Genomic DNA, 121,896 nt, shown 5'->3' with positions numbered 1-121,896 from the left:
CCCCACATACAACACTACCATCTAAAGACATCCTCCAGATATATCACAATCCGCAGCCATATCACTGAGATGATGCATGGAGCAAATATTTATCATTTACTGCGTGAAAGATCAGTGGAAGTTGATTTACGGCCACATCGTTTGCTAATGTTAGGGTTTATTAAATTGTAAGGCAATAAAGAAGCATGTGAGAAACATGCGAAATATCTTCACACATCAAAACATGTAAGCAAGCGTAACCCAAATAGTATTCCTCTTTCCTCTGCTGCTGCCGCTTTTGTAATCACTTGAATTGGATTCCTCTGTGAATCAAAGTGGTGCTGTAGGAGATTTGTATGTTAGTGCCCCTTTCTCTCTCTCTCTGAGTTTTTTTTGAATGAGACTTGCACTGGTAAATGACATGAGGTCTTTGTTCCACCTCGTGTTTTTCTATTTTATAGAGGAAAACTACAAATTCCAACCAAAGAATGCACTTACATAAAAAAGCATTTTTTTTCCCCCACTAACACATGTTTGTAAAGGACGGACCTGTGTATTCTGCTTTACACCATTATCACTGTTGTGCTTTTTACTTGGGCATTAGTTTTATGTGAGTATACTTCTGCGGTTATTAAACTGATGTAGGTGCAGCACCTGCTATGGTTCAGAACCGAGCAGAACAACACAAGGTGTAAAAGAATAGAAACTGCGGTGTTGACATCACTCTGTGTTCTGTAGAGATTACACAAGATCTATCCACCACTTTACAAATTATTTCTTTCTGAACAGGACAGTTTCATCTGATCAAAGTGTATTTTTAATCTACTTCAGCTTTTATTTTGAATGATTACCCTGGAAATCCAGGAATACAGGCCCCTGTGGCTGATTGAACTAAGTTAGCAGAACTTTTAATGTTTTCGGGTTGTCCGTCCGTCCGTCCCATCCTCGTGGGCGCGATATCTCAGTAACACCTTGACGGAACTTCTTTGAAATTTGGCACAAACTTTCATTTGGAGTCGAGGATAAATTGATTAGATTTTGGTTGGTAAAGGTCAAAGTTCAAGGTCACTGTGACCACAAAAAAACAAGTTTTTGGCCATAACTCACAAATTCATACACTAAATATGACGCAATTTAACTCAAATGTTTATAAGGATAAAATTTTGTGATAACATTTTATATCCAAATGGTCAAGAGTCAGCTTCACTGTGACATCATAATGTTCTGAAAACCCTTCTGGCAATTATTCAATGCTGTAACTCAGGAAGGAGAGACTGTGACCATATTTCCTGCAACTTGGGTGGTTGGCGGAGGCATACAACCACGGAGGTGGTAATTCAAGTTTTAGATCTTCAGACAGTACACTGCAAACAGACGTAGAGATGCGGGTTACAAACCTGTGTGATAAAGACAGTGGGGACTCAGTTAAATCGGGGCATACGCTTGCAGAGTGAGCCAGCAGGATGCCTCCATCACTCAAAGAGTTAACATCAAATCAACATTGTGGTGGGAAGTCCTCACTGAAGACGGATGAGAATGCACCTCTGGGATAACAACAACAATAGTGGCACACTTACAGCTGCCTCTTATTTCCCATTTGTAATTTTCCTTGCCCCGAGTGTTCACATGCTCGTTATGATGCAAACGTCTGTCATATGAAGCAATATTTGGACAGATTATCCCTCCTCTAGGGCCATACTGATACCTGAAAGAGAGAGTAAGAGAAGGGAAGTGGGAGGGGTGTGAGGAGATGAATATTATAATTAAACCTATAAAGAGTATATGCCAACAATGCAACTGAAATTGCAGCTTTGTCTTTTACACACGTTTTCCCTCTGTGTGCAGGTCAACAGAAATTAACAAGCACATACGTGGCCTTGCACAGGGAATCGCCAAGTCAGCAGTGGCAGCAGAGGATTGTGGGGCTCAAATCTTTTGTGTATAGTAATTAAACTGTAATTGAATTTTGCTGCACCCTGTGTACAAACAGATTTGACTGTATTAGCTTTAACCTCAGGTGGTGGTTGAGTTAATCAAGTCCAATATGGATACTGCATAATCGCAACAAAACCACAGAAAGCCCAGCTCCAATTACAATGTGTTGAGGCAACACAACTCTGTCAATAATTATGGTTAACATGATGCTTTTCCCTCTAGTTCTATAAAGCCCACCCTTGCATAAGTCAGCAGTAGATGTGCTCCATTGATTAACTTTGGGTTTATTGTGTTTATGGTTTAATTGATTGTTAGCATGGACGCCAAACATGCACAGTGGTCTGTTCTATTTACTATAAAAAGGAAATATACTATACAGATAACACTTCCGATCGCTTACTTTATTAGTTAGATATCCTTGTAAAGCATAGTCCCGGTAGCAAAGTGGAACCCAGGCCATATATTTGCTGTTTCTGCACTGACAGTTTCATCGTTTGCGTCACCATAAAGCTTCCACAGCAGGTCCTTGTTAAAGGTAAATTGTGAGCTTTACTGGTACATGGATGTTTGAGTCTTTTTGTAGATGTTTGACTTTCTAGTGAGAAATGTTGACAGTCACATCAAACAGAAACTCTAGTCCTGGTCCCGGTGCTTCTTGGACCTATCCAGTAATACATTCATGACCAGTCACATCCATTTAATTTATAAAGCACTTGTAATGCCAAGAAGACACTTTACAGACTAAGCCCAATTTGAACCCTGAACGAATCGCCCATAACCATTTTAGGATCAAGCCAATTCTCTTTAAGCTGCTTTTAACGAGGACAGACAGGGTGGAAAAAGGAAAGACCAGAGTATCGACTTAAATTGATCAAATTTGCAAAAATTCAGGAAAGTCGTCTAAAAAAGGAGGAGGGTCGGGGGGTCGGGGGGTCGGAGTGTGGTGGGTTGAGTGGAGGGCTGTTAGAGGCTGAAGCAGGTCCTCCGCCCCAAGGTGTAACTGAGTGAACAGTGTTGCCAATTTAGACTTTGTCACTAGATTAAGACTGACACGGCAGCTGACGTGAACTAACTTTTTCTCTCTGAGTGATTTTTTCACAAGTAAATATAGCTGAAATCACAACGCTCAGTCTTTGTTTTGAATTTATGTGTTTGGTGATTTTGTTCAGACGACGTCACGGTTATAAAAACCGGATTTTAGCAGCAGCTTGGAAATGGCCACATGTAGGGCCACTGACTTCTCTGAACTCATTCCATTTTTGTGACAACGGAAAGAGAAAAAACATGTATTGTTTATTAGGAATTTCGATGTATTAAAATAGCTATATATCAGATAAAGGGCTGAAACCAGCTGACACTAGGCAGAATGCAAATAGCTTATGATGCAGTCCACCATATACTAGGTATTGACATAGTCTTGTTCTTTCCAATACGATTAACATCAAGGAGACATGCCTGTTAGGCAAGTTTTAATATATTCATAGAGAATAACTGTGCTGAATGGAAGGACAAGGCCATTTAATGCTTTGGAAACACCGTATATTAGTAGTAGTTTGTTATATCTGTTGTTATAGGGCGGTAAACGGTATTTCAGTATTCATAGTAACCATGCAAGTTGAATGTTGTTTTATTTTTTCTGTACTGGGTCAGATGAATGAATGTAATAGAAATGAAATGTGATATTTAGAGGTCAAACCCTGCTGAGACAATGTTAGAATATGCAGATCATGAAGAATCCGGAGTGACATTATGAATGAGAAATGTTTCCCTCTGCATTTTAAAAAGAATCTTTTCATTTTATTTGTTGGCCTCAGTCATATTGTAGAGGTAAAACACGCAGACCTGACGACATGTGAAATTAAGCACTTGGAAAAGCAGATACATATTTTCCCAAAACATTGTCATATGTTAAAACTGCAAAGATCAAGATCACTTCTGTTTAGCCCTGGTTAATGCTGGTCTTAAACATTTTCATTTTTAACATTTGCCAGGTATATTTGTTTTTTAAAGAAGTGTGAGTAGCACAAAAGGTACAGTTGGCGACATTAAAAAAAAAAAGAAATACTCCCCCTCAAGTTTATTATTTTCTAGTTTATATTCTATTTGTCCATCATGATTTGGCAACTGATAAGAAACAACAGTTTTTTTTTGTGTGAAAAAGAAATGTATTTCCACTCCATATGAAAACATCAATGTATCGTCATATAAATTAAATGTCTTCTTCTCCCAATAATATTCTCTAATGTGAGGTGCCCCAACACTGACACTGCGATATTCTGCAGCAAGTGAAGCTGTCATTATTTTCACTAACTTGAGACATCAATGAACAGCATTATAATGTAGTTCTAATGGGTCTGTCGTATCATAGTGATGATCGATCAATTAACGGTGATAGAAAATGACACATGAAGGCATCACTACTTTTGTTCCTGGACATCATTTAATGGTTTAATGGCCTTTGTGCCTATTGATTCTCACTGTGATCAAAATGATATTGATCTCAGACAGCAGTGATACCATCATCTGGCGTCAGCCGGTGCGAAAGGATGTCATTGAATTGTCATCGCTGTCTCATAGTTTAACAAGAAAACAACATTAATTTATGTATCCCTTTTTAAAGAAAACAACAGAGATGGTACTCTGATATTTTGTTATGGTTGTGTGTATATGGCTAACAGATGGTGTTCTCCTCCCACAGATGCTGCAGGTGCCCCATCTCTGTTGTTACCTGATCAGTGGCCATCGCAGCTCACCCCTGGGCTGTTGCAGGTGGGCTCATGGTTGGCATCTGTCTATGTCAACATTTGCCTTCGCCCACAGCACACAGCATGGCTTCAACCTCCATCCACTGCTTCGAGGTGCGAGTTTGATCCAATTTGACTCCGTTCTGAAAGCAAACCTGACAAAAAAAAAAAAAGAAGACAATGTGACAGCAAAGGCAACAACACTATTATTATTTAAACCTTGAAAAACTACCCTTTGGTTCATATCCGTACAAGGCATTCGCAGAGACGCATCTGTGAAAACTGTCCGAGATATTCCATGAAAGGTGCCGAGGAATTTCTGTCTCTTCTTTTAAGAGGCAGTAGTCATGATTGACAGGTGATACTGGCAACCTTAGTAGGCTAGGTGTTTATGCATGCATGGGATGAATCCCTGTTTCTGCGTGGGCTTTGTGTGTGTGTGTGTGTGAAGGTGGATGCATGTTAGAGTGAGCGTAACAAAGGAAGCTGTGTGAATCACTAAGGCAAAACATGCGCTGTTGAGAGCGAGCCGACCTGCTGATCTCAGATCCCCGGGGCTGTTCCAGGGAGCTCTCCTCACAGAGGACGGCTTCAGTGGGAACACACTGTGAGCTGATCAATACTACAGATGCTTCACTGGGTTTTTGGGAGCCCATCAATAATGCTATTATTCACATGTATGATTCAATTCCCTAATGAGCTCTGACAGTTATCTGATTAAAGTTAAATCTATAGCTCGCACTCCCGCTGTTATTGTTGTCAGATACATGTATGTATCCTGTAGCTAACAGGGCTATGCTATCTTATATCACTGTTAATGGCCAAATGTAGTGGAAGTTGTTGGTTTGTTTGGGCTGTTTTTTTTTTTTTTGAAAAAGAAAAATAATTGGTGGGTTGCAGTTAGAGCAACTCTGCGTCTCAGGTAGGCACAGAACTCCAGCGGCTAAAACGCTGGTATAAACAGTGAGAAGTCAACTACAGGAGGCATTGTGTTAAGAAATATTGGATTTTTTTGAGGTTGTTGTTATTATTATTGAGGTTATCATTGAAAAAAAACTTCAGTGCAAATGTACAGAGGGGAAAATACATCAGACTTGAGGATTAGCAGTGAAACCACACAGTCTCTCATTAGGTCTCATTAACGTCCAGTGAATGAAATTGAAATTTTTGTTACAGCAATATCATCTATTTGGAGAAAAACAACTGTAAAGTTCTGGGGCTTAATACTGTCAAAAGACATCGTCACCACTGTTTTCATTGCATTGTGCTAATTGGGTAGATAGGAACTTTACTGTCCACGTTTTGGAAAATAATCTTTGGTGAAGATAACTTCTGTTTTAAACCTCGTGTGGACTTGAGATGAAATGTTGATGAAAGCTGTGGATTACATTTTCATATGATACGGCCTGAGGTACAACGCTTTTATAAGATTGACAGCAAACATTAAAATAAAATAAAGTAAGTGTTTTAAACTTTAGTATGAAACTTTTCACCGCAACAATATGGATTCATCTTGACGTTGGATCATCAGCTGACTCTGGGGAAACCAGCATCAATAAAGCCCACAATGGGACACTGACAACTAACTATTGAGTCTTGTCGAAGTCCCAAAGTCGTTTTTTTTAAGTCTTAAAATGATGTAGTTTTCAATATGTACTTTTCACCAAACTGAATGCTACTTTACATTTTATCAGCAAAGACATATTAACAATAATTATGATAAATTAATAATTATGATAAAGTTGCAGAAGAGGGGACCAAGTTGTGTCCATACAAAAAAAAAAAAAAAAGTGATGACATTGACAAACCTCACATTAATACAAACTAGCTAGTTGAATCTGAAGGGCTGTGAAATGCCAAGACGCTGCACAGCTCATGCTTTATTTTTGGTGCCAGATATTAATTGCGCAGGAGCTCAGTGACTGCTTTACAATTTTGATTATCCTTTTTCAGTCCAGTGCACGATAGGTTGGCTACAAACGCAGGTCCCTAGCTGCTTATAAAACATCGCCTCAGAGGGTCAGCGAGTGTTTTTAGGCTGCGACCACCTGAAGCAGAGGTCAAAGTGTCCGTCTGGGGATCACCAAAGCCTTTCCAACGTGAGGACAAGTTGAATTATTAAGGAGGCTGCTGCAGGAGGCGAACACCGCCCTCACTCCCTTGCTATTGGAAAAGCGAGAACGCACAGATGGTCCGTCTCATCAGCTGAGGGAGACTATATACAGCATGCTCGTATGTGGGTGTGAGATAAACTAATGTATATGTCATCCACCAGGCTGCAATTGGCCTATTTGTGCACCCTGCCCTTTTCCTGAAAGTGAAATCCCCCCTCCCCCCCGCTGCTGCTGCACTGTCCCACTTACTAATTCCTGCTGGACTCCTGTCAGCAGTCCAATCTAAATAATCATCTATCAATCCACTGATGGTAAGGACGTACATCTGCACTTGTGGCACACTGGTGAGAGGAATCTCTTCATCTGTCACGTCGGTGTTAGTCATCGCCGGATCAAGAGCGCCCTGTCTTTGATTAGAAAAAATCAATGCGTGCACTGCGGAGGCTTTTTCTCTGTGGGCTCATGGTGTATTGAAAAGAATCATATCTGACAAAGACATCTACAGCAGCAAAATATATCTCCGCCTGGACCTCTTTTTTCCGCAATCTATCATGTAACACAGTCCAAAAGAACTGTCAGAAAGTCAAACGCAGCTTCTGCCTCAGCCAATCTCAAGTAAATATGACTGTTAAGTCAAGGCTTTTTTAAGTGTCTCTGGTTATTCTCTTTATCTTTATGTCATCAAAACATGACATGTGGGCATTGCTGAGGGAAAGTAAAGAAAGATGTACAACAACAGTAGACACACCTCAGGCAAATGCAGCTATCTCAATAGATGGCCAGCCTTGGCACCGAACTCCGCTGACGTACAAACACTGTAAAGGAGACAGGCAGCGAAGCTCAGGGAGGACGCGAAGAAAGAGAAAACTCTGTCTGTGTGTAAGACATTGCATGGAGGAAAAAAAAAAAAAAAAGACAGCAGATGAGGGTCAGAGGTGTTTAAAAAGAGAAGAAGGAAGAGGGGGTAAGATGAAGGGATGGGCGAATTGGAGAGGATGTGATCCTGAGAGACAGGGCATGCAGGAGATTGAAGAGCATCCAGGGGTCCAATGACTCACTGGCACTTCTACCAGACTGGATTTTGACAAACATCTACACACACACACACGCACACACATACACTGCACACATTGCTGTATGTTACACACCTTCCATACAAATTCAGTAGTCTGTAAAAACACACACTCACAAACACACACAGCACTGCTCATGTATAGTGTATATACTGGGAAGGAAATCTCAACAGATACATTTTCTCTCTTTCCCTTCCTCCCTCCCTCCGTCACTCACACACACACACATACACACACACACACACACACACACACACACACACACACACACACACAGACTGACAAAAAAGTTCACAGTTTTTCATGTTAAGAAGTGAGGGAGAGACAGAAAACTGGAACAGGGAGAAAAGAAAATAAGTGGGAGGGAAAGAGAGAAATGAGGTGTGTATGTGCGTGAGAGAGAGAGAGAGAGGGAGAGGGAGATGAGGTGAGGAGGCGGGGAGATGAGAGGCGAGGGAGGGAGTAATGTAGACAGGGAGGGTGGAGAAGAGAGGGATAAGCCACACTTGGATGAAGGACTCCAGTGGAGTGAGGAGGGACTTTCAAGTGTTGGATGAGGGAAAAACTGGAGCACAGGTCTGAGGTCCTTCGCACTGACAAAGGACAGGAAGTGAAGAGAGATGGATGGATGGGTCCGAGGGGAACGCCGGGCCCAGGGCTGACACGGACTGACACGACCTCGCCATCTGGCTGCTTTCACCTCAACTGAACCTCCTGAAGAGTTGCTTGTTACAGGGCAGAATTTACAGCTCTGGGGATGACTGACCATCAGGTCTGAAGTCCAGCAGAAGTTGGACGGGGGGAGGAGTCCACTCGTAGAGTTGGATCCTACTGGAGGCACTATGGATATGTACAAATGTCTGAGCTTACTTTTCTTCACTCTCCCTCCACAAGGTAAATCACTTTCCTTCTCGTCTGTTACCTCTCTTTTTTTCAGTTTTTTTTTTTTTTAAATCAACGTGAGGGACTGTGTGAAAATGATTAGATTAGGAGATCCGGAAAAGCGGAGGGGAATGTATTTGTCTTTTTTTTTTTTCTTGCTTTTTTGCAGAGCAGGGTGTGGAGGTTGTTTCAACTTTTAACAACTCAGATTGTATTTTTTTTTAATTCATTCTGAAGTGAAAATACACAGTGCTCAACTCACAAACAGAGTTGGTGCCTTCACTCTTCACTTAGAAAATGAATGACTGTATTTTCACTATGTTGTTATGCCATAAATGTATTATTTTGAGTATTTGCCTGGGAGGGTTTTGCAGTTTTTGTGAGCGGAAGGGTCCAAAGAAAATAAGAAAATATTAAAAAGACAGTTAAAACGTGTAAAGTAAAATACGATTCTGAAATATGATGATTTCTGCACAGTCCCTGGTGAAGCTCTTGTCCCATTACTCATTAGAAAGGAAAGATATTTTACTGAAAGCAAATCTGACAAGACTAGTAATACAATCAATGACAAAAACACACAACCTTCAGCAGGACACACACACACACACACACACACACACACAGAGGAAAACTTCCATACTTTCATTGAATAACCTCGGTTGCTTAGAGACCTGGTAACAAGCTTTGTCTAGTTCTCGAGCAGCGTTCACTTGAATGAAAAAAAGAAAAGAGGTGATATTTGCCCGCTCATACATTACCGGCTTATGAGAGTGCATTGATCAAATGAGGACAGAACTGGGTCCACTAGCTCTGATACTAACCAGGATGAAACTGTTGTGTTGTGCTTTACTACCTGCAAAAACACATTACTAGAACTGATATTTGGCTTCATTTTTCCACTGGATTTACATTAATCATGCTTGATTTTCAGTGTCTGCATAAATAAAGAGTGAGAGCACACTGGTATAGACCAACGACGAATTGGTATGATTTAAGTGAGGAGGAACTGGATAACTGGGGGGAACTGGGGGGTAATAATAAAGTAATAATAAAGTTTCTATCTGAAAAGTGAATATTCTGCATTGTGAGAGTAACACCACAGTCAGCGCCATTGCTATTCACGACGCCTTGTAAAGCACACCAAACTGAAGTGAACTAATCCAACAGTTATACTTTCTCCTGCACACACACATTTTCTGCTCCGACCCTCACACTGTCAAAGTCAGGATATCCTGCGAGCTCCTCCATCTAAACCCATTAGTTTCCAGGCTTCTTGAGAATCTGCCGGAGCATCCCTCTTTATTCAATATCACCTGCGCTCAACAGATACCGCTCTGAGCTGATGTGATGAAACAAAGGTACCTGTGTCAGTTCCTCTCATCTGTAAAACGTAGAGACATTTCAAGGTTGTCGGGCGTCTGGACATGTCAAACAGACTCAGGTGGAAAACAGGAAGAGAGGACGTAGGAGGACAGTGGGGGAAAAAAAAGAAGAAACTATATCCATTTAATAAGATATTGATCCCAAACCTTTAAAAATTGTGGATGCCAGTTTTCAGGCAGCTGAAGGACGGCCCATCAGCTTGGATTGAGTGGGTAAAGAGGACCTGAGAGGAAGGCCAGCAGCATGACAACAACACCTGCGTCCCTATTTTAAGAATTCACGTTAAAACAGCAGAGCATAGATAGATGGATAGACAGATATCAGCAGCAGCACTCTTGAAACATCCATCCATCCATTATCCCACTTATCATTTCAGGGTTTTTATTCACACTGGGTGAGAAGGTGAGGTACACCCTGGACATATAAGTAAATAATTATTTCAAACTTCTTGTGCAACCACTTTGCTCGTGTTATAATGAGGTAATAAACAAACGCCCTCTAGCTCCTGTAGCTATTTAAAATCTTTTGCACAATAAATAATAGAAATAATAATAAACAATACAATGCTCCACATTCAAGAAAGACATTGAGATATGCAGGAGTGCCAGGCATAATGAAATATCAGTTAGGTCGGTTAAATAAATCACAGCCTTTGATGTATTGCTGTGCTACTGAATTACCTGCACAGAGGCAGAGTGTCCAGAACAGAGAAAAGCCTAAGTGAATATGGAAAGAGGGCTGGAATACAAAGGACATTGTACTGTACAGGCCTCGGGACGATCCCCGTCTCTTTAATTGTTCCCGGACCTCGTTAGGTCATCCTCAGTGCTATGTGAGCTGATTCTAAAAAGGGGGTTTGGTGGTGGTGATGGTGAAGGGATGGAGATGCTCCATCTGAGCGGCTGTGGCAGAGAGGGTAAGAGGGTTTGGGGAGGGGGGTGAAGGAGGGATGAGACGTCTCGATGGATCGCTCCATCAGCACGTCTGTTCCGAGACACAACGGATGTCCTCAGATTCAGATTCATCCTTCCTCTCCTTTTTCCCTCCTTCTCTCATCCCCCCCCCCCCACTCTCCTCCCCTCCTCCTTTCCCCATTCGTCTCATCTCTCAGATACAGTCTCATGTAACCGTACGCCACCTGTATAATAGAGGTCACCCTTCCTTTAGATTACACTGTGTATCTACAGCGGTGGATTCTTTACGGCGGCATCAGCTAAATCCAATTTAGATGAGTGTATTGTAGATGGTGGAAAAATATATTCAATATTATGCATTTGAAATTATATTTACTATTTCATAGTGTACATGCGCAAAAGAAAGGCTGGTCATAAAGATAAAGACGGTCACTGCAAAGTATGCACAACTACGACAGTTGATATAAGGGGCTATAAAAGGCTACACTTTTCTAATTTGTGTCTAATTCCTTATTTCTTTCTCAGTTTGTTACCAAGTCAGACCTCGCGCCCATGCTGAAGAGAGGCTGCTCCAGGATCTGTTTGTACATTACAATAAGCTTTCCCGGCCCGTGGAAAACACCTCAGACACAGTGCTCGTCCACTTCGGACTGTCTATTGCCCAGCTTATTGACGTGGTGAGTAAAACCTCACAGCCTTGTCATGTTTCACCAACAGCAGAAACACTGAACATCTTTCTTAAAGGGTTGATTTATTGTTAAGTTGTGCTGGCTCAAGGTGTAAATGATACATCTCCAGTTGTGCCCTTTTTGTTATACGTATTATATTCATTATAGTCACAATATCAGCCAGCTCAAAGCCAACACCAGACAAGAGAGATACATTTAGATATACAGATCACTTATCAGCGGAAATGAAACCACAACAGGAGAGATTGAATTATTTTCCCAAATTAAATTCAGGTGTCAAGTATCCTAACACCGGCAGTAAATATTCAAAAGTGTCTCCTAAAAAAAAAGCAAACCAGACACAGCTGGTCTCAACAGACTGTCTGGAGATTGGAGTTTTTAAGCACGTCTGGAGTTTTACGTTGCAGGGTTTCTGTGGACTAAAGTTGAAACACCTCCAACTGCCATTTGGAGCCAAGCAAATGTCGCAGAGTGCCGCTTTAAGACTGAATATGTTGCTGCAAAAATGATTCTCCAGGTTTTTGACACACAATTAGGTAACTGCGCTCGCCTCACATGCCTGGTAGGGAGAGTCAGCTCTGGGCGAAGTTGCCCTCTCCTACAGAGTGTGTTTTTTTTACTGACTGCTGTGTCTTAGATGTTGCTGGAGGAAGAGCAGCTTGCCAAATAAGCAACAGATACAGATACAGTGAGGGTGTTTGTTTTGTTTTTTTTGCATGAAGTCTTAAAAAAAAAAAATACTGGGTATGTATATTGATTTGTTTTATAACTTATTCATGAGTGCACATGGCAACTTTGCAAAAAATAAATCACTAGAAAAAGAGATGTTCAAAGAAATTATGATAAATATCGGAATAATTTTCTCTTCTGTTTACATGAAATAAGGATGAGAAGAACCAGATGATGACTACAAATGTGTGGGTCAAGCAAGTATGTAGTGATGAGAGACAAAACGCATACTAAAGATACAGTCCAATATAAAGGTGCAGTATGTAAATACGAATAATGTTCTCCTACAGGAATGGAACGATTACAAACTCCGCTGGAACCCGGAGGAATACGAAAATGTCACCTCCATCCGTATCCCCTCAGAGATCATCTGGAGGCCTGACATTGTCCTGTACAACAAGTGAGGATTTGTATAATGTTTTCATGTTGCATAAAGCGGTTGCTGAGATTTTAGTTGTGGCCATTTTCAAGGCGTAAAAAAAAAAAAAAAAAAGAAATCCTACGGCAACTAATGTTCAGATTGTGATGATCCAATTCCAACAGATGGTATGGCTGGAGAGAAAACATGAAGATTCTGCCGTTGTGCCAAATTTTGTCCTGTGCCAATGTCGTAATGTAATTCAGCTGAAATAAATGTGAACAAGGTCAGCCTTAATGGATCCGCGTACAAACAAAGCTTGGTACCCCATACAAAGCAATACATTAGAAGATGAAATGTAACTGGTCGTGATTCAAAGGGCATCAGATAAAACACGTCCAGTGCGAGTGACTCAAGTAGATGTGTGTTTATTTTCACTCTAGACAAGGGGAAATTGGCAAATACTGAGAAACCGTATCAGAAACGGGCAAGACAGAATTCACACGTCGTTACACAGACATGATCGTGCTTTTTCTCAGTCATTCATTTGTGGGAACTCAGACGTCAAGGCATGTCATGGTAATTTCATTTGTCAGGCACATTTCATTAACTGGGTATTCCAAAGGTGTCGACATAAGACACTGAGACTAAAACAACAAAATGACATGAAGTAAATTTTTAGTTTAAGTTTTCTGATCCTAACCCACTTTCTGATTTAAAAAAAAAAAAAAAGTTGAGTAGCTGGACTTTAAAATCTTTGACAGACTGGGAGCAGAGATTTGAGAGGTGAAGTGATATGCTCAGCTGGTTTCGACTTTGTAAAGACTTGAGCAGTAGACTTCTGAATGAGCTGAAGTCTGTAAAGAGTTTTTTTTTTCTAAATAGTCAAACTTTTAGGCAAGGCTTCTTATTTGGACATAAAGATTTTGAGATGGTGGTTCTGACTTTGTTTTGATGTGGTGATTAAAATTTACATCTGTATCTATGACTACGCTAAGATTTAGGGATCAGACTAAAGGGCAACTGCATTGGCCGTGATGCCAAGTGACGTATGTCTCCCTTCAGTGGTCTTCAAAACAGGCTTACATTTAATGATTAGAAAGGAATCCAGAGGAATATGTCAGACAGACAGATACAGGCAGAGCAGAATGAAGTCACATGATCCACCACAGAGTGACTGATAGATATTCTCTGTATGTACTGAGGCTAATTGCAACTATAGGTGGGCAGATGACTGGGTCAGATGATGAGGCTGAGGCAGGAAGTAATGAGTGGTGCTCAGGTGTGTAATGACAGCGCTGGAATGATGTGAGAGGTTTGGTACGCACAACAGAGATTAATCAGATCAAGTAGAGACAGAGGAGAAAGGAGAGAGACAGAGGAGGCTGTCACTGCTGGATTAGAGCACTGACTTCCAGTGTTTCTTCTGTGCCACCAAAAACAATTACTTTGGCTTTATCATTATTTCGTCATAGGGAATGCACCCAATCATTTAGTTTTTGCTTGGTGACACAGATAAATGTGAGTGTCGTCGGCATACGTACATTAACAAATAAAGCTTCTTAGAAGAATTTGAGCTAATATGAGTAGAGGGGGAATGACGGAGGGAAGAGAACAAAAATTAGAATAAGTAAATAATTCCCAAATTAGTTATTTTATTTAAAAAGTTCTTTTTTTTTGAAAGAAAATAAGTGAAGCGTCATTTTGTTTGCTTTTAACACTATATAAAAAAAATCTGAATTTTCATGTTGGTCAACTGATCATTCAAATAAAAATACCACTTTAATTTTTAGCTTGTAGTTCCTCAATGACCTCGGGTGAAATGATAACTGTTTATTGCACTAATCTTAAAGGTAGCCTATTTGTAAGGTGCTACATAGGTAATTTTGTACTTACCAGTCTGGAGGAAACAATCTGAGTTCAGCATCAAACTTCAGCAGTGGAGAGCAACGCCAATGTTAACTCCTGTCTCTATCTCGTCTTTTCTTCTACTGAAGTTAGCACACTAACTAACTAGCCCATCTTGTCACTTTCGGACACTGACTCACTGTAGCCTCCAATCTGCCTTGAGGATGTAGCGCTGCTCAGAGGACATATAATAACCTTTTGTCTTGTAAATACAACAATAACTGAAGCGACAATCACAACCAACCCACTACCTCAAGGAAAACACGAATGGAAATAGAGAAAACTTAGGACAACTGTGAGATCGAAGCTCCAAGAAAAAGCTAGGAAATGGACCTAATTCAATCTAAATAGATTCATTGCTTTGAGAAATTGCCCAGAAATAAAGTCTTAAACTTTTGATGAAGGCAAAAAAGTACAGTATAAACGATTAATGTGTTTCCATCTTTCTCCCCCTTTTATGTCCTATTCCTCATCTTCAGTGCCGACGGCGACTTCGCGGTGACTCACCTTACAAAGGCGCACCTGTTCCACGACGGTCGGATAAAGTGGATGCCACCAGCGATTTATAAGTCTTCGTGCAGCATAGATGTTACCTTCTTCCCTTTTGACCAGCAAAGCTGCAAGATGAAGTTCGGCTCGTGGACCTATGACCGCGCCAAGATCGATCTGATCAGCATGGACAGTGACGTGGACCAGATGGACTACTGGGAGAGCGGCGAGTGGGTTATCATGAACGCAGTGGGCAAGTACAATACCAAGAAGTACGAGTGCTGCACAGAGATCTATGCAGACATCACTTACTACTTCATCATCCGGAGGCTTCCGTTGTTCTACACTATTAACCTCATCATCCCTTGTCTGCTCATCTCCTGTTTGACTGTGCTGGTGTTTTATTTACCGTCGCAATGTGGAGAGAAGATTACCTTGTGTATCTCAGTGTTACTGTCTCTAACCGTGTTCCTCCTGCTGATCACAGAGATCATACCGTCTACATCGCTGGTGATTCCACTGATCGGTGAATACCTACTGTTCACCATGGTTTTTGTCACACTCTCTATCATAATTACAGTCTTCGTGTTAAATGTGCATCACCGCTCACCACAAACCCATGGCATGCCTCACTGGGTGCGGAGGGTGTTCTTGGACTGGGTGCCTCGAGTCCTCTTCATGAAGCGTCCGCCAGGCACCGCAAAGCAGCACTGCAAGAAGCTTATCGAGATGATGCACCGTCCAACCACGATATCGGCAACAGGCAACTCTCAGGCCTTCTGGGCGGGGTTAGAGACAGGACTGAGACAGTTGAGACAGGTAGAGAATGCACTCCCAAAGACTCCGTCCGACAGTCCAAGCATCCTTGTTTGCTCACCTTCTCCGCCATCCTCCCCCCTTCAGGACCACACCCAGGGAGATCACCCACTAAAGGCCAACATCTTTTGCCGGCCCACATCCGGTCAGTATTCGGTTCTCTCAGACAAACAAACCTTACGAGGACACAACTCCGCGGCCTCGTCTTGTTCCCAGTTGTCCTTGCCCCCGTCTTTGCCACTGGGCCCACTTCGCAGCCTGTCAAGGGAAGAGCCAAATTCGCTGGCCCCGAACGGCCGCTCCCTCAGTGTAGAGCAAATGTGTGACCAACAGAAGGAGCTTCCTCAGAGAGCTGAGCATTGCTGTCGCTCCCGCAGCTTCCAGTACTGCTGTCTGCATGACGAAGGGCCCGGGTTCATCGGGATCACAGGGCGGGTGAAGAAACAACCCCCTGTAGATCACCTAGCAGAAACCTTCTCAGCAGAGTCCATGAAAGATGCAAGTACACAACAGGACACCATGGTTGCAACCATTTCCCCAGCTATGCAACGGGCCATCGAGGGAGTTCAGTACATCGCTGATCATCTCCGGGCAGAGGATGCAGACTTTTCAGTGAGTTAACAGAGTTTTTTTTCAAGTTACCAGTAAAGTCTCAGAGTGCCTCATTACTCAGTGTGCTTTTTCAGATCACTCAGTAGGGGAGACCGGGGATGGTTATAACATTTCTGTCTGTATCTTGGAGGTCTTTTAAGCAGGGCCTACAAAATGTAAGGCAAACTATTTACAAGTGTCTGTTATTAAATGGTGTAGATGTTATCTCTGCAACACAAACAGAAAATGCATGGTTATGTTTCAAACGCTGGAAGTTAAATGTTACATTTCACCCAATAGTCTGGGTTACTTGTAACATATCCTGGGGTCGAAATGTAAAATATAATGTGTCTGTGTTGTTGTTACAACTTACCCAGCTTAACTTAAAGTGAACAGCATCTACATAGACACACGATAAACATGATTTAAGCTCGAAGAGTTTAACCACAGAGAAGGAAATTCTATAACAAGAATAAATGAAGTTAAAAAAAACTTAACTTGTTCCAAATTGGAGAAACTGGAAGTGTAACAACTGACCTGTGTTACAACTATCCTTCGTCTCCCCTACTTCTGGATACAAATAAAATCCCTTCAGCACAAATAACCAATAGGGCTGTATATTTTTTATTCCAAATTCAAGCTACCAAAATTGAATATTTGCACAGTAATTGTCTGTTCAAATTCAAAATTCTCAGTGTACAAGCACAACAAGCTGTGCCCTTTGATCCAACAGCCATCCGACTTACAACTGAGTAAAACACGACTGCCTCGTAACATTAGCTTCGGTTTCACTCAAATTCAAAGGGCTTTACCCAAGTGAGGCAGCAGAGCATAGCTAACGAACAGAACATGTCAAACCAGGTTTCAATCCTGTTCATGGTCATAAAGCAGGTAAAACAAAAAGGAAGAATCATGGGCAGGGTTGTTAACTGCTGGAGCTTGTGTGGATAGTGGGTTAACTATGGCATTCCACAGGTAGTGAATTCAGCATCTTTTTTATCAAGTTATTTTGAATTTGTTTAAACACATCTTCCTGTATACTTTTTGTGCACCTCAAGTTTTAAAAAGTCCTCTACGGGCAGATTGGGGCCAGCAAGTATATCAGAACCTTAAGTAACAAGTCACTCTTCTCTTTCAACAACAAAAACTAGAATTACCGCCTTGTGGTTGTCTACCTCCACCACTCAGACTTCTCCGTGACCTTTGACCACCAAAATCTAATAAATTCATCCTTGAGTCCAAGTGAATGTTTGCACCAAATGTGAAGGGATTCCTTCGAAGAATTCTTGAAATATTGTGTTCAAAAGGCCAAAATCACGTTTTGCAAGAACATCGTGACCTTGACCTTTAACCTTTAGTCACCAAAATCTAATCAGTACAATCTTTAGTCCAAGTGAATGTTTGTGTCAAAATTAAAGAAGTTGGGGCGTCGTGTGGCGTAGTGGTCTAAGCAGGCGCCCCATGTGTAGAGGCTACAGTCCTCGCTGCAGTTGGCCGCGGTTCGAGTCCCGCATCGGACGGCCTTTACTGCATGTCATTCCCCCTCTCTCTGCCTCCCCATTTCCTGTCTCTCTCCACTATCCTGTCCAATAAAGGCACAAAAGCCCCAAAAAAATATACTTTAAAAATTAAAGAAGTTACGTCGAGGCGTTACTGAGATATCGTTTCCATGAGAATGGGACAGACGGACAACCCGAAAACAAGTCGCCAGAGCCGGAGACATGAGGCATAACAAGATAGTGGTAAAATTATATTCATGTCATGGCTTATTTTATTAATTCAAATTCCCACAGTTCAAAAACATGAAGGTTAGGTTAATTGGTGACTGGCGACCTGTCCAGGGTTGTACCCCACCCTCGCCCGGTGTCAGCTGGGATTGGCTTCAGCCCCCCCTGCAACCCTCAAAGGGATAAATGGCAGCTAATGGATAAATTATTTTCTAGAATAAATGACCGTAAGACAGTGACAGTTTACCTCATGTTGCCTGTTCGTGTGGCATACTGCTGCTCTTTAGTTTTGACCATGTACAAAGGTGACATAACTCGGCTTTATCAGTGAAAATGTAATTTGATTGGGAAATTGCGAAGCAGCAAAACCTGTTTAAGCACTGATTCTTTGTCTCTGCAAAAAAAAGGGTTTCTCATTGCAATGGGAGGAGAAGTTAAAAAATATGTGCAACTATTCTAAAACAAGTGGTGGAAGTTATCGTATTCACTGACATCAGTCAGTGTCAATACTACAATGCTCCATCTATCTCTAGCTGGAGAAGGCCTGTCTTTGAAACAATGGGACCTCAGTTATTTGACCTTGAATTTTTCATAAGAGAAACAAGCAGGGATTGACTGACATTTAGGAGATAGCTGCCTCATAATGAAAAAATCAGCCATTCGAGAGAAATCAATCAAGGGTAAAAAGTGACAGCTGGTAAAATGAAAGGTGGTGTGGTGTGAAATTTGAAATGTCCCTCTCTGCTGTTTCTCCTCTCTGCTAGGTGAAGGAGGACTGGAAGTATGTGGCCATGGTCATCGACAGGATATTCCTCTGGATGTTTGTACTGGTGTGTATACTGGGATCTGTGGGACTCTTTCTTCCTCCTTGGCTGGCTGGAATGATTTAGAATCATCGCCATCAAGGAAAAAGTCAATAACTCTGACAGGAGGACACGCTGCGTTATATTGTAAGAAAAAAAAAAGTTTATCATTTATCTTCTTATTTTCTATTTTTCAAAGGAGCTACAAGTCACATTCCTCGCCCCTACCCCGGGGTTATCAGAAGGTTACTCGTGGAGAAACGAGATGAAATATCTATCTTTGATTCCAGTGGGCATATAAATTTTTTATGAGGGCAAAAGGCCAACGGTGGAAATATCCTTCCGCACCACTCGATTTTGACATCGAGCTGAATCGCTCAAGCTGTCACCTTCACGAAAAACAATGAAGAACGGACTTTGACCTGTTTATAACGGCGGATGACACCACAGGACGGCCGAAGCATTGTGAGCTATTTATTATGAGACCATGTAAAGTTTGGTGTCAGTGTTACAGCGTCTGGGCAACAGGTGACAAATATTCATGAAATGATGATGTTTCCGGGCAGAATTCTGTGCTGGGAGGGAATGGTCACTGCTCAGGCAAGGACACAGACATCACTGTGATTCTCTAATCCTAGCAGTTAAAGAAACACGCGTATTCAATATTTCCTCCAGCCATTCTCTTTGGTACTCCCACAGCACTTTGGTGTTAACAAGGATTTAAAGTCACTCTCTCTGGCTGCACATCAACCTCAGCCACTTCAAAAAAAAAGGCAAGGACACATTTAGTTCTTTCTATTGCTCGATAAATGAGTAGAATATAAGTGGGATGAATGGTCTGAGTTTCTTTTTTTGTGTGTGTGTCAAACATGATTTTTTTTAGGTCATAATTGTTCAACTTTGGCATTGCTATTAAAAGTCAAAGGTGAAATTTGCATTTAAATCTTAAATAATGACATGCACTGCATTGTGAACATCAGATCTGACAGGAAATCTAACGGCTTTTACGGTGTGAAACACAAAAGAGAGATGTTCTTGATGCACTAAATGATTTGAAAGTTTCTGGCTAAGGCGGAGAGTGGAGGGAGAGAGAGAGAGAGTGATGATGAAGTCGATGCCAACAGGCACAGAAGTGACGGTGTTTATGGGAAATGTTAATAACACCATTAGTGTAAGACACCAGTTACCAAGGTATCACATTTTTTTTGATGTTGAAAAATTGCAGCGGACACTTTCTACCACAAAGAGAATTCATTATTAATGTTATTATTATCATACCTGAGGTTGATTTTAAGACTTTATAATTGAATAGCTCCACGATGCTGCTAAAGGACAAATGAGTAGGAATTAGTGGAATATAATATTCATAATTATGTTTTCACTAGTGTAAAATCACCTGAAACTTAGAATTGTGTTTGCGTTCGCTCAGAATGAGCCCTTCACATCTACAGAGGGAGCGGGTCCTCTTCCACAGAGCCCGCCATGTTGCACCACCATGTTTTTACTGTAGCCCTGAACGGACAAACCAAGGAAGGGTCTTTTGTGTTTGTGTTCAGTTGTGAGAGTGCAGATTTCAACCTCACCACTAGGTGTCACTAAATCCTACTGGTCCTTTAATAACGTCACTTTCCCGTAACTTTGATACGGACCTGACTTTTGCAGCTTTTGCTTAATGGGTCTTTTCAATATCTGCTCTCAGGATGAACTGTAATGTAATTTTAATTTGTCCAGCACTTTGGTTTAAATTCAAATAATAAAAAATAAAATAAAAACAATAAAAAATAAATAAATAAATAAATTGGTATGCCAATATGCTAAGCTGAGATCATGAACATGTTAAACATTATTCGTGCTAAACATGAGCATGATAACATTGTTATTGGTACTATGTTAGCATGCTGATATTAGGTGTGCAGCCTCACACAACCACTGGCATAGCAGCAGACTCTTGTTGAGTTTCCATCACAAAATCAGGTAACATTCAAATAGTTGTTGCTCTGGTACTGTAAAAGCTCACAAACACACTCTGTCTGCACTGATTGGGTAACAGCCAATACAGTGTTTTAATTAACAATTTGTACTAAAAAGGTTGCGAAACTGATCTAAACTGTAATTATTCAGCATTTGTTTCACTTTACAATCCACAAAACCGCTGATTTCACAATGGTTATGTTGTATTTATTTGTATTATTTTCTGTCTAAATAATATTTTCAGAATTTATTTTAAGTTTTATTTTAAATGCCCCTTACATTTTACATTATTTTAACCAGAGTGTACAAAAGTATATATAGATATTTTTTGTCTGATATGTACATAATGTATTTATATTATTAACTTTTTGTATTTTTTTTTTTTTTTAGATGCTTTACTGGTTCATTAACTTTGTTGCAGTTGTTTTGTTTATTGTGCCAAACTCACCTGTGCCTATGTCTTGAATAGCTTTTTTTTGTTTATTTTTCCTTTTTCTCCTGGTGTGAGATGTGAAAGCTTTCTGGGTTTCTTTGTTCCATGCACTTGAGCAGTTATATGTTTTTTTTATCATTTCTCTGTTTTAATTTAATTTTATGTACAATAAAGCAAAGCAAAACCAAAAACGGTTGAATATGGTATGAAATGACTTCATCAAATCATTGAGTTTTTTCATTTTTCCTTTTAAAATTCACATTTTTGCCCTGAAGAGTGGTCTCCGCTTAAATAATGATTAAGCTGCAAGTGTATAAGATGGATAAATTTGTAAAATTAATAACAATCAGTACAGTGATAAATGTATCAGTGAATGGATGGAGACTGAAACAATGAAACTACAGTCATGTAACATGAATATTTGTTGGGGTAATACTTTCATTTTCTCCAGTAAAATTCAATCAATAACTGCTAGTGGAAAATGAAAAGAGGAAATTTCCTGTTGTCTGTTTTTATATCTGTACATATGTGCATGTGTTGTAGTCACAAAGTTAAAATTGTACCTTTCTTCCCTCTCATTAAAAACATTACATTCTGTAAAACAAAGAGTGCTAAAAGGAGTGCATTAACAACTAACACTGCAGTGCGACTGCTTTGCAACACCTGAGGATCAGCGATGTCATTGATTTCCGCATCTTCTCTGAAATTGTTAATGGATAACATATTAAATTACTGTTCACCAGCCGGTCACCAACTCTTTCCCACTTTAATCCTGTTCCCATACATCTGCATCCTGATGTTCCACCCCAGATTTGATTAGATTTAAAAGCATCTAACGTTACACCTGAACGCACAAAGTGATGACCTCAATTTTGACCTCAGCCAACGAACTATTGCGTTTCCACTGGCTCAGCAAAAGACCGACCACTGATCATTATGTAAAATCACAGACAGGAGAAAATGACAATTTGGCATAATTTGGCAACAGTGCACTGTAAACAAGGTGAAATACCTGCAGTGCTGCGTATATCTTCATTGATTTTCAGCAGATAATCTGCAGAAGAAATGCCGGATGATAGTATGAAATATGAAGAAGCAATTTGGCTTTTCAAGCATCTGCAAATTAGTTAAAAACACAAAGAAAGACAAGCTGAAGTTAGTCTTTTGTCTGTATGCACACATCCATATATGAACGGATAGTAATTTCCATTTGTCCTTCCAGTTTTCTCTGGAAACTCAACACTGGTATATTGTCTATTGAATTCTGAAATGAAGCGAGGATGGTCTTTATGAAACTACAAACTTATTTCCATTAACTGATAAGACGTGGCTTTTTCAGCAGGGATTTCGTATGCATAATTTCAGTATTAAGTACTTGTACAAAGGCAAATTACAAATGACTTCAGGCGGTAGATGGCTGCTTAAAGAAAGCGGTGCAAAATGCCATGCGAGTACGGTTATTTATTACAGCTAAATATCACATTATAAATAACTATTAAATTTACCTTGATAAAAAAAATTGACCTTCATTGCTAATTTCAATTAAGTGATTGTCTTTGCAGATACATGGGCCAGGGATTAACTAATTAATTCACACAATGAGAGGTGTTGTAATTTAATAACACTGGCTAAATCCAGTGATTAGATTGATGAAGCTTATGGTAATACTGCTAGCTTCTTCCTGATAAACTATGTAGAAGACTATCTATCGATCTGTACAGCTAAATATGCACTGTATGTGCAAGCCATAGTTCATTCTGGGCCTTTCACATAATGCACATATAGTTTCACCGCCATATTCATTTGCTTTTCTTTAACATACATACAATATATTTTCACTTTCAAATATATACATTTTCAATTGCAGAAATACTAATTTTATATCATGCAGGGAAATCTACGTAAATTTAGAATGTATGTATGTATATACAAAACATATAACAAAGAAACGTCTATATTTAAGAGGAAGGCAGTAGATGCATATGTACAGTATAAATAAATAAATAAAGTATCTATCTATCTATCTATCTATCATATGTTTATATATGGGATTAGCTCCTTAGTTCCTCTTGCTACGACTGTTAGACTTTCCTTTCTGACGTGTATGGTAGAGTAGAGCAGGTATATTTATTATTAGCTTTACAAATAAAAATGTAATCAAAAGGTCAGACAGGTGTTAAACAAAAGCCACCGCCCTCCAAACTCTTCTGTTATTGCTACAGTCCCTCACACGCCCACATACACGTCCATCGAGCGCGATGGCGATATCTCCACAAAGTCACTCTCATTTAAAGCAAAAGTCACGATTTGAAAGCCCTGTGTGTCAAGCCAACATTTTTTTTTTTTTTTTTTGTGGGAGAACAGCATCTGCATCCAAGATTCAAAGCCAACTGGGCAAAGAACATCGTGCTTCTATTATGAAAGTGCAGTCAAGAGATGACTGGCAAATTCATGTGTTAATAAACCAGTTTTTTCCAATAACAAAATGACAAATCACTGTAAACAGAAATCTGAAAGTAAAAAGGGTGAAAATTTTAACTGAAAAACTGTGTCTGAGATCACATGTAAGGAGGGAACTGTGTTTGATATTTACTTATTTCCTGTTTACACTCAAACCAACCAGCATGTGTAACTTTACCCATATTCCTAATCTACTGCATGAGCTCAAATTGCTGTGTGCAATGGGAGAAAACAGACAAGACGACAGAAATAAAAATTCAAGCTGGAGGGTCTGTTGAGGTTGGGGCCGAGACTTGGAACTCAGCTCTGGGGCTTTAAGATCAGCCCGGGCAGGTGCAGGTGCCTGTAGCCCTTGGCAGTGCTCCACTAGCGCTTTTCCAATCTCCGTTAGCTGGCAAACACCACTGAGGGGGAGAAGAAGAACACTCCAAGCGAATTATAATGACCTGAACAATCTCAGTGTGTTTAGATAAAAGTCCATTCTGATTCATTTCCACACACGAATGTGGCCCAAGACTCTGAGAATATCAAAATGCTTTAACGTTTCCACTATTAACCAGCTGATGTGTCCTACATGACAATTTTAATTTCAATTTTCTCTCAACTACTGGATGTGTTGTACAGACATTCATGGTCCCCAGATTCTTCCTCTAGTTTTCACTCTGTGAAATATTTTAACCTTTAACATATGGATTGACACATAATTTTGTACAGACATTCATGGTTCTCAGAAGAAGTATTCTGCTGACTTCAGTGATGCCCTGACGTTTCCTCTAATGCCATCATGATGCTGTGCTTTTCTGCTTTGAAGGGAATGTCTCAACAACTCCATTAGACTTTGCACAGACATTCATGTTCTGCTTGGGATGAACCGTCACAACTTCGGTAATCCTGTTATTTTCCATCTACCGCTGTCAAGTCAAAAACTTCACTTGTCAAACACTTTTGTCTGCAAAAAGAATGACACTCCCATCCGTCTCCTTGCCTTAGTATTAAGCACAAATGTTAGCATATGCTAACACACTAATCTCTGCTGATAAAGATTGTTCTAACCACCACTTCCAAGATCAAGAATGATCTTTCACGCTTAGCTTGTGAGCTATCACTTTGAGGACAAAGTGTGAAATCATAACAGCAACAGCAACTGTCAACGGATCCATCTCCATGACAACTGAACAAACTGAGAAAGCTGCTCAGTGATTATGATTTGAGTTTGTTTCATCAAAACCTTTTTCACATTTTGTCTACAACAGAGCAAAATATGAAAAAAGTGAAGGCGTTTACGACTTTCCGAGGGCACTCTACATGACAGGAAAATCGGTGGATAGTAAACACAATTTTCACAACGAGACGATGCTGTGTGTAGATATCAGATGCAAATTTGTACCAGAGAGAGCCATGTAAACACCATTAGACAGCTTACCATGCTCCACACATCCAGAGGCCAACCCCTTTAGCCTGGCAGCCCCTAGTTCAACAGCATGAATTCGTAAGACATCTGCCATGGTGGCCTCCCAATCAATTCTCCTATCACACATCCTTAATCACATAATCCAGGCTCTGATGAAGTGCCAGTTAGCAGCTAAGACTCCCCTAACAGGCCAGTCTGAATCCATACATGAGACAGATGTCTGCAGGAGGAGTGTGTACACACCTGGACCTGAACACTGTCACACACACAAACACAAATCTGCTAGTGGCTGGGCAGCAATACCCCCTAGACCCGAGGCTCATAAATGGGGTAAAGCGTGAAGTACAGACCCCCCGAGGGATCCTATTAAATCAACACACATGGCGCATTTCACCATTTTTCCCCAACGATCAGCAAATTCAGTCTGATCCCTCCAGTCACTAGCAATCTAAAAGTGCTGCCACTCAACAGATCAGAGCGTGAGTGGGCTTTCCCTCGGGGTACCGAGTGGAGGGTTTGTGAGTTCTGCATGTGCGGCTGCCCTCTGCTCCGCCGCAGTCCAGCCAGAGACTTCATGGACGTCTCCCAAAGTGCACTGTATCTCTCTGCTGTTCTTATTGCTTTAACATGAGGTATTTATTATCACTTCCCCCTTAGGGAAAACACAATCACTGCCACATGCTGTTGGTTTCTGGTTTTCTAGCTGTCTTTCATGGACTCCAGCTCTCACTAAACTTCTGTATTTCTTTTTCTTTTTTTTTTGCTGGCTTGATTCTTGTGGATGTAGTCATTAAAAACGGTTGAATGCAGGCAGGAAATACTAGAGTTCTCTTTTCTTTTTAAAAATGTTGCTCTGTTATTATGTCACGTCAATTTCAGATTTAAAAAAATCTCATGAAGGATAGCATAAAAAGGATGAAGACCTCATCCGAAGCTACCCAACGTCACGACTTCAACCTTTACTTGAGAGTCTGAAAGGCAGCAAGGTGGATGCAGCCACTGCCCGACCCCGTCCACCGCCTACAGTGTCCGATCTCTGTGCAGACAAGCTGCTCCCTGAATTCATTATTTAATAGAGAGGTTATGGTCGTAGCTTCAAAGATGCTGTGTATGAGCCGGTAAAAGGTGTGGGCGAATGGAGGGGCTTCACTTCAAAACTCTGTAAAGGTCTACCAACTCCCAAGGTTGTATCTTTAAAACCATTCGACATCCAAGTCAAGGTGTACCGCACTCACCGTCAGAGCAGCCTCTGGCCAGAATGATTGAAACCTCTCCCAGAAAAGTGTAACATTAAATATTCTGTGGTAAACATGCTTTTACAGTGGAGTTTAGTTGTGTTAAGGTGTATGGGTAAAAAAGAGAGGAAAATGCACAGTGGCTTCTCCAAACACATGGTCTTTTAGTGATGGAAATATACACTAATACAAAATGTTCATTACAAATAAAAATCTGTGAACTGTACAATTTAAAACTGAACAGAACACTTCTCCAGTCCATGAAAAATACATGGGAAACAGAAATGATCCATTCTGCATAAAGTGGGCTCCACCGCCAGCTCAAATCCATAATGTGGTGGGAAAAAATACAAAAAAAAAAATGCCTTAAAATGCAGTGGAGCAAGTAACTGACAACAGGCAAAGGACAAAAGTTAATTTCAGGCAAGCAGCGCTTCCCTTTATCCACCAAGTGTTTGAGAGAACTCAGCTTAAAACTCAGTCATCTTCTTGTGTGTGTCAGCCTTCCTGTGCTCTCTCTGGATGGACAGTTCCTGGGCTTTCTGCTGGGCCAGCAGCCGGCGGGCCGCTGACAGCCTCTCTTCCAGCTGCTTCACTGTGGATGTGCCCCTTTGCACACACAAACAACAAATAGATTAGGAAGTGGGGAAAGACGAGGAGACAAGTTGGCTTCGCCTGCATTTTCCAGAACAAGTTGGCCGCGGAAACAAGTGTCTAACTTCCACGCTTCACACCTTATTAGCATTTTCACACATCCCCCACAGTCCTCCTTATTTGTGAAATCCAATTAATAACCGTTTTGTTTGACAGGAACATCATCGCAACTAGTGCTCATATTTTACAATAAATTATTGTTGTGTAAGCATTTACATACATATGTGTGAACATGGTTTGCTATTGTTGCTAATATGTCCATGGAGGAGATAACAGCTGCTGAGCATCTGTGGAGAGACAAGGAGCTGAGGTTCCACTGCAATTAACGGCTTACTAATGACACCCTGGTTCATTCAGGGAAGTCTTATTAGCAAAATATAAACATATGCTGAACTTGGTACTAACCTGCCTGTGTGCCTGCTGAGTGACTCAGTCAGTTTCTGGATCTCCCTCTCTGTCTGGGACACCCGCTCAGCAGCCTGGAACAGCTTCACATTCAGATTCCTCTTTGTGCTTTCCCCTCCCCTGTAAGCCTCCACTCCAGTCCCTGCTGATGGCGCAGCAGCACCCCCCTCAGCAGAACCGGTGCTCTTGCCTCCCAGCTTGTGGTTGAGAAAGTCAAAGACAGTGTGGCGCCCCCCTTTGGCAACCCGAGGCTTTCTGCGTTTCTTTGGGCGGCCCGTTGGTTTGCCGTCCTTTGCGGCCTTGCTCTGGGTGCGTCTCTGGGTTAACTCGGCACACTGGTCCAGAGACTGACCTTTGGGTAGGACCACTGCCGTGACTGGCTCTACTCGACCCTCCTGCATCTTTCCTAAGCCTGAGAAGACAAAAGAGACAGAGTGAGGAAGAGGAACACATGACTGTATGTTTTATAAACAGCAAAAAGACACAACACTGGTACAGAAAAATTTATTTTTGAAGTCATTAATTTCAGAATGACTATGGACGTTGTGACTTTACATAAAATGAGGTTAATGTAGCTATGGCACAATTACACTTACCTTTCCCATATTCATAGCCCATTTTGATCATGAGCTTGGATCCGATACCTCTGGTATGTGCCTCCCAGCCACCAAATTCAACAGTATTTAACAAAACTGTGGGTTCTACAGCAGAGTCCATAACTGTTGGGTAAGAAGTGAAAATAAAAGTAGAAACGGTCAGTAACTTTGTAAGGAAGAAATTACTTTTTATTGGCATGTTTGACAGAATAGGAGGCCATTAAGCAACGGAAGATTACAATTTTCCACCACGGTTGTATGGAACTACACGCGGGTCACAGCTTGTCTTTTGCAAAATGTCACATACTAACTCCATTATTGATCTGGCAATGGCAACACATATTCAGACACACCTTTTGCATAGGCCACATCATCTCCATCTACTGTGTCGTCCAGGTCAGAGTCAGAGGAGAGCGGGTCGTCCTCTCTCAAAGGCGGAATAACACCATCAGCCTCTACGACAGCGTCTTTCATCAGAAGTGAGTCAAACTTGACAGTGTAGAAACCACTGTCTATATCTACAGTGAGAGAAAGCATTTGAGTCAGCAAAACATACGAACTGGAATCATTTCATCTATTATTGTCTTGGTTGTTTTTGTTATACTGTGTAATTGGAATCAGAAGACTTGCTAATGATTTTCAGTTGACACAACTTAAGTTTATTTTACTGCCAAACCTGTCACTGTGGAATACCTCGTCAAAAACTGGCCCTGTAAGTGGAATACCTTTGATTTTTGCTGGGTACCAGATGCCGTCCTCGTGTCGAGCCAAGCAGGACGAGCCTTCTTCAAGATTACTGAGGTCACACTCAACGAACTCTCTGAGCTCTGACACATACACCACTTCACCGTGAGAAAATCTTAAGTAAAGGGAAAATATCTTAGAAAATACTCCACGTACTCGGAAGATCAAAGTCAATTATACAGTAAATAATTAAGGGATTCAACTGACTGAAGCTACAACTACAAAATACATCCCTAGTAATTTATTCTTTGGGAAGAAAAACCTCAGAAACAGACACAAAAACTTGACATGAAGTGAAAATTTTAACAGATAAAAGGTGCAAAGAAAACAACACTTTAAAGCATTTTTTGACTGTTGTCCTAGCTATGGTCAGGAAACACCTACATAATGTGGATAATGGGTGACACTTGCTGGATTACATGTGCTATTACACAGAAGGCAGATATGAACACGTAACCTTAATACAACAACCTTTCACAGATGTAAATGTAAAAAACAAACAAAAAAAAACATTGGTATTTTTTACCTGCAATTATCCAGGAAGCGACATTTGTCCTCTAGATAGAATGGACAAGGTTTCATAGACTTCTGGGTGGGGTAGACATAGAGTACTCTTACTTGTGCCTCTTCTCCATCTGGTGGTTCTGCCCCCACCACCATAGCATTGTGATACTCCAGTGTTCCCCATGTTGTTCTGTAGGGTGCTCTTACTCTAGTACCACTGAGTGCATCTTCCTCATCTTCCTCTTCCTCCTCCTCCCCTTCATCCTCTACTCCACCATCCCCCTCATTGCCCCTGTCTCTTGTATCAGAGCTACTACCTGAAGACTCCCCCAGCTCAGAGTAAAAAGCAGCAAACTCAGTGTTCAAACTGCCGTTTGCACGGCTCGTGTCAGTTGCTGCCTCTGAAGTGTATGACTGGAGGCCATTGCTGTCCTCGAGGCTGGCCAATAGCCGACTCTTTTTGACAGACACCAGGCTTGACTCAGTGAGCTCTATCAGTTGACAAAGGTCCTCTTTTAATTTGAGCAAGTCTGACTGCTGGGAGGGGTCCAAGCCAGCGGACAGAGCTGTCTCTACCTGCTGCAACTGGGCACCATAGGTAGCAATGGCTGCCTCAAGGGTTTCTTCATCCATACCTACACTTGGGACCAGGCAGGTCAGGAATAGACAGCATCAAGCCACCAAGATATCTGAGGAAAAGGAAGGTGGAGGATTTAAAGTGAATTTAGGGAAACAGACCTCAGCAGAGGAGGTGTAGTACATGGGCTGATAGAGCTGAATTCATCACAGGATAATCAGAATTGTCATACTTTAATGGCCTTATAATAGCATGTAAACTGCCAGACATTTTAACTGAGTTTTGGAAATGTTTTCCATTTTAATGTACTTCGGGGACTGACTGTATGTTAAGGAAGAGCTTTTCTCGTAATGCATCTGTATCGTGATTAGGTACCATCAACTTTAACCTAGCTATGAATCACTAACCCGGCTAGCTATACGTCAGAGCTAGTGTTAGCTAAATGTTAGCCGTCTTTAAGCTTTTGCAAGTGATTATAACAACGCTAGCTTTACCTTCTTAATTAGACCAGCTGTGTGATATCCACTGCATCGATGAATGAGTGAGAAGCGTTTGCTACGTTTAGAAAATAAATCATTCAAAAAGCTACAAACAGGTACACACTAGAACAACACAGCCACAAATGTATCAAGCTAGCGGAAGTGAGTGAAAATTGGTCTTCTGTTGTGAATTGTCTTTTCTTTCAAAATAAAACTAATATCTTCAGACTGAGTGGTTTTGATAGCTAACTAAATGCAGCTTGCTGGTGTGAAACTAATTTCGAAAATTATGCCAAGAGCATAGTTTTTCGTAATATCATCAAAATATATATGGTAGTTTTTCCGAACAAATACATCACTATTTTACACAATAAAACAATGATAACGATTGAGATAGCAGTCAAATAATTGAGTAACGACCACTAACATAAATGTTCAATTCATTCCGTTATTTTCTTCACTGACATTACAAAATTGACACGTTTCTGCGACGAACAAAGTGTTTATTATACACATCTTGATAGGTTTTTGAAAGTATTTCTCTTTCACACGACAACTCTTTTTATTTTGAAGATAAACAGACGAACCAGAAGTCGTGCTTTACGTCAAACATGTGCGTCATCGACGCAGAATCATGACGTTTCCTTTACCGAAAGTTCGTTAACTTCATCAGTGTATAGCTTTATAATTTTTCTATTTGGAATAAAAATAATTCTTTGAACTTATTGCTCCGCGCAGTGTGTTGCCTTAATAGCAGTAATGTGAAGATAGGCTGCCTGTTTGTTGTCGCTCGTACCACAGTGCACCTTCAGCAGCTGGATGCTGTCAGCTAACTAACAGACCACATTGATGCTGTAGGTATTCTCCTGTTACTCTACACACATGCTCTTCTGATGTGTCTGGTTCTTAACTGGAATATATATGTGTTTTTTGTCACTGCTGGAAAATGATTGATGGTAATAAGACTTCAAAACAGCATTGCATATAGCTAACCTAGCTAACTACAAATCTAAATCCAGACTCTCCAGAGTTTAAGGTAATAATAAAACATGAGAACGACCACACCCATCAATAATTTTGATGACATGGAAATAAGTAACTTATCAGGGGCTTCATCCTTTGCCTTTGCCAACATTTGGGAGGGGAATAGCAACATTTAGAGACGGAGGGGCTGGGTACCAGCCAGAAATATTTTCGGTGTTAAAAGTTTGGATTGGATAAGGCTTTGTAATGTCATCTTAGAAAGTTACCAGTTAATATGACAGGTAACCTTTAGGGATTTAATCACAAAGACAAAATATTTTAGCTCCAAGAACACATTCATTTCAGTTTCTGTGCACAGTGATTCAATAGATGTCTTATTCTCATTCCTCTTTCCATGCTCCCTCACTAAAGTGACCCCTGGTGCGATGCCTCCAGTCATGGCTCAGATCAGGGATCCAAAGATTGCCTTTGCCTACCTGCGTCCAGCCTGTGTCCTGCTGACCCGAGAGCCCTCTGTCACCAACGTGAGGACACTGAGCAGCCAGTTAAAGGAAGTCAACGATGCCACATTGCAGCAGCTCCAAGAGTATGTCCTCTTCCCTCTTCGCTTTGTCCTTAAAATCCCCGGGCCCAAGAAGGACAAATTGGTGCAGGCTGTGGCCGAGGCCATGAGCTATGTCCTGGAGAACACTTGTGTCCAGAGCTGGGAGACCCTCCATGACCTCCTCTCAGAACTCTGCCTCTGCGTCTGCTCTCCAACTGATCCTGGGAAACCTGCAAATACATCAGAGGAGCTGAAATCAGCTGTGCTGAGGTGCTTGGACGCCCTGCTTCATGCTGCTTACGGTGATATAGTCTTTAGACTCTTTGAACCGATCATGCTGCCCGGACTGGGAGCTGCCATATCACTGCTGCTGGCTTTAGGAGAGAAGGAGAAATCTCGGGATGTACAGGCAGCAGCGCTGAAGTGCCTCCTCGCTTTGACTCTACAGTGTGACTGCACTCAGGAGCCTGTAGTCCCATCATCAGAGGACCAGCGTGCTATAGGCAGCACCATGGCTTCATTCTTACCTGGGATCACTATGGCTGTAGCCAGGATCATTACAGGAGATCTGAGACAAGGCCATGCAGTCACAGTTAGGGCCATCAAGGTACAGTATTGTATCTCTCTCTCTCTCAGCTTTTAATCTGTATTCAGTCATGTGTTTTGACTGAATTCCAAACAAGTATACATGGATGTTTTATGTCATAGTTATTATTATGTACTATTAACTTCAATTAAGGATTATTTTCATTGGCCTGAATAATCTGGGCTATAAGATTAAGAAAGAAGTAAAAATTTACAGTTACCCGTTCCCATAGCCCAGCATGATGACCTGATGATGACCCATGATGTCCTTAACAAAAAGATATTCAATTTACAATGACAATAAAAGACAGAAAAGCAACAAATCCTGTAATTTCACAAGCTACAAGATTGTTTGGCTCAAGTAATTAATCAGTTGTCATAGTCGTATCATTAATACTTGGAACGTTACAGAATAACTCTCTAACATGCTAGGATAACAGGTTGTGTGCAAGGTGATGGAAAACTAACCACACAACTGTGAAGTAAAATAAAAGGTGATCATATCCTTAGACAAATGCAATGCAATGATTTTCCACATCATCATCTCATTCAGGTTTGGTCCAGGACTGTGGGGCTTGTCATGGAAGATGCCCAGCTTCAGGCCAGTGAGCCCTGGAAGACTCCCTCACCAGACCTGGGTAGGATCGCGCAGCTGGTGGTCCATCGGACACCGGACTGGGTGAAGAGCACAGTGGGGAGACTGTCTGAGCTGCTGAAGAAGATCGTCTCCTGGACCTCGGCCCACCAGCACTGGAGGGTTCGGCTGCAGATGGTGGAGCTGGCTGACCACCTGCTGGCCAGGTGTAGTCAGTCACTGGGAGAGTGTGTGGGGCCGCTACTGGAAGCACTGGTGGGAGCGGTCAACGATGAGGAGCCCAGAGTCAGAGAGAGGTTTGATTTATAATTGACATTTTTTGTGAGGAAAAAGAACGAAGCCCAAACTAATCTATACAAGGTGTATTTTGAAACTCCTCTTTTCTTCTCTGCTCCAGGTGTGAGGTTGTTCTCAGAGAGGTATCACAGAGGAACCGGAGCTGTAGCAGCCAGTGTGATGTTACCGGTCAACGCAGCAGTCCTCAGACCTTCACTGACGTGCTTTCAGAGAATCTCCACTCTCTGGCCACCTCCCTGCCCAGACTGATGAGGACCTCTGATGACCAGAAGAAACTGTTTGTCCTCAATGTGTTTCTGGGTTATTTAAAAGTCCTGGGACCACTCGTCTCTGTGGTGCTGAACTCGGCTGCACATCTGCAGAGGATTTCCAAAGCCTTGATGCAGGTAATGTTTGCCGCTGTGCTAACTGATAACTAAAAAAGCTAGTGGTTATACATGTAATATTTTTATAAATCTTTTTATTTACTTTTTTTTTTTTCATCATCCCCTTCCCATGTGTAAAAAAAAAAAAAAAATCTATCTGATAAACAATGATGATCTTGAGTTACATGACTTTGGCCACTGTGAGAAGCACATAGATGCTTATAGTTTCATGGCGGGATTGGGTGACAGTATGTGTTGGCAGGATGTGCAAAGCCCACAGTAATGAGATTGAAAAGTGGGGCTACTTAAAAAAGATTTGTGAGATTGTCCCATTACCAGCTGTATTTTAACAAAGCTGTATCAGTTTAAATGTCAATTCACCACTGAGACAAACCACTACTAACCACAACTACTTAAAGGAGGAGGAGAAACTCTTGTCTATCATCTTAAAATACAGACAGAAATATGTCCTCTATCGAGCCATCAAGTGGCTTATTTATCCAATTCCAATTCTGTGCACATGAAAATATCGAGCGAGTAAATCGGAATTTGTTATTGATTATGGTAAAAATTAAGCAGCAGGAGAAGTTATATTATTCAGCATCACTTCATGTGATCACCTCATGGCCAATACCTAGTCTGTTTAATAAAGGCCATTCTCAGAGCCAGTACCATTCAAATCGATGCATCCCTATAATGAGGTTTATTACTTAACATACAGGACTTGGGTTATTGTAATCATTTAAATATTCTTATGGCATTTGTCTGTATTGTATTTATACCTTGTTACTTTACTTTAATTTAACGTGTTGTAACAAATGCTCCGACTGTAGCTACTCAGCAGTGAGATTATTATATTTTTTCTCTTGAAACAGAGAGTATGAGGAGTGTTCATAACCGCCACATTCGGATTGTGTGTGTGTGTGTGTGTGTGTGTCGGTGTGTGTCTGTGTGTGTGTGCGGCTTTATCGGCCATTACTTCCCATATACAGCTAATAAACTAGTGTGGCTATTTATTAGCTAATTATAGAATTCACTTTTTACAGCATACAATATTTGAGCATTTTAATAGTTGGCAGTTTCATATGAGACCCTTCATGGAGTCTGACTTTGCCTCTATTCTCACGGCAGCAAACTTAAACCACAGTCGAGAGGAGTTACAATTCATCTTAAATCACAGATTGTTAAAAACACAACCTGTGTTGTATGTATGCCTGTTTCAGGTGCTGGAGCTGGATGTGATGGATGTTTGCATTGTAGAAGAAAGACGGCACAACTCTACCATAGAAACAAGTTCGACGTCTCCTGATTCCTGCACCGCTCACACACACAGGAAGCATTTTCTCTACTTCACTGATGAGAAGATCTTCTCTGTGCTCATGGAGATCTGTCGGACGTTAGGTATGAGTACTGCTCAGTATGAACATGAGGGATGGGCTGTATCAAAATCATCTACATTTTTGTTATCTCTATGCATATGGAGCAGTGATTTATATGGGTCAAATGTAAAATTGCAAAAGGAATATAAAGAATATTAAATGTGTGATATAAATGCTTTATGTTTACATATAACTTTTTTTTTGACACCACAAATGCAAGTAAATTTCCCTCTTTCTATCTTTAGGTTACCATGGCAACATCTACCTTCTGACCGATCATTTTCTGGACCTGTACAGTCAGTCTTCAGCGTACAGGAAGCAAGCTGCCATGGCGCTAAACGAGATTGTCAGGGGTGCCGCAGGCATCGGCGTGGCAACAGAGAGTCAGGGTTTGGAGGGTGAAAGCCGCGGGCGCTCTTCCACCATGGAAGACCTTAAAGCTGCAGTGGTGTCTGTCATGGAAGAGTACACCAGTCTGAGCAACTGGCACTTGATTACTGTCAGTGAGGAGACGGATAGAGACCGACAGGACCAACGGGTGAGGATAGATTCAGTCCTGCAGTTTTAATGTTTCATCCCGGGTTCACTCGTTTATTTAATCTGATAAAACATGATTTATCAACCATTCATGACACGATTAAAGGAATAGTTTGAGGGGTTTTGGGAAATATGCCTATTCACTCTCCTGCCGACGATTGCTGTAGATGAGAAGTTTGATGTCACTCTAGTGTCTGTATGCTAATTATGAAGCTACAGCCAGAAAGTGATTAGCTTATCTTAGCATAAAGCCTGGAAGTAAAGGGAAGCTGTTCAAAGGTACAGAATTTGTCTCCCAGCACCTCTTCTTAACTTAGTGTCTGGTTTGTTTAATATGCACAAAAATATAACTGTAAAACCGACAATTTGTGACTGTTGTGGGGAGATACATGCTGTAACAATTTCTTCGCCATGCTAAGGACTTCTTGGAGTCTCCACTGGCCGCCTGGCAAACTCACTCAAGTGGATGTTTTTTTTTTTAGACAACACATGGTCAGCTGTTTTTCCCCTTTGTCCAGTCTTAATGCTAAGCTAAGCTAAGCTAGCCTGCTGGCTCAAGCTTCATATTAAGTGGAGAGACATGAATGATATTGATCTTCTTACCGAACTCTCATCAAGAAAGCAAGTGCAAGTGCATTTCCCACAATGTTGAACTCCTCCTTTTAATGGTTTAAAATTAAATTAAATGTGGCAATGGATTGTCTTATGGGTTGTGAATATTGCATCATCATCAGATAAATCAGTAAACTCTCTGTGATGATCATCGTGTGACTCAGATGATCCCTCTCTTCATGTGATGATATTCTGAATGAAGAAGTGATGCTCTGCCATTTCATTCTAAAATTTTACATCTCATTTTGCATTCTGTGGACATTTTCTGTTCGATTGTCGTATTAGACTCCCCATTTCCAGCCCATATTGCACAACTCTCTCTCTGCATTTAAATTTGATCACGGTCAGATCACTTCACTCCAAACGAAGCGCTCCAGGCGTCACGGAGAAACACATTCACACTGTGTTCACAATATGGCCTTGGACTGAAGAGCTGGAAGAGCTGCTCCAGGCGTTCAACTAACTGTGCAGAATTTTAAAAGGCATTATTATTATTGAGCTGATGGAAAATATTCCAGGGCCTCCAACCAAAAACAACGACAGTGCTGTGTTAGCTTGTAGATAAACGTGCAGTTCCTCCTTGTCAGCTGAAATGTGTCTCTGGAGACGCCCTACCAGATAATAAGGACTCTAAGCTCAGAAATACAGACGGTTTGGCCAAGGTAGAGACTGTCACGGTTTCCTCCCTCAAGTCAAATGATTTACATTCAGAAATGGAACGTGGGATTAATATGAACAGGGTTGACGCTACGGGCAGCCAGTTAGCACAGCCTCCATTTGTTCTCTTTTCTGATGCAGCAGGAGTGATGGCTGATGTGAGCTGCATTCATTATAGACGAGACAAGTTAAACACATAGTCTTTTTCATAAGTTGTAGCCTTTAACATTAATTTGTTTTGGTTAATGTTGCTTTTATTCAGCCACTAACTGTGTTTTTTTCAGTTTTGTAAAATTGAAGGTACCTTCAACCTTCAACCTACCTTTTTTTTGTTAACATTAAGGTACGCTGGGAAATTCTTTTGTGTGTATTTTGTTTCTGAGACACCCAGTAAAGATTTTCAAAGCTGATTTATGGCATAATTTGAAACCTATATTGTTTAGATCTGTTTAAGCTTGCTAGCAGTTTTCTTCTTCCCTGCCTTTGTTGGTGCATTTCTTGGCGCTTTACTGCCATGATCAACAGAACCGTGTGAACCCATCCCAATCAAACAGCAACCCATTTATAAGAATATTTCTCTGTAGCAATACTAGTGGTCAAAACTCCACATTGTCCCTTCATGTTTCTTGTTGCATGACACTGACATTTGGCATCTCTCTTTCTGTAGCTGCTCAGCCCACCCAGTCTCCTGTCCATATCCAACAGCGATGTCCACAATGTGAATGCAAACTCTCTCCAAGTGATTCCTTCCTCATTTGGCTCCCCGTCTCCCTCGTCATCCACCTCCACAATCCACCAGCTCAACAGTAACATCTGGCAGCTGTGTATCCAGCTCGAAGGCATCGCCTGCTTTTCTCAGGCCCTGGGGCAAGACTTCTGTCCCTTGTTGATGACATCACTGTACCCCGTGCTGGAGAAAGCTGGGGAGGAGACACTACTGGTCAGCCAGGCAGCACTGGGCTCCATGTGGGACATCAGTACAGCCTGTGGCTACCCCTCGTTGAAGGAGCTGATCAATGAGAACTCGGATTATCTGCTCAATGACATCTCCCTCAACCTGCAAAGGCTCAGCCAGCATCCGCAGGTAAAGGTGATGCAGTGATGCAGCACCAGAAATAAAAGGAGTAAGAATAAGAACTAAGAAAACAGAGGCAACATTTTTAATAATTTTATCTGTTTATATTTGTTTTTGTTAAATAATTAATATTATAGCCCAAGGCGGCGTCTTCAGATTGTTTGTTTTGTCGGATCAGAAGTCCAAAACACAAAAATATTCAATTTACAAAACAGAAAAGAGCAACAATATTTTGTGGATTTTTGCTTGATTCATTATTTAAATTAGTGAACAATCGGAATTAATGTTGAGTTGCTTATTGACTAATCGCTTCAGGGAGCATAGTAGGGCCAAATTATAAACACAGTGAACAAGCAACAGCAGTTCACACCATAAAATCAGACCCTCATTGGTGGCATTTTCAGAGGTGGGACAAACACATTGTTTAACTGGTCAAAAGTACATTAAGTCCAGAGTCAAATGCCATGTATTTCATCATACTCCCGTCTTGTTGGCCAGGCTCCACGGGTGTTGACAGTGATGTTGACGCACTCCGACTGCAGCCTGCTGCCTCTGGTCCGGGACATCGTTCAGGATGTGCTGATGGCTCTGGATCTCAGCTACGACCACACAGCGGCCCTTTTCTCCTCCGTGCTGCACGCGCTGATGAAGGCACTGGGTGAGGTTTCCGGAGCGATGTCAACTTATTTATCACATATAGTGGGGGATCAAAATGTGACTTTTATCGTACGCATACTGTATCCGTTCTCTGACACACATTACCTCACCAATTTTTAAAAATATTATTTATTTGTTAGATTGCATTCCCTTACAGTAATTATATTTCAGAAAAGAGGTAAATTAGGTAAATTTAGGAAAATAGATAAATAAATTGAATACAAAAAAAATGAAAAGAAAACTAAAGGTGACTAAAATAGGTTTAGCTCATTATAAAATATATAGTTGTTCTTGTTCTTTTCTCCTTCCTTCAGTATGACAGTCTATAAAATCTGGAATCTAAGTATATTGCACATTTTTCTGATCTTAATGGTGACCTGCACTTTTCTATAATGTATAACTAATAAAATTTCTATAGTGCAATTTTGAACTCATATGCTTACATTACATTTCTTTGCATATTTCTTTTTTTATATATGTTTTTATATATATATTATATATTTATATTTTATGTTTATCTTTTTATCTTTATAATCTACTTCCTATTCTCTATTCTTTGCTGACGGAGCAACTGGAATTTAATCTAATATCCCCCTGGGGATCAATAAAGTAGTCTGATTCTGATTACCCAGTGTATCCCAAAGGTATCACAGGTTTAGAAAGGTTTAGTATCACACTGTGGTTTAAATGTCAGAGCCTTCTTCACCCTCACAGGAAGTCGTTTTTAATATAAATATTTAGGTTTTGTTTTGAATATTTAGTGAAAATAGTCAGATTTAAAGATTGTGAATATTCATGTTGTATGTCGGCTCTCAGCACCACAACAGTTATTCGTCCTGAGTTGAGTAGAAAAATTAAGAGAGTGTTGGAATTGCTTAGGCTGGAGAATCCAAGAACAGAAAAATGCCAGGAAATTGTAAAGAAGACTCCACAGTCTGTTGCTTTTTTTGTAACCAAGTCTCACCCATGTCTGTACGTGTTATTGTTATTATATTGTTCTTGTATTGTCTTATCATCCTCCTTCAGTGAGGTGGTTTCCCTCCAGCTGTAAAAAGACCAGTGAGTCTGCCAGACCCAAGCAGACCTCCACTGACCAAGAAATCCTCGACATCCGCCAGTTCCTGCTGGATTACCGTAAACAGAAAGAGCTGGCAGAGGGCGTCGGGATAGAGGACGACGACGACACGGAGGACCTCGGTAATATGAAGTCTGTCCCTGGGAGAAACAGGATGATTATATTTCCCTAGTAGTGCAGGTTGTATTAGATTTATCCTGTCAGCAGGGAAACTGGGTTATAGTGACAGAATATAAAGTATGAATAACAACAACACTAGAGTTTTTTGCTGGGTTGACTAACGTGCACATTCACTCTCTTTCCAGACGTTCCTCCTCCCACAGAGTGCGAGGATGTTGACGATATCGATGGTCCTGATGTGAAAGCAGAGCTTCCCTCCCACCTCAGCATCACTAAAGATGTTATGGAACGCTGCATTCATCTGCTGTCCAATCCCAGCCTCAGGCTCCGACTCAAGGTACCACGTCTTTAATGCGATGTGGTGTAATGTAGTGAGAAGGGGGACCTTTGGGTTTGATGAGAATAACGCAAGTGAGGATTGTTCACCGTTGTACAAGAACCTTTCTTTTCATTAAAAGATACCGTAGAAAGAAATTAGTATTGTCTCTACACTCTGATGTCTTTGTGCTGGTGTGACGAATCGTCGTCGTGAGCTCACACAGCTCCATGTCATCCTTATTCAATATTATAGACTTGTAGTCTATAGCCCAAGCCTGACAGACCGTCCTAATGTGAGTCAGACAAAAAAGACTTGGTATAATTCAGTTGTGATTTAAGGTTTCTTTTTTTTTTCTTCATGGGATTAAAAACTCAAAGGAATTCATCCTGGAGGAATTTAGTGTAACCAGACTTTGTTCAATCTAAGCCACTGAAGCTGTAGAGAAACTTAATCACCTCAAAGCTACCTGTACAACTCTATGTGTCATTGTTACACTCTCTATGCGACATGTCTTTGTCTTGAGGTATTGGACGTGCTGGAGCTCTGCGTGTGTGTCCTGAGTGAGAAGGAGAATGAACTGCTGCCTATGGCCCATCGCTGCTGGCCCGCCCTCCTGCAGAGACTGACAGCTGATGACCCTTTAGCCGTCCTCAGAGCCTTCAGGGTACGTCAGGGTCTCTCATTTAATTAATAGTGTCAATGAGTCTTTAAAAAATACCTTTTCCTGATTTTTTTTTTTTTGCTTTAATGTGTTGGTGGATCATTTAATAACATCTGCAGCTTGATACAAAAAGACACAAAAAGTTTATTATATAACACTTTAATGTGATGCTGTATCATCTGGATCCGGTCATTATGTGCAGCAACTGAATAATAAATGTAAAATCACATTTTATTACATCAGATTTGCAGGCATGTTATATTGAAAGGTTATGATCTCTCAGTTCATTGTGGAATAGTTATGATACACAATGTGGCCAGGCTATTTTATTGTTTTTAATTCATTTTTTGAAAATAATTTAAACCAACAATACAGGAAAATCAATCAATTGTTTATGCCTGCCTTGTTCTCTGATGAGTGAAGATCAAACTTTTTTGTGTTCTTTTCTCAAAGCAAAGGCGTCAATTGATTCAGCGTGTCACTGTAAATTATTCTACTTGTCAACATCTGTGTCAAGTTCGACTTAATTTTATATCTTTTCCTCCTCGGGCAAACTTGCTTCATATGATCATTACCTGCCGAGTCTCTCTGCCAGGTGCTGTGTACACTGGGTGAAACGTGTGGTGACTTCCTGAGGAGAAGGGTTTCTAAAGAGGTTCTGCCAAAGCTGAGCTCCTCGCTGGGACGGCAGGCTCCGATCAGCGCCAAGGCCGGACCCGTCTACACCCACACTGTGTCCTACAAACTGCAGCTGGCTATACTGCAGGGGCTGGGCTCACTGTGCCAGAGGCTGGACCTGGGTAAGAGAATAACGACACCAAAACACACACACACACACATACACACACAGGTTTCCCAGGACATAACACACAGTATCATCCTGTCTGATCCATAATATAACAATGATTGTGTCAGGTTAGAACTTTAAAATTTAGCCATGATGTTGTTGACATTATATCGAAATGAGTGGAGGTTAAAGCCTTTCTGCATCCAGCCAATAGGGCGACCTCATTTCCAGGACAAACAGTCAAAGATGCTGACACACACTCTTGACAGGATTGAGACCTTCAGATTGCAATCAGATAACTGACATTTTCTCACCACCAGATGGCAGCTTTGTATAACAGTGAAAACCAGGACAGCGGTACCTTAGCATGAGTTAGTGTATCTCAATTCTCTTGCTCTGTCTCATAGTGAAAACCTGAAGACATGATCCACTGTTGCATCTTGAAGATTTGGTTGTGAAAATTTTAAATTCAGTGAATCTCTCCGTGAATACCATCCGCATAAAGTTTCTTTAAGGTGCGTCTCAATATCGTGTGTTTGAGACAAGGCAGCGTTTTTCTTTTTTTTCTTTTTTGTTTATCACAGTCAGCATTTCTCTTTCATTGCGTTTTTCATTGATTTAATTTACCTTCATTTGTTGAGAGCGTAGGTTACATCCCAACACGTCCTCTAGCACAATGTGCAACAAATACACATGACATTTTCTGTTGTGTGTATATATATATATTATATGATCACGCAATACTGAGTGGGATCTCATGACTAAAAACACCTTGAGGCTGCAGCACTGCTTGAATTCAACATACGCAGCCAACTGAGACACCAGGGTGCTTCTGAATCAAGTAGCTACTGCAAGCAACTGTTCTCCCTCAAGAACAATTAAGCAAGAAATGCTGTTAAATCTGCGTAGCGATCAGTCAAAGTCAAGACGCTACAGGAAAAAGAGACTTTTAATTGATTAGTTCAGAAATGTACTGGGTTTTTTTTGTTTTTTGAGTTGTGTATTTTGTGCTTGATGTAGCTTTTGTTCTCATAACTAAAAATGTTCATCCAGAGGAGCCTTTGGAGCTCAGTACCAGTGTGTTAGGAGTGATGTAATTATGAGCTGCTTGTCTAATTTTTCATCAATCATTATGTTCATTAAGCAGTGACATGCGTGTCACATCCATACTGGGTTCAGATCGCGCTAATTTTCCAACGCTGCTAAATACTTAATAGGAAACGCAGCTCTTATAGTGGAAGTGAGAAGCATCTTAATGCAGTGTGGGGCCACTCTTTGATTCTATTTTGGTGATTTGACTTGTTTGTGCAAGTTTGAGTGGATAAGTGCTTTTCCAACTCTGTCATGAAAATGACATGCTCATCACCTAGAGTAGGAAGTGCAATCAGTGATAAAGATTACAGTGAATATGGTGTTTTCATTAAGTGATAATTGCAATCACTTCTAGCTCCCAAGGACAGGGTGTATGTATGCAAGAGCTGGTTGGTCGGGTTGTAGCGATAAATTACAGCTCTGATTCAAAAGACTCATTATTTTTGGTTTTGTGACATAAAAAAATGGCTGAAATTCAGATTTTAAAAATCCAAAAATGAGGGTAATTATCAGATTTTTAGGGGGTGGAACAGGTGTTAAATTTCCACCCACCAACCACCACCACCACAAAAACCTGGGATTGGATTTAGAGTAGTGGTATCTGCAGCCTGGTCACCTTGGTGATGGTGTGAACCTCACATGTTACACCCTACTGCTGAAGCTCATCACTGACAGATGAAAAGTTAGCAGCTGGTGACACCATGTGTCACATAGATGACATGGCTGTCTGCAGCACTCCCCAGGCCAACAGCAGAATTAGCAGTGACGAGGACTGCAGAACAGAACAAGGAAAAAAGGGTAAAATGAGAGATTTTTAAATAAAAAAAAATACAATTAACAGTGCAAATAACAGAGGCCGGTTTCACAAAGACACGTTGAGCCATTCTTAATGTTGCTCATAGGTCAGTCTGATGTTGGTCAGACCATTTCACAAAAGTGAAGAGTGACTCTTTTTAAGCCCAAAATATTAGACGCCTCAACCCCAGGCCTAAGATCAATGTTACCATGGTAACAATCAATGACACCTACACTGGCCAGTAGCACCCAACAACAAAAAACAGGAAAGCATGGCTCATAATTTGTGGTTTGTTAACATTGTTATGGAAAGAGCAAAGAGAAGCGAAAGAGTTTTTAGAGACCAAATCAGATTTTTATTGTTACACTCTAAACTGAATTAATAAAAGTAAAGTCCTTGTAGCTATTGATTTTTTTCCTTTAGACGCATTTTTTTATTTTGAAAAAAGTCTTAATTCATCCAGAAATCGTTGTACTACAGTCTGACTTAAGATAGTCAAGAACTAAACTGCTTTTTGCAACGGATGAATTTAGACGTCCATCTGAAGTCTGAGTATTTGTTATGTCTAAGCCACAGTCAAAGTCCATCTTTGTGAAACCGGCCGCAGCTTTTGTGTGCTTCCAATATAATATGTATAAATGTGCGAAGGTATAACAGCTCTGAAATTCAGATTAAACACAGCTAGGCAAGAACAATATTTAACCTTACTCATGCAGACAAATATTCAGGCATTTTGCATTTAGCATAAGTCCCTTAACCTTCAATACATAATAGCATTAATGATAGAAAATACTTAATTAACCCACCCTGTTACATACTGCGTAGCCTTGTGGAAAAACTGTGAATTTGTATGGGTTCATTTGTAGTTGTAGCTGTAGCTTGGGTTCACAGTGAGTGGGTATGAACAGGGCTGGTGCAACAGGGAGTCGACCCAGCAGCTGTGATGGAGAGGTGGTGCCACTGGAATTGGAGGCAAAGGACAATGTCTGGAATAAATGCTCACCGGGGCAGGCAATAAGCTTTTGCACTTTTACCACTCACCTCTGTGCTCCTGTAGTCGGTGCCAATGCTTTCACTCTAAGTGAGGTGCAAAGAAAAGGTGAGAAAAGCCATCAAGTGCACCGTCGGAGAAACCATCTGCACCCGCGTCTACCTGTATTCTCCTGACATACGCCGTTTGAGCAGATAATGTCACATCAACTGGCGTGTTCCTCTTTGGATTTGGTTCAGTTTTGAAAAATTAAAAGACACGTCAGGAGCATCAGTTTAAGTTAAAACACTGCTCTAAATTCATAGACTGACCTCAAAATTGTGTAACCATAGCAACATGCCTTGCTTGCTACATGTATTTGAATTTAAGCCTCTAAAATATTCAACACAGAGGGCAACGTGATGTTCTTAAAGCAGCACTGATCAATATGTTTTATATCAACAGTGGATCAAGTGACAGCAGTGCAGTGAGAAATGAGTCACTCACAATGATGAATTGAGAGAATTATTAACAAACTGCAGCTCTACAGTGTTTTTTGGCCTAATTTAGCTGATTGTTTTAGTTTTCTTGCCCACAAATGAACCTCCACACATATTTGTTTTTCCACAAAAAAAGCTTTAAAGGGGCTGTTTGTAAGTTTTCTTTGCCGCTGAACGTGGTTTCTTGCCGGGAGCAGGTGGTGGGGATTGTCGCTTGACGTTGTGTTTACAAGACAAGCGGTTACAATACGTCCTCTGAGCAGCGCTACTTCTACCGGAGGCTGCTGTGAGTCGCTATCAAAAAGTGACGAGACAGGCCGGGGCTAGCTGGTTAGCGTGCTAACTTCCGTAGACGTAAAGACGTGATAGAGACAAGAGTTAAGTCAAGGAAGGAAGTTTGATGCTGAACTAGGAACGTAATAATATGTAGCAATAGCAAAACTTACAAATAGCTCCTTTCAATAATACTAATATATACTTCTTGGCCAGCACTAGCATCAGCATTACCATCTAAAGAGCCTGGGACCTTAAGTTTTCTTTAGTTAAGGAAAAAAAGTTCAGAAACTTACAGCAATGAAAGAGATTTCACATCTGTAAATCTACTGTTTCCATGGAGACTGTTGATTTGCTGCCATTAGCACTTGATAGCTTTATCTCATGCTCCCGTTGTTTTGACGGGAACTTCGCCATGGTGAACTTTGGTTGCTAAGGTCTTTTGTGCAACAATTTAACTTTCTTTAAGTGATTCCTGAAGTTTAAGACTAAGATAAGGAGAAACCCTTGAAGAAACTTGAGTGAACAGTTTGAGTGAAAACCTTTTGAGGGTGTTTTGTGCAACTGTTTTTATTTTAAAGGAAACCGTAACTCAGACTGTGTGTTGTGCAACCGCCCCCCTGTTTCCTCTCAGGAGTTAGTAGACACCAAAACTTTATCAATATGTCATATGTTGTGTTTTCAGTTTGATCTTCTGACCCCAGGTGGCAAAAAAAAAAATTATTGCATTTTATTGTGTGTGTCTTCGCCTTTAGATTATTCTTACACTGTAATGATAATATCAAATGGTTACCATGATGGCGAAGCCTCATGTCTGAGGACTATATTCAGTGTTACACAGCCTAGATCGTGATCTTTACAAATTGACACTCTTCTGGCAAACCCACTGGCGTTCGACTTTATAGTATATACCGTTCCATCAGAAGAAGCACATACTGTCAGAAACTCCAGGCTTATTTGCTAACCTATCAGGTTGATCCCTCCAGGTTTCCACAGAATAGTATCCCATCAGCTTAGCAGCTCTGCTTGTTGGTGTTGATAAATCCCTGCCTTTCTTTACTTTCTACCATCAGATGCTCGACCCTTCTTTATCTGTTTTTCACAACAACAACAAAAAAAAAAAAGAAGAAATACAAAAAATATAAAACCCAGCTCTGGAGCCACAGTTACACCATTAGGGAAGTAATGATACATTCAAGTTCTCACTGTGGTTTGATATGCCATACTGGGTTCTTGTGATGATGTTGACACAGTATTTCAAATAAAATCAGAATAAAGTCAGGACTGGAAAAAAAAAAATTTTATTTAGATTTTTGAGGGGCAGAAATTTTGTTTTAATGTTCTTTCACAGGGTTAGGGTTAGGATTTCACAGATATTAAATCTTATACCAGAGGTGTGAGTTTGAACATTTGTTTTTCCGAGGTTCCCGTGCTCTCTTACAGTAATTTTACTGACTAAATAAATTGTGGTTAAATGGGTTAATTAGCTGTGTGGTTAAGTCACATTAGGACAAAATACCATAATTATTTCATGTGCAGTGCAGCATTTTGTCTGATGTTGATGCAGGTGTTGAAAACAACGAAAGCTGCGACCTCTTCAAGGAGGTGTTAGACCATTGTGGGCAACGTTACAAACTGCTTTCTATTGGATTTACATGAGTTTTGCTTCAGTGTGCTGAAGAACTTTCAGTCTGTCAAATTTAGATTTGTTGGTTTTTAAGAAATAGACCACATATTTAAAAAAAGTCAGTAAATGTACCTATTGGTTTTTAAACCAATTTGTGAAATTTCTCCATATTTTTGCCCATGTTTATAGTCGTCTCCGCAAGTCTTTGGTGCACCAGCAAGAATGTTTGGTTGCCCTCCCTCTGTCAGGTGTTCATCATAGCTTTATAGTGAATCTTTGGAAGAGTGAATATGTGTATATACCGTTACTATTTTACCTGAATTAATCAGGTAAAATTAGCTGAAAATGTCACTAAGCAATGACAAAAATTGCTTGTGATCAAGCCATTTTATGACAGAGTTTTAACCTCCTGCTCCTGCATTTCTTACAGTACTTCTCTTTTTCTTTCCTTCTTGCTCTTTCCACCCTTTTCTTTATTTGAAACAAGTGTGATTAAAACTGGATCACATTTATACGTTTCACATCACTTCCTGTGTTTCTCTGATTCTAATAAAGTAATAAAAATGCATTTTGTGCACCAGTCAAGATATTTAAAGGTTAGTCGCAGCATTATTATGATTTCTGTGTTTATTTAATGCCATTTGAATTATCCGTTTAATGTAGTGGAATACTCCAATGAAAAAGCACCGTTCACCTTTCTTAAAGCTGGAACGGTCTTTAAGATATTGAAAGCCGCTATAGGAGACTATTTATATTTGGCAGTATTATGAGCTGAGATAAGTATGAGCAAATGAGAGATAATACAAAAATTAATATCAGACGTTTTAACTTGTCATAGCAGGATAAACACAGGTCTAGTGTGCTCATTAAGACTAATGAGAGAGTAAAGTTTTCTCCTGTGAGGTTGGCTTTCATTGATTATCTCATTGTGTTTTTGGTTTATGTGCACTTTAATTACAGCTCTTTTAGTCTTCTTGTAATTACAGCAGAAACCATAATTTGAGTGGAGACAAAAATATGTCAGTGCATTGTATTTTGTTGTTAAAGGATAATTGCAATTTATTACAACTTGGCTCCAGTTTTTGTACTTTTGGTCATAATTTTCTGTCACTCATGAGAACGTTGTGCTCATCAAGTAATTATTGAGGTCTGGGAAGATGGCGTTGTTGCTGCGGCGACGGGGCAAAAGAACAGAAGCAGTTAATGGTGTTCAAGATTTGAAAAGAAATGGTCGACAACTAATTGGTTGGTTACAGAGAAAACTGCAGTGTGTGCGGGATGTTTATGGGGGGGGGTCGTTAGACGCTTTAGTGTCATGCTCTGGTAGCTGGCTGCAGTTTGTGCTGTGTTGGTGTCAGTAGATGTGTTGGAAGAACAGCTGATTGGCAGGTTCATCGTCCAGTCTGAAATATCCCAACAACTTTTGCATGTTACACCATGACGTTTTGTTTATACAGTATATCCACGTTTCCAACAGGATGAAGTCTCCTGACTTTGGTTATCCTGACTTTTCCATCAAGTTGACTTATACAGGGTTTTACTGAAATGGTTCACCAAGTATTGGATAGTAGTATTGGGAAATTTGTTTGTCCTGGTGATATCTATGTTTTTTTTTTGTATAGGAGTTGTGTATATCATGGCTGTTCCCACATTAGTTGTTGTTTATTTGTGAGAAAAGTGTTTGTGTGTCCGAGGCAAGAGTATCTCTAAGAAAGAGGAATGACTAAAATATAATAGTGTGTCAAACCTAGCAGTTTAGTTCGGGCTCAGTCTTTAATTGATAGTTTGGGTTATTTGACGTGGGGTTGTGTGAGGTGGTCATGCACAGTCGCTGTATTACCTGCAGTAAATTCGGATCAGTTAAGCTACCAGTTGGGAGATGCAGCTAGGAGCACCGTCACACTAGCCGAGTGATGTGCTGCTGTGTGTGACACAGGAACAATCTAAAAAGCTGTTAAAATGTTTTCTTCATTCAGAATATTTTCAGCGCTTTATCTTCTCGTCAAAACAGCCTGGTGTCCAGCTTCCACAGGAGTTTCCCTTCTCTCCGTTTCAGCCCGTTCATTCTCCAATTGCAAAACTTCTAATGCATAGTTCTAACTGACTATGCATGACCACCTCACGCAACCCCGCGCCAAATAACCCGAACTATCACTTTAAGGTCTCAGGTATGGGTCGGGTTCTGCTCTCAGTTTCATGCCTTTTTGCACATCTGTCTGATCTGAGTTCCTGCGTGGTAAAACTGCAGATTTGTGCAACACTTTCTGATCTGGAATGTACCGAGTGATGCTAAAAGGAAAAAGAAGTCCAACATTTGGGAGTCCTGCTTCGTCCGGACGGGGGGGGGGGGGCAGATTATGGTTAACAATGTAAATTAATACTGGTTCGATTGAGGGATTCTCGACCTGGTTTATTTATAGTCAAAGCAGTTGTGTAGTATAGCAGCTGTGAGCAGTGGGAAAGCTGCTCCACCCATTGCGTGACCACTGTAGACTACAAAAAGACATCTGCAGCAACATCACCCCCTCAACCCTCACATCAATAATCTCTTTCCTGTCACATTAAAGGAAACAGTCCAATCCAAGTTTTTTAAGATCCTTGTGCTTGATTTTTTTTTTTTTAACTGGCACTTGACGCTGTTTCTCCCTCGTATCAGAAAGAAAAAGATTAGGTGCTGGAAGATGGAAAGAATGTGAAAGAGCAGGAGAGAAAACAGTCGGCGGCTGCAGCCTTTCTCATGTGAATACCGATTTGGCTACTGCTTACCTCTGGGACTCCTGCAGCAAGCCAATTACAGAGCCTCAGTCACACAGAGAGAGAAAGACAGAAACACAGATTGGCTGAAGCAAATAATATGTTTCACCTCCGATTCTAGCTTCAGCTCCAATCCCACCCTGTTATTCTTTTTACAGCTAAGGCCCTTTCCTCTTTGGTATTTCTCACTTCCACCGTTCCCCTCCAACCACCTTGATTCCACAAAAGACTACAGGCTATGAGTGCAGCACCAGAAAGGGGAGGAAGAAAGGGGATAAAAGCAGTTGCTAAATAATCCCATTTAACTCTGAAATGTGCACTGCTGCTTTTATTCTTGACACACAGCGAGCAGGCCCGGTTCAAGCCGAGTGTGGGTTGAATTGGCAAATGGAGTAAGCAGAGAGAGAGAGAGAGAGAGAGAGAGAGAGAGAGAGAGAGAGAGAGAGAGAGAGAGAGAGAGAGAGAGAGAGAGAGAGAGAGAGAGAGAAGAGAGAGAGAGAGAGAGAGAGAGAGAGAGAGAGAGAGAGAGAGAGAGAGAGAGAGAGAGAGAGAGAGAGAGAGAGAGAGAGAGAGAGAGAGAGAGAGAGATGTTTTGTAAATGAGGCTTGAAAGGCAGCCCAGTTTGCAGCTCAGGGAATCACTAAATGTCTGCTGGGAATGATGGAGGGACAGAGAGAGAGAGAGAGAGATCGGAAGAGGAGATGACAGAGTGGAAAGGAGTCAAGTGGAAGGATAGAGGGAGCAGGCGCTGGTGAGGTTATGAAAGTTACAGTCAGTGGAAAAGGGGGGAGAGAGGAGAAGGAGGGCAGGTTCTCAGGTGTGAAATCCAGAGATGTGGAAACAGCCTGCTGTGGAATTTTTCCTCAGCCGTCTCAGCAGTTTCTCTCAGCTCATTAGGGGTTAGAAAAAGTAAAGTCCAGGCATGATCTATTTTTCCTCTTTCATCTTCCTCTCTCTTTTATCCTTCTACATTCCTCCCCTTTGCAACACACTGTCTTACCAAGCTGTGCCATATTCTGGGAACAGATTATATCCAGAGTGTCAATTTATATTTATTATTATTTAAAAAAAACAAAAAACAACAACACACAAAGATTTCCAGTGATTTCCACTGTGATTTATGATATTCTTCTCATTTTTCATTGTCGGGGGAAGAAAAAAAACCACATTGATCATCCTTACGTTGGGATACTGTACACACAGGATTCACGTATGAATTTTGACTGTCACATAAATAAATTGGTCCAATCTGTTTCCTCCAGTGGAGAAACACTGCTAAAATTAAATCTATACCGTCCTTTTTAAGATCGGGAAAAAAAAAAAATCATCCATGTTTTTGTTTTCCTCCCGTCTTGGTTTCCTCAGGTGAAGCAGAACTGGATGCTGTGTGTGAAGCCTGCCTGCCCTACCTGAGCTGCAGACAACCCTTCCCACTGCAAGAGGCCTGCCTCAGGTAACTCCTCACCATAGCCCATTGCAGTGGTATTAACTCTAACCCAATTTTAAACTACTTCCCTTCAGTACTTTAGCAGCAGATTAAGATTTCTCCATCTTTTTCAACACACAATCAATTTCTGTTCATGTAGCAGCGGTTGGCAAAGTAAGTTTGGGGCCTAGGGACAATTTATTTCTAAGCCATTAAATGGCGGGCCAGCACATATTCAAAGGCTTACTGTTAAAAATGTTACTGTTACCATGTGTGGCCCTGTGGCCCACAGTCACACAAAAGTTTGACCAATTCACTGAACTGGTGTTATTTTTTATCTTTCTGCACATGGCGTGTCGGCAACTGCTGACTGTTTAAGCGTGTTCCCAGATCTTCTTCACATCTTAACATTTTCATCTTCTCACCTTGTTCTAAAAGTTTGCACATTATATGCTTTTAATTTGACTTTTATTATCAGATAGTTTGTAGTTTTTCCAAATTATTAAGCTATTGAATTAAAGGGTGCAGGTTATTTTTCATCTTTCCTCTAAATTCAGAATTATGTAAATAACTCGTAACCTGGAGATATCTAAACACAAAAGTGTGTAGAGCTGCATATTTTAACTGCAGGTCTTTATTACTAATATTGTTTTGACAAGAAAACTATACATGCAATTCATTAAGCATAAAGAAGTATTTTTAGATATCCCAATAACTAAACAAACAGGAGTGAATCACTTGTGTTTTTCCTCCTTGCATGTGGTAAAAAAGAAAAACAACCTGAAAGTGGGCAGCAGTTATTCAGCTTGTAGTTAAACCAGTGAACCTGCTATGCTCAGCTCAGTCTGTCACTTTGGATTACAGGAAGGGTTTCTTTTTTTTTTTTTTTCTTCTTTCTCCACACCACAGATATTTTGCATTTTAGCAAAACACAGCCCAGAGCTAATCCTCTTCCCGTGTATCTTTCGCTCCTCCCCGCAGTGTTTTCCGACACTTAATCCAGGTGGATCCGGACAACTTCTGGTTCACTCTGAACGAGCTGCACTGCCCGTCGTCCTACACCCCGCCCCACCCCGACCTCCAGCCCGTGCAGCTGAGCGGGATGGGCAGGCCGAGAGACGAGTACTCGGACAACGTGCTGAAACTACTGAGGGAAGAGTTTGCTGCCACAGTCGAGCAGCCGGTCAGCTAATGAGCTGGTGAACGATGTGATTGACTGTCCTCTCAGACGGATGGCTTATTGAACCGCTACACCAACAAGTCAATTAACTGAACGGGAATCTTGACAATTGTGCCGAAAAAACAGCCATCAGATTAGGGGCTGTGATAACCTTCATGGTGTACACGGCTTTGATAAGCAGCCAGGTACAAAGGGAAAATGTCAATGCAGCATCTCCGCTGCTGTTCACCCTCCTCCTGCTGCAGGAGGAGAAAGCATGAACACCTCTGACAGGTAGTGACAGTGCTCATGTTTTTCATTTCATGTGCTGTAAATGCAAATATTATATTTGCCATTCCGTCTCGAGTTATTTCTTAATTTTCAGAAGAAATACTTTGCTCTGAAATATCTCACTGGTTTGAATTATTCAGCCTCACGTTTCAGAGAAGTTTTGAAAAGAGTAATCCTTGATCTCATAGTCCTGTCATTATTTCCTGTTTTATATCACAGTTTTGCCAGCTTTCGACTACAGTGTCTTGTACAGCTGCTTGTGTTAAGGCAGCTTTTTAAAATATCAGAGCTTTGACTTCTTTCACGAAATGAAAACAAGAGTTTTATATAGAAACATTTTAATATTCGTCAAAGCCAAGTAACGTAAAGTGTTGTTTTGGTATTGTAACAGAAAACGCAGCTGTTGTGTCAACACTCGTAGTAAAAACTACTGCAGAAGTTTGAATTGAACGGTACCAAATTAATAAAACTGACTAAATCCTAATCTGCTATGTGAGCAGTAGGTTGGTATTTTTTTTCTTCCCAAGTTGGAAAGATGGACGGTGCAGGCTTGAATATCTATTTTAACACATCTGGGTTCGGTATTTTAAGGTTAATAATATTCTTTTTTCTTTTTTTGTAGTTATTTTTTGGGGCATGTATTTTGAGTGAGTCACATGTAAGAGGGAGAGGGAGAGAGGAAGTGCATGAAGTCATAAATGATTTGTGTTTAGGGGACCTAGAAATAAATTTCACCTACGACTTTTAAAGTTACCAGGTACATGTTAAATAACTACAGGTACATACAGGCTGAGAATACATGTCCTTCCACCATATGTATGTTATAGGAAAGAATCCAGACTGTGTGTGTAGCAGTTCCATTTGCTAAAGTAAAAACAAAATTTTATATAGGTTGATTTAGAGTATGATAAACTGCCTGTCATTGACATATAGTAGCTAAAGTTTCTCCCTGCCCTTTAATATTAATTAACATAACAAATTTTTTTTGCCATTTTTCTTGCCTTATTACCCCGTAATGATATTCTGCGCTCTGTAATTAAGCAATAAGCACTCAGTAATTTAGAAAATACAGTGTTGCTCTTAAACACAAAGTTGTCAGCCCCTTAATTTACAATGTCTTCTTCCCCTGAACTCATTACTGAGAACTTATTATAATGTCTCTGTATAGGTACCCAGTAAGTATTTTATTGATACCCTGTATACACTAAATAATTACACTGTAATTTGTGGGCTGTAAAGTGTAACTGAGTCACATTAGCTAAAAACTACATTGCCCAGATGTTTTTTTTTAAAGAGAAATTGAAACTACAAAATATAAATGTGACCTTTTTTTCTGTCTTCAGTCGGATCCAATGGACTTGAGGCTTGAGAGGCACAGACAGTGTAGAGGAGTCAGAAAGTGGGAAGAGATGAACCAACACATTGCTGGTTTGAGTCTATTCATGGAATTTGCAACAGTCAGGAAAATACAGACCGAATAAAAACCAGACTCTTAATGAGACTTCCCTGGCAGGTGTAGCTATGCAAAGGACGGAGGAAGTCTTCCGCACTGGGTGGGATTCCCTCACTAACCTTTGAGCTCACCCTGGCAGCCACATCACATGTGCTGTCAGCAGAAGATGGACGAAACTGTGTAACTACAGAGAAAATCGAAGGCCTCGTGACGGGGATCCTGGCCGATCTATCATTGTACATGTTGTCACTCAGAGCCCTGCGGGGCTCAAGAGATGTATAAATGAAGGAAACAGGAAGCCCTCCCTACAAACACACACACACACACACACATACACACACACACACACACACACACACCTGCCCATTATCGGATCACCTCAGAGCCCGGTGCCTCCACACCTCATTGCTCCATAATGAATGTATGAGCCTTCTAGTGTGAGGAAACAAGATCGCCACGTGTTTTGTATTTAGCCGGCCTGGCTTAACTCTAGTGAGCGCGGCACTGCGCCTCTTTATCTCGTCCTGTGCTGTTGCTATTTATCCTGCTGCCAGTGCTGACAATAGCACCATTAGTCATCAGCAGCAATGGGAGGTGGGGGCTGAGAGTGGGGGGTGGGGGTTGGGGGTGGGGGGCGCTTTGGCAGCATCTATTACACACAGGCAACTGCCTAATATCGTTTCTCCTTAATGGACATGGACAGACACACACAGCGGGGGCCGAAACCTAAACCACAGCTGACGTAGAAGCAAACAAACCCCCCCCCCCCCCCCCCCCGCGCTTGTTGTGTCTTTCGCCCTTTTAAATCTAAATCAATGAGAAAATGTTGTTTCATATACAATTTATTTCATTTGATAAAGGCATACACTTAGTGTGAGACCAAACATTCTAGAAGAAATGTACATTTTCCCTTTGTTTTTTTTTTTGTTTTGTTTTTTTTAACAGTGAGCTCTTCTTTACAAAACATCAAATCAAAGTTACTGGTTGAAAAAAAAACAAACAAAAAAACAATCCAACTGATCACTCCTCCCAGTCTACAAGGACTGCCCACAACCACTTGAGCACTTGACGTACAGACCGCCAATTTCAGTGTTTCACTAACAACGTTTTCCTCTTTCTTCTCACCGTCACAGCTCAAGGCTTCATCCGGGATGTTATCCACATTCACTTTGTCCCGTTTGATTCCTTCAGAGCAAAGCATTTGTCCCAAAAACGCCCCACACTGTGTGCTTCAGACAAGGGCAGCGCTTCACACAAAGCATCTAAGCAAAGAGATTATCGTCAAGTTACAAAAATGGCAGAAATAAAATGGCCTCTCAAACCTTTTCAGACCGAGTCCCAAACTGCACGAAATGAATCCAGGTTTTCAGGCTCATTAAAATATGGTAATACTCATGTTTGCAGCCCTGCACATCCAGTACAGTAGTTTAAGAAACACTGCTTTAAGTACTAAGATACATTAGGGAAACCCCATTTCTGAGCAGCTACGAAGAGAATGTTTCATTCATCTGTCTGTACAGCACTTTTGGAGAGCAGTAAAGCAACGGAGAACTGCTTTGAAAATGAAAAAAAAAAAAAAAACTCTTTTTGACAAGACTTCTAAAGTAGGAAAAAAGATTCAGAACAGAGTGGACTTTTTTTTTTTTAAATGAACTAATAAATAAACAAAAATATCTTTAACTACCACACTGTCTTTGTGTATGGTTGGTTGAAAAAGTTTTTAAGAAAAATTACTGAACATGCACTCACTTTATTTCATATTATACAGTCATATATACAGTGGATTAGAGGCTTGTAGTGGAGAGGATTGAGGCTTTTTAATGATTGATGAGCACTGGGCCAGAGCATCGGAATAAGGGAACTAAGCTTAGACAGGAGTACGGCACTGCTCTGCAAAAAAAGTATCTTGCACCAAGATCACGTTTGTTCTAATCATTTCTAATCCAGATTCAGTGGCACACCAAATCAGATTTGTAATTCAGCGGCACAGATTTGATCTTTTTCATGGCTTTCCAAACAGGTGGCGTCCACATGGAACAATCTGATTGATTTCCCTCAGCGTGAACAGCCATGAGCGGATCGAACCTGCGGCACAAAGGGAAGGGGTGGGGTGGGGGTGGGGTTGAATAAAAATCACACTTTCTGTTGCGCTGTTGTTTCATAAACTCAAAAGCGCTGTGGGAATAATGCAGCCGGTGATGTGCTTTGTTTGAATTGTGAACACCCATGGTTGTTGGGAAATCCCACGCTTTTCCACACTGCCACTGCGTTTAGTCCAGCTGAAATGAAATGAGGACATATCTGTCCCTGATGAGCGCTGATGCTCTGGGTCTTTGATGAATTTCCTGCTGAAGAAAGCATGTTTCTTTCTTCCCGCGAGTAAACACTGAATAAGTAGCTGAATTTTGGGTGTACACATGTTTTGCACCATATCCATGTCCATTATTTGAATGCACAGAAAGAGCTAGGTGCTTTAGGTGAAAAGCTAAGGACAGGATTTCCAAGAGAAGAATTAACTGATGGTGGAGTTTAATTCTATTGTACTGGGGACAGACCCAGTTTCAAAAGGTATACCATGGTGCTATTTTCTGTGGGTGTATTCAAATGACAGAGTAAGGCAGTGGAAGAAGTATGAGCGTGAAAGCAGGGTTGTGTCATTTACAGTATCTAAAGTACAAGAGTGGAACAGAGCATGGGTTAATAGTAGGGCCAGAGTCTTTTTTTTTTTTTTTTTTTTTTTTTTTTGGCGCTGAGACCAGAAACAGTGGAGCTGCCTAGATCTACATGTCAACCCCTCCCTCCCTTTGCTCAATGCCGTGAAGCCAAGCTTTACAGACAGTGAGCAGTCCAACCCAGACCCATGCACAGCAACAAAAAGCTACGTCCCTTGCACACAGTTTAAGGCGCTGTGCTCTGAATAAGACATACTGTAGATTTCTAGGGATTCGGGATTTGTGCACAGGCCTGCTTCTGTGTGGGAAGAGTAGCTTTTCTATGCTGTGACACACATCATGTTATGCAATCTATCACTCAGGTGTATTGGGCCAACGTCTACGGTGCACAGCTCGGCTCGTTGGTGCAGTCATTGTGGCTGTGGTTACTGTCCACGTCCCTCTTCCTCAGCTCTCTGCCTGCCTTGTGCTGCTGACTGCTGCTGTGGCTGTGGCCGTGGTGAGCCGGCGACGAAGGCCGCTGCTTGCCGTGCTCCTGGTGGTGCCCGTGATTCTGGTGATGGCCGTGAGCTTGCTCTCTGGCGCCACCGTGAGACTCCATGTCGTCCCCGTCGGCGAATCCCACTCCCCTCTTGGTATCGTCCGCGGCCTCGAAGTTGTCATTGTGGTTGCCGTCGCTCTCCGGCACCACCTGCAGGTAGGCCCTGACGCGGTGGTGGCGGGCACCTGCGTCATCGCTGAAGTCAATGACGCGGCATTCGTAGGTGCCTTCGTCAGACGGCTTGACTCGGGAGAGGCGGAGTTTATGGGAGATGTTGCTTCCTACAACCTTTACAACCTGGCAAAGAGAGAGAAGAAATGATGGTGAAATTGTAAAAGAAAATCAAACTCTCAGCACAAACTTGCGTAACTTTGCTGAACAGCAGCAACTTTGGCCGCAACAGGATAATGATTAGCCTAATGCTAATTGCATTAATGCATTAGTTATACAGCAATATTGTTTTTAGTTAGTTAGTTAGTTAGTTAGTTAGTTCACAGATAGCAAAATAAAACGTCTGTCCCAACATGCCTGGGTCCTTGGCCCGAGCCTGGCACATATACGTTTACATCTGGGCAAAATCTGGCTATTATTCTCTGGTATTGTCTAACAAGATTTTCTGTGTCCAGATGTGGAAGCAGCGTTTGACAAACATGTTGTATATGGGCCAGATTCGGGCCGTGGAACCAGGCATAAACTGGGCCAGAAGAAAAATAAGCATGTGGCCTGAGCATGGGCCAGATTTATTTTGATACCTTGGTTAGTTTGTAAGTCAGTTAGTTAACATTAGCCAACATTAGCCACCATAAGCGAAAAACTGTATTGGCAAAGGTATATTGAATTAAGGAAGGTTGTATTTTATTATGGATTTAACTTTTTATTTGGAGGAGGAAGAATGTGCTGTTTTCCTCTTTTAAAATTATACTGCTCTAGCTGCATTGACGTACTGCAGGAACATGAATAACACTCATAACCATTAAATCAACAACTGAATTGCTGTTTATCCAACAATTCACACGTTGGTACCAACATCGGTTTTACTGTCATCTACTGTTAATGTGCATTTGGCTTTTGCTCATACTGTATAATGATCAAGTATACATATGTAAATATAAGTATAATTAAAAAAAAAAAAACATCATTGATGGTATCTGTCTTTTTCTTTCTATATATCATTCACTATTTCCTTCTGGCTCTTCTTTCAGTTCCTCAGTGTACTTGTCCTTTATTGTACATGTAGCTGAAAACGACCCTTTAAAATGAAATACCTGCAGAATCACAGCAGATGCACAAGAGTGAAAAAAAAAAAAAAATCCATTTCCCCCTTAACACACACAAACACTTACTGGTACTATCTCACAGATGCTCAGTCAGTCGAGCCGTCTGGCCATGAAACTGGTGAGTGGTAATGAAAGCAGGAAGTGCACTCGCTGAGGATATATGCTTTTGTTGCTGTCTTTCTAAGAGTTAGATGAGAAGACTGACTCCACTCTCATGTCTGTCTGTTCAGTAGGAACCTACAGCATGGAGGCTGTTAGCTTAGAGTAGCATAGCAACATCCAGCCCAGCTCTGTGCAAAGTTTAAAGAAAATATCAGTAACTCTGTAACTCACAAAATAACATGTTATAACTTGATTGTTTACTCTGTACAAAAAAAACAAACAAAATATACATATATATGTGGTTTCAGTTGCCAGGACGATTTTTTGTGACTTTCTTTCATCTGTCTTTTCGTCACGTGAGGTTGCCAGGCAAACAACGGAAACTCAAGTCAGTGCTTCCAGCCAAGAAAACTGTTTCACACATAATCTCCTGTAAATCCACAACTTGTTTTGTTTTGTTCAAGTTAAACAAATGAGATATAATGTGTCAATTTATGAGCTTTACAGGAGCTGGTATGTTTCTCTTGGAGAGAGCCAGACTAGCTGTTTTCCTGTTTCCAGTCTCTGTGCTAAGCTAAGCTAAGCTAAGCTAACCATCTTCTGGCTCCAGCTAAATATTTGCTTTACTTTTGGCTAAATCTGACACATTGACATTATCAATGTGTCAGATTTAGCCGAAAGGCTCATTTTTACCTCCAGTCCCTGGAGGCAGTTTGATATTGAACATTGAAAGAAAACAAACAGGACAAGACAAAAAGCAGACAAAACACCATCAGAGCACCGACTGTACACATCAGACTGGTATCAATCTTCTCATCTTACTCTCAGCATAAAAGGAAATAAGCATATATTTCCCAAAATGTAAAACTAATGCTTTAATTCTTCCCTGTATGTAAATTCAGTCAAACACAAGATATCTGTGATCTGGTTGCAGATCATAAATTAAGTTTTACTGTGTTTAAAAGAGAAAATAACATATATGAAGATAGATACTGTACATGAAGTGATGCAAAGAAAGAATGAAAGCTCTAGGTGTGATGTTGAAATCACCATTGTAGCCTGGATACACTCCTCCACAGCTAGCGCCTCCTCCCAACCAATCACTCACACAAAGTCTGACAAAGGTGCTGTTTAACAAATTCTATTTGTGGCCTTGAAAGCATGAAGCGACTACATCTAGAAGGCAAAAGCTTTGCAAGTTCAGGGAGCAACTCTCAAGTCTGGGGACATCATGAGACGTGACGCATCGAGATATAAATACGACTTCATTTATCACCCACCTTCCTCCCTGTGACGCTAGCAGACGTTGGATTGTGTGTGTGTGTGTGTGTGTGTGTGTGTGTGTGTGTGTGTGTGTGTGTGTGTGTGTGTGTGTGTGTGTGTGTGTGTGTGTGTGTGTGTGTGTGTGTGTGTGTGTGTGTGTGTGTGTGTGTGAGCCCCCGCATGTGTGTCTGGTACTGTATGTAAAAGCTTGACACCTTCTGTAGCACTGTTCATCGCTTTGTGTCAGCACATGTGTGAATGTTTGCCATGTTTTCGTTTGACTATATGGATGTGGGCCAACATCCATTATGTACAGAAAGCTAATAATGATTTTCCAGCTGTACAGCCTGCAGTGTTTGACTCCACCCACACAAACAAACACACACACACACACATAAAGACTGACACTCAGTCACCCAAACCACAGCTGGTGCTTTCATTACAGCGAATGAGCAGAAGCTAGCCTGGTGGGAGAAAGAAGAGAGGCTTCATGTTTTCTGTTTTGTGTTTTCGTGTTCGTCTCTTCACACACAAACACCAATGTATCTGTAACAGTATCTGTAACAGTATCTTTAGATATCTAATATCTTCAACTTTATATTTACAGTAGGTGTTGTTGCTCATTTCTGTAATTGTGAAGTCGGTTGAGGGAGATTCAGCAGGAGGAATAGGCTGGTGTGGAGATAATGTGCAGTACTTCCTACACTCAACTCACTTCTGCACTTAATTAAGGACAGAGTCCAAATTTTTTGAGTCACTAAATGTTTGTGCTTCCTCAGTAAAAGGCCCTCCCTGCTTTTTGTGGGAAACGCTTGGATGGATACCAGAGGAGATATAAAAAGTTCTGCTGACTTCCTTGTTTACTATTGGGATTTGGTGTTGCAGTCATAAAGATGCAGGGGCGTTTATGAGAATCTGAATATGATGCACTTTGCCCCCCCCCCCCCCCCCCCCCCCAGGTTGCCATGTCTCTCATCATCGCTGCACCGAGAGCTTCGCTGAGCGAGAGTCTGATCCTTGTGTGTAACACGGCATGAGTGCAACGTCTACAGATGATCCAGAACAAGACATTTAAATGTAATCATGAGGGTTTTGTGTCTCATTTCATCATATAACACCAAGGCAAACATAAGGCTTCTCTCGAACAATGGAAGCAGATAGAAGTTAACTCACACTTATCTTTGTGGCATCCTTCGGCATCTCCTCCTCAGGAGCCACCTAGGAAAACAAACAAAAGACAAACATGAGAATGAAATCTTAATCCTTTTAGACATTCTGTATTTCTTATGATTGCTGTTTATCTTTTCTATTTGAGTGCATTACATTCGTATTTTTCAGATTGACATTGAATCAAATAACTGATAAAGGTTCCCTATAGTGCATCGATCACCCAGCTCTACGTCTCTACACCAGGGAGCCAGACATTGTAAACATTTGGAGCTTATGAAGATGTTTTCTGAATTTGTTTGTGTTGTGTGTATTTGCATGTGTTTTTCTTAAGTTGCAGTGCGTTGAGCTCTCGGTGCCACTGTAATAACTGGTGGAAGGGTAAGGAACACAAGGGGTCAGACTGCAGCTACATATTATATTGAAATAAAAACAAAAGTCAATAGTATCCCTCACTGCACACAGCAGCAGTTTACTCCACAACTATGGTAAATATTTTACTAACCAAAGGAGTCCGTCGGTTAACTGTGGACAACTAACAGTTAGTGTAATAATTTCATTATTCACCTTTATTTCCTTGCCTTATCACAAAAGACCGTACATATCCTTTAAGCCAAAGGCCTGTTATGAACCTACTTCATTGGTCGTCCAGGGCTGTCTGTCCGTCCAGTCCAGATGGTTCCTGATGTACCACCACTGGATCTCCAGTGAATACGAGGGCGTTCCCGCCCCTCTGAAGGAGCAGGCCATCTCCACATCCTGACCTCTGTGGGCGGTCATATCGTGAGGCACCTCTGTGAACATTGCTTCAAAGACACAGAAGGAGAAATGATTAGCATTAAAAGGCTTTTCAGTTGATGACTTTCAGTGCAGCTAGAAAAGAAAAGGTCTAAAGATTTGAGGTGGCCACATACAGTTTTTGAAATAAACCAATATCAGCTTTGAAAAGTTTAAAAAAATTCAAAAGTATTGAAATTCAGTGTTTCTCCCAAAAATTTGACTTTTCATAAGGAAACCCTCTGAGGCAACATCATAGATCAAGGCTATGATGCAGCTTCAGAGGATTTTACATGTGGACCAACAGAAATAGTTTTAGCAGCTCCTTAACACAAAATAAGACAGACTACCTCATGAATTAAAAGTGTTGCTGGGGCTCAAACTGCAGTAGAAAACACTGAGTGATAAAAGTCAAATAATGTATCATACAACAGTTAAATAATTTTTACACAAAAGCCTTAATTTACTTCAGCAGTGAGATATTAATCAGACTGACGGTGTGTAATGACGGAATATTCACCGAAACAATATTATAGCAGCCCTAACGCCGAGTTTATTAATCACAGAGAAAAAAAGGTGAGCTCTTTCTCGGTTGGATTTTCAAGATGCAGTGTCACATTATTGCTGTCTGTGATGGTGAGAATGATGAAAGCGATGAGGCAAAGAGTTTACTTGAAAAAAAACAAGTCAGGGATTTGAGCAAAGTCTAAAATTAAAGTAAATTGAAGTTAAAAAAAAGTGTATAGACAATTCATTACTGAGGAGGAGATATATTAGGTCCTACAATTATCTATATTCTACTAATTAAATATTAAACACAATGCACAGAACATATAGCAGAAGTGTTGGAAGGAGGTCTCTGTTTACTCCCACTTTTAGTTTTTAGAGTATTTAGGGAAGACTGAAGTATTTTGAATTGATCTGAATTGAAATTTGGTTCAATGCGAACCATGAGTTGCATTTTTAAAGAGGGAAAGTTACATTTACTGGACATAGTTTTACCTGGAAATGTATTTTACACCATTTTTGAAAAGTAAAATTTATAAAAAAGATCTTGTTACATAGAGAATAAATGTACAAATTTGCAATGTTCGTCGACACACAGGGTCTGGTAAATACTTCACTTGACTTAAACCAATGAAAAATAGAAGGTGTAAATAATGAAACACAGGATGAAACTTCATCATTTGTTCAGTTACCACAAAACTGGACATGTTGTTCATCACAGGTTCTTTACTTGAATGGAGAATACATGAATATATTTTAGCCTACCATTAATCTGCTCCACTATTTGTTACTGTTAAGTTGCTTTGGCAGAACTTGCACTGTGAACTTCTGCATTATAAAACACATTCTCACAGCGGTGTTTACACTTCGCCAGTAAGTGATGAAGTTGGAAAACTTTGACTTAACATGTTGACGAGGAGCATCCACACACAACATCTACACGTCTCATTAGAGGAGGAGGCTCAGCTTGAGCTCCTGGACTTCATGTCTTCACAGGATCCAATGTCTGAACTGGGACACAGCTGTAGTGACAATTTGTGCCAACTATACTGGCCCCACAGTGGAACAGTCGTCAGGCTTGGAAAGGCTCAAGCCGGACGGTAAATGTCAGTAATCTTTTTGTGGAGAGGCCTACTGTTATACAAATTGCATTACAGTACCATGAGTACACAGAATTTTTTTTTGGAATCCCTAAATTTGGCAACTGGTGAGTGAGCCCTGTGGGAACAAATCCTCTAACTTGAAAAACTTCTACTCCCTTTTCCTTTTCATATCTTCCTGCCACATAACAGGCAGCTTTTCATCATCCACATCAAACCACAGACTCAAATGAAAGTGAGCTGCTTCTCTTGACTGGAGCTTGGCAGGTCAGCCTTTCATAGTAGAAGACAGCTTTTTAGGAATGAGACTGCCACTCATTTTTCACACATGAAGGGAGACTATGTGACTTTAGCTAAACAAGTAGATATTACAGAATGATGGTTTCCTTATTTTGTGAGTATGAAAGTTTATTTTTGACCAAATAGTGGTTTAAAAAAAAAAAAAAAAATTCTTACTTCAAGGTCCACTTTCTGGCTTTTTCCTCTCTGGAGATTTAAAGCTTTCAACTATATCTCACAGTCTTCCTCAGAAAAATGGCCCAGAGCTCAAAGCTTTTTTGAGAGCACCAGAAAGAGATGTGGTTGAAAGCTCAGCAGAAAGCTAATAAGTAGACCTTGAGTTAAGATTTATGTTTTCACAAAGCCACTGAAACTTTTTATGACTTAGTGCTAACTAGAACTGACTAAGCAGCATCTGCATGACGTTTGCTAACATGAGCGAACATCAGCCACCCTGAGCTACTGGTCATACCAGACCATCATGGGCCCTAGTAGCAAAACTATAGATAGTATTGAATTAAGCAAAGGTGTGTTTTATTGCTGAACATTTTTCATTTTGTGACAAATTGTGTTTCTATTTGTAAATTTTAATATCATACAATAAAATGTCATTAAAAACTAATTGAAAATAATTCCTTCAGTCATTGATAAAGTCATTCAGTCATCCACACCACTGATTTTAAAGATGCCCGCATCCCATGGTTTCCTTAGTAAATTACATAGTATTTGCCTTCCCTCACTCTTGTCACGGCTTTAGAGCCAACAACAACTACAGGAAGAGATCAGTACACAAAGAATTAATTAGCAAAAGCCACTTCTTCACATTTATTCTCAATAGTGTGAATGTCACAATATTTTCCTCTTCTCATTATGGGAATTCCCCATCAAACAACTAGATCAGGTTGCGTTTTCCCTCTTGGGAAAATCCTGTGTTACAGATGAGGAGTTTTGCTCCATCACATGGTCTCCTGGTTCGTTTAATTGAAATCTAATTATTAATGTAGCTCTGTAACTCTGAGCTTTTCACCGACAGAAAACTGACACTTCAGAGGTTTGTCTGTGTTTTTAATTACTGAGCTATTCAAAAGCAAACTTTAAAATTTCTGAACTTTTGTGCCCCCGCTCATAGATTTGTCTGGCTTATTCAGTCAATAAGAACGAGTCAAACCTGTGCCAACTTAGTGCCGATTTCCATCTGGGCTCATAGATTAACCTCAGCTGTTCAACCAGTGATGGTGTGCTATAGATCTGTCTTGTATTACAAGAGCAGTGTGAGCCTCGAGTCATACATCCCTCTTGTACATTGATCTGGAAATCTGCTTGTATTTTTCATTTGTGAAACCTGAAACGCACCAGGTATCGATTTGACATTACACAGCCGGAGCCAGCAACAATGCCCACAGCCACTCTCTTGTAGATAATATTTAAAGCTGGGACATAAAAACTGCTGCGTAAGAGATAGAGCCTCTGAAGTTGCTCTCAGCAATCATAATCTGTCTTTTCCCACTTAGCTGCACAGCTCACAACCCAAAATCCATGCACTTTTTTTTTCTGGCCCAGCACTTCACATACTTGAAGACCGCAGGAAAAGGTGAGAATCATCGCAGTCCATTATAATGTAGTGGATATCATGTTCATCTAACAAAATCAAAGCAGCAGGTGCTAATCTGATCACATGGGACCTGTTTCTCAGTCTGTCTCTTGCACTTAAACGTTCTTCCTTAAATACAATCACCTCCACAAGAGTGCGAATTATACGATGAAAATCAGGGGGGTTGCAGGGAAAGCAGTACAGTGCGTCAGTGAACTGAAGTCTTACAATCCTTACAGTATCTGGCTTGATTAATTAAAGATGTCAAAACGTATCTCTAGAACCAAAGGGCGTATATACTATATATATGCATATACTATGTACTAAAATATAACCTATATATGTATAATTACCAATGAAACCTGTAGAATGTCAATGTCGTCATAACATAATAAAACATAAAAACATCAAAAAATGTCACAATATACTAAGGTATGAAACATCATAGTATAAAAAGGCAAAAAAAAATTATAAATTTTTTTTTAAAAACGTCATAGTACATTAAGGCATGAAAACGTTCAGAAAACTCATAGTATGTCATAAAAATGTCAAAAAACGTCATATTATAGTAAGGCACAAAACATCATAATATTTCAAGAATAAAAATGTCATGGTATAATAAGCATAAAATGACATATTATGGTAAGGAATAAAAATGTCAAAAACATCATAGTATACTAAGACATAAAAATGTCAAACAACATCACAGTATGGTACAACATAAAAACGTGCAAAAAGCGTCATAGTATGGTATTGCACAAAATGTCATAATGTATTGAGGCATAAAAGTGTCATAGTATAGTAAGTCATAGAAACGTCAAAAAGCGTGATAGTATAGTATGGCATAAGAAAATTTCAAAACCAGTTAGTATACTATAGCATAAAAATGTGAATAAATGTCATAGTATAGTAAGACATAAAAATGTCAAAAAAAATTACAGTATAGTATGCCATAAAATTATTAAAAAAATTCATAGTATTGTGTGGATTGAAACGTCATAGTATAGTATGGCATAAAAATGTCAAAAAAATGTATAGTATTGTATGGATTGAAATGTCATAATATAGTATGGTATAAAAATATTTTAAAAAGTCATAGTATAGTTTTTCATAAAAATGTCAAAAAACATCAAATTATAGTATGCCATGAAATGATTAAAAAAAATCATAGTACTGTATAGATTAAAATGTCACAGTAAAGTATGGTATAAGAATATCAAAAAAACGTCATTGTATAGTATGGCATAAAAATGTCAAAGAACGTCATTGTATAGTATGTCATAAAATTATCAAAAAAATTCATAGTATTGTGTGGATTGAAATGTCATGGTATAGTATGGCATTAAAATATTTTAAAAAGTCATAGTATAGTATTGCATAAAAATGTAAAAAAAAACGTCATAGCATACTATGGCATAAAAATGTCAAAAAAAAATATCAAATTATAGTATGGCATGAATTTATCAAAAAAAATCATAGTATTGTATGGATTAAAACGTCATAGTATAGCAAGGTATGAAAATATCAAAAAAACGTCATAGTATAGTATGGCATAAAATTATCAAAAAAATAATCCACACAATAGCATTGTGTGGATTGAAATGTCATAGTATAGTATGGTATAAAAATGTCGAAAATCTTCATAGTATAGTATGGCATTAAAATGTTGAAAATCATCGTAGTATAGTATGGCATTAAAATGTCGAAAAACGTCATAGTATAGTATGGCATGAAATGATAAAAAAAAATCATAGTATTGTATGGATTAAAACGTCATAGTATAGTAAGGTATGAAAATATAAAAAAAACGTCAAAGTATAGTATGGTACAAAATCATCAAAAAAATTCATGATATTGTGTGGATTGAAATGTCATAGTATAGTATGGCATAAAAATATTTTAAAAAGTCATCATATAGTATTGCATAAAAATGTCAAAAAATGTCATTGTATAGTATTGCATAAAAATGTCAAAAAACATCAAATTATTGTATGGCATGAAATTATTAAAAAGAAATTCATAGTATTGTGTGGATTGAAATGTCATAGTGTAGTATGGTATAAAAATATTTAAAAACAAAGTCATAGTATAGTATTGCGTAAAAACAAACAAAAAGAACCGTCATAGTATAGTGTGGCATAAAAGTGTCAAAAAATATCAACTTAAAATATGGCATGAAATTATCGAAAAAAATCATAGTATTGTATGGATTAAATTGTCATAGTATAGTAAGGTATAAAAATATATTTAAAAAACGTCATAGTATAGTGTGGCATGAAAATATCAAAAAAGACATCATAGTATTGTATAGATTAAAATGTCATGGTATAGTATGGTATAAAAATATTTTTAAAAAACGTCATATTATAGTATTGCATAAAAATGTAAAAAAAACTTCATAGTATACTTTGGCATAAAAATGTCAAAAAAACATCAAATTATAGTATGGCATGAAGTTATCAAAAAAAAAAATCATAGTATTGTATGGATTAAAATGTCATAGCATAGTAAAGCATAAAAATGTAAAAAAGAAAACCGTGATAGTATAGAATGGCATGAAATTATCAAAGAAAATTCATAATATTGTGTGGATTGAGATGTCAGAGTGTAGTATGGTATAAAAATATTTTAAAAAAACGTCATATTATAGTATTGCATAAAAATGTAAAAAAAAAACGTCATAGTATACTATGGCATAAAAATGTCAAAAAATATCAAATTATAGTATGGCAGGAATTTATTTAAAAAAATCATAGTATTGTATGGATTAAAATGTCATAGTATAGTAAGGTATGTAAATATAAAAAAAAACGTATTAGTATAGTATAGCATAAAAATGTCGAAAATCGTCATAGTATAGTATGGCATAAAAATGTCGAAAATCGTCATAGTATAGTATGGCATTAAAATATCGAAAAACATCATAGTATAGTATGGCATAAAATTATGAAAAAAATTAATAGTATTGTGTGGATTGAAATGTCATAGTATAGTATGGTATAAAAATATGAAAAAAAACGTCATAGCATAGTATGGCATAAAAATGTAAAAAAAAAACATCATAGTATAGTTTGGCATAAAATTATCAAAAAAATTCATAGTATTGTATGGATTAAAATGTCATAGTATAGTAAGGTATAAAAATACAAAAAAAAAACGTCATAGAATAGTATGGCATAAAATTGTCAAAAAAATTCATAGTATTGTGTGGATTGAAATGTCATAGTATAGTATGGTATAAAAATGTAAAAAAAAAAAAAAAAACGTCATTGTATAGTATGGCATAAAAATTTCAAAAAATTTCATAGTACAATATGGCATAAAATTATCAAAGAAATCATAATATTGTGTGGATTGAGATGTCTTAGTATAGTAAGGCATAAAAATGTTAAAAAAAAAACGTCATATTATGGTATTGCATAAAAATGTAAAAAAAACGTCATAGTATACTATGGCATAAAAATGTCAAAAAATATCAAATTATAGTATGGCTGGAATTTATAAAAAAAAATCATAGTATTGTATGGATTAAAACGTCATAGTATAGTAAGGTATGTAAATATAAAAAAAAAGTATTAGTATAGTATGGCATAAAAATGTCGAAAATCGTCATAGTATAGTAAGGCATAAAAATGTCAAAAAAACGTCATAGTATAGTATGGCATGAAATTATCGAAAAAATTAATAGTATTGTGTGGATTGAAATGTCTTAGTATAGTATTGTATAAAAATGTCGAAAATCTTTATAGTATAGTATGGCATAAAATGTCGAAAATCATCATAGTATAGTATGGCATTAAAATGTCGAAAAACGTCACAGTATAGTATGGCATGAAATGATCAAAAAAAATCATAGTATTGTGTGGATTGAAATGTCATAGTATAGTATGGTATAAAAATATTTTAAAAATGTCATAGTATAGTATGGCATAAAAATGTCGAAAATCGTCATAGTATAGTATGGCATAAAAATGTAAAAAACGTCATAGTATACTATGGCATAAAAATGTCAAAAAATATCAAATTATAGTATGGCATGAAATTATCAAAAAAAACATAGTATTGTATGGATTGAAATGTCATAGTATAGTATGATATAAAAATGTCAAAGAGCATTCTAGTATAGTAAGGTATTTCAACTTGGTACACTCAGTGAAAAAATATCAAGCCTACACAGAAAGGTTGGACAGCTCAGATTTGAACCCAAGACCTTCTGATTGAGAAACCAAAGCTCTAACCATTGCGCCACCAAATCTTTTGTCAAGCAAGTTGTAGTGTGACAAATATAAACGTCAAAAAAACCTCATAGTATAGTATGGCATAAAATTATCAAAAAAATTCATAGTATTGTATGGATTAAAATGTCATCGTATAGTAAGGTATAAAAATATATAAAAAAACGTCATAGTATAGTATGGCATAAAAATGTCGAAAATCGTCATAGTATAGTATGGCATAAAATTGTCAAAAAAAATTCATAGTATTGTGTGGATTGAAATGTCATAGTATAGTATGGTATAAAAATGTAAAAAAACAAAACAAAAAAAACGACATTGTATAGTATGGCATAAAAATGTCAAAAAACGTCATAGTACAATATGGCATAAAATTATCAAAAAAATTCATAGTATTGTGTGGATTGAAATGTCATAGTATAGTATGGTATAAAAATATAAAAAAACGTCATAGTATACTATGGCATAAAAATGTCAAAAAATATCAAATTATAGTATGGCATAAAATTATCAAAAAAAATCATAGTATTGTATGGATTAAAATGTCATAGTATAGTAAGGTATGTAAATATTTTAAAAAACGTATTAGTATAGTATGGCAAAAAAATGTCGAAAAAACGTCATATTATAGTATTGCATAAAAATGTAAAAAAACGTCATAGTATATTATGGCATAAAAATGTCAAAAAATATCAAATTATAGTATGGCTGGAATTTATAAAAAAAAATCATAGTATTGTATGGATTGAAACATCATAGTAGAGTAAGGTATGTAAATATTAAAAAAAAGTATTAGTATAGTATGGTATAAAAATGTCGAAAAAACGTCATAGTATAGTATGGCATGAAATTATCAAAAAAATTAATAGTATTGTGTGGATTGAAATGTCATAGTATAGTATGGTATAAAAATGTCGAAAATCTTCATAGTATAGTATGGCATTAAAATGTTGAAAATCATCATAGTATAGTATGGCATTAAAATGTCGAAAAACGTCATAGTATAGTATGGCATGAAATGATAAAAAAAAATCATAGTATTGTGTGGATTGAAATGTCATAGTATAGTATGGTATAAAAATATAAAAAAAACTCATATTATAGTATGGCATGAAAATGTAAAAAAACGTCATAGTATACTATGGCATAAAAATGTCAAAAAATATCAAATTATAGTATGGCTGGAATTTATAAAAAAATATCATAGTATTGTATGGATTGAAACATCATAGTATAGTAAGGTATGTAAGTATTAAAAAAAACGTATTAGTATAGTATGGCATAAAAATGTTGAAAATCGTCATAGTATAATATGGCATAAAAATTTCCAAAAAAATTCATAGTATTGTGTGGATTGAAATGTCATAGTATAGTATGGTATAAATTCATAGTATTGTGTGGAGTAGTATTGTGTGGATTGAAATGTCACAGTATAGTATGGTAAAAATTCATAGTATTGTGTGGATTGAAATGTCATAGTATAGTATGGTATAAAAATGTAAAAAAAAAAAAACGTCATTGTATACTATGTCATAAAAACGTCAAAAAACGTCATAGTATAATATGGCATAAAAATTTCCAAAAAAATTCATAGTATTGTGTGGATTGAAATGTCATAGTATAGTATGGTATAAAAATATTAAAAAAACGTCATAGTATAGTATTGCATAAAAATGTAAAAAAACCTCATAGTATACTATGGCATAAAAATGTCAAAAAATATCAAATTATAGTATTGCTGGAATTTATAAAAAAATATCATAGTTTTGTATGGATTAAAACGTCATAGTATAGTAAGGTATGTAAGTATAAAAAAAAACGTATTAGTATAGTATGGCATAAAAATGTCAAAAAAACGTCATAGTATAGTATGGCATGAAATTATCAAAAAAATTATTAGTATTGTGTGGATTGAAATGTCATAGTATAATATGGCATAAAAATGTCAAAAAATGTCATAGTATAGAATGGCATAAAATTATCAATAAAATTCATAGTATTGTATGGATTAAAATGTCATAGTATAGTAAGGTGTAAAAATATAAAAAAAAACGTCATACTATAGTATTGCATAAAAATGTCAAGAAACGTCATAGTGTAGTATGGCATAAAAATGTCAAAAAAACATCAAATTATAGTATGGCATGAAATTATCAAAAAACGACATAGTGTAGTAAGGATTAAAACGTCATAGTATAGTATGGCATAAAAATATTTAAAAAAATCATAGTATAGTTTTGCATAAAAATGTTAAAAAACCTCAAATTATTATGTGGCATGAAATTATCAAAAAACTTCATAGTATAGTATGGCAAAAATTTATTAAAAAGATTCATAGTATTGTATGGATTAAAACGTCATAGTATAGTATGGCATAAAAGTGTTGAAAAATGACATAGTATAGTAAGGCATAAAATTATCAAAACAATTCATAGTATTGTGTGGATTGAAATGTCATAGTATAGTATGATATAAAAATGTCAAAGAGCATTCTAGTATAGTAAGGTATTTCAACTTGGTACACTCAGGGAAAAAATATAAAGCCTACACAGAAAGATTGGACAGCTCAGATTCAAACCCGAGACCTTCTGATTGAAAGACAAAAGCTCTAACCATTGCGCCACCAAATCTTTTGTTGAAGGAAACGTAGTGTGACAGATCTAAACGTCAAAAAAACCTCATAGTATAGTATGCCATTAAATTATTGAAAAAATTCATAGTGTTATATGGATTGACATATCATAGTATATTATCATATAAAAATATCAAAAAACATCATAGTATAGTATGGCATAAAATTATTATAAAATGTTATACTAAAGTATAGCATTAAAATGTCGAAAAACGTCATAGTATAGTAAGGCATAAAAATGTCAAAAAAAGGTCATAGTATAGTATGGCATAAAATGAGGAAAAAAATTCATAGTATTGTGTGGATTGAAATGTCATAGTATAGTATTGCATAAAATTGTTAAAAAGAGTCATAGTATAGTATGGATTCAAACGTCATTGTATAGTATGGTATAAAAATGTCAAAAAAACGTCATAGTATAGTATGGCATAAAATTATGAAAAAAATTCATAATATTGTATGGATTGAAATGTCATAGTATAGTATGGTATAAAAATATTTAAAAAATGTCATAGTATAGTATTGGATAAAAATGCAAAAAAAAACGTCATAGTATACTATGGCATAAAAATGTCAAAAAATATCAAATTATCATATGGCATGAAATTATCAAAAAAATTCATAGTATTGTATGGATTAAAATGTCATAGTATAGTAAGGTATGAAAATATAAAAAAAACATCATAGTATAGTATGGCATAAAAATGTCGAAAATCGTCATATTATAGTATGGCATAAAAATGTAAAAAAAATGTCATAGTATAGTATGGCATAAAATTATGAAAAAAATTCATACTATTGTGTGGATTAAAATGTCATAGTACAGTAAGGTATAAAAATATAAAAAAAAAACGTCATAGTATAGTATTGGATAAAAATGTAAAAAAAAACGTCATAGTATTGGGTGGATTGAAATGTCATAATATAGTATGGCATAAAAATGTCAAAAAAAACGTCATAGTATAGTATTGCATAAAAATGTCAAAAAAAACGTCATAGTATAGTATTGCATAAAAATGTCAAAAAAAAACCTCATAGTATAGTATGGCATAAAAATGTCAAAAAAAGGTCATAGTATAGTATGGCATAAAATGAGGAAAAAAATTCATAGTATTGTGTGGATTGAAATGTCATAGTATAGTATTGCATAAAATTGTTAAAAAGGGTCATAGTATAGTATGGATTCAAACGTCATTGTATAGTATGGTATAAAAATGTCGAAAAACATCATAGTATAGTATGGCACAAAAATGTCAAAAAAACGTCATAGTATAGTATGGCATAAAATTATGAAAAAAATTCATAGTATTGTATGGATTGAAATGTCATAGTATAGTATGGTATAAAAATATTTTAAAAATGTCATCGTATAGTATTGGATAAAAATGTAAAAAAAAACGTCATAGTATACTATGGCATAAAAATGTCAAAAAATATCAAATTATCATATGGCATGAAATTATCAAAAAAATTCATAGTATTGTATGGATTAAAATGTCATAGCATAGTAAGGTATGAAAATATAAAAAAAACATCATAGTATAGTATGGCATAAAAATGTCGAAAATCGTCATAGTATAGTATGGCATAAAAATGTAAAAAAAATGTCATAGTATAGTATGGCATAAAATTATGAAAAAAATTCATACTATTGTGTGGATTAAAATGTCATAGTACAGTAAGGTATAAAAATATAAAAAAAAACGTCATTGTATAGTATGTCATAAAAATGTCAAAAAACGTCATAGTACAGTATGGCATAAAATTATCAAAAAAATTCATAGTATTGTATGGATTAAAATGTCATAGTATAGTAAGGTATGAAAATATAAAAAAAACATCATAGTATAGTATGGCATAAAAATGTCGAAAATCGTCATAGTATAGTATGGCATAAAAATGTAAAAAAAATGTCATAGTATAGTATGGCATAAAATTATGAAAAAAATTCATACTATTGTGTGGATTAAAATGTCATAGTACAGTAAGGTATAAAAATATAAAAAAAACGTCATTGTATAGTATGTCATAAAAATGTCAAAAAACGTCATAGTATAATATAGCATAAAAATGTCAAAAAATGTCATAGTACAGTATGGCATAAAATTATCAAAAAAATTCATAGTATTGTGTGGATTGAAATGTCATAGTATAGTATGGTATAAAAATATTAAAAAAATTCATAGTATAGTATTGGATAAAAATGTCAAAAAAAACGTCATAGTATACTATGGCATAAAAATGTCAAAAAATATCAAATTATCATATGGCATGAAATTATCAAAAAAATTCATAGTATTGTATGGATTAAAATGTCATAGTATAGTAAGGTATGAAAATATAAAAAAAACATCATAGTATAGTATGGCATAAAAATGTCGAAAATCGTCATAGTATAGTATGGCATAAAAATGTAAAAAAAATGTCATAGTATAGTATGGCATAAAATTATGAAAAAAATTCATACTATTGTGTGGATTAAAATGTCATAGTACAGTAAGGTATAAAAATATAAAAAAAAACGTGATTGTATAGTATGTCATAAAAATGTCAAAAAACGTCATAGTACAGTATGGCATAAAATTATCAAAAAAATTCATAGTATTGTATGGATTAAAATGTCATAGTATAGTAAGGTATGAAAATATAAAAAAAACATCATAGTATAGTATGGCATAAAAATGTCGAAAATCGTCATAGTATAGTATGGCATAAAAATGTAAAAAAAATGTCATAGTATAGTATGGCATAAAATTATGAAAAAAATTCATACTATTGTGTGGATTAAAATGTCATAGTACAGTAAGGTATAAAAATATAAAAAAAACGTCATTGTATAGTATGTCATAAAAATGTCAAAAAACGTCATAGTATAATATAGCATAAAAATGTCAAAAAATGTCATAGTACAGTATGGCATAAAATTATCAAAAAAATTCATAGTATTGTGTGGATTGAAATGTCATAGTATAGTATGGTATAAAAATATTAAAAAAATGTCATAGTATAGTATTGGATAAAAATGTCAAAAAAAACGTCATAGTATACTATGGCATAAAAATGTCAAAAAATATCAAATTATCATATGGCATGAAATTATCAAAAAAATTCATAGTATTGTATGGATTAAAATGTCATAGTATAGTAAGGTATGAAAATATAAAAAAAACATCATAGTATAGTATGGCATAAAAATGTCGAAAATCGTCATAGTATAGTATGGCATAAAAATGTAAAAAATATGTCATAGTACAGTATGGCATAAAATTATGAAAAAAATTCATAGTATTGGGGCGTCGTGTAGCGTAGTGGTCTAAGCAGGCGCCCCATGTGTAGAGGCTACAGTCCTCGATGCAGTTGGCCCCGGTTCGAATCCCGCATCGGACGGCCTTTCGCTGCATGTCATTCCCCCTCTCTGCCTCCCTGCTTCCTGTCTCTCTCCACTATACTATCAAATAAAGGCATAAAAAAGCCCAAAAAAATATACTTTAAAAAATTCATAGTATTGTGTGGTTTGAAATGTCATAGTATAGTATGGCATAAAATTTTCAAAAAATGTTATACTAAAGTATGGCATAAAATTATGAAAAAAAATCATAGTATTGGGTGGATTGAAATGTCATAGTATAGTATGGTATAAAAATATTTTAAAAAGTCATAGTATAGTATTGCATAAAAATGTAAAAAAAAACGTCATAGTATAGTATTGCATAAAAATGTCAAAAAAAACCTCATAGTATAGTATGGCATAAAAATGTCAAAAAATATCAAATTATTTCACGGCATGAAATTATCAACAAAATTCATAATATTGTTTTGATTGAAATGTCATAGTATAGTATGATATAAAAATGTCAAAGAGCATCCAAGTATAGTAAGGTATTTCAACTTGGTACACTCAGGGAGAACATATAAAGCCTACACAAAAAATTTAGACAGCTGGGATTTGAACCAGAGACCTTCTGATTGAAAGAGAACAGCTTTAACCATTGCACCACCAAATCTTTCGTTAAGCAAAACGTAGTGTGACAAATGTAAACGTCAAAACCTCATAGTAGAGTATGCCATTAAATTATTGAAAAAATTCATAGTGTTATATGGATTGACATATCATAGTATATTATCATATAAAAATATAAAAAAACATGATAGTATAATATGGCATAAAATTATAAAAAAATGTTATACTAAAGTATAGCATTAAAATGTCGAAAAAACGTCATAGTATAGTAAGGCATAAAAATGTCAAAAAAAGGTCATAGTATAGTATGGCATAAAATTATGAAAAAAATTCATAGTATTGTGTGAATTGAAATGTCATAGTATAGTAAGGTATGAAAATATTTAAAAAATATCAAATTATCGTATGGCATGAAATTATCAAAAAAATTCATAGTATTGTATGGATTAAAATGACATAGTATAGTAAGGTATGAAAATATAAAAAAAAACATCATAGTATAGTATGGCATAAAAATGTCGAAAATCGTCATAGTATAGTATGGCATAAAAATGTAAAAAACGTCATAGTATACTATGGCATAAAAATGTCAAAAAATATCAAATTATAGTATGGCATGAAATTATCAAAAAAAAACATAGTATTGTATGGATTGAAATGTCATAGTATAGTATGATATAAAAATGTCAAAGAGCATTCTAGTATAGTAAGGTATTTCAACTTGGTACACTAAGTGAAAAAATATCAAGCCTACACAGAAAGGTTGATCAGCTCAGATTTGAACCCAAGACCTTCTGATTGAGAAACCAAAGCTCTAACCATTGCGCCACCAAATCTTTTGTCAAGCAAGTTGTAGTGTGACAAATATAAAAGTCAAAAAAACCTCATAGTATAGTATAGCATAAAATTATCAAAAAAATTCATAGTATTGTATGGATTAAAATGTCATAGTATAGTAAGGTATAAAAATATTTAAAAAAAACGTCATAGTATAGTATGTCATAAAAATGTCGAAAATCGTCATAGTATAGTATGGCATAAAATTGTCAAAAAAATTCATAGTATTGTGTGGATTGAAATGTCATAGTATAGTATGGTATAAAAATGTAAAAAAAAAAAAAAAAAACGTCATTGTATAGTATGGCATAAAAATGTCAAAAAATGTCATAGTACAATATGGCATAAAATTATCAAAAAAATTAATAGTATTGTTTGGATTGAAATGTCATAGTATAGTATGGTATAAAAATATTTAAAAAAATGTCATAGTATAGTATGGCATAAAAATGTAAAAAACGTCATAGTATACTATGGCATAAAAATGTAAAAAAAATATCAAATTATAGTATGGCATAAAATTATCAAAAAAAATCATAGTATTGTATGGATTGAAACATCATAGTAGAGTAAGGTATGTAAATATTTAAAAAAAGTATTAGTATAGTATGGCATAAAAATGTCGAAAATCGTCATAGTATAGTAAGGCATAAAAATGTCGAAAAAACGTCATAGTATAGTATGGCATGAAATTATCAAAAAAATTAATAGTATTGTGTGGATTGAAATGTCATAGTATAGATGGTATAAAAATGTCGAAAATCTTCATAGTATAGTATGGCATTAAAATGTTGAAAATCATCATAGTATAGTATGGCATTAAAATGTCGAAAAACGTCATAGTATAGTATGGCATGAAATGATCAAAAAAAATCATAGTATTGTGTGGATTGAAATGTCATAGTATAGTATGGTATAAAAATATTAAAAAAACCTCATATTATAGTATGGCATGAAAATGTAAAAAAACGTCATAGTATACTATGGCATAAAAATGTCAAAAAATATCAAATTATAGTATGGCTGGAATTTATAAAAAAATATCATAGTATTGTATGGATTGAAACATCATAGTATAGTAAGGTATTTAAGTATTAAAAAAAACGTATTAGTATAGTATGGCATAAAAATGTCAAAAATCGTCATAGTATAGTAAGGCATAAAAATGTAAAAAAAACGTCATAGTATAGTATGGCATAAAAATGTTGAAAATCGTCATAGTATAGTATGGCATAAAATTATCAAAAAAAATTCATAGTATTGTGTGGATTGAAATGTCATAGTATAGTATGGTATAAAAATGTAAAAAAAAAAAAAACGTCATTGTATAGTATGTCATAAAAACGTCAAAAAACATCATAGTATAATATGGCATAAAAATTTCCAAAAAAATTCATAGTATTGTGTGGATTGAAATGTCATAGTATAGTATGGTATAAAAATATTAAAAAAACGTCATAGTATAGTATTGCATAAAAATGTAAAAAACGTCATAGTATAATATGGCATAAAAATGTCAAAAAATATCAAATTATAGTATGGCATGAAATTATCAAAAAAAAATCATAGTACTGTATGGATTAAAATGTCATAGTATAGTAAGGTATTTAAATACCAAGAAAACGTCAAAGAATAGTATGGCATAAAAATGTCAAAAAATGACATAGTATAGTAAGGCATAAAATTATCAAAGAAATTCATAGTATTGTGTGGATTGAAATGTCATAGTATTGTATGATATAAAAATGTCAAAGAGCATTCTAGTATAGTAAAGTATTTCAACTTGGTACACTCAGTGAAAAAATATCAAGCCTACACGGAAAGGTTGGTCAGCTCAGATTTGAAGCCAAGACCTTCTGATTGAGAAACCAAAGCTCTAACCATTGTGCCACCAAATCTGTAATCAAACAAGTCGTAGTGTGACAAATCTAAACGTCAAAAAAAACTCATAGTATAGTATGGCATTCAATTAATGAAAAAATTCATACTATTGTGTGGATTGAAATGTCATAGTATTGTATGGTATAAAAATATTTTTAAAAATGTAAAAAAAAACCTCATAGTATACTATGGCATAAAAATGTCAAAAAATATCAAATTATAGTATTGCTGGAATTTATAAAAAAATATCATAGTTTTGCATGGATTAAAACGTCATAGTATAGTAAGGTATGTAAGTATAAAAAAAAAAACGTATTAATATAGTATGGCATAAAAATGTCAAAAAAACGTCATAGTATAGTATGGCATGAAATTATGAAAAAAATTATTAGTATTGTGTGGATTGAAATGTCATAGTATAGTACAGTATAAAAATGTCGAAAAATCTTCATATTATAGTATGGCATTAAAATGTCGAAAATCGTCATAGTATAATATGGCATTAAAATGTCGAAAAACGTCATAGTATAGTATGGATTGACATATCATAGTATAGTATGGTATAAAAATATTTTAAAAAGTCATAGTATAGTATGGCATAAAAATGTCAAAAAAAAACGTCATAGTATAGTATGGCATAAAAATGTCAAAAAATATCAAATTATTTCACGGCATGAAATTATCAACAAAATTCATAATATTGTTTTGATTGAAATGTCATAGTATAGTATGATATAAAAATGTCAAAGAGCATCCAAGTATAGTAAGGTATTTCAACTTGGTACACTCAGGGAGAACATATAAAGCCTACATAAAAAATTAGACAGCTGGGATTTGAACCAGAGACCTTCTGATTGAAAGAGAACATCTTTAACCATTGCACCACCAAATCTGTTGTTAAGCAAAACGTAGTGTGACAAATGTAAACGTCAAAACCTCATAGTATAGTATGCCATTAAATTATTGAAAAAATTCATAGTGTTATATGGATTGACATATCATAGTATATTATCATATAAAAATATAAAAAAACATGATAGTATAATATGGCATAAAATTATAAAAAAATGTTATACTAAAGTATAGCATTAAAATGTCGAAAAACGTCATAGTATAGTAAGGCATAAAAATGTCAAAAAAAGGTCATAGTATAGTATGGCATAAAATTATGAAAAAAATTCATAGTATTGTGTGGATTGAAATGTCATAGTATAGTATGGCATAAAATTATGAAAAAAATTCATAGTATTGTATGGATTGAAATGTCATAGTATAGTATGGTATAAAAATATTTAAAAAATATCAAATTATCGTATCGCATGAAATTATCAGAAAAAATCATAGTATTGTATGGATTAAAATGTCATAGTATAGTAAGGTATGAAAATATAAAAAAAAACATCATAGTATAGTATGGCATAAAAATGTCGAAAATCGTCATAGTATAGTATGGCATAAAAATGTAAAAAAAATGTTATACTAAAGTATGTCATAAAATTATCAAAAAAATTCATAGTATTGTGTGGATTGAAATGTCATAGTATAGTATGGCATAAAATTTTCAAAAAATGTTATACTAAAGTATGGCATAAAATTATGAAAAAAATCATAGTATTGGGTGGATTGAAATGTCATAGTATAGTATTGCATAAAAATGTAAAAAAAAAAGGTCATAGTATAGTATGGCATAAATATGTCGAAAAACATCATAGTATAGTATGGCATAAAATGATGAAAAAAATCATAGTATTGGGTGGATTGAGATGTCATAGTATAGTATGGTATAAAAATATTTTAAAAAAACGTCATATTATAGTATGGCATAAAAATGTCGAAAAACGTCATAGTATAATATGGCATAAAATTATCAAAGAAATTCATAGTACTGGGTGGATTGAAATGTCATAGTATAGTATGGTATAAAAATATAAAAAAATGTCATAGTATAGTATTGCATAAAAATGTAGAAAAAAAGTCATAGTATAGCATGGCATAAAAATGTCAAAAAATATCAAATTATAGTATGGCATGAAATTGTCAAAAAAATCATGGTATTCTGTTGATTGAAATGTAATAGTATAGTATGATATAAGAATGTCAAAAAACGTCATAGTATAGTACGGCATTAAAATGTCGAAAAACATCATAGTATAGTATGGCATAAAATTATCAAAAAAAATCATAGTATTGTGTGGATTGAAATGTCATAGTATAGTATGGTATAAAAATATTAAAAAACGTCATTGTATGGTATGTCGTAAAAATGTCAAAAAATGTCATAGTATAGTATGGCACAAAAATGTAAAAAAATGTCATAATATAGTATGCCATAAAATTATCAAAAAAATTCATAGTATTGTGTGGATTGAAATGTCATAGTATAGTATGGTATAAAAATATTTTAAAAATGTCATAGTATAGTATGGCATAAAAATGTAAAAAAAAAAAACGTCATAGTATAGTATGGCATAAAACTGTCAAAAAATATCAAATTATTGTACGGCATGAAATTATCAACAAAATTCATAGTATTGTTTTGATTGAAATGTCATAGTATAGTATGATATAAAAATGTCAAAGAGCATCCAAGTATAGTAAGGTATTTCAACTTGGTACACTCAGGGAGAACATATAAAGCCTACACAAAAAGTTTGGACAGCTGGGATTTGAACCAGAGACCTTCTGATTGAAAGAGAACAGCTTTAACCATTGCACCACCAAATCTTTTGTTAAGCAAATTGTAGTGTGACAAATCTAAACACCCAGAAAACCTCATGGTATAGTGTGCCATAAAATGATCAAAAAAATTCACAGTATTGTGTGGATTGAAACGTCAAAGTTATAGTAAGGCATAAAAGGTCAAATCACATCATAGTATAGTAAGGCATGAAATTATCAAAAAACGTCATAGTATAGTATGGCATAAAATTGTCTAAAAACGTCATAGTATAGTATGGCATAAAACGGTCAAAAAACGTCATAGTATTGTATGGCATAAAATTATCCCAGAAATTCATAGTATTGAATGGGTTGACACGTCATAGTATAGTAATGCATAAAAATGTTAAAAGACATCATAGTATTGAAGGCAAAGAATTTGTCAAAAACGTCTTAGTATAGTATGGCATGAAATTGTCAAAAATCGGCATAGTATAGTCTGGCATAAAATTGTCTAAAAACTTCGTATGGCATATAATTATCAAAAAAATTCATAGTGTAATAAGGCATTAAATTGTCAAGAAACGTCATAGTATAGTATGTTATAAAATTTTCTAAAAACTTCATCGTATAGTATGGCATGAAATTGTCAAAAAACGTCATAGTATAGTATGAGTTGAAACGTCATAGTATAGTAAGGCATAAAAAGTGTCAAAAAACATCATATTTTAGTATGGCATGAAATTATCCCAAAAATTCATCATATTGTATGGGTTGAAACCTCATAGTATAGTAAGGCATAAAAACATTTTAAAAAATCATAGTATTGAAGCCATAAAAATTGCGAGAAAACGTCATAGTATAGTATGGAATAAAAATGTCAAAAAACGTCATAGTATAGCATGGTATAAAATATTCCCAAAAAATCATAGTACAGTAAAGCATAAAAAGTCTTAGTATAGTAAAGCATAAAAAGTCGTAGTATAGTAAGGCATAAAAAAGTCATAGTATCGTAATGCATAACAACGTCATAGTGTAGTAAGGCACATCGATGTCATAGCATAGTAAGGTATAAAAAAAGTCATAGTATTCATGGTGACATGACTGCTCATGACCAAGCACAAGTGTTTGCTAAAATTGAATAATGTATGACATTTTGTATTGGTAATTAAATGACAGGCTAACACTGGAAATGAAAGGGCGTGCTATCAGCTAGCTAACATTAGTTAGCTTAAGTGTAACCGAAGGCTAAATTCAGAAACTAGCAAACATTAGTTAGTTAAAGTTTAACCAAAGGCTAAAGTTAGAAACTAACTAATATTAGTTACTTAAAGTGTAAGTTAAGGCTAAAATTAGAAACTAGCTAACATTAGCATTCATCCATAGATACTTGACACAATCTAATTCAGAAACTCAAGGTTAATCTGGGGTTCATACCCTCCCAATCACCCAAACCCTGACTTCCACACCTAATGGATTCTCTACAAACTGATTTTACTGTAACTTCTGCTGCTTTGCAAATCTTTCGTCTTCTTCCTGTGTGACAATGATTCTTCAAACAAGTGGCTACCTAATGCTGTATCTCTCAGCAATAGTCATTTCTAATCTGCACACTGTCACTTGCTGAGGCCATAAACGCGCCTGCAATGAGTTGGGTCTGCTCACCCTCAAGCATTATCATTATCTCCAAAACAAACAGTGGAAAGCTCTCGGGCAATAGCTGCAAATCAGTGCTGGGAAAGCTACAGTACAGCAGCCAAGTCAGACTCTGCATCAACCCATTTACCACGGCAAGGAAGGAAAGATGGACAGAGAAATTAATGTGAGAGAAAGAGTGTTTACAAGACTGAGAAGAAAAAAACAGCCTGTGAGCGTGAAAGAATAAATCATCACCAGAGATTGAATTAATGAGCAGGTCTGTGTTTATATGAGAGCGAGGATCCACATGCATTTGTGAGAGAGTAATATATAGCAAGAATAAAAGGGATGAATTAATATGAGCCTCTGCATGTGACAGAGGGAGAGAGAGAGAGAGAGAGAGATGGGCAGGAGAGGGAGAGGAGGAGGAAGGTGGAGGACAATGTGTGAGGTAGAAGATAGCTGTGGGCGGAGAAGCTGCGGGGACGCGTGTTATCGTTTATTTCTTTGAGAAATGGAATGAGGCAATTACAGCCGTGATAAAAGAGGAGCAGGAGGTGTTTCATTGTGGCGTTGTCTTACTCCAGCCTCTCTAAACTTCCATCTTACTCCACTTAATAGCTTGGCTTTCCGAGATGCCAACATTTCAGAGAGAGGGGAAGGAGACTGCTGTATGTTAGAGCAGTATAAAAAAAATTACGAGTTATGGGAGGTGTTTAACTCAAAAGTTATATACGGGGCATAGTGCACACAAGATTGGATTAATGAGTGGGAGGGAAATACTTGTCAAATCAATGCACCAGAGACTGGACATTTGGTTATATCTAAAACTGGTGTAACTACAAACTTTAAAGCTTTACTAATCATATTTTTATATTAACACTTAATCTAATTATTCTGCGTAATAATAAAGAGGTTGGTCATAGCAATTAACTCACAGAGAATTATCACATGACTCTGCAGTTCTATGGACCATTTTAGCCTCTAAAACTCATTGTCTTGGTTTGAGGGATGCTAATTTTCTTTGGGATTCAGTCTCACTGCTCATGAAACTTGTTTTCAGTCAATTTCAGGAGGAAAAAAACACATGTTAAGTACCTGCCCAGCACTTAACAGGAGAAAGAGTTAGCAGCTAGAAACATCTTGCAGCTACAGAGTCAGATGTTTATCTCAGGAGTTGTTAGAAAACCAAATCAGAGATAAAAGATGGGTGGATATTGGGCTTATATTCATCAGGCGGACAGAAACACAACTCAAAATGAATGATAATATTACTCTGTGTCTGCTGGATGTGTAATTAGATAATTGTCTGTTAACATGTTTGCATGGCGGCATGCCAGCTTGTTTTAGAGTTCAGTTAGTTCAGCTTTAATGTTGGTTGCATTTATGTTTAACTTAGCACGTCAAATGTTGTTAGTTACACATGTGATTTTAAACAACTGCACACCAACACTTTGCATGTTTTTTATTCAACACATACAGAAATAAAAAAAAACAACATCTTTGTGGTTTAACGAGCAGGTAGCCCAACACTTTGGAGGGATTTTTACTGACCATCCAGATCTCAGCTGAGAGGTTCGAACACCTTCCAACTCCGTGTAAAACTAGTTGACTAATGAATGTAGGCGTACCTCCACTTCAAGCCTCCGTGTCAAGTAGGCACATCCTGTCCACAGCATGTAGAGTGAGTGATTTGATCAAACTCCTGGTTAGCCAGCAGACATATTGACTCCCAACCATCAAAGTGATGGAGTGTTGCTGGGATCAGATAATTCAAATTGAAGCCTAATCCCTAAGCAAAAAGTAAGTATTTACACAATCACTGGACAGGCAAAAAAAAAAAAAAAATTCAATACATACCTGTACATAAAACAAGAATTTATAAAAAAAAAAAAAAAAGAAAAGAAAAAAAGAAGTGATATGAAATTAAAATTAAATTTATTCTCTTCCTATTTTCAAATCCCACTTCAAAACACACCTCTTCAAACTTGCTTATTCTGTTTAACTGCAACACCAGCGCTGTCATATAATTTATTATATCATTCATTTCTTTTTATGCAATTATATCTATTCAAATTCATTTTGCATTTTATGTCTTGTACTTCTATTGTATGTCTTACTGTGTATTGTAGGGTGTCCTTGAATGCCTTGAAAGGTGCCTATAAATAAAATGTTTTATTTTTATTATTATTATTATTATTATTATTATTATTATTATTATTATTATTATAAAAAATGTACATGTTTCACAGTTTCTATGGTTGGGGGTAACTTTAATCATTGCTGGATGATATCCTGTATTATCATGCTGATAAATCAATAACCTTAACCCTACCACAACACGGCTGCTTCACTCCAATAATGAAGACACAAATTCACAGTTTACAATATATAGACAGCTTCATGAAACACACATCTTATCCATATGTTATTTATTGACCTAATAAATGGAGGCGATGACATAATTTAACCTTCTTTTAATTATCTGGCACAGGGTTAGCAACCAGATCATGGGTGAGGAGTTGAAAATTGACATACACTTACATCTACTCATTGTTTTTTTTTTGCAAAATAGATCCAACATACAGAGGATGAGAGATGGAGGACCTCTGAGGACAACCACTGTAGTGATACATACAATTTTTTAGCTGCTCACCTCTCCCCCCTCTGCTCCTCCATCCCTCAATCAAACTAAAGTACATCACTTCGCCGGCACTCATAAGTTATTTTACAGTTGCCTAACAAGGATATTGAGAGACCCGTCATGCATTTGCTTCCATGCGTTTGCCCGTGGGCTTCTATCACCCAGACTCACTCAGCATTCTCCTCTCAGTGCCACAACTCACTGCTGCAACAGTCAGGGTTTTTTTTTTTTCATACATAAGGGCTCTAGCAACACTGAGCCTCTCCGTGCCTTTTCTGCTCTCAATCCGAATCCATCATGATCGGGCAGCCAGCAGCATCAGCCTCTGAATGTCAATGCAGTTCAGTGTGCGAGATGGCTGGTGGTGCATGCAGGGCCGCCTACAGTACTCTCAAGAGCTTTTCAGCTTCTCGAAATGGCTTCACAACAGCCGAGGAAGTGGTTACAGCGTACTGTGACTCAACGGCTATTATAATGTTAATTAGCCTGATGTACTGTATGTGCATCCCCGGTTACACACTGAGAAAAAGAAGGGTTAACATTGCTGTGTTGTTCTATTACACTTAATACAACTGCTATCAGGTAAAAATCTATTGTGTTTGCATCTGTTCCAAGTCTGCTGGATGGTTAAAAGGAAAATTTAGATTACATTTTAGGAGGATTGAATAGCAGGATTGATCTTTAGGAATGTGCAAGTCAGTACAGCAAACATAGAGCACGAGAAATAACCAAATATATGATAAACATATAAAGTACATTATATAAGGGAATACACTTTCCTCATGCCCTTTTCCATGGGGAGGTCAGAGGTCAATCAAATCTGCAGCCACACACTTACAAGATGGTGTCCTGTTGAGATTTAAAATAAACTTTCAGAAATCCTTGTTTGAAGTAAATAAGAGGGTATAAACCGAGCGGATCATGTGCACAGTCTTACCTAAGATTAGCAGATGGAAACTGTGTGTTCTCTGGAGTTTCCAGTAATACAGGATTTGCATTTGGCATATGTTGTCATAATTTCCTTCTGATACAAATTATAACTTTGCTGTGTTTGCATCTGACGCACCAGAAATTTTTGCAGCGCTTACAGTAAATCATAATTACAAATTCAGCTTTACAACTCAGTCATATTAACTTCAGTACTAATTATGAGTATCATCGGCTTTAAAGGAAAAATTAACACCTGAACTGAGAAGATGAACAATAGTATTTCGCTGCCCTCCTCGAAAGTTTCAAGTCTGTTCGCCATCTGGATTGTGTGTGGTCAGAGGTGTGTTCTTTAGCACCTGTGATGTCACAGTGTACCGACACGCACTGAAGTACACTACTACATCACTGCAGCAAGATGAGCAGTTAGACGTTTACTGTTTAACAGAGGTCTGATAAGCAACATGCCCGTACAAACTTTTTAACAAAACTTAAAAGTCAGTGATAGTCACCTTCCTTTTAGCTCTGGTTTGTTCCCCAACAGCGCTTGAAGAAAAATATATTGGGCTCCTCAGCTGCTAGATGTGTCACTTTGTTCACCAGCTAGTTGTTTACTGTCTTTCTGACATTTGTTCATGTTACAGTGCCCTTTTTCCAAGGAAAACTGCTGCTGAGAGGAGACTGAAACATACACTACATATAAACCAAAATGATGAGCTAACAGAGGCTAAAATGCTAATAATGATAATTCCCTCTGCATTTTTAACTACAATCATTATTTTTCAAATTATGGAGTCATTTGATTCAGTGCTATAATTGACAAATGGTTCAGCCCCCTGTTCAATTTACTTTTTATATAACTGATATTGTTCCTGCTGCTGCTGGATGTAATATTTAACTTATGCTAATGATACTACTTTGTATTGCATTGCAGATACTGTACAGTCTGCTACAGAATCTCTCCAGCTCTGCTTTGCTGATTTACAAGTTGCGCTCAATAACGATACGTTTGTTTTAACTGCAGAAAAAACTCACTTTTTCCAAATATTAATTTGAATAATCTCATCATTGAAACTGAAAGTGGAACCTATATTGAAAGAGTCATGGTGTACAAATACCTTGGCATTTGGATTGATGAGAAGATATCCTTCCAAATTCATGCATCAAATTTGGTGAGTTAATTAAGTCAAAAGACTGATTTTTTCTTTTGGAATAAAAAAAAAACTTGAGACAACCTTTTAAAATCAGTTTTTGATTATGGTGACATCTTGTACAGGCTTCAGCTGCGATTCTAAAGCCCGCTGATGCTGTCTACCACTCTGCACTTAAGTTCATTACTGGTGATGCTTATCAAGACTCATCATTGCATCCTGTTCAATAAGGCTGGGTGGTCCTCTCTCTCTCTCTCTCTGAGATGTATAATTTGCATATACATTGGTAAGATGCCTTCATATATTACTGTCATGCTAGTTAGGTCCACTGGACCACATGACACCAGGACTAATGACTGGCTTACACTCCATGTCCCTGGAGTTCATACTGAGCTTGCAAGATCTTCTTTTGGCTTGTACAGAGTATTTTAAAATGAGCCTTTTGACTTCTGTTTGTGCCTGTTTTAATAGATTTTGCTGTTACATTATTTATTTGTTGTATTTACTGTATTTGTTTTTTATCGCATACTTTTATCATTTTGTATCTGCTCAACGTCATTGTAATTAATTTTCGAGTTTAAATAAAGACATAATAATATAAGAAAAAATGATTAATGGAGCTTAAGGGCAATCCCAGGAGTGCATGCTTGCAGAGGGTGTGTGTTGTATATGTAATTGTTTTTATCGTATGTGCTTGTGAGTGTAATATAATAATATATTTGTATTCTAACTGCCACACAATATCACATGTATGTCTGTTCATCCACTTACACACTCACAAGGACATGTGCACATGGCAATGTGGGTATGTGTACAGCATATATAAATATATTTGTGTGTGTGTGTGTGTGTGTGTGTGTGTCTGTGTGTGTGTGTGTGTGTGTATGTGTGTGTGTGTGTGTGTGTGTCTGTTTGCATGGACCTTCACCACCCTTGGCTTTGCCAGCTTCTCCACTTGAGCTCAGTTTCCCGCTGTTTTGGCCCAAATCCCAGCTGCCTGCCTGCCTCCCCACAGCGTGGGTCAGGTCAGGTCTGCTTTCCCTCTTAATCAAATGAAAAAGGTTAAAAGGAGAACATGGCTTCCTGAGCCAAAGGATTCAGCGAGAACACAAAGGACGAGTTTTTTTAATTTTATATATATATAATTCAACACAATAAAAGTTCCACCTCTGCACAACAAATTATTACCACATCATCAGTCAACGATTTCTTCCTCACAAAAACCCAGAGGTACAGAGAGTTCAGAATAACGACGCCTTTGTAATACAAAGCAGTTTCAGATGAATGTGCTTTAAGCACCTTTTGTTTCACCGTGTGTCTGAGTGAGACATCAGACGCATGAAGAGTCTCACTTGTTCATTCAAGAGACAAAAATATATGAATCACAATGTACTGAATAATCCAACACAGTCCTTAGTAACAGTGGTACCACTTTACAATAAGACTGCCCTCATAAAGGACTTAAAAATTGTTCATAATTAGGTTATTGATTTGGTTGTTAACACTTTATAAATCATAAATAACCAAGAAAAAAGAGACCAACCAGCAAAAAGCATCTCCATGCTAATCTCCACTGTGATAACAACCTGATCAACACCTGTGATTATAGAGGACGGCTGCTGAGAGCATGTCAAGGTAAACAACACTGTCAAGGCTGAATCTGGTCAATTGATATGATCATTTGAAATGCCATAATTTGATCTGCCAAATGAAAGGTACAAATGCTGGATGATGGAGAAAACAAGGAAAGCTCGGTACCTGAAGAGATATGAGGCTTAACAGTACAGATACACATGGGCTCACTATTTGGCAAGCAACAGGTCACTCTTGACCCTTTTCATCTTATGTGTTATAAGAGTTTATTAATATGTATAAAGTGTCAAGAAGCTAATTAATAAAGTAGTTATAAACCATTCATAAATCCTTTATAAGGGTAGTCTTATTGTAAAGTGATAACATTAATGCTAATTGCTGTATTTGTGTTTGAATGAGTGAAATATTTGAACAGCACCTGAATCTTTCTTAGGAAAACATATACCTTCACCACCTGGAGTAGATCTAGAGGCAACCGTCCTCTGAGCAATATTTATAGAAATGTATGAGCTCTCAAACTCCAGGCTTTCCTCTCCATCAGGACCAGGAATAATACAAGCACATAAATCTGGCTTCTCATCCAGCAAGGGGCCTTATTTTGTTCTGGAGGAGCACATCAGTTGTCTGGCTCAGAGCTGCCGGCTGGAACAATAAGAAATTCAGGACTAGAGCCGGGGCTATTTCTGTCCTCTGTGCCATGAATAAAAAAAAAAAACAAAAAAAAAAACACATGCAGCCTGTGAGGTGCTGTAAAATGTCTCCTTTATTCATCTGGAACAGTGAGAGGCAGAACATCTTCAAGTCCGTTACAAATGATCACTGTCTGACGGTGAGTATAGCTCCCCATGAATAATTGAATGTGGTTGTTTGATAGCACAACGCAGATTTTTATATCTACCATATTGTCTGCTGCTGCTGCAACAACTCAAATCCCCACAAGGTTTAATAAAATGTTGAGTCATTTGTTTGTTGGCACTTTGTTCACTCTGGACCCTTTGCTAATGTTCATGTAGAAATATTGCTCTCACACACAGACATTAAAGCTCCATATTTTACACTTTTCCTGTGTGTTGATCCATAAGAAGATATATTTCTGGTTTTAAGAACCAAAAACCATCTCAGTGTAGTTTTCCATCTCCTCTCTCAGGATTCTCTCTGGAGCTCTAGTAGCAACAGGTCAGTGAGCCAATCAGAAGAGAGGAGGCTCTGGTCCTCTCTTCTGATTGGCTGACTGTTTTCTGAGCAATCAAGTAAAAATATAGCAGATTTCAGGTAAAACACTCAGAGAAACCAAATCTTGCAAGGTTGGTCCAGGTGGGCGGGACTTGGGGCGTGGCTGAGAGCGGGCGACTGCTTTGTTGTGACATCACAAAGTTACAGAAGTCCTGACGGCTTGCTTTAGGGCTCAGTTTCTGAATACAGTCTATGTGCATTCCTTTGTGGACTGAGGCTTTGACACTTTCACAGTATTAATATAGGACCTAGACCTGATCTATAATCAAACAAAACATGGAAATCTCACTTTATATGATACAAGACTTTAATGGGTTTATTATACAGCCTACACTGCAGACAGTATTTCCAATCTCATTAAAAAGCTGTTTGGCCTGAATGAAATGTGTAGGTTGTAAAATAAATCTTAAAAAAAAGTAGGAAAAAAAATCAGAAGAAAAGACAGGAAAGAAAAATCAAAAGCTACATTGAAAAGAGTATGAGGCAGAGCTAGTAGTTGAGGATGGACACAGACAGTGGAACAGCTGACATTTAGAGAGCTAACATGTTGATGACAGCCAGACTGAGGCCAACAACATCACCAGTCTGGAAATGGAGACACACTCTTGGGATGCAGGCTCCCCACTTCCTCTCACTGCAGCCACAGGGAAGAGCAATGATGCATGATACATACACAATGTGCTAAATATCAACAGCAACTAGAGCTGTGATTGTTATTGGTGTGGGTTTCATTTGATTCGAGTGCGTCAACAACAAAGAAGTTTAAAGATGCATCGATAATGTTTTAATGGTAAAAATACTTCAGCGCACTCTGCTCTCTTATTACACAACTCGTTTGGTTCAAATGGGAGTGTGTGAACATAGCAATTGTGGCACTGCTGAGGCATCATTACAAGTTAAATAGCTATGGTTGGAAGGTAAATATGAAACTTAACGTTCTGCACAATTATCTTGGAAGGTGCAACAAAAATAAAAACTATTTCTGTTTCTATTCAACCGGGTTGACTCCAGTACACCAACCTGCAAAAAAAATATTCTTAAACTGGAAAAATATCTTTTACTCTGCGAGATAAAATCCTTTAAAACAATATATCATGAATGTATAATATTTAGTCTAATGCTGTGTACTGTGTTTCTTATTGTGTCTATTGATGACATCACAATTATGTGACGAGAAGAACAAGTCAACAGCCTCCTCAGTGAAACGGCAACCTGTGAACTGTCCTTTTCTCTTACACCCGTCTCATCAACAAGCCTGACAGGTTTGGACGCGTCATTAAGAAGCTGTTCAGCCGTGGCAGCGACACACTTTCTCACGTTCTTCTGCTTTTTTAACACTTACTGTCATCTGTACTTTGTGTATCCCACGTGACACAGTGTTGGGAGGCGACTGTACGCTCGCTGTTAAACCATGAATTAAACCAGATACATTATCTTTCAGTTTAAAATGTAAATTTCATTGTATGTTTTCATTTATTGTGGCTACAACTTGCTGTTTTTTGTTTTAGCATGTGAACGACTGTGAGCCATTGTAGCTGCTGTTTGACCGCTGTCATATTCAGATGAATTTTATTCTTTACTTATTCATTTATTTTTAATTAACCTGTTATTTGATATATATATTAACTGTAAGGTAAACTGCAAAATGTACTTCCCCAGATGCCAATGTGATGTCCTCATATGACTCCTTTTGCCCAACCAATCATGCAAAACTCAAAAGGTATCTAATTGACAATGATTTAAATAAAATATATAAACATATTAAATCCTCATAGTTCAAAAACTGAAAATGTCCCAGACAAATGGTTTAATCATTTATCAGACTTGCCAGTGAAACTTGAACCCTGAAACTGCGATTTCGGGTTCTGAACTGTGTCTCGTAAAATGTTTGTCCGTTAATCTGAACCTACTGTACGTCATGAGTTTTGGGTGGTAATTAATTTTTCTGTGTTAGAATGTTTGTTTTTGTTTTTGTTTGTTTCATTCGAGTCCTGAGGATGTTTTGAAAAGAAGAATATCCCGCACACTGCTCTTTGCTGAGCATCATGATTTATTGATCATCCTAACCTTTCGGTCTCTCGACCTTTCATCAGAATAATTTTAAACACTTCTTACAACCATGATCAAAAATAGATAATGCTCCACCCATCTTGTGGGCCCAGGTGTGGGACAATTATTCTCCAGTGGAATTGACAGTAATGTGTGTGTACTCTTGTCGTGTTATATTCCTCATTCCTTGCAGCTTTCACAAGTCATGTAATTTGCCAAAGATCGATCTATAAAGTCTTTAAACTCCTTAGAGCATGACATGCCATGGGATCCCATCATTTAGGCAATCGGGGGATAACATTTGCAAATTAAATATCCAGTATACTTGTCTTCTATTAAGAATTTCATCAGTGTTACCACCTCTCTCAGGCACAGTCACCTTTTCAATGTCCTGGAACCTAAATGTGTGAGATGTCACGTTTAAAGTCATTAAAATGTAATTCTGCTGGGTAATCTCTATCATTTCTCCTTATGTTCACGTATTCTCTCTTTTAATGTTGTCTTACCAACATAGAGTAAGCCACAGGGCACAGTCCTGAATATTTCACAAAAAAAGCAAAAGGGTTAGAACAAATAAACTTTGCTTTTTCTAACAGATATATATGGGTTTCTCTTTTATCTCTTCAACAATCATTTTTACCCATTTAATAATCTTTTCACACCTCAGATTTATCTACACAAAATGCACTGTGGTTGAAAAAAAAACAAAAAAAACAAAACAAAACAGAACAATACCCATAAAGTCACAAGCTTTAACTTTAATCACCAAACTGAAAGTCCCAGCAGGTTAAAACTCGTGTGACCCGCGTCTCCACATCCATCTTCCTGCTGCACTGCTCTGCACGTCTGCGTACGTCTCCTCTCTCTACTCATTTCCATCCAGACTTGCCAGGCAGCTCCTCAGAAATAATTAGCGACTAACAAGTCTCTCACACGGCCTCATAACAAGCTTCACGCTCTAATAATGAGCCTCTACACACACAGTTCTGTGGTAAACAGCTGCCATCAGTTACACAGAGAACCTGCCTGAAGCCTTAAGCCCGAGCAAACCCAAAGACAAACCGAGCCTGAGCAAGCAGAATCCACAACATTGTTTTGTCTCTCTGGAAAACATTTGGGGTTTTTTGAGGATTCTCTAATGAGAAATCACGAACGGATTCACTGTAGAAAGACACAGTTGGAATACGCTGTTCCTGTTGCCTATTCATAAGTCTACAATACTTTCATCAGCAGTCCAAACAACAGAATGAAATAATGTGTTTCCACAGCATAAAACATGTAAAATAGTTTGGGGGTAGGGGAATTGAAAGATGCCGTTTCAAAACGTTGACCTTTCTGAGAAGGAGCCAGCTTTTCCCTCCAAAGCCAACTTCCTCGCCTTTTCAACACTTGTGGAGAGGCAGTTAATCCCACCCATCCCGCTATTTGTCATGTACTTAACGTGGTTTTCCAAGTGGTGCAGATAATCTGAGCATTTGAGTAACAAATTTGAGAGGATCAAGGGAACTTTCTGTGTAAATACAGAAAATCTCATTCTCATTTCTGAAGAATTAACCCGCCTCTGCGGCCGTGTACGGTGTAACTCCTACCTGTCGTCTATCATCCATCATCTCCGGCTGCTCCTGCGTCGCTCTTGACAAACACTAAAAATACATCCTCAGAAATATAATGTGTCGGTACTCACCCCGGGTGACGACATTATTTTGGGTTTTCAGGTGTTATTGAGGAGGACCTTTCATGGTGAGGTGTGTAATGATTTTTTACAAGTCTGGATGAAAATGCCCCGCGGGGTGTTTGCGGTCAGGGCGGCAGGAGCTGAGCTAACTAGCCATTAAACAGTGATGGATGATACGAAGGTTTAAACAAGCCATGTGAAAATGCCATGGTGTTTATGAGCGGCGCCTTGGCGTTCATGAGGGTTTGTAAAATTGACACGACTTGCATACAGAGTCTCGAAACTCCGTAAAAGACGCCAACGTTGGCAGGAAACATTTACTGTCATTCAGTTATTCAAACTTGAAAGCTTCTGTTGTGTTTTTACTCTCTATGAAACCAAAGCAGAGTCTAATGCAACTTTAAATACATGTGACAAAATAATCTCAGCTCAGTGGTTCACTTACTGGCTTTTTATGGAGCTTTCGGCTGCATCTAAAGAGTGGAGTCAGTGGCCGGCTGAAGAAAGATCAAGTTGAGGTTATTTTGCCACACAAATCCTCCAATAAACGACCCATAAAACCTATTTTGTCATTTGTCCCTACACTCGGATACGACCCATTGGCGCATACCTGCTTTCGGCTCTTTGTCGTCATGGAACAATAATAAACGGAAAGTTATGGTTGTGGATAAAAGAAACAATGATGACTTTCAGTTTCAGACGATATGAAAGTCCCGTGTTTTATTGACTTTGTCGCATCGTAATTACTATGACCGTTAGAGATCGCCTAACAATAAAACATAACTGTGGGTTGTAATAAGCTGCGTGCACAGACGACCTATGGGCTCATGTTTTACAGGAAAGTCTCTACTGATCCCAGGGTCAAGAATCAACTTCCATGTTCTAAATTCAGATATATTTTAATAGCCAGCGTGGAGGGAGCTTTATCTGTGCATAACATTACATTCATTTAGCTGACACTTATGCTCTTTAGGTAACTTATAGTAAGTGCATTCAGCCTTTGTACGATGCATTTGCCTCTTAAATCTAAAATCCAGGTAATGTTCGGTGTTACAGTACTAGTGGGGTTAATGGGTGTATGTATAAGCAAGTGTGATAGAAAGATTAAAATATGTGATAACACTTGGAAGTATACATTTATGTTTATGTACTGTATGGTGATATTCTCATGTTTTATGTTAGCATGATACCAACCTATGCTATATCTGATCTTACGTATCAAGGCATTATGAAATTGCTTCCTGTGTACTAATAATAATAATAATAATATATTTATATACATGTACATGTACATTCAGTATGTGCACAGCTACTCATAGACACGCCTGCATGTGGAGTTGTTTGAAGTCTACAGTGTCTCTGCTGCTACAGTATTTCTGCAGTATTCCTCCTCACACGGCTGCTTCTCCACAATGGCTCAATTTTCGTGTCTCCACCATTCCAGTGTGCTATACCACACAGCAATTAAAACACCTTGCAAAACAACCAGTCAATGAGAGATAAATCCATTTCCAAGGTGAATCTATAGCAGCAGCTCCCAGCAGACGCAGAAAAACCACTGCGGAAAGTGGAGAGGTACAGTCATGTTTGCAACAGTACAACAACAAAAAACACAAAATACCCAGAACCAAACAAGCTTCTAACAAATCTTTTTTTTTTTTCCTTTTTAGTTCTAAAATAAAGCACAATCTTGTCTTTTCTTTTGGTGTTATTGCAGTATTCTTATTTTCTGCAGGCAGCAGTGCAGCCATGGGAGGAGGACTAGTTCCAGAGAAGAAAGCAGAAGAGGAGACGATGAAGTCACAGGGAAGAAGAGGCAGAAAGAAAGAAACAGGCCCTGCAGAAGTCACAACAGGGAGCATCTTTCTTCCTCTGCCTCTTTAAAAGCTGCCTCCACCAGCCTATTCTCCTGGGCCAGGCAGCGGCGGCAGAGGGGAGACATAGCAGGAGAGGAACAGGAGATATCAGCACTCAGTATCTAATCTCCCTACCCTCTCTAATGCACCCTGGAGTATCCTCTCCAGCACCGACACAGGCAGATAGATAGGAGTCGACAGCTGCACAGGCTAAAACCCAGCATCCGAGCTTTACTGCTCGAGGTAAGCTTTCCCTGTTGGGCCTGACTCTGAACAGAAGGGGGGCACGTTTGTGGGCTGGAGGAAGGATGGTTTAAGAAAGGCTGAATCAGCTGGGTTGGTTTCAAGTCTTATAGAAATAGTCTACCTTACCAAGAAATTTAAAACAAGCACAACATCCTGTCATTTAGGTAACATTTGCTTCCAGTGCAGTTTGTACATCTTTTTTGTGAGCGACAGTGTCAGCATCTTTGAGTACAGTAAGTCAAACAGGTACAGCACCTCTACGAGTAAACAGATGACGCTTTTCCCTCACAGGAGATTGTAGATACATGTAGATTTGCATTGCAAATCCCAGTGTCGATCTGTGTAACTTGTTAAAAACATGACTATACCCATCTCTGCTGGATGACTACAGTAACTAAGCAGAAAATAAATAAGAGGAATCCGAGTTACCTTGAAAACCACAGCTGCTTGGATTTAAATAACCCACTTCTTTAAAAGTTAATTCCTCTAGAAATCCTAATTTGTTCCACATTATTTAGCTCTTTACAAAACATCCTAAAAAAAGAATTTACTAGAAATAATTAGGAGACATTGTACCTCTAAAATAAAGTGTTGCAAATTATTTCTTTCGTTAAAGAGTAAATAAACACCTGTGCTAGCAGCTCTGTGAGGCTGCACAGTGATGCCTTGAAAAATGCTAACGTCAGCATGCTAACATGCTCACTATGACAGTGCCAACATGCTGATTTTATTAGCAGACACTATTTTTTTTACCATGTTCACCATCTTAGTTTTAACATGCTAACATTTGCTAATTAGCACTAAACATGAAGCACAGCTGAGGAAGTTTTGTCGACCTAAACGGCACCACGTCGCCGTGGAAACCAACTGGGAGAGCTATAGAGAGTCTCTCAGGACCTGAACTGGGACGCCAGCATCTCATGAATCCAGGTGGCGTTCATCAGGGGGAAACAAGTGATTTAAGACAAGTTTGTGCAGTTAAGAGCGTTTGCTAAAGATTCAGGATACATGCAAACTAAATATCTGCATGAGACCCAACATTCAGAATACTACAGTGAGAATCTTTGTATGTTTAACTACGGTGTAAGTTTCTTTGGGGATGGGTGAGAATCCTGCCCTCACTTTTACTATTTCAGGTTTTTTTTCTCACTAAAATCTGTTTTTTTTTGTTGATGATGGAAAAGACGAGTTGATAAAACTGTTGACGTGCTCATCTGATTTGCACTCAGAGCAATAATAAGCTCAATGATGCAGCAGCAAGTGGTGCAGTGAGCACTCATTTTTTAAATCTTTTTTGCCCCGGGTGTCGCCTCTCAGGATACATACAGTCTGCCATACCTTGCTGGCAGAGGATGGAGCATGGTAATACCTACAAACATTAAACAGGGTAGAAAATGTGCTGCACCACCTCTGCATGTTTTTTGGATACAACCCCCCCCCCCATAATTTATTGTGTATTTTTAGTTACAATTAATCAGCATGTGAAGATGAAAATATTCTCACAGGCAGCGAAGCACTGTGCTCCTTATACATGCAAATACAGCAGCATCTATCATCGCTAGCGACGTGATTTCAAGCAGCGTGCATTAACAAAACATAAGGGGCTTTTCAGTATTTCTATTTACTTGTTTATTTATTACACAACCTATTGTGGAAAGTGCAACAACCAATTTCTTTCTTTCTCCAAAAAAACAAACAGAGGAAGACAAACGTACGCTCGGATTGCCTGAAAGGACTTAGGCTAAGAAAGATGAATCTGATTCTGACGATGGAGGCAGAGAAAAAGGTTCAGGCGGTATCTGGAGTTTTGAGGTCTGGGTACAGGCGACATTTCAGGAATGAAATATGTGATGAATCGGATGTTTGTTAATGGTCATGTAGTTATGGAGCTGTTTGAATGGAGCCATTATCTGAAAGCCAGAGCTGAGACAGCCTTTGTGTCCAAAGCTGGAGGCACACAGGCAGCAACAGGGAGAAGAGGAGGAGGGGGAGGTGGTGGTGGTGGTGGTGGTGGTGGTGGTGGGGTGGAGGGCTTGTTGGTAGACAGGACAGCTGGAACCAAGCCTCCTTGTCTGGCAGGGAATGGCGAAATTCCCTTCCACCGAAAATCACAACTCCTTCTTCCCCTTCTCCTCCACCTCATTCTCTTTTCCTGCTTCTGTCTCTCTCTCTCTCTCTAGCTCTTCCTCATCCTCCTCCTCCTCCTCCCTGCAGGTTACCATTGTGCGAGCGAGGCTCTCGTGGGGCGAGCTGACAGTACAGATAAACGAGTGAACTGGCTTGTGGGATGCACGCGCACACACCTTCGCACACGGAGGAAACACGCCCTTACACTATCTTTACAACAGCCTCTAAATCAAAGAACATATTCCTGCACACATACAACACAAAATGGGCTTTGGAGAGGAAACATACAGTCAAAGGAGGTCAGATTCTCACACACACACACACACACACCAGATGTATAGGCAGTCACAGGAGCTTTACCAAAAGGCCTCCTTTAGGCTCATTTTCCTCTCTGCCTCTATTAAGGCTGACGTTGATGAATGACAGAGATTACAGGACAGACTGCCACTTAGCTTCATCACAGAATGAATGTAATCAAACGCAGAGACACGGGGAGCAGCCAGGGAACTCGACAAGATGGAGGCGGGAAGGGTAACACAACACACAGCGTGAGAGTCCGCCTGTAAGAAAGCGAGCAAAAGAAGTGCTTCAAATATCACACCTCTGGCAGACGTTTTTCAGGGACGTTTTTTTTGTCGGACGACCAAAACGGTTGAAATGTTGTCTCCACTGCACACGTGTTTTTTTTCCTCTGATTTTGAATAGATGTTGTACATTTTTTTTATATTAATCTGTCACTTTGTTTGAACCAACCATCTGCCGTGAGCCATTTTCAAATCTCACCTGCGGTTCAGCAGCTGTCTTTCATTCAGGTGCTTGAATTATGTAAATAAAAAAAAAAAAAACAACTTCTTCCTGTATTACTTTTCATTCAGCTCCTGAAACTTGTGGTCATCCATGCTCACCTGTGTGTCTGTGACATCACAGCTCACCTGTCTGTGTGTCTGTGTCGCTCAGGATGCTGCGCTGACAGCATTTTCAGAATAAAATGATGCCCGATATTAACGAATAAATCAGCTGGACAAGCTGTGGCTAATTTGATTATAAATAATTAATTTCTTAATGACCCATATTCAGTAATAACTCCAATCATGGAGAAGAGAAGGGATGGCATGAAATAGAAAATATTTCTCGAACTAATGAATTGGATTACAGAACATTCTCAGCTGTCATGCTACTTACACTTTGGTTCTTTTTTTAAATTATTATTATTTTTTTTTTTTTAAAAAGTACCCGATGTCTCAATTCGCTTTCAGAGGCATTTTCATGAGTGAAACATCAGGAGATGCTTCGATCCACCTTTATATTTCAACATTTCTTTATGTAATTCTACAAAAAAGTACAGTATGATCATTATATATTCATCTTAATTTAGTTTTATTTTGAAAAAAATACACATGGACAAAATTGCAATACATGTAGTTGTGCATAAACCTGACCACATTCTGACCAGTAAAATGTGTTGTGCTGAAATTACCTGTTGACTTTTCCTATTCATCTTTATCGCAATAGTTTTAAAACTTTACATATTTAAAGTTCATTTCATTAATTCCAGCGTTTAAATAAATAAACAATTTGCCCACCGGCTTAACAACTCAGGAAAAACAGCACAACACTAACACTTTTAAATGTTGATTAGCATGTCAGTTATCCAAATAACCAGGGATTGGGATAACTGTCAAATGACTTGAATCGACATCAAGGAAAAACAAACGGCTGGGGATTTGGATAATGAACAAACAGTTTTAATTAGGATGTAAAACTGTGTTTGTGTTCAGAGACTTTAGTTCAACACAGACGCCTGAGCTGAAAAGACTCGTGTGTTCGAGGAGATCACTAAAATCACTGACCTGTGGTAAATAAAAGGCGTCCATTGTAAAAAAAAAAAACGTTTTAAAAATAAAAAAATCAGAGAGATGAACGGTTAACATGGTTTTCCTGTTCCAATATGTCGGAGTCATATACAACAGGGCTTTGGTCTGAAGCTGTCAACTGCAAGATAAAGGCTTTGAGATAGTGCAGTTCACACTCGTCTGATAGTTCAGATAGTGTTTAGATTCATTTACTTGCAGTGCAGTCTTACTTGTTTCAAGAATTTTTAATTCATTTGAAGTTATTTTTCATCAAAAACAAAACAAACAAATAAAAAGAAGAAAGAAAATAAAAGAAGACATGACATAAGGTGATTTACATATGAAACAGCTCCTTTCCTCCAGTGGATGGATTCAGCATACTGATGCTTCACCTGTGAGGGGTCTGGAAAGAGTTAGTGGATCTTTAACTTGTTAATTCGTCCTCATTGAGTTCTGTGCTGCGTGCTCATTATAGATTTGCCTCTAGTCAACCCTTTGCTAAATGCCATCCTCCCTTCGGCCCCGTCTTTGCTCTCCTCGTTCACATCACAGCAACCAATAAACAAGAAATGCCATTTAAAATTTGGGGTGAGGCTGTGACTCTTAAGAAATGGCATTTGAAAAAGAAGAGAAATTATAGCCACAAGGTGAGCTCCAGACCTGCCTCCGTCTCATTTCAGAAGAGTAAACAGGAAACAGTCTCCCAGGGTTGCACACAATTGTAATAAGACCACAGTCAATGAACCAACATTTAGTATCACTTTAGCAGGAGCCAAGCCGTTAACTTTTGTGCATAGTTGTTAGATTTGTCAGTAAGAGTTGAAAGTACGTGGCGTTCAGGTGTTTCAGTAGGTGAGGTCAGTCAGTGAGTGACTGGCTACAATGGGATCTCTCTTGCCTTGTTTGGAGAGGCACACACTTTCTTATCAGATGCCTGAACGCTGCACAGCCATTTGTAAAATTATGAGTGAGGAAAAACTACTCGACATTCACTGGTAAGATGTCACAGCAACAATTTAGTTATTCTCGCCAAGACCGGAAAACATAACGCTCACGTTACAAAGTCCTCCATCAGGAAAGTGAGCTGGCTGTTTTTCATTGGCCAGATAAAATAATCCACAAAGCCGTCTGCGTTGGGACACCCACCTCATTCAAATGGATGAAGAGGCGACATTTTTTTACCTAGCCTTGTGTCTGCGAGAACACGGCCTTATTACTCTGAGATGTGATAACATTCACACTTGGGAACTGAATTGTTGGTGCTCTTCTTCATCTGAACGCATTTTCAGTCACAAAGAAAATGAAAAAAAAAAAAAAAAAAACCTGCTAGTCTTTGTGTCATCTAATGAGAAAATCACAGTGATATCCAGCAGTGGGTGGACAGAGGACACTGACTTTGAATGCAACACTGGCGCTTGTTATGAGTCTGGCAGGGGGCTGTAATTTATTCGACATCCTGAAAGCAAAGCTGCAGATTCATAGCCTGAACTGTTTCGATTTTGATCCAGTATAAATATCTAGTAACACACTTTGCTTGTGATAAACTGGTTGTACAAACTGAGGAGAGGGAAGCATAATTTTCAAATAACTGTGCGGTCTCAGTTCAGTGCAACTAACAAAATCAAACTAAAAAAACACCTCAGGACTCCAGACAGCAGCACAAGCAGCTGAGCAGGAAAAAGATGAACATGGCCTACTTTCCAAAACTTAGCCAGAATTTTTTTAAAACAAATCACATTTGATTAATCAGAGGTGAAAAAAAACAACAACAAACTCTTTGCCTGTGATAGGCGAGTGTGTGGCCTGCCTGCATCAACACTGGATCTTTTCATCTTCACGGCGGCTGCCACATCCGTGACACTTCTGCCACATTAACACGTGTAGAAAGAGAGGAAAAAGAGGAGGATGAGAGAGGAGTGAGACACAGCCAAAAAAGACCAAAAAAGACAAAAAAGAAAAGAAAAAAAACACAGGCAGAGAGCATGACTTTGACACGGCAAATTAAAAAAGAATAACAGGCAAGAAAAGTGTCACATCTAATAGGGACACGACACATCAAGCCTCCTCTGAGACGCCGAGCTATCACACCGGAACAAGTCTCTCTAAAAACAGAACGAGCGGCGTCTTCGCGGCGCTAATCAGAGCCGACGTTGGGAATACAACTCCTCGGTTGTAATCTATTTGCAGCAGCGACGCTAAGCTTCATTTGGAGAGAGATTTCATTTGCAGCGAGGCCCTGTTTGTCTTTCTGAAACTACAATTTGGTTGAGCTAATGAGCTTGACATATCGCACAGCTCAGGACAACAGCAAGACATCAGAGCTTATCAGGGGCTCACTGTTACAGGCACAATCACATTTAATCTAGTTGAAAGAATTACATTTTCAAATCTAATCTAAATCTAATGAGACGTGCACCAAAGCATGTAATCAGAATTAAAGTATTCTGACGTGGCTGACATGGTGACACGTCTGCATGTGAATTTAAAGTCTCCAATAAAAACTTTGAGTTTAATTCTGTCCATTTTTGACTGAACACCTGTAGAAAGATCATCAAGTATCCACGGTCAGAACAGGCTGCAATAATATATGTCCATTAGCTGGTGATTCTCCTATTAAGACCACAGCACCGCCACAGTCTCATCTGAAACAGCCTGGTCTGCTCCATCGGAGGTGATCAGGTCTTTTCTGATTCGCCTTCAGCAAACTGGTTTACACCAGTAAGTGATTTCACCTCACTGCGTCCAGGCAACAGATACAATCTGACTCATAACAGTTTGTTTTAAGTCCCTGAAAACAGCTGCTAAATCAACCTCAACTCAGTGTCCATTTACTTGCTTGTTCTTGTGCTTTAAATTGTATCATGGTCTTCATGAATGAACCGTGACTTTTAGAGCCACCGTGGAGAAGAAGATCCAAAGGTATACATCTACAGAGAATGAACTCCATCTGCTGGGTGAGGGCAGTGTGATACGGTAGATGCTGCTGTGTAAGTTAAACACACAGTATGTAACTTCTCCTGCGCTCGACCAAAACATTAACAAAAGACCGGATTGGGTGACATCGTGAAATAGCGTGGGATCATGGGAGTTGTTGTCTTCACCACCATTTGCTGTAAGTTTCTGCCGGTTTGGATTCCTTCAGTGTTTTTTGTTCAAGGTTTTTACCTGGAGCCGAATTATCCGCAGAGGTCTCTATATATATATAATATATATAACATAGGTCTAGTCATTTTTATAACTTTAATCGGTCTTTTTCTGGACTAGTTAAAGAATAGTTCCTGTTTATTACAACCTGTTTTCTCTTTGTTCCTTCCAGTGTTTCTATTAGTGATTGAAACCAGGATTATCCTTTAATACACTTACACTTTTGAAAGAGTACAAAACATCAGATCTGGTCCATACAGACACAGTGCTGAAGCTGCAATGATCAACCAGCTCCACATATCTTGCTCCACGCTCACCTGTATGAGTCACTTTTATGACTCAGCTGAACTGACATAACCGTGTGACTCAAGGGACTTTGAGGGACATTTTATTTGGGCCTGTTTTCAAAACACTGTAAGCTTATTAAAGCACTTTCTCATAATGGCAGATGTAATGGATGCATGCACATGGTTGACTATATATTCCAGCACAAATCAAAAGGTTTACAAATAGTCACCCAAGTCAAACAATGACATGGGATGAAAGATGATGCAAATATGTTATGGGCCATTAAAAGTCAATACAGTGTGTATAGCGTAGTGATGATGTGCAGTGACTGCAGAAGATGCTGCTGTTGCCAGTGCAGAGCCAGCAGGGGACCAATTTGATTCTGTGGCCTATGATGAGGAGGATGATGCCACTTTTGCAAAAATCCGGTTGTCTCACGCATGTTGCACCAACACCATTTTGAGAACATGAAGACCTTTTGCTGAAAGCATGCTGGGAAGAAGGCAAAATGGCCACTGAAGTCAAACCGCAGCGAAGACGAGCAAAGCCAAGAATCCTGAGAGAAGAAATGAGCAAACGTCTGAGCCTGCTGGGTAAAGCTTCTTCCAGTCAAAAGGTGATTTGATATGCAACATCTTCTCCTCACTAATCTCTTAGTGGCTTCAGCACTGAGTGGTTTCATGGTTAAAGTATCCCTCTAGTAGCAATTCAGCTGGATATGCAGCATGCTCTCATCACTGATAACATGCCATGTTCAGGGCTGTGTAGCTCAAACATTAAGGCTGCATCCTCACTGTTCCTCTGTGAGCTGCACAGCCAGACGCAGACAGAAAATCCACCCAGGGGATGGTTGAGCACAGCTCTGAGCGGCCTCAGTACGTCTCAGCTATGAAATGCCTGGGACTCCCTTTTTAGTATTAAGGTGCTTTTCTGCCCAATCTCCGTGGAGCCAGCTGTCACCGTCCCACAGAGGCCTGGTATGGGTAAAAATGTCTACCTCATTTCTAATCATTTCAACATACAGAGAAAATTATTCCTTGAAGACATACTGTCGGGAACATGTAGGAAAATATGCTTATTTGCTTTCTTGTCAGAACTCTCCCAAGAAAATTGACATGACTCCCGGGGGGGGGGGGGGGGGGGGGGGGGGGGGGCGCTTCACTTGAGTCAGGCTAGCTGTTTCCCCTTGCTTCTAGGGTTGCCATATATCCTGTATAATACGGGATCGTCCAATATTTAAAAATATAATGCTGCATCCAGTATTGATTGAATATGGGTTGCAAATTGACCCGTATTTTTGTACACGTCATTTCATTTATAAACCATGTCCTCAAAGTGCTGTGAATAATGTCACATCAAGTAAAAACTAAACCAGTTTTTAGGCAAGAAGTGGATTGGAGAAGTTTATCCATGACCGGTAGTCTGACAAGTTCTGTGTGCTGTGAGAAAATACACGTCACACATGACGTCAGCGTCAATGGTTTGCCTTCTACAGGTAAAGACAGCAGTGCGGCGTCTTGGTGGTTTACCTGGTAGAGTGCATTGGCTGCAAGACTTCCCCCGGTATAGCCTATGTTTTATTAACTGTATATTGCCAACTGTATATAATAGTATTTATTAGCCTATGTTATACAATAGCCAAAATAGAATACAAGGCAATAATCAGAAAAATTGATCATGCTACTATCCCATCTATTCACTTAGACTTAAAGACCTTCTTCATATAGAAGGTGGCAACCGTACTTGCTTCTAGTCTGTATGCTAAACTACGCTAATCTAACGCGTCTCAAAAGGTCTAGTTAATCCTTAAATCTTGTCAGAACTCTACACACTAAGTTTGTACAAGCGGTGTAAAGAAATTATTTTTTATAGAAAATAATTAAACATAGAACACACACACAAAGTCGTTCTTTTTTTTTCCTCGGCTTGAGGTGTTAGCTTCGTCATTAGAAGTTAACAATTCATACTTACAGTTGATTAATTAGTCATTAAAATGCCAAACATTCATTGTATCAAGCTTTTTAAATGTGAGAATTTACTGCTTTTCTCTAATTTATATAATTATAAATGGAATATCTTTGATTTTGGACAAAACATTACATGGATTGAATGGGAAACATTTGATGGATCAATTAAGTAAACTGGAAATATATTGTTTCCGCCCTAACAACGAGCAATACTTATAAATTCTGAAGGACACTTATTAAATACGACTAAGTGTAGCCAGCAGGACTCAGTGTGTATCTGGACTAGAGCTGCCATCTGCAGAGCAGCCAACCGTTACAAACAACACTGAGGAAAGACCATTTACTCTTACGCCGTTCCACCGCACCAAGCTGAGAATAAGGGTATTAGCGTGTGTGTGTGTGTGTGCGTGTGTTTACATGTTTCCTTCTACACTGCCCACAGGTATCAGGCTGTCCAACTCAGCAGCCCTTTGTAAATACCATGCAGGGCCTCAAAGATGGCCAAGAGCCTATTAGTTGGACATGAAAGACAGAATATGTGAATCACTGGCAGCCGGCTAAAAGAGGGAGAGCGCATGATTGGATTCAAGCAAAGTGCGCCTGTCAGTTTCTGTGTGTGTGTGTGTGTGTGTGTGCGCGCATGTGTGTATGTGAACTCCAAACAACACTTTGAACGACTACACGTGTGCATGCCAGCTAATTTGGCTGGAGTCTGGGTAACTGCGGAAACCAACCACTGGATGTAGAGTCATTCACGGGCTACAATCGCACACAAATACACACACCACGTCCGCGTCCGTATACACGCACACCCGCTGTGCAGGAAAGAGGCTCTCCACGGCGGTGTAATTTGGCCTGGTCACTGCAGAGACGTTGTAATTGATAACCCTGTCTGAAAATGGCCGGGGGCACCACGCATAATTGAGCACGCTGTGTCTATGTGTCGTGCATGTGTGTGCGTGCTTCACTTCACAACGGAGGGCTACTAAAATGAATTTTTTTTTTTTGTTTCTTCTTGCTGGATTTTGTGTCCAGCAGCACCTAATGAACACGGAGTTTAAAGCCCCATGGTTCACATGGAGGTACCAGAAGGTTTGAAACCAGAAGGGTCTTACATTGAGCATTACAAGAGCAAACTTTAAAGAACCCTGGTCTTTACACAGATTTTCAAAGAGCTAAAAATCTCTCTGTTTATGCAGTAAAGTAAGTAGTAAAGTGTACTGCTTGTTTTTCTTTGTCTGCATTGCAGCTCCAAGTTGAAAAACTCCAAAATTATTTAAGCTAAAGCCCCTTTTCAGACATGGATCACAATACGTCACAACGGCCGCCTTCAATTATCTGTTAAAGTAATAGGTTTTTTTTCTTTGTTGTTCATTATGTAAATGTTCATTGTGGTGTTATTCAGACTTGACAGGAGGACCTTAATGGAAAGAGCCACAATCCTGGTGCTTTGTTTGTAACCTGAGAGGCAGCAGTGCTGGAGAACAGTTTAAAGGTAACATGGTGGAGGAGTTTTTTTTTTTTCTTATTTTTCCATTTTCCTTCGTCTCCCACCTGTAAACGCGTGAAAATCAACTATATCATTTATTAGATAACGAAGTCTGATTTTGCACAGGCAAAACAGACCACACATTTACTTGAGGCTTTAATTTCTATTTGCCTATATGTGGTATGATTTATTCATTCATATTTATACACGAGGAGAATCTTCTCGACGCTTTGAGCTTTATTAAACTGATTTCAATGTCTTTGTGCATAAGAGATGATAGCTTTGCTGATAACATTTATTGCAGTGCTGCTCCAAAGGCAAAACAAGACATGCATTTAGTCTCTGTGTTGATTTATCCTGTGCTGCTGTGGCCTTTATGATAATGTGATAATGTGTTTAATTTAAGACTTGTGCCTGTCGGAGGTGTTACGGAAATGTTACCAGGTCTGACCTACTATTTATTAGTATACAGTTACACATGTTGGTACTTACTCGAGTCAGAAGATCAACATGTATAATTGTGTCATGTGTCTTGGCTAGTGTCATGTAGCTTTACACTTCTGCATAAACTTTGAATATGCAGCTTTTTACAGATTAAAGCAAATCATAAATACACATACTAACTCACACATACACAGTTAGCCTTTCTTGCCCTGTTTGCATTACTTACTCTCCTCATTTTGTCATATTTTTTTAATTTAAGTTTTGAAATCATGACGTACATGAAGAGTCCATAACAGGTTGAAGCCTTATATCTTGTCCTCAAACTTCATTGCTTCACAAAAATGCTAATACTGTAAGAAATATTTAAACGCAGCAGTGTTTTTATAGCTGCAGTATTAAATCTGGGCCCAGTGGTGGACCTGACAGAGTTACAGAGGTTCAGGCTCTTTAGATATGACGGCATAACTGACTGTGGGTTTTATAAATAATGTCACCTCTCTGTGCTTTCCTTGAAACAGCGCTTTGGAAAATTCTCAAAATGTAAATGTTTGCTTCGATATCGGCCACATGAAAGGACGAATAAGAGGCAGGCACATTAAAGCGATCCTCAAAGCCGCTTCTCCCATATGCTTGAAGTCACTGGATGCCACCCGCTGATAATGTGATGAGTTGATTCCAAGGGAATGATTCAAGGCCGTAACGTCACGGCATATAGAGGAGGTTCACGTGAGACAGTTGCCATGGTGAGGAATCCGTAGGTTAGGAGAGAGGGTGGGTGTACAAAACGATGAGAGGTAATAACATGACCATTATCTTGGAAACAGAGACAAAGGCAGCTACGGCCGCTTGGGGAAAACGTCATTTTATCAGGAAGTAGTGTGGTAAATAATAAAAACATTAAAAACCACAGACTGTATCTGTTACCATGATGGCTGTCGCTTTAATATCTTTGTTGGAGACCACCTTTGCTTTATAATAATACTGGATTGGCAGAATCTTTGTATCAACATAGTCTAAAGTATTTTGATTTGTCAATCATATCATTAACTGGACAATAAGCAGTTTGCAGTGACAACGGTGGCAGATTTACCATTTATAATATTCTAATAATTATTATCCACCGCTGGACCAGTGGTTCTCAAAGTGGGGTCAAAGTTATTCCCTTATTGCTGGGGACCTCCAGGAACCCCCTCAAGTACCCCTGGTGGTCCCCAGCAATAAGAGGAGTAATTATATATATCATATATAATAATATATTTTCACTATAATTCCATCCATAAGTAAAAGATGACAGAGCATATGACTATCTTGGTCATGTATTTAAAACACTTTCTTTAATTAAACATCTAAAAGTAAAAGTCTCGTCAGAGGGGGGAGTAGTGGGTGGGTGATATGCAGCTCATAAAGTTTTATATGTCACATGCCAACGTACAAATCAGAACAATGAGGGTCGGACTCGGCAGCAGTGCAGACTGTGCACACTGCAAAAATATATACTATGTAAAATATTGCATATGGTGGGAAATATCGCAATATTCAATATTATTGAATATCGGCCCAAGCCTAATGATTAACATTCTCGTTTAATCAAGCCAAACATAACATCGACATCTTACTGTCGAGGTAAGTTTGGTTGTTCATGTGTCAGTTTCTGTCTAACACATTGAAAATGAAGATAACAACCCATTTTTTATGAACGGTTAAATAATCATTTGCTCGCTGTTGGAGCTCAGCCCAAAGGCGTTCTGTCAGACTGTGATGATGTTACATCTATTATGTTATGATGATGATGATATATGAAATTATGTTTTAGCCTGTGATATGTATGTTTTACGTTGTGCACAACGGACGGATGCTTATTTTCAGAGGTGTCAGCGGTACGTGAATTATAAATTCAGTGCAATGCACTGGCGAGGCAGGCTTGTAATTGCATTACTGTGTTGAATGTGATTCAGAGGCACTAAGGCGGCTTTTTGCAGTCTGCACTTGATTCTTTTAAAATGGAACAAATATGCAACACTGGCTTTTCATTTCCTTTTTGTTTCATGATCAATTTACATTTCTCAGGATCCCTGAGGGGAGGTGAGGCATCGTGTGATGTCACACTGCCGTACGGGACCAGGACTTGTGCTGAAACAGACTAAAACAGATCTACTTTCCAAATAAGAGTCAGATAAACATAGATTATCGCAGAACTGTAATGACACGGCGAACAATCAATGTCAAACAAACATGTGACTTAAAGATACAGTTGCAGAGTCTGGAAAAAAAAAAAGTCTAACGCAAATCAGAGAGACTCTCCAGGGAACAATGACACTTCACTAAATTATGTGGCAGCCGGCTGGAGGCTGAGGAGCTCTTTCAGGCTGCAAATGACTGATCCTGGACCACGGATACATCACGTTCCCCTCTTCGCCTGTCTTCTTCTTCTTCCTCCTCCTCTTCCTCCTCCTCTTTCCTCTTTCCTCCCTCAGTGAGACTGCCAACAGATGAATCCTGCCAAGTGCCTCCCCAGGAGAAGTGTGTGTCTCTCTAAATCAGAGAGTCCGTATGTGTGTGTGTGTCTCTCTCCACTTTGATGGCAACGTTGGCAGTAATGTGTCTAATGGAAGATAAGCAACACTCTCTCAGACAAGTCTTCACAGCCAAGCACTTCCCCCAACATCATCATGCTGAGTGCAATAGAGGGAATACTGTATCCCCCTCCATCTCTATGAGCACACACACGCACGCACACGTGCGCGCACACACACACACACACACACACACACACACACACACACACACACACACACACACACACACAAACACATATATACTTGACTCACAGTGTACATCCCATGCAAAAACACAAATACACACAGAGAACACAGAGAGCGAGGGTTTGGTTAGTCCGTCTCAAAGCTGCCTTTATCATCTCTCACACAAAGTCCGCAGAGCCTAACACACATGCACGCACACACACACACACACACACACACACACACACACACACACACACACACCCGCAGTTTGGATGATGAGTCCCTGAGATGAGTTTCAGTCATAGAGGGACACCTCAGAGAAAGTGCAGCTTTGGATCACCACGCTCAAAGCTGTCCGCAATCATTTCTCCTCCAAAGTAAGCCCCCCCCCACCCCACACACACTTGCACAAACACACACACACAGACACACACACTAGTGAAGTGCTTTGCGGAGGGAAAGCGAAGGACGAGCCCGGCAGAAGGCACTTATAGAGAAAGACAGAGGGAGAGTCCTTGACTGCCGACTGACCCCGCAGCTTGTTTGTGCCGATTTGAAGAGAGCGTTCTCATCGAGGGGGAAGGGAGAGGATTCAGAGTTTATTACACACAACACAGCAACAAGCAGGAACAGGCAAGGGAAGGAAGGAGGAGGCAAGGAGGCGAGAATGATGGAGGACCCCGAATCCATGTTGTCAAGCAATGAGTACAACACCTGAACTGCTGCCATGTGTCTGCACGGGTCAGACTGATAAATTGGCTGTTTGAATCGGACACAACTGATCAGTGTCATCCACTCAGACAACGTCCTCCCTCACCACAGATACTGAACGACTGTCAGTGACAGCTGGAGTGAAGGTTTGACACTCCGGGCATATTCTATTATTTATAAATGTTCTATAAGGGCATTATTATTTCTCCGGAAAGTCATTATTCATGGACAAACGCATGGTTTTCTGAGCTGCAAATGTTTTAACCCTCATAAATACTAAATTCTGGGATCCAGTTCTTGTATTTTTGCATTTAAGAACTGTACAGTATAAGCATGATGTCTACTGAGTTTCTATCCAACTAGTTGCTGTGTGCATTTTCAATATGTGAATCATAAAAAAACAAAAACCTTGAAATGTTGCAAAAAAAGTTTTTAAGTAAATAAATCATGATGTACATGAAGTGTGTGACTTAAACGTTCACTGGAGCTTCTGCTCCACAGAAGAGACAGAAAATAGCAGGAAGCAACTCGGTCATGTCGCTTAAATGATAACACGAAACAAACCGTTGCGCTCTCTTAACTGCATCGTCTTGTTGCACCCTCTCCTTCTGTGACAGTTTAATGGCACCCCGACTGGAGCATTAGCGCCACCAGCTGTTTAACTCGGTCTCAGATGTTTTGTGATAATTAGATTACCTGCGAATCTGTTTGTACATATGCGCCACTGAAGCAGAGTGAAATTAGCCTTAAAGGGCAACTTTACACCTGGTTTTTAGCTTGAACACGACAAATACTTCACAATATTCAAAAACAACATCCAAACCCAGGGCTCTGTGTTGGACATCACGCGGTGCATATTCCTGATTGAACTGAGGTAGAGCATGTAACACCTAGTCTTAGTCCTATAACCGCAACCGACCTTTGATAATTAAAATCGAATCAGTTCATCCTTGAGTTCAAGTGAACGCTCGTACCAAATTTGATGATAGAGATATTATATTGCATTCACGAGGCCAAAAACCATGTTTTGTGAGGTCACCATGACCTTGACCTTTGACCACCAAAATCTAATCAGTCCATCCAAGCGGACATTTTTTCCAAATTTGAAGAAGTTTGGTCAAGGCGTTACTGAAATATCGTGTCCACGAGAATGGGAAGGACGGACATCGTACTTTGTTTAAAGGCAGTCTTTCTGGTAACCTGAGTTTAGTGACTTCACGTTTAACATCGTAACCCCGCCCAAACTCAACCTGAGCTCACCTAACCAGAAGAAGTTAAAATGCCTGTGTCACTCTGCCAAGTTCCTTTTTTTTTTTGATTCCACTTTCGCTGTTCAAGAGATTCAATTTATCAGCCATCATGACGCATATATATACACAACTTGAATCACTGCTGAACTGTGTCATTGAATTGTGTAGAGCAGTGAAATCAACACACATTAATATGAAAATGTCATGGATCATCGCTCTGAGTACACTCCTGCTGATGAAAGAAAACGCAGACAAAAGCCAGGAGATGTGAAAGATTGATTTCTGAGTCCTGAGACAACCGAGCTGTGTATTAAACAGAGGGGAGGCGCAGCTACAGTGATAATTTCTCTCTCCTCTGTAGTTTATCCCGGGCCGCCCCTGCAGCACTTGTCTTCTCAGTGACGAGTATATACCGAGGTCAGGACCTAAATACATTGACTCTACCTACTGCTGAGAGCCAACAAGCTTTAAAACCGTCAGCCTGTCCCTCTCTCCTCTGTTCCCTCACCCTCATCCCTCCTGTTTGTTCTGACACTTTCCTTCTTCTTCCATCTTTCTGTCTCTTTCTGAGCAACATAGTTACTGACAATGGGAGACAGACACAGAGAGAAAGAAAGAGGGAAAGAGTAAAAGGAGTAAAATAGCCCCGAGTAGTTTAAGCCAGGAAGAAATTTAGGCTAAAACACATATTGGAAAGAGCATCAAAGCAAATTGGAAAAAACATAAAGACAAACCGGGTTTCATTGCACAGAGCACAATTACATAAAAGGTACTTAATGGGTTTACAGTACATGTAGGACTGCAAATATCTTTTATTCTCATTAAAGTAATTTGATGATTATTTATCTGATGAGTTGTTAAGTCTAATAATAATAATAATAATAATGAAAATGCCCATTACATTTACTGTCTGACTGTCAAAGACCCACAGCAAATTACCTGCATTTTGTCTTGATAAATAAACAATTAATAAATGATCAGTGTTGTTGTTGATTCATTTTCTCTTTACCAACTAATTAGCTGATTGTTCATAGCAGCCACTTTCTATGGTGGTAGAGTACTGCTATAACACTGATATCTGCCATTTTTAAATGTTACTGTTACTTAAAAACTTAAGATTTAATACATATAGACAACAACACGGATTTCATCCATTTTCCTGGAAATTATGGCTAATAACAGCCATAGAAACCAAGAACGTGAGGTTTCCTTAACATTAACGTAGTGCGTTGACACTTTACCATAAAACAGGAGAGGATATTTAGATACAGCCAGTAGCTGATTAGCTTAACTTAGCATAAAGGCTGGGAATCGGAAACAGCTAGCCTGTCTCTCTGTAAAGGTAAGTAAATCGTAATATTATAATACGTTGTATTTAGTTTGTTATACCTGCAGAAAAACCAAAAGAACGACAAGTTGTGGTTTCACAGGAGGTCATTAGGCGAGGTTGCCAGGCAACCAGTGGACACTTTTTTCATTGTAGCCAGGTAAGCTGGCTAACGTTGCCTACAAGGCTCTGATCGGTCGACTGTTCCTCCAACCAGTCGCAACAACCTTCAACGGGCACAACACCAAACCTATCCGAATCGCTGAACTAATGTGAGATGTGTCCCAGGCGCTTCGTCAAAAAAGCGCTGCGAGAGGGTTTTGTTTCTATGGCAACAGTATCTTGACAACATATCACCGCCGCCTTTCAGCGCCCAGCTGATCTGCGCCCACAATTGGGCTTTTCTACCCGACAAATCATAGGGCTCGGGATAGACAGCTAAGCCCAAAACAAGCTTCTCCTCCATTTTCTTGGTTGCCAGGGTGACGGGTCCCACTTCATCTGATTGGTTGCTGGAAAATGAGCTGCAGTGACACCAGCGCCTTTCTGAAAAGTTAGAAGTTAGTTAGTTGAAGAGATATTCAACTAAAAGTGTTTGGTGCAGCCGCGTCTTTCAGAAGAAAGACGCCTTTTCTTGAGGCGTTTGCGGACACTCTCTCCTCATTGGGCACAAGCCCTAAGTTTGCAGATAGCTTAAACACTGTATCAGTGTTTGTGGTGAATTAGGTGGATAAACGGCATAATGCAAATTTATTGTGTACAGGTATGCACAAAAACTGCAGGAGACCCAGTTGCAATGCTATAAAGGTGAAAAAAGTCAATACCTTCTGCCACTGAATTAATTTTACAGCAGTAATAAAAAAAGAAAATGTCTGTTGTGTGGCGATACAAATGTATTTGCTGATATTGGAGGAGAGAAAAAGCAGCTGTCTTTAAACCAACCAGCAACTGAATAATACTTGAAATAGTGCCATTAAAAGAACAATAAACGTATGCTCTTAGGGAAACCGCTTTTACTGCTTCAAAAACGGCGCATGTTTGTGAATGAGTGTTTGTCTCTTCTTTCAATGCTGAACTAACTGGTGAAAAAAAAATAAAAAATGAAGTGTTGTTTTCTGTATTATTCTAATTTAATGTGGTTGAACATTATTACAAAATCTCTGTGATGTGATGAAGCAGCTGCTCTTGTAATTATTTTTAGGAAAAGCCAATAGTATGCAATGTTTGTTCAGTGCCACTTGGACGGGTGCCCGTATTAGCTGATCCAGTTAACAGTGTTCTCAGTGAAAAACTAAAATCAGTGCACCTGATTTGTTGCTCTTCTACACTCACTGCTGCGACGGTGTATGGAAACCCACTGTCATGCCAATACACCTCCATCAGCAGGGAAGTGTAAGTGAGTGAGTGAGTGAGTGAGTGAGTGAGTGAGTGGGAGGCGAGGAGCAGACGGGGACATTTGGTGTCTGATTCTGCAGGAGAGAGTAAACCCCACACAAGCTGCTGCTGAATCTTTGCTAGTGATACTGCATTGGACACTGTTAAATTTTTAATAGTCTAACAGTAGTGTGATGTCACTGCCTCAGTGATCCAGTTTGCTTTTTAGTGGAAGTCCTACCACCTACATTTATCATACAACACACCCAACGGCAGGATTTCAGGTGGTAAAGACAGGGCTGGAGAGGAGGCTCATCCATCGCAGGCTGTGATTGCACCTGTGCCAGGCCTGGGTTTATACTCATTCATCCATCCGGTATATTCTCCCCTCAAATACTGCCCTAGTGTAGAGGAGCAGACAGGCCTGAAGCCTTTTAAGGTGGTGAAGCAGCCATAAAGGATCCTGTCTTCACTGAATGGTAAATGATTCACCTGTTGAACTGGAAAAAAAAAAAAAAAAAAAAAAAAAAAGGTTCAAATACAGTCTAATAATAGGAGTCAGAGTGGGGCTGGTTCCTCTGGTGATGGAGGTCAAAACAGGGCGTGGAGCTAAGCCGGGCCCCGAGTGAAGACTCGCAGGCACAGAAAGCTTCTGTCAGCGGAGGCAAAAAAAAAAAAAACGTTTTAAATTCAGATTGACGCTGAAGAAACAGTGATGCATGTTGTTCGAGGTGAAGGTACTGTCAGCGTTGCTCCTGTTGTCTCACTCCAATTTGTTTTCCGTTGCAAAGTTTCAGCATCTCACTGGCTCAACAGCTCGTTTACCCTTCCCTGATTAATTAAGGCAATCGACTGGCTGAAACAATTGCCTCGCTGGATAACCGTGCCCTAATTAGGAGGTAATTGAAAAGTATCAATGACTAAAACAACGTCTGGGCAGATGTAGCCCGGAGCGGTATGAAAATTGAGCAAAGATTTCTACAACTGTTTTTTTTTTTTCCCCTTTCATTTCTCTTACTTCCTTTTGCTCTTACCTCGCGGCTCTCTGGTCCAGCTGGTGGAACGCCAGTGAAGGGAAAAGGAGGATGAGTTATGACTCCCAGGGGCTCAGAAACCACATATACAGCCACACATTTCAGTATATTCTCAGAAAAGCAGATGAATGCTTCTCGACTTCCCTGAGCTGACCCCGTCCTCATTCCATTTATTTGATGTGACTCACGCTGTGAATCCGCCTAACAACTATGGACAGTCTGAGAAGAAAAAAAAAAAGGGGGGTAAAACTTATTCTGCAAATATGTCGGTATTAAAGTGAGTTCAGGTGGGCTTATCCTCGTCTTCATCCCTAAATCCTCATCACTGCCACACTGAAAGTCATTACACCTGCGATCCATCTGACAATCCTATTAGACTTAACTTCATACCGCAGCATTATGCGCCGTGTTCCTGATGTTCTACTAATTTTTTACATTTCAAGGCCACTTAGTATTTCGTGCGAATCGCATCTGCAAGAGTTTTAAATCTGTACTTGCCCTCCTCTTTTCTTTCATTCTACCCTCAGGACAAAACAAAAACAAGTGTATTTGCACACACACTCATTTCCATAAAAATCCCACATACCCACTGTTATAAGATATCTCTTCCCACAAGCACATTATTCAGTCTGAAAACACATTCAGATCCTTTATGTTACGGCTGCGCTAACATGCCAGGAGATATTACTCACATTGCTCAGCATAGCGACAAAATGAGTCAGTACTTTAAACTTAAATACAGATCAATTCTTTAACGTGGCGTCAGTACAAAGAGACAACTGATCTAATGGATGGTAAACGAGAATCCTGGCCTGACTTCACACCAGGAGGGACTCTGCTGAAACAACAGGGACCACCACCACCACACACACGTCAGAATATCAAGTCTGGGTTTTTAAGTCAGAAGGAATCAGGACCTGCGAGAAAACATTCAAGGCCTGAAGGTCTCTGCAGGTACAAACCTAAAGACACACACACACCAACCGCTAAGAGGAAGGCTGGAGTAGAATATGAAATCAAGTGTGGCCGGTGGATGAACACCAGAAACGGACAATACCAGACCAAAACCGGTCCCAGCACCCACTGGGTGGTTCATATATATAAATATATATATATATATATACGACCACCTGTTATCATGTAACCCAGGTTTAGTGCAACTCAGCAACCGCCGTCTGCGGAGGAAAAGCTAGTAAGTGGTCCTTGAGTTAGAGGGGGAAAAAAAGTGACAGTCTGGGAAATCTGCAGTTTGCTTTCTTCTGAGAGTTAGATAAGAACTTCAATAGCACTCTTATGTCTGTACGTTAAATATGAAGCCAGCAGGCATTTAGCTTAGCTTGTGACACCACCAAATATATCGAAAAACAAGGATTAAATAAATAAGATATAATATGTTAATTAGTGAGAGCCAGACTCGCTGTTTTCCCCCGTTTCCATTCAGATATGTGAGTGGTATCGATCCTCTCATCTAACTCTCAGCAAATATTCCCCAAAATGTGAAACAATTTCCGGTCAAAAAATATCCAACATTTCTAAGTTCTGCTTTCAGTGCTGCTCAACTCACTCTCATCAAGTTGCAATAAATCACTTTCCGTGGGTGCAGACATGATCATACATGACAAGATAATTATATTTGCGACGTATCAGTGTCTCAATTAAAGGGAAGTGGAGCTCTCATCTGTGTTGTAACCATGCTTTGAGATTTAATATAATTTTGCATAGTTCAGCTTAGTGTGTGGGATGAAAACTTGAGTCCTGAGGGAGCCTGGGCTCCGGGCTGAGCCGTTTGCTGTGTCCGATGATGAAGCACATTTACAGGAGTCAGAGAAGCTGCTAATAGATCTACTGTTAAGAGTCACTGCCTCAAGGGCACTGAGACATTCAGACCTGCTGGCCATCACTTCCGCTCAATCTCCCTTCCTCCTCCTCCTCACTGTGTTTTTTTTTTTTTCCAACCCACACAAAAACTTGGCACATCTGCCGAGCTGGCAGCGTGAAACACCTGTAGAGACCGGCAGGCCGAGCCAAAGTTGCCAGGACAAAGCAGAGAGGGCCAGGACACTCTCCGTGTTAAGACTGTATGACGTAACCAAGTGTAAACACTGGAGGCCATTTAGGGAAGCTCCTGGTGAGAGAGTGAGCGAGGCAGATCTGAAGTGGAAGGACGACTGTTCAGGTATAGATTTCACGGGGATATTAAAAGGACGATATTAACTTCCATCTGTCCGCTGACATCACCTCCTCCTCCTGCTCCTGCTGGAGTCATCAGGAGAGAGGAGGCTGAGAAGCACTGCTGAGGAGCTGCAGCTCTCAGAGAAAACAAAATCCTGTGTCAGTCATGAGCACTGGCTCGCTGTACATCACAGACTGGTACCGATAATATCAAAGAGCACACTCATTAAAGAAGAGATATGGAGTTAATAAGGATTCAGCCATCCAGACTGAATAACTATGAATGGAAAATGCCTAAATACAGACGTTTAAATAAGACTATACAAACATTGTTGGTCTAAAATGATGAATAATAGACCTGCACCGACTGAATGACAGTTTGATCTAGTCACTGCACACATCTCAACTCTGTCATTTTGTGCCTGACAGCACAAACCACAAGCACCTTGTGCATCCACAACGCAAAATCAAAGAAAACACACGTTTGCATGAGTTGCCATATTATCAGCATCAGCCTCTCAGCCCGTGTGCTGCTCTTTGTTTAATTCCCCCCAACTGCATGTGAGCAGATACGGCATCACATATGTCGTGTTCCTCTCGTAAAAGGAAAATGAATTAAGAGGAGTCTGAAACCTACCGTTCCCGGAGATGTGGTTCTCTACCTCGCCGTGTCCAGTTTGCCGTGTGGAGACACTAAGTTGAATGTAGAGTCCCATGTAATGCAAACTCCCCAGCAGCACCCTAAACGCTCCCATTTCTCTTCTGTTTTATCTGCTCTCCTTTCCCCCTCTTTCTTTTTCACATCGGGTGGAGGGGCACGTCGTATTTTTTGTTTTTGTTTTTTTTAAATAATTTTCTTTGTTGTTGTTGTTGTTTTTCTTTTGCTGTTTCTTTGTTGTTTTGTTTTTTTAAAAATCCAGGTGACTTGTGGCGAGGAAGGGGAGCGAGATACCTGTGCGAAATAAAGAAACGAAGAAGTCACCGCAGCCTCCCTCTGTGCCAGCACACTGACTGAAGCTCTGCTTCCGCTCACTCGGCTCTACATGCGGCGGAGGGAGACCTCTGCCACACGCGAGGTGCCGCGGTTTGCAATGAGTAATATCAATTATTGGCGGAGTGATATTAAAAACACGCTCACATCCTGCCTGAAACTTTACGATGTTTAATCTTTCGCCCTAGGAAACGCGCTTTTATGAAACGACGGAGACAAGTAAAATGTTTAAAGACCTAACATTGTTGTGTTTTATTAATGGTAATTTTTTTTTATCTAGGTAGGTTACAGCCTATATATAGTCTATGGTTACAGCATTAGCTCCAACATTAGCTTCCTACTAACAGGAAGGGCAAAAAGCCTGCCTCACTCATTTTTTTAATTAATTTGCTTAAAGGTTTTTGCTTAAAGGTCCTGAAAACTTATTTTTCAACGAGCAATGGGACCTTAAACAAACACAGTTTTTTCGGCCAAAGTCAGAACACATTTGTTTTTTTTCACATTATAGATTTTTGTTTGTTTTTTTTCTCTTGGCAGGCAGATCCGCGTTATAGTTACATCCATTTTACTGTCTGTTCAAGACGTGAGCCAAGTGTGTTAACTAAGAAATGGCCAGCTGTCATTTGGACCTCCTTGTGGGAGTGACCAGATGCGGCCAGACGTCAAAACTAGATCCACAGTGGCATTGCCTTTGGGCGGGGGGACACCGACCAAGGTAAGTTTTACAGATCTGGGCCTGAACTTACTATGGCTATGGGCCAGATTTTTGCTGTTAGGGTTCTCACTGGTTGGAAATTGGACCGTGCTTATTCATAAAATGTGCAAATGCGATCTCACACACTTCTGTGAAACAAACAGGATTCAGAATCTAAACTGAATGAACCAAAAAATGTCATGAGTTCTCTAATGCCCAACTATAAGACTATATTTTTTCTGGAAATTGTGTTTGAAAAAGTGGAGGTCGGTCATCTTCTATTTGAAGATGAAACAATTATGTGTTTATTTCATGAGAAATTATTTTTGAATGGAGAGAGAACCAGTGCTGCCTTTTACAAAGTGTTGTCATCAGGGTTGTTTGTAGCGATAATGTTTCCAGTACTGCAAATGTTTTCAAGTCTGTGAGCTCTGAAGAAAATCCTGTCAGTCAAAAATTCCATAATGGAACAAAAAAAAAGGTGGTAAACATGACATGTACAACTCAACACACTGCATTTTGTAAACGCAGATATCTCCGTTGTGCGACTCGCCAGCTGGCATTGGGGGAGAACAATCTCACAATGCTATGCTCTGCATTTTATACTTTCTGCTGTGAGTACAGCTGTCAGTGATGATGCAAAATGATGATGGTAGAGTGTCTGAAATCTGAATTTACTGCTCACTATTGACTAAACTGTGTCAGCCTTCAAGACTGATCAGGGCAACATACTGGAGCTGTGCTGTGGTGCTGTCTGTGGTGCTGTCCGTGGTGCTGAAATGAAGCCTCAGCGTTAGTCACATACTGAACAAGCCACACTATGATATGGGCACTTTTACAAGCGGAGCGATATACTTATAAACAAACCAGAGAAAATCTTCTTATTACCGAAATATAACAATAATAATTATTAATTCATTGTTTTTATGTTAAAAGATTTGCGTTTTACAATATTTATCCATTTGTATGTGGGTAGGATTCACACACAGTTACATTTTAATCAAGGTCAGAAATGCAAAATAGCAAGTTATTTTTTAATAATTTCTATATAAAATTTCTTTTTAAAAAAAAAATCAGTGTAAGGCCTGTTCTGTGTTAATTTTTCAACAATACATTGTTTCTTCAACTGTAAACTGTCCCTCGAGAGCAAACCATGTTGCGCCCCCTCCAGGTCTAGGTCAGTATGCAGTGTTACTTTTACTTCCAAACAAAACAATTGAAGCCTCTATCAAAAATTGTAAGTTCTGCCTAATTTGTCCACAGTATTTTGTTCCATTAGTCTTGTGAATCCTGCTCTTTAGATATTTGAGACGGGCAGACATTTTCAATTCTAATTTTTCCTGAGGGCTTCCCGTCCATTAACACGGTTCTTGTTGCTCTTTCTTCCCTTTTTCATTATAGTTATTTCTGGATCATTGAAAACAGACATTAGCGAGTGTATAAGACACTTGCAGGTGCAGAACTATTAATGTAGAGTTCTCTACACTCCCTTACAGACATGTATGGCACTGATACTCAACATATTTGCAGAGCCTGCTTTATCTCCTTTTGTGATAGTGGCAGGTTTCACTTCACCTGCTTTAGTAATCAAACTCAGGTAGT

The 121,896-nt window shown here is 38.6% G+C and overlaps 4 protein-coding genes and 1 long non-coding RNA gene across 5 annotated transcripts; 3 read left to right on the top strand and 2 right to left on the bottom strand.

The window, feature by feature from the left end:
• Positions 1–8,343: 8,343 nt before the first annotated feature.
• Positions 8,344–22,144, top strand: chrna4b (cholinergic receptor, nicotinic, alpha 4b). Its single transcript, XM_056386034.1, has 6 exons — positions 8,344–8,739; positions 11,550–11,701; positions 12,599–12,643; positions 12,733–12,842; positions 15,188–16,625; positions 19,096–22,144. Exons 1-6 carry the CDS (start codon positions 8,688–8,690, stop codon positions 19,219–19,221), a joined length of 1,923 nt encoding a protein of 640 aa, XP_056242009.1. The 5' UTR covers positions 8,344–8,687; the 3' UTR covers positions 19,222–22,144.
• A 4,639-nt stretch (positions 22,145–26,783) lies between these two features.
• On the bottom strand, positions 26,784–30,770 carry zgpat (zinc finger, CCCH-type with G patch domain). The gene is made up of 7 exons (XM_056383859.1): positions 30,619–30,770; positions 29,570–30,236; positions 29,025–29,158; positions 28,653–28,817; positions 28,300–28,422; positions 27,704–28,115; positions 26,784–27,253 (listed from the first exon to the last, which is right to left on the bottom strand). The coding sequence occupies exons 2-7, from the start codon at positions 30,178–30,180 to the stop codon at positions 27,115–27,117; spliced, it is 1,584 nt and encodes a 527-aa protein (XP_056239834.1). The 5' UTR covers positions 30,181–30,236; positions 30,619–30,770; the 3' UTR covers positions 26,784–27,114.
• A 462-nt stretch (positions 30,771–31,232) lies between these two features.
• On the top strand, positions 31,233–54,059 carry tti1 (TELO2 interacting protein 1). The gene is made up of 14 exons (XM_056385857.1): positions 31,233–31,457; positions 31,999–32,738; positions 33,270–33,607; positions 33,709–33,994; positions 35,197–35,374; positions 35,598–35,890; positions 37,826–38,242; positions 38,732–38,891; positions 39,917–40,087; positions 40,271–40,422; positions 40,928–41,068; positions 41,661–41,865; positions 51,230–51,317; positions 52,272–54,059. Exons 2-14 carry the CDS (start codon positions 32,013–32,015, stop codon positions 52,480–52,482), a joined length of 3,366 nt encoding a protein of 1,121 aa, XP_056241832.1. The 5' UTR covers positions 31,233–31,457; positions 31,999–32,012; the 3' UTR covers positions 52,483–54,059.
• Positions 54,060–55,001: 942 nt separating this feature from the next.
• On the bottom strand, positions 55,002–119,648 carry LOC130175464 (V-set and transmembrane domain-containing protein 2-like protein). Its single transcript, XM_056385971.1, has 4 exons — positions 119,247–119,648; positions 61,852–62,021; positions 61,222–61,266; positions 55,002–57,703 (listed from the first exon to the last, which is right to left on the bottom strand). The coding sequence occupies exons 1-4, from the start codon at positions 119,362–119,364 to the stop codon at positions 57,245–57,247; spliced, it is 792 nt and encodes a 263-aa protein (XP_056241946.1). The 5' UTR covers positions 119,365–119,648; the 3' UTR covers positions 55,002–57,244.
• Positions 95,853–99,587, top strand: LOC130175465 (uncharacterized). Its single transcript, XR_008828739.1, has 3 exons — positions 95,853–96,158; positions 96,319–96,682; positions 98,866–99,587. It is a non-coding gene; the product is annotated as an uncharacterized LOC130175465 (long non-coding RNA).
• Positions 119,649–121,896: the final 2,248 nt, after the last annotated feature.

The sequence above is a fragment of the Seriola aureovittata genome, chromosome 9 (genome assembly GCF_021018895.1).
Source record: "Seriola aureovittata isolate HTS-2021-v1 ecotype China chromosome 9, ASM2101889v1, whole genome shotgun sequence".
NCBI classification, from domain to species: domain Eukaryota; kingdom Metazoa; phylum Chordata; class Actinopteri; order Carangiformes; family Carangidae; genus Seriola; species Seriola aureovittata.
The sequence above is the reverse complement of the archived record's forward strand: the minus strand, read 5'-3'. Positions and strand labels throughout refer to the sequence as shown.

What these genes read in the sequence shown, in the direction of transcription:
- zgpat (XM_056383859.1), bottom strand. Translation starts at nt 30,180, where the DNA reads ATGGATGAAGAAACCCTTGAGGCAGCCATTGCTACCTATGGTGCCCAG. An exon ending in GTACCCAGCAAAAATCAAAG is followed by an intron (nt 28,818 to 29,024) that starts GTATTCCACTTA and finishes CTCTCACTGTAG; the next exon opens with ATATAGACAGTGGTTTCTAC. An exon ending in TGATGTGGCCTATGCAAAAG is followed by an intron (nt 28,423 to 28,652) that starts GTGTGTCTGAAT and finishes CTTACCCAACAG; the next exon opens with TTATGGACTCTGCTGTAGAA.
- tti1 (XM_056385857.1), top strand. Translation starts at nt 32,013, where the DNA reads ATGCCTCCAGTCATGGCTCAGATCAGGGATCCAAAGATTGCCTTTGCC. An exon ending in GGCTCAGCCAGCATCCGCAG is followed by an intron (nt 38,243 to 38,731) that starts GTAAAGGTGATG and finishes CTTGTTGGCCAG; the next exon opens with GCTCCACGGGTGTTGACAGT. An exon ending in CTGCAAGAGGCCTGCCTCAG is followed by an intron (nt 51,318 to 52,271) that starts GTAACTCCTCAC and finishes TCCTCCCCGCAG; the next exon opens with TGTTTTCCGACACTTAATCC.
- chrna4b (XM_056386034.1), top strand. Translation starts at nt 8,688, where the DNA reads ATGGATATGTACAAATGTCTGAGCTTACTTTTCTTCACTCTCCCTCCA. An exon ending in TTGCCCAGCTTATTGACGTG is followed by an intron (nt 11,702 to 12,598) that starts GTGAGTAAAACC and finishes ACATGAAATAAG; the next exon opens with GATGAGAAGAACCAGATGAT. An exon ending in GACATTGTCCTGTACAACAA is followed by an intron (nt 12,843 to 15,187) that starts GTGAGGATTTGT and finishes CCTCATCTTCAG; the next exon opens with TGCCGACGGCGACTTCGCGG.
- LOC130175464 (XM_056385971.1), bottom strand. Translation starts at nt 119,364, where the DNA reads ATGGGAGCGTTTAGGGTGCTGCTGGGGAGTTTGCATTACATGGGACTC. An exon ending in GAACCACATCTCCGGGAACG is followed by an intron (nt 62,022 to 119,246) that starts GTAGGTTTCAGA and finishes GTGTCTTTGAAG; the next exon opens with CAATGTTCACAGAGGTGCCT. An exon ending in AGCCCTGGACGACCAATGAA is followed by an intron (nt 61,267 to 61,851) that starts GTAGGTTCATAA and finishes TTGTTTTCCTAG; the next exon opens with GTGGCTCCTGAGGAGGAGAT.